Below are 129562 nucleotides of genomic sequence, written 5' to 3'. Positions count from 1 at the left end.
TGTTATTCTGAAACAAATCCTTGATTCCGTCCATGCCACCTCTGCTTTTGTTGTCATGGTCCACTCTAGAGGAAGGGGGAGAGAGGATTTGGGCAAAAGACTGCTGCACCTGAACTAGTGCAGGGTGATCAGAGTATTGGTACAACTTCTCGTCAGTGTCTTCCTCCATGAGCATGACCGATACATAGGACAGCACCGTGTCATCAGGTGAGAATGGGCCCTGACAACCTTCGGGCATTAGGGGAAAGTCTAGGGAGACAGCTGGGGATGGAGGTGATGGGTCCATGAGACCCTTAGCAAAGAATTCCTCTGGGGTAGTGGCCATGGTGATCAAGTATGCTTGTGGTGTGGTAGCTTTTATCATAACATCATCAAAAGAAAAATCCTTGATAGGTTGCAAGTGTTTGGTGATCCCTATGTTTCTTGTTGGATAATGAAGATGATGGCTAGCTATATTCTCATGTTGCTTTGATATTGCAGACGATAGCTACCTACAGCACACAAAAAAAGACTATTTTCTTTTACCTATTATAATAAGGCAAAGCAAGATGATAGTATTTTGTGGTACAAAACATATTTAAATAAGATTTTCAGAAGATTAATATTAAGCATTAATGATCAGAATTTTTTCCTCCAAATAGACAGGAGAGCTGTGTATCTTTGTATTAAGAAGGAGAATGATCCAATTACAAAACCAACTCCCCACCTTGGATCAGAGTGAGGAGTGGGACGTTTTAGCAAAATAAAATATTACAAAAAAGGAAAAACTAGGACCTGACCAGGAAACAAAGATTCAAGGCAAGAAGCATCTTACATAGGTATAGGTTTCACCGTTTCAGCCCATTAACAGCTATGCCAAGTCAACATAGTATTAGCTTGGATGCTGTCCAATCCATGCAAGGACAAGACAAACTCTCCTTGCCCTGTCAAAATCAACCAAGGTTAGTAGGTTACTATGTCGGGAGATTTTGCCCGCATACATGGACAAAGAAAGGGTCTTGACGAAGATGGACAAAGAGATACCATCCCATTCATCTTGGTGTCGCAGCCATCTTCTGACCTTGTCCCGTCATAAGCAACAAGGCCATGCAGGAAAACAATACTAGGACAGATTAGCAGATCATGTTGGTTCTATTCACAAAAAGAGATTTCCTTTCAAAAAAATTTTACAAAATCACTTACAACCTGGAAAATTTTAATACTCAAGGCCAACAATTAGAAGTGTTCCTCTATACAGTGGTATTATAGTAAAGGTAAACATGTCAGTCCTCTTCCATTCCTGTTCTGCAGAGCTTCTATATGTTTTTTCAGAAAATTTTCATTCTGAACATGAGAAAAACAATGGGAGCACATAAAACATGCATAGTGCCACAGTTCAAGTAATAAATTTTTTCTGACACCAATTGACCTCATTCCTCACTGAACTTATGCACAAAGTAAATTTAATTGGCTTCAGCAATAAGTTGCTTTTGAATTCTTTACAACTTCTTCTCAAACAACTACGGAAGAGCAGCAGTTGCAAGAACCTAGAGCTGCCATGTAATTTACAGCACAAGAGATACTGCCACAATGAACAATGGACCTTTCTCCTGAGCTATGTTCATGATTATTTGATGAAAACCATGACCAAAGATATCACGCGGCCACCAGGGAATTGCAAGGGGGGATCACATATAGATGGGAGAGGGGCACTGGCAGTTGTCTAGTGTCAGTCCTGGATACATGACATATATATGATATAACAACATAAAAGACTTTTCAGTAGCCACTGCAGCTGCCCTGAATTAGTAAACTGTAGAACAAGCAGCATACAGGACTAGTAGTGCACATGGAGTTGATGGAAACCATGGTAATCTTTCAACAGTAAAAAACTAAGCTCCATCCAGGAATGTTGTCATCTGCTACCCGTGAAGAGTGGGCGTAGAGGACGCCCCATCCATCCTTGCAGCAACCATTGGCAATCCTCACTGAGAAAAAGTCCTTGTTGTTGGAAATTGGAATATAAGTGAATTGCCCACCTCTCCCCATCAGCTTAAGCTTTTGGGTTGAATCGGTTGGTGCATGCAACTCAATACTTGTGATAATACTTGTGATAGTCCTTTTTTATCTTGAACTCCAGTGAATTAATAATGATCGGGCGAAGGGGCTCATGGCACAGTGGCAAAGGCCACTGGCCGGAGTGCTCCCACCCAGGGTTCAAACCCTGGGTGCCGCACTTTATGCTTCAGGGGTTTCCCTTGGAGTATTCCAATAAAAAATAATAATAATGATCGGTTGCAGTGGCAGCTGCCTCAGACCTGCCAGCTAGTTTCTTACCTGCCACTGTTTATATCTTTCTGGATGGTTCAACAAGTCCACACCCTTGCAGGCAATGACATTGAACACAGACTGCCCCAACATCCCGTGCTCCAGGAAAGGGTTTGTGAGATCCTCCACAAATATTTCTTCCAGGACGGTGTCCATGGAGATCAATGGTATGGTGGCAATGTTGTGTGGTAGCTTTTGATCAAATCATCATCAGGAGAATGCAAGTGTTGGATGATTCAAATGCTTCTTTGGATAATGAGACAATAGATATGGAGACAATATATAGCTACTGTATAAAGCAAACATAGATAATATTTTCTTTTATCCATAGGAAATGGCAAAGGAAAAGGATAGTATTGTGCAATGAAAAACATACTCCCTCAACATTTAAATATGTGATGTTTAGGACAAGCGAATCTGGAAGAGCTGGGCTCCTCTGCGCTGCAAGTTCTTCCTCTGGTTAGCCATCAAGCAACGCATTTGGACTGCTGATCGCCTCGCCAAGCGGGGCCTGCCTCACCAAGCTGCTTGCCCTCTTTGCGACCAAGAACATGAAACAGCCAGGCATCTCCTTCTCACCTGTGTGTTCACCCGGCAATGCTGGTCGCTAATATCTCAGCACCTGAATTTGGTCATTGCCGAGCCTGCTACTTCGACGACCAGTTTTTCAGCTTGGTGGAGCTTAACTATAAAATCTGTGCCAAAAGATCGTCGCAGGGGTCTGAACTCCCTCATCATCCTGGTCACATGGGAAATCTGGAAGCACCGCAATGCTTGTGTGTTCGAGGGTGCTCGTCCAAGTGTTCAGTTGCTCCTCCAGACTGTGTCCAGCGAGTGTGCTCTTTGGTGCATGGCAGGAGCATCCAAACTCAAGGAGCTCCTAGATAGGTCGATGCCCCTGGCACCTTAGGTCCTAGGGGCATGGTCATGGATTGTTTTTCTTTTGTAAGAGTCGACCTTTACAAAACTGTACGGAGTACAGGGGTTGTCTAACCTCTGTACTCTCTCCTTTTTTCTATCTTAAATGAAATGACGCGCAGTCCTCATGCGCCGTTCGAGAAAAAAAAAGGACAAGCGAATAAGATCATAATGAACTAAATTGGTTTGTCCTAAATGCCATATGTTTAAATATGAAGGAGTATTTAAATAAGCCTTATAGATAAATATAGAGAAACACACAGAAAAAACTGAGTTTCAAGGCAGGCATCGAGCATCTTACCTACAGATAGAGCTAGCTTTAGCTGATTAGCTGCAACATATCTTTGTTATCTGGATAGGTGCTGTCCCAAATGAAATTATCTTGGAGTTGCCCTCAACCCCATCCAATCCATGTGAAGATTAGACAAACCCATTACTGGGTGTTGGAATCACCAAAGCTGGCCATGTCGGGAGGTTGCCAGCACACAAGGACAAGGAATAGTTCTTGAGAAGGAGATAAGGAGACAACATTCCATTCATCTTGGCATAAACAGAGATTCAATGCAAAATATAAGCAGCTCCTATATAAATACAAGTTCAATTGGAACATTTTGTTTTGATATCTTGCAAGATCATATAGAATCAGAGTAGTTTCAGGACTGACAGACAAAATAAAGACCATAAAGCACAATACAAGAATGAAGGACAAATAAAGCACATTAGCTACTTTATATGGCATTTATTTAGTTACCCTTGATGAAGAGAAGTGCAAGACAGACATCCTACACAAATATGTACCTAGAACCGGATTGACCAATGAAAGCTGATTTAATAAAGCATGTCATTCGAACAGATACTTATCAGGCAACTGTACTCAGTAGCAACAAACATAGTGGTTACTTTACTAATTTCCTTAGCATGCCAATAGATCCAATACATTATCATCATGTATTCAATTTAAAAATACTAAAGGATGAGATCACCACATTCTTCTGTTCATTTAGTTTTCACTACATTATTTGAACTCAGTGTACGAATGAATCAGACAGCGAAAAAAAATGTCAGATTAAGAGTCAAGGCAGTGGCTGCCTACCTTAAGTCATCTGGAAAGATGCAACTAACCAATCCAAGTCCACTGGATCGTATTTATAGATCTCCAGGAAAACACTAGCATAACTGTATCTGGTATTAGTATCCCATTTATGTTTCAGTGTGAAAAACTACCATCTGGAGCTAGCACCTTCTGCCACCCACATTGAGTGGGCTAAGAGGATGCATCCTTTCCACCCCTGCAGTAGTCATTGCTGATCCTCCTCGATAACAAAGTCCTTGTGGTACTGATTCTTGACCATGTTCCTCACCATATTGACGGAGTCTCTATTTAACGGAAGTTGCCTTAGACCAGCCCGTCGGTTTCTGATCTGCCACTGCTTATATGTCTCACCACGCTCCACCCGGTCCTCACCCTCACACGCAATGGCATTCAAGGCAACCCAACCAAAGATACCCCGTTCAAGCACCAACCGCAGCCGGCTCTCACGTGGCATAGTTGCATCAAGCATGTCAAACATTGCGGAGTGGTAAAAGAGGGCCTCTCGGAACCGAGACAAGAAGAAGGTTCCATATGAACCATTGATGATGCCTTGGACGAAGACGTCAGGCTTCATCTTGGCAATGTTGCTGAGGACAACATCTTGAGGGACCGAAAAGGCGACCAGAGGGGGGTGAATGGAAGCCGATCAAAATTTCTTTCGAAATCGATCCGTCGGTCTATATCCCGAAAATCACCACAAACCTAGGATATGAGAGAATAGCTATGGACTATCTATCTCTTTGCAAAACGCCCTAGGAAACTAAGCGGGAGATATCGCGGAAGCAAACACGAAAAACTAGCAAAAAACAGCCAGCCAGCAGCCCACCGGTCAGACTGGTCCTGGGCACCGGTCAGACCGGTCCTTCCCAGACAGCCAGAAATTCAACCTCCAAAAGATGAATCTTGAGCAAACGATGTCCAAATCCAACGAAACTTGGAGGATACCTTCACAACTGTCCCGTGAACACATCCCCAAGAGATCTCTCCCAAAAGATCAAAGGAACTTGAGAATTCGAGGGATGATCAAAGAGGACTGGGGTTTTCTCAAGAACGTGAAAAACTCCGATTCGTGAGAACTCGCGATTCCAGGGGGTTTGGCACTAGGCTAGATGGATAAGAATCATCACAACGAGTCCAGCAAAACACGAATCCAAGGCCTTGACTCCTCCAAACACAAAACACACCAAAAGAGGAGAATTCAGCCCAAAACGCAAACCTTGAGAAGGGAGAAAGTGGAGGACGAAATTCCAGCACACAAGTGATGAACTTAACACGATTTCATTCAAGAATTTCAGAGGTCATCACCTATACAAAGCTAGAGCCTACCACCCTATCATCCACCCTCTTGATTGGAGAGATTGGCTATAACCTAATCCTCCTTTGCGTTGGAGACCTTGGCCCTAATCTAGAGCAGGGAGAGAGGAAAGGAGAAAACCAAAGCACTCAAAAGGCTCAAGAGACTCAACCAGCCACGGGCTGGTGGGGTATTTATACCCGCCGAGACCGGTCAGACCGGTTCCATGGACCGGTCAGACCGGTCGGACTGCAGCATCCCCATGTACACGATCTCATCTGACAGTTGAGGTTCTTTCTTCGAAACGAAGTCTTCTCCGCGATACCGCCATGTTGATGAAGATCCGGTTCGCAGTTTTGGAGGGTCCGCAAAACCCGGGTAGGTAGCCGGTTTTGAGAAAACCGCCAAAACTCCACGCGCAGGAAGACTCCCGCGCTCCACGCCGTGGCCCTAGACGCTGTTCCCGCCTCGGCCTTCTGACGGCCCTAGACGCCGCCTGACGCCCGTCACCTCCTCGCCCGCAGCGAGGCCCTAGACGCCGTCGACGCCCGTCACCTCCGCCAGTCCCGAGACCGACGCCCGTGCCTCCACGACTTGGCGTCTTCAACCGCCGTCCGCCAACTTGGTTTTGTGGCGCAAACCAAGAAACCCGCCATCCACCGGTGCTTGCGCCCTCGATCCAGGAGTGGACGCCACAGCTGCCGCACGGTCCGAGCTCCAGTCCCGGCTGCCCTTCACCGCCGTCCACCGCACAGTCCATCGGCCACAGCCCCTCCACGGCAGCTCGCCGTCGACACTCGACGCCCGTGTACCTGCAACCAAAGACCAAGCACACGATCACACCGCACGGTTGACAATTCACTCATCACCGTCAGGAGTGAGTACTGCTCATTCCTCAATCTCCCCCTTGATGAGTGCATTGTCAACACACCACCTGTAACCAGAGAAGTGAAAAATAAAAAGTGAAAAAAAGAAGGTGAAGAGCGCAATCAAGTGACAAAAAGCACAGAAATGTAAGAACAGTCACTTACTCAAGCAAAGATCGATTCCCTAAGACAAGGGCAACGGCTCGACGCAATCGATCAAAAGCCAAAACATGACTCCTTAAAGACAGAGATAATGCTCGACGCAGTCATGCAAGAAGCAGAGGGAAGGCGAGGAAAGATGAGGAGCCAAAACAAAACAGACACTCCCCATGCAAAGCATTTCCCTCTCACAAGTGCAACTCTCCCAAAATGATGCACTCTCAAAGCCTTGTGCGCAAAAAGTTTTTCAAAAATCAAACAAGTCTCCCCCTTGTTCGATCACTTCTCTCCCAAAAATTATCTCCCTTGTTGGCACATGCACACATCAAGCCTAAAAAATACCTAAACCTCCCCCTGAAATCATGCTATGCAATGAATGTCATGCAGAGGGTGTAATTGAAACATTCAGGCATACAAAAATATGATCATCTAGAGACAGGCATATGTGCTTCATAAATAGGAATTGAATCTAGCTCAACAGGGTATATCAATCAAGTCTAGAGTTAGCAAGTTCAGTTCAGCAAAAATAAAAGCATCACCCATGATCTAGCAACAGCAAGTAGGAGAAAGAAAGCAGTGCTAGCCAAACTCATACATGGTGATCCAAAGCTGCCAACATATTTGATCATGAATCAATTCTGCAACTCAACACTTGCATTTGAATGAAAATTTTACAGTATATATCAAGCAAGTGTTTCTGCAAGGGGTTGAAAGCTTGTCATGCTTTATTTAGCAACGAGACCAAGCCTATGCTAAGGGCAGTCAGAAGCTTAAGGCACTCGCTTCAGTCATGCATAGTCTTGCTCGGGTTCTCACTAGTGCTATGTGAGCTGTTCCGAAAGCTCGATCAGTGCGACAAGCAATCCCACCTGAATCTTTTCAATCCATTTCAGACATATATGAAACACTTTTAACAATTTTAGCTCATGTCCAAGATTAGAGGCCACACTAGCATGAATAAGATAGCAAAGTATATCAATACAACCTAACATGCCAGTAGCCAAGACAGGGTGATCATGTTTTCAGATTTTCAAATCAAAATAGCTTAACTCAGATGATATGACATATACTGAAGAGCAAGCTATACATGATCAAGTCTAAGAAACTACACTAGCAAGCACTAGAGGATTATAACAATGTATACAAGAATGCCAGTGTAGTGAAGCAATGCAAAATGCAAACATGTACAATACAAATACATCTACCAGAAGCTAGAAAGCGAAGAGAAACAAAAACAAAGACCTACAAAAAGCTAACCAAAGAGAAGTCAGCGATCAAAAGGGGTAACAAACCCCAAGCTCCCCTCGCAAGCGAGCAAAGGTGTCCTGCTCAAGTGGTTTGGTGAGGATATCTGCAGTTTGCCTCTCTGAAGGGACATGGTTCAAGTCTATGTGGTCTCTCTCATGGTTATCTCGCAGAAAGTGGAACCGGATATCCATGTGTTTGGTTCTGGAGTGTAGGACAGGGTTCTTTGCAATGCTAATGGCGGACATGTTGTCTACAAAGATGGGAACACTGCCAAAATTCAGTCCATAATCCTGCAAGGTCTGTTTCATCCAAAGGATCTGGGAGCAACAGCTAGCAGCGGCAACATACTCAGCTTCTGAGACCGACGCCCGTGCCTCCACGACTTGGCGTCTTCAACCGCCGTCCGCCAACTTAGTTTTGTGGCGCAAACCAAGAAACCCGCCATCCACCGGTGCTTGCGCCCTCGATCCAGGAGTGGACGCCACACCTGCCGCCCGGTCCGAGCTCCAGTCCCGGCTGCCCTTCACCGCCATCCACCGCACGGTCCATCGGCCACAGCACCTCTACGGCAGCTCACCGTCGACACTCGACGCCCGTGTACCTGCAACCAAAGACCAAGCACACGATCACACCGCACGGTTGACAATTCACTCATCACCGCTAGGAGTGAGTACTGCTCATTCCTCACATCTTTGGGGCTCGATCTATCTATGACGACGCTCACATCCATCAAGGTTCTGAAATTGAGCAGGTCGCTGACGACAAGGACCTCATCAGGTTCCACATTCAGATCGTCGATGCAAATGGTGTGCCACTGTGCCACCACAGCACAGAACTTTAGTGGCACACAGAACTGACGGGCACAGTTGCTCGGGCGATGGCCCATCTCTGCAATGTGGTTTGCTGGGCGGAACCCAGGCTGAGGGAGGTCAATGCTGGTGATCCTCACCTCTGGCGGCCCACCATCCCTAGCCCCCAAAAGACGCAACAGCTCCGGCCATTGGAACCCAGAGTGGAGGCCATAATCCACGATGTGCAGTTTGCTCCTCCCTATTGCAGCATCGAAGATGGCTTTGTTTGCGAAGTCAAACGCCACTTTCCTGAAGCAGCAGGTTGACATGAAGAGCTGGTAGGCCTTAAGGAACTCCAGCAGCGGTGCGCGGTCCGCGGTGAGCGACCTGTAGACCTGGCTCCCAGTGCCAGCCAGGCGTGCCTCGAGCCCCTGTGCAAAGCAGTAGGCAAGCCGCTGTGCGGCATCGCCCGTCGGCGAGGCGTGGTCCTTGATCTGCTTGAGCAACTCGCCCGCACTCCGACGGTCGTCGATGACTGCCTTGGCACAATGAAGGAGCAAGGTGTGCAGGTCAACCACCTTGGCGGCATGGCGCTTGCCTCGTGTCCTGGTCCTCTTCCCCGCCTTCTTGTTGTCCGTTGTGGGCATCTCCATGGAAATGGTCAGGCCCCCCATCCCCTTGGCGCAGGCATCGAATCCCCCTAAGCATCATTTCGTCGAACAACTCGCGGGCGCTGGCTTCCTCCGACTCGGCAGTCGCCAGCTTGCTGGCCCTGCCGGCCTCAGCCTCCTGCTCGCCGCCGACGTACCTGTCCCTGCGGCCCCTACCGCCGGCTGACTCCTTGCTCCTCAGCGGCTTGTCAGCAGTGTCGGCGGGTAGGAACTTGGTGGCCTCATCCACGCCCCTGAAGAATGCAGCGGTGAACATGTCGGTGCTGTACTCCTCCTTTTCGTGGCCACCTCCATGATTGGGTGAACCCCGGTCGCCGGGAAAGACGGGGCCTTGGTCCGGCGAGAAGGGGGCGCCGGAGAGAATCTGGGAGAAGGGCTGCTGGGCGTGGAGGAGCGCGGGGTGGTCCGGGCTCAACTCTGCGAGTGCGACGTCGTCCTCCTCTTCCTCCTAAATGACAAGAGCAATGCGGGAGAGGTTAAGGTAGGAGGCGGCCGCCTCGTCGGCGTCGCCGGGGAACACCGGGGGAGCCATGGCTGCCTGTAACTATAGATCTGCAATGCACCCCGATCGATACTTAAAGGGGAAGATTGCTGGAATGGGAACCTCCTCGTGGAGCTCCAATCGATGGTTCCAATTCCAACCCATCCCAATGCCAACAAGGGAGCATCACCAAGAAGAAATGGCAACAAGGGAATCCAATCGCGGTGTCTTGTTGCGTTTAGAACCCACAACTAGTGAGGAGGAAAAAATGTATTCTTTTCGTAGCCAATGAAATGCAGTTAGATGGTGTGCTCCTCTTGTTGCATTTCAGTTGGTTTCTGAACGAAACTGTCTTGTTCGTTTCATCGGGTGTGTTTAGTTCCCTTGAAATTGACTGTAGCGCCAGGGAAAAAACACTGCAGCGCACTATAATACTTTTCATTTGTTTGTGGTAGATATTATTCTACCATGAACTAACTAGGCTCAAAAGATTCGTCTCGCAACGTACATCAAAACTATGCAATTAGTTTTTTTATTTACCTATATTTATATTTAGTACTCCATACATGTGTCAATTGCTACATTTAATGTTTCGATGTGATGGAGATGTGATGGAGATGTGATGGAAAGTGATGTTTTTGTGGGGGGTTTTGGTGTATCTAAACAGCCATCGTCTCCAATGCACCAGCAGCAGCAGCTTTACAAGTTTCTGAACGAAACTTTGGGCTTGTTTAGTTTCTTTAAAATTCCAAAATTTTACAAAATTTCCTGTCGAATCTTTTAGCGTATGCATAAAGTATTAAATGCAGCTAAAAAATAACTAATTACACAGTTTGTCTATAATTTGCGAGACGAATCTTTTGAACCTAGTTAACCTATGACAGAACAATAATTACCAAATACAAACGAAAGTGTTACAATATTTTACACTTAAAACTTTATGCATCTAAACAAGTCCTTTCTTGTTATTAGGCAGGCCATCATCTTCATATTCCCTTTTGTCTGTCCCTTAACCTTTACCTCAACAAGAGGTTCTATTCTGGAATTGTATATGATGGATGATGCAGACAAAGGGAACAATCCTCACAATTGTTCATGCTCAAATTCTGCAGATAGTTTCACCAGCCACGCTTATGCTCACAGCAAGGTTTTGTTTTGGAATTGTATATGCGATGGATGATTTATATTAAATTTAATTTCGAACTTAATACCCTCTCTGAATCCCAGAAATGTCATTACTAGTCCCAGCACACGTTTTTTTTAGATAAAACAGTCGGGGACACCCCTACTGTGGTTTTTAAATTATGCAGAAAATTAGCCTGTCAACCCATTCACCCGTATGGCTAATTAAAATTAATATAAATAAAAAATATAGCTAATAATTATAATTATTTATCTCGCGCCCTCTTTCATCTATTAAATAATATGACACATACTCTAAAATATATATTTATCATTATCTAGTTGTAATAAATATATTTTGCATCACACCTCCATATATATTTGATATATATTTAATTGAACCATTAGTTTGTGAACCGGTATTCTTATCTCTTCTATCATACATGAATACATATGACAAATATCGTGGGTAGTATTTATATAAATAATATATTAATAATGATAGAAATAGTAATTTAGAATTTTATATTGGTGCACTCTATTATTTTATTATAATTATATAATCTAGATTTAGATTTAGAGGTTACTTAAACTTTAATAATGATATAATTGGAGAACTTATATGCAAATTTAGAGGGTTGTTAGCATTGTTTTTTTTATAATGGCATAGGTATGTAATTTATACGAAGATTAGGGGGGTTATTTTAGAATTTTTTATAATGATAGAGGTGGATAATTTAGATATGTTACTTTAATCTATTTTTATAATGGCAGATGTGGATAATTAGAGTTGTCAGATTTATGGTCGGATGTTTTTGGTTTTTATGAGAATTTTTAGAATTTCTCTATTTTTGCATAGAGTGCCCACCAGGATTTTAAGTGGCTTCACGTGGAGACTCATTCGAGCCTTCAATTAGTAATAGTAAGATAGAAGGAAAATAAGACTGCACACCAATATATTTACACTACTGAGAGCATCTCCAAAAGTTCACAATCCCACTTCCCCATTCTTGTTTTTTTGGAAAAAAAGAAAAAAAACACATCTCCAATAGTTCCCTATCCTAACTTCTCATCTCCTAACAATTGACAAAATCTCCTCTCCTGTGGTAAAAATAGGCACGCCATCACTCCTCCCGATCGGCCCTTCCGCGCCGTTTTTTTATTTTTTTTTGTGGCGAGTTTCTTCCCCGCGCTCTTGAGCCGATTCGCCATGGCCGCTTCTTCCCTCTCGCTCTCGCAAACTCTCCCGGCGGCGATGCCGGGCGCAATCTGGCGCGAGCCACGCCACAACCCAGCGCTACCAACGAGGAGGAAGTCGGCGGCGCGCTGTGCGGCGTTCCGGCGGAGCACGAGCGGCGGCCGGGGCCAGTACGGCGGTGCGCCGGTGGACGAGGACATGTCCGTGCTGCGGCGGCGGATCCAGAAGGTGCAGATGGCGGAGACCAACTACAAGCCCCCGCCGGAGTGGGCAGCCTGGGACAAGCAGTGCTACCCTGCCTACGTTGCCAACACGGCCTCGTCGGCGACGCTGCAGGCCTGCAGCTGGCCCTCAGGGGCACCAGGCCTAGGGTTTCAAAAACCGGTGACACTGTTCAAAACCGGAACACACAAAAAATTTACTTTTGTATTTTTGGATTTAGAAGCATAAAATATAAAAAACCAGATCCGGTTTACCGTCCCGGACCGGGAACGAAAAAAAACCCGGACCGGGTTTTCCGCCGGATGTTGCCGAGGACCTCGTCCCGGGGGCTCGGGCGCCCGACCACGACGCTCTCGTCCATCAGGTGCCGGAAGTGGCAGAGGCCGATGACGACGAGCACCTCGCCCGGATCAAGCTCCAGGTCCTCGGGGGAGACGGTCTCCCTCCTCGCCGTGATCCCGCGGAACCTGAACGGCACGCCGAGCTCGCGGGCGCAGGTGGCCAGGCGGCGCCCCGTCTCCTCGATCTGGTACGCGGGGCGGAAGCCCGGCTGAGGCAGGTCGATGCCGGTGATCCTCACCTCCGGCGGGCCGCCGTGCCGGGCGGCGAGCCCGCGCAGCAGGCCCGGCCACTGGAACCCGTAGCCGATGCCGTAATCGACAATGTGCAGGCGGCGGCGCCCCGCCGCGGCGTCGGAGAAGGTCTTGTTGGAGAAGGTGAAGGCCACCTTCTTGCAGCAGCAGGCGGCCAGGAAGAGCTGGTAGGCCTTGAGGAAGTCGACGGCGGAGGTCGGCCGGACCATGAGCGAGCGGTAGAGGCGGCTGCCCGTGCCGGCGAGGCGCGCCTCCAGGCCCTCAGCGAAGCAGTGCGCCAGCCTCTGCGCGGCGTCGCCGGTGGGGGAGGAGTGGCGCCGGACCTGAGCCAGCAGGTCGTGCGCGCCGCGGCGGTCGTCCGCGGCCACGGCCTGCGCGCAGCGGAGCAGCAGCGCGTGCAGGTCGACCGCGTCGCCGTCGGCGATGGTGTCACCGTCGCCGTCGCCGCGGCGCCTCCGCCGCCGCCGCTGCGCCTGCACGCCCTTCATGCATATGTCGCGCTCGCGGAGCATCATGTCGTCGAACATCTGGCGGGCAGCGGCTTCTTCTGGCTCCGGGGCGGCGAGCTTGGTGGCCCTGCGCGCCTCCGGCTCCGGGTCGGCGTCGGCGTCGTCGTCTTCGTACCCGGCGGCATGCCTGTTGTTCTTGCGGCCCCTGGCATGGCCGCCGTTGAGCACCTCGCCCAGGCTGCTGGTGCGGTCGAGGAGGAGGGCGTCAGTGGTGGGGAGGAACTTGGTGGCCTCCTCCACGCCCTTGAGGAACGCGGAGGTGACCATGTCCGTGGCATGGTCGGCGGCCGGAGAGGCGACCGTCTCCGCCTCGGTGTCGGCGGAGACGGATGGCGAGGCGGCGCTGTCGGAGAGGATCTGGGCGAAGGGCAGCTGCGCCTGGAGCAGCGCGGGGTGGTCGGGGTACTGGTAGAAGAAGCTGTCCGCGCCGGCGGCCTCCTCGTCCATGAGTAGGCGGGCGATGTAGGGGAGCGCCATGTCATCGTCGTGGGGAGGCGTGGGCGGCAGGTCGAGGAAGACGGAGGGGGATGGCGGGTCCGGGTGGACGAAGAGGAACTCCTCCGGCGCGGCGGCCATGGCCGGGGACAGAGCAGAGCCGTTGCTACTAGCTGGTGTATGTCAGCAACTAGCAAGCAAAGGCAAAGGGAGTGTGCAGGTGGCAGTGCGGAATGCAGTGCAGTGCAGCATCCATGGATGATGGATCAGTCAGTCGCCGGCCGCCGATCAGCCGATGAGCAGTTTCCAGGGAACTGCCGGCGGCCCCACTTCCCTCCCAAGAAAAAGCAGCAATACACCAGTCTGCCATGCCTTGTCATTATTATTATTTTTAGTCTCTCTCAGTCAGCAGAGAGCAGAGCAGAGAACGATGATAAGCTACAGATTAAGAAAAGGAAAAGTGCCACGGATGGATGGCCGCCCAACATGAACCATCCATCATATGCGTCCTGCATTCAGCTATTTTTTTTTTGAAAAGCTGCTTTCAGCTAATTAAACTGAACTTATATATATGGATTAGTCATTGACCAAACTAGCCTGGGTGGCTTACCATCTCTCTAGAGTCTAGACAGAAGAAACAAAAGCAGAGCAGAGCAGAGCAGAGCAGGGGCGCGCCTCACCTGACCTAACCTCACCTACCTCGACCGAGAACATTTGGGCACCCACGGCAATGCTACATACAGTAGTATATGCTGGCATTGACCAGAGACACTGCCTACCTGAAGCTTGTGCCTTGTTCGGCTGGCTGGCTGGATGGCTGGCTGATTTTGCGTGAGAGGAAAATACTGTTGGCTGGTTGGTTGGCTGGTGGCTGGGCTGATTTTGCGTGAGAGAAAATTACTGTTGTGGCTGGCTGAATCCGGCTGAATCCGCCAGCCGAACAAGGCATTGCTTTGCTTGACCATCCTTTACTAAGGGCACCCGCAGTGGGAGGTAGTAAAGGGGTAGCAAGAGCTTCAAACGGGTAAGATAGATTGTGGAGATGGTAGGAGGAGCAGATATTAGTTTTGACCGGTAGGAGCACTACTACCGGGTACTAGCGAATAAAAAAAATTCTACTCTCTTGATCCACAAGGAATCATTCTACTCTCTGCTTTCTTTGATTGGGAGCACAATCCAACAAATATTGATGCTCACACCTACTTTTGTACAACAGATGCTCAACAGATCAGACACCTCAGTACATGGATAGTCAAACAAGTAATCCATTAAATTGTTTTTTTGTCAGCCATAATAATTAATGGAAAGTTGGGTTTACACTCTCAAAATATTCCAAAAGTCCGATTTTTAACTTTCAACTACAAAACCGAATAACGAGAGTCGTCCAATTATCGAAGCCGGACAAGTTTCGCCCTTTGCGTAGTTTTGTATGTTTAAAAAATAAAAATAAAAATTCTAATTAGATCTACAAAATAAACACTAATTTATTTTAAATCAGAAAAATAGAGACTAGTATCAAAAATTTTCTTAAAAAAGTAACATATCTATTGTTGCCATACTTGAATCTTATTTATTCAAAAATTATAGGTATAACTATAAACAACCAAATACTATGAACATGAAAAAATTGGATCCAAATAACTTACAAGTAGAGTGGCAATAGATATGTTATATATTTAGAAAAATTTTGATATCCATTTCGCATTTTTTATTAAAATAAGTTACTTATGGAACTTTTTTAGTTGAAATTTGAATATTTTAAATTTATGGAATGCCACATTGTTGAGTAAATTTGCTGATTCGGCACCCGATCGTGTCGATGCGAGCAACCAGACGTTTCGGATGGACATGGATGAACTTTGATGGAGCTTTCAAAAAGCAGAGGGAGCTGGACTGGACGACGCTGGCACCGGAAAAGAGTCAGAGCGACATCCTGTCCATCTTGGTTTTTACTAGCAGGCTACAGTCCACTCTGTTCGGCTGGCTAGTCAGCTAACCAGCCAGTAGTGTTTTTTTTCTCACACCACACCAGCCAATTTTTGCTTTGGATTTCTTTGTTCAGAAACCATCAAAATAAACTGTAAATTTTTATTATGTACCATTATACATATCTTAGCAACCAACCCCTAGCAAATTAAAGAAAGAAGCACATTACTTAATCCTGAATCTGACCACCTCATCTTTTAGCTGTCCTCCCCTAAACAAAACCATGAAGAGGGAAAGTATTCAGCAGAAACCACCTGGGAAACAATGAAGATGGATCAAGAAATGCAGCTACAGTTCGGATTGAAGATTGACTGCATCATCTGCAGCCCATGTGGACATGGCATAGAGTATGCGTCCCTTCCACCCTTGTAGAAGCCACTGGTGATCAACGTCAATGACAAAGTCCTTGTGGTACTGATCTCTAACCTTGTCGCTCAAGACCTTAACGATATCCGGATACAACGGCAGCTGCCTAAGCCCTGCCTGGCGGTTTCGCAGCTGCCACTGCCGATACGTCTCAGGGCGCTCCACCCTGTCGGAGCCTTCGCAGCTGATAACATTGAGGGCACACCGCCCGACGAGGTCACGCTCAACCACCAAACGCTGCTCACTGTCCCTTGGGGCTGTAGCATCCAGCATGTCGAACATTGCCGAGTAATAGAAGAGTGCCTCTCGGAACCGTGTTATGAAGAAGGGCGCATTGTATGAGCCATTCACAACAGCGAGGATGAACACATCCGGCTGCATTTCTTGGATGTTTTTGAGCACCACGTCCCTAGGGCTCGGGCTACAAATGTCAGCACCCTCATCCATCAAGTTCTGAAAATGTGTGATACAATTCACGACCAGTACCTCATCTGGTTCGACTCTGAGGTCACGAGCACAGATCGTCTCCCACTTGGCTGCAATACTCTGGAACTTGAATGGCAACCCACACTGGGTGGCGAAGTTGCTCAACCGGCGCCCTGTCTCCTCAATCCGTGCCGCTGGACGGAACCCAGGCTCAGGGAGGCCGATGCAGGTCATCCTCACCTCCGGCAGCCCATCCTTGGTCTTGGCCAAAAAATCTAGCAAACTCGGCCATTGGCACCCGTACTGCACGCCGTAATCAACAATGTGCAGCTTCTTCTTTCTGGCGATGGCCTTGCTGATGGTCATGTTGGAGAACCTGTACGCTGTCATTTTGAAGCAGGAGACCGCCAGGTACAATTGGTAGGCTCTGAGGAATTCCACGGCAGAGGTGCGCTTTGCCACAAGGGACCTGTGCAACTGGCTCCCTGTTCCTGCTAACCGTGCCTCCAGACCCTCGGCGAAACAGTACGCCAGCCTTTGGTTAGCGTCTCCCCTCGGCGATGAGTGCTGCTTGATCCGCCTCAGCAGTTGGGCCGCGCTGCCGTGGTCATCCATGGACACAGCCTGCGCGCAATGGAGAAGTAATGTGCTCAAGTCCACTGCTCCATCTGCGCTCCCGTTCGCCTTAGTGCCGCCGGCCATGGTGATGCGCATGCTCTTCATGTTATCTAGACACATCATGTACCCATCGAAAACCATTTTGTCGACCATCTCTCCGGTTTCCTCCGGCTCCGGAACCATCAGCTTGCTGCTCCTGCCCTCCAAGTCATCCCCTTCACGACGGCTGTTCTTGCGGCCCCTGCCATTACCACTCCCCTGAAACAATAGCATTCCATCCACTGCCCCATTCTTATTCTTCTTCTTCACTTGGCCTGTGGCAGTGACATGGTTCTCCATGGAGATGAAGAGGCTGTTGCTGGTGGGCAACAACTTGTTGGCCTCTTCCATGCCCTTGAGGAACGCCTGGTTGAGCATGTCCATGTCCACTCTGCTCTGGCTGGCCTCTCCGCTGCGGGGCAAGCAGACGGCGTTGGCAGTGGCACCACCGGCGGCGAGCAGCTGGGTGAGCTCGAGCGGGTCGTAGGGCCAGGTGGCGTTGGCGAGCACGGGGAGATGAGAGGAGGATGGCGAGAGGGTGAAGGTACCACTGCTTCCGTTGGTGTTGGTCGCGGCGGCATCAGAGAGGATCTGAGCGTATGACTCCTGGGCCTGGAGCAGCGCGGGGTGATCCGGGTACTGGTACAAGAACTCGTCGTCGTCCATGTCCTCCTCCATCAGCATGCGCGAGATGTAGGGGAGAACCAGGTCGTCCGGCAAGGCCGCCGGGTCCTCGCCGTCGACGTCGGGGCGGGGAGGAGTAGGGGGCAGGTCGAGGAAGACGGAGGGGGAGAAGGGCTCCGGCGCGGCGGCCATGGTAATGGTCTGGCTCTGGCCTGGCGGAGGCGGCGGTAAAAATGGAAGGAGCTTTCACTTTCTTTGAGACCCAGGTATCGTTGCTTTGGCAAAGCAAGGAAGCTTCCATCAAGTGGAAACAAAGATGGGTCTTGGTCAGACAAGCAATGTACCCGTCCCTTCCATGCCACAAGGGTCTGCACCAAACACTGGGAACATTCTTTCAAAAAAAAATGAAACATTATCCAGTCAGTGAGACATAATATAGAGAAAGAAATTCCCTGAATCTGGTTACATCTTTAGCTGTACTTGTCTGAATGGGATAATTAATTGTGGGAAAATATTCAGTACAGACTAGCTGGGAACCGAGACGTCATTTCTTTAAAAAAAAAAAGAAACAGAGACCTGAATGGGAAAATGGTGGGAAATATTCAGCAATTGTACAGACCACAGACAGCCAATTTATATATGTGCAGCTGTGGGCCTTTCTCTGCAATCACCATAACTCAGTATCACTATGATGCAGTTATATGATAAAGGATCATTGCAAACTTATGCCATAACGCATCCATCTTTGTTCAGGAACCATCACAACTGATCATCCATCACGTAGATGCCGGCCATCAGCTCTTCCTAAATTGCAGAAACACTTTCTTTGCAAGCCTGTTGCGCTTGGGCACACTGCTATATCCATTGTACTCCCTACGCTTTGAGTAAACAAATTAGTCAGATCAGTGTAAGTCTACAGTAATTGCATGAACAAAAAAAACTGAAACAACTGGAATTTTGAATGTCCGCCTCTATTAGCTGTACATGTCTGAATGAAAAGAATTAAGGAAAGTCTTCAGAAGATGCCTCTGGAAAATTTGAAACTAAGGAGAAAAATAGGTGGAAGTACCCTGTCAATAATTTTGCATTTCAAACAATCACACAAAAATGAAAATGCACAAATCAATGCCCTGAATAAATCGAGCAACTTGAATGCTTCATCATGCTTCTATTTAATCTTCTCAGATGCAAGGGAAGCGCCAAAAAACTGAGGACACAGCAGAAACTGAACTTGACGAAATAGAGCATATAAATTTGCAAAGCTACAGAATAGTACAATCATATACTAGCAATATGTAAAGTAATAAACGGGGTTCTTCAGTTCTGTTGTACATTTATACAGGTTCTGCACTAGCACGCAGGGAACTATCTGTAAGACCCTGTGCAGTTGCAGCAACGAGAACAACTAATAAATATCTTATTGTACATTACAAGACATTGTTATGTCACTAGTCACTACTGCTTATGAATTTCACCTCTAGACCAAGCCATCTTGCAAGAAAGCGTGTTCAACCACACTGCTGCTGAGCAGTTCATGAAGCTCATTGGTAACACAGAAAGCCATAAACATATGTACAGTTGCGATTACCGATATCTCTGCATCCTTTGAAGAAAAGCAGCTAAAGTTCTGAGATAGCATCGTCTGCAACCCATGTCGACATGGCATAGAGTATGCGTCCCTTCCATCCTTCCAGGAGCCACTGATGATCCACATCAATGACAAAATCCTTGTGGTAATGTTCCCGAACTTTCTCCCTCACATCCTTCACAACATCTGGATCCAGTGGCAGCTGCCTTAACCCTGCCCGGTGGTTCCTCACCTGCCATTGCTTATATGTCTCGGCACGCTCCACCCTGTCCAAGCCCTCGCAGGCAACAACATTCAGGGCACACTTCCTAAAGAGGCCCCGCTCATCGCAGGCAACAACATTCAGGGCACACTTCCTAAAGAGGCCCCGCTCAACCAAAAAGCGTTGGTGATTATCCCGTGGAGCGGTGGCATCCAGCATGTCGAACATCGCAGAGTGAAAGAACAGTGCCTCACGGAAACGTGTTACAAAGAACGGAGCGTTGTATGAGGCATTCATGACGAAAAGGATGAACGCGTCAGGCTTCATCTTGCGAATGTTGCTGAGGACAACATCCCTGGGACTTGGGCTATCTATGTCGACACCCTCATCCATCAGATTACCGAAATTGCGGATGCTATTGACAATGAGTACCTCATCAGGGTCAATGTTCAAGTCATCAACACCAATTGTCTCCCACCTCGCCTTAACCATGCTGTGGAACTTGAATGGCACGCCGAGCTGAGAAGCACAATTGCTGAGCCGGCGCCCTGTCTCCTCGATCCGAGAAGCTGGTCGGAAGCCAGGATGGGGGAGGTCAATGCCGGTGATCCTCACTTGAGGTGGTCCACCCTTCAGCGTTGCCATGTATCCTAGCAAACTTGGCCACTGGAACCCATACTGTATGCCATAATCCACAATGTGTACCTTCTTCCTCCCTGCGATGACCTTGGAAATGGTCATGTTAGAGAACTTGAATGCCATCATTTTGAAGCAGGAAGCTGCCAGGTACACCTGGTAGGCCTTGAGGTAATCCATGACCGAGATGCGCTCGGCCATGAGCGACCTGTAAACCTGGCTCCCTGACCCTGCCAACCGTGCCTCTAATCCGTCAGCAAAGCAATGCGCCAGCCTTTGTGTGGCGTCACCCCTCGGCGAGGAGCGCTGCTTGATCTGCCTAAGCAGCTCGGTCGCGCTCCGGCGGTTGTCGGTGGCCACGGCCTGTGCACAGTGGATGAGCACGGTGCTCAAGTCCACTGCCTCATCAGCGCTCCACCTTCCCTTTGCTGACTTCCCTTTGCCCTTCCTGGTGTTCTTCCTAGCATCACTGCCCATGGTGATGCGCAAGGCCTCCATTTCTTTGAGGCACAATTCACGGCCATTGACAATCATTTCATCCACCTTGTCGCCAGTTTCCTCGGGCTCGGGCACCATCAGCTTGCTCTTCCTGCACGTCTCAGCCTCCAGATCATCATCCCAATTGAGCCTGTTTTTGCGCCCCCTGCTGCCATCGCCTCTTCCCCCCTCCTGGTCAATGAGGAGGTTGTTGTTGATGGTGGGCAAGAACTTGTTGGCCTCCTCCATGCCCTTGAGGAATGCTGTGTGGAGCACATCCATGTCTCCCCCATTCTGGCTACTGAAGAAGGCCGAGGCCAGCACACCATCCCCAGCAGGCGAAGGCAAGGTTGTGCTCCCTAATTGCGCCGGACTCTGCTCATCGGCAATATCCAACAAGGCCGAACTCTGGACGCCGGTGCCGCCGCCGAATCGGCCGGCGACGAACGCGTTGGCGTCGCCGGCGGTCCCTGATTGCACCCGATTCTGCTCCAACTCCGGGCTGGCGCCATCTTGCGCCGGCAAGAAGAAGGCGCCGACATCGTCGCCGGTGAAATCGTGCAGTCCCATGTCGGGGCGCAGCGGGGACATGAGCAGCTGGACCGGGTCGTGATCGGAGGACGGCGAGAGGGTGGCGGCAGAGCCGGAGGCGGAGCTGTTGGAGTCGGAGAGGATCCGCGCGTACGGTTCCTGGGCTTGGAGGAGCGCGGGGTGGTCGGGGAACTGGTACAGGAAGTTGTCGTCCATGTTCACCTCCATGAGCAGCCGCGAGATGAAGGGGAGGACGAGGTCGTCCGACGAGGCCGGGCCCTCGCCGTTGCCATCGGGGCGGGGCGTCGGGGGCAGGTCGAGGAAGACGGAGGGGGAGAAGGGCTCGGGGTCAGCGAAGAGACCCTCGGGCGTGGCGGCCATGGCTGCTGCTGCTGCTGGGTGTGGGTGGGTCAAAAATCGAAGCTTTTCCAGTTCCTTTTTTGCACGCCAAGAAGGCAACAAGGAGAATGGTCTTGTTTGGATGCGCGATAGAATCACAGGGCTAGAAGAGAATTTTCTCGCATGAAGGATTGAATAAAGTCTATTTGCAAAATTTTTTTATTGATGAGTGTAACTTTTCGCGACGAATCTAATGACGGTAATTAATCAATGATTTGCTACAGTGATGCTACAATAATCATCATCTAATCGCGCAGTTAAAAGCCTCATTAGATTTGTCACTAGCGCGGGGTTCTGGAGTTGGTTTTGTAAAATGACTTTGTTTGACACCGTAATAATCAATCAAAAATGTCACTATTTAAATGTCACTATTCACTAACGGGGCGACGGAGGGGAACAAGGGGAAGTTCAGAGAAGGCGATCTGATGCGAGGACTCCGGCGGCGGCGGCTTCTTCTTTGTCAAGCTTGTTGTAGTCAACTGCGAACAGTACAGCAACTAACCTGTCCTGGCAGTGCTTGACAAAAATCTGCAGTATCCAAACACCTGCTACTTTTCCCTCCGTCCCAAAATAAGTAACCTTTTGGGTTTTCGTGCAGCAAGTTTGACTCAATTTATAAAAAATACGTATAATATTTATATCTTCAAATAAATTTGATAAAAAACTAGACTTAAAGATCTTTCCGATGATACTAATTATGTAGTATAAACATTAATATATTTTAATATATATTTGATCAAAGTTATTTCTCGGAAAGCGATAACGACACTTATTTTGGGATGGAGGGGGTAGGAAACAATTTCTGTCCTGCCGAAAAGACCAAAAAAAACAGGGGTTTTCCCCCTTTGGAGGAACACAGTAGCCATATCAACACACAGAACCTGATTCATGGTCAACTGGACATAATATCCCCTGTTCCATACATGTGTAATAAAGTAATATGGATGAAGAATTGAAGAGAGCAGCAAAATACAGCCTAAACACTGTACCTGCTTGAGTTCTCCTGATGTCAGCCTGTCATAATAAGTCCCTCCTGTTCAACGGATGGACAGATGAACCAAATTGTTAGTACTCCAATCCTGAAACAAGAATAAACGTGGCATAGAAATAAATATTGTGCGTCTGAGAGATGGAACAAACAGGGAAAATAAGTGATTAAGAATTCATGCAGGAAATGACTAATCAAACAAGAAACCTCCGAATATAAACAGTAAATTTATCCACGGCAATCGTGGTGTTATGGAAGATCAATATATAAGAATCCTAACAGATTCGCAGCTTTTATACAGATCCACAGCAGCAAACCATATTGCTGATATATGATTAAAAGATCATTGCAAACATAGAGTGGCAATAAGATGTCCATCTTTGTGCCAAAACCATCTTTGATGCGACTCCTCAAGCAGATGCCAGCCTGGCTCTCTTCTAATTGCAGAAGCATCACATGATCCTGGATCTGGTGATCTCTTTTAGCTGACCTATCTGAATGAGAAAAATGATGCAAAATATTCAGCCAAATGGAATACTCTGATTAATCAGTGCGACTTCAATAATCACATCAGACGCAAGGGAAATGCCAACAATCTGTTGTTACAAAAGAAACAGAACTTCACAAAACAGCAAAAGGTCAAATATGCGATCCATAAAATTGCTTCAGTTACAGGGCTTTTAATTTTGGTGTACATATGACAACTCTGCAACACATCCAGAACTATATCTACAGCCTACATGTAGCTCTAAGCATCTACTTATTTCTACCTTAAGTTTCAGCACCCAAACCCTCTACAAAAGGAAATCCACTGAACCACGGGTGCTGGAGCATAGTTTCTGAGATAAAACATAGACCATCTATCAAACATCAATAGCATTTATAATCCAAAACCCGACAAAGTTAAGCAGCTAAAAGGTGTTATTATCCTCAGCAACCCATGTCGACATGGCATAGAGTACCCGCCCTTTCCATCCCTGCAGCAGCCAACGGTTATCCTCATCAATAAGGAAGTCTTTGTGGTAATAGTTCTTGACCTTATCCCTTACAAGCTTTACGACCTCTGGATTCAATGGTAGCTGCTTGAGCCCAGCCCGGTGGTTCCGTACCTGCCATTGCTTATAAGTCTCAGGGCGCTCCACCCTGTCTGCACCCTCACAAGCAATAACATTCAGGGCAGATCGCCCAAAGATATCCCGTTCGATCAGCAGACGCTCATCATTATCCCGGGGAATGGTTGCATCCAGCATGTCAAAAAGTGCTGAGTAGAAGAACAGTGCCTCCCGGAACCGTGTCAGGAAGAAGGGAGCACCATATGTGCCATTCAAGACAAAAAGGATGAAAACGTTGGGTCGCATCTTTCGAATGGTGTTGAGCACCATATCTCTGGGGCTTGGGGTGTCCACGTCAACACTCTCATCCATCAATTTGCTGAAATCGCATTCGCTGTGGACAACAAGCACCTCATCTGGATCAATGTTGAGGTCCTCGGCACGGACCGTCTCCCATTTTGCCGCTATAGCCTGGAACTTGAAAGGCACACCAAACTCGAGGGCACAGTTGCTGAGCCGGCGGCCTGTTTCCTCAATCTGGTAGGCTGGGCGGAACCCAGGCTGTGGGAGGTCAATGGCGGTGAACCTCACCTCCGGCGGTCCACCTTCTCTACGGGCCAGGAAATGTAGCAACCCTGGCCACTGCAAACCATACTGTACACCATATACCACAATGTGCAACTTGCTCCTCCCGGCCACCGCATCCAAGATGGTCTGGTTGGCGAACATGATATGCACCTTCTTGAGGCTGCTGGCTGCCATGAACAGCTTGTATGCCTTAAGGAACTCCACAACCGAGGTGCGTTTTGCCATGAGTGACTGGTACACCTGGCTCCCTGTTCCTGCAAGTCGTGCCTCCAGTCCTTCCGCAAAACAATGGGCCATCCGCTGTGTGGCATCCCCTCTCGGCGAGGAGTGCTGCTTGATCTGCCTCAGCAGCTCCACCGCACTTCGGCGATCACCGGTGGCCACCGACTGCGCGCAATGGATGAGCATGGTGCGCAGGTCAACAACCTCGTCGGCGCGCTGCCTCCCCCGCGCCCCCTTGCCGCCCACCCTCCTGGCACTTTTTTCAGACTCGCTATCCATGGCAATGCGCAGGTCGTTCATGCGCTTCATGAATCCTTCAAAGTTGCAGGACATCAATTCGTCGAATAGCTCACCGGCACCAGTTTCCTCCTGTTCCGGCATCATGAGCTTGCTATTTCTGCCTGTTTCTGCCTCCAATAAGTCCTCATCGGTGTGGCGGTTCTTGCGCCCCCTGCCAGTAGCGCTCCCTCCAAACAGTAGCATCCCATCCGCCGCCACTGCCTCCTCCTTCACCTGGGCGGCAGCAAAGCCGGTGGCCGGCTTGCTGTCTCTAGGCAAGGATTGGCCCGGTGTGTGTGTGTCCTCAAGGTTGATGAGGAGGCTGTAGTTGGTGGGCAGGAACTTCCTGGCCTCCTCCATGCCTTTGAGGAATGCCATGTTGAGCATGTCCATGCTTTCCCCGCTCTGGCCGCTGAAGAAGGCCGAGGCCAGCGCGGCGGGGTCACCGTCGGCAGCGGGCAAGGTGCTGCTGGCGATTGTTGCTGTCTTGGCGTCCTGCTCATCCGCAGGCGAGCTCAGGATGCCGGCGTTCTGGGCGGCGAGTGAAGGGGATCCGGCACCGGCGGCGGCGTTCTGGGCGGCGATGGAAGGCGCGCCCTGCGGTTGGCCCCCGCCGGCGCCGCCGGCTCCAGCAGTATCGAAGAAGGGCGGAGTATGGTGAAACCCAGCGGCGGTGGCCTGACCTTGGTCCTGCAGCAAGAGGGCGTCGACATCGTCGGCGAAGTCGTGGAGGCCGAGCACGGCGTCGGCGTAGGGCGGGGAGCGGAGCAGCTGGGAGAGCTCGATTGGGTCGTAGGGCCAGGCGGGGGCGTCGGAGGAGGGCGAGAGGGTGGAGCTGGCGGCGGCCCCGCCGGAGCCGGAGGTGGAGGTGGAGTTGGTAGCGGATTCGTCGGAGCGGAGGAGGATCTGGGCGTAGGGCTGCTGGGCGTTGAGGAGGAGCGCGGGGTGGTCGGGGAACTGGTAGAAGAACTTGTCGTCGATGTCCTCCTCCATGAGCATCCGGGAGATGAAGGGGAGGACGAGGTCGTCGGAGGAGGCCGGGTCGTCGTCGGCGGCGGGGCGCGGCGTCGGGGGCAGGTCGAGGAAGACGGAGGGGGAGAAGGGCTCCGGGGCGGCGAGGTAGGCCCCTTGGCCGAGGAACTCCTCCGGCGTCGCGGACATGGCTGCCTCGCCTCCTTGGGCGGCGGCGGTGGAAACAAAAAACCGGAGCTTTGATTTGGCTGCTCTGCTTGGCGGTGCCTTGGTGGCGGAGGAAGACACCGCGCCACGCCAGCGAGAGTCTGGGGGAGGATGGGGCGGTTGGGAAAAAGGCAAAGGGCACGCCGTTCCGGGGAGGGAGAGGGTGCCCGGACGGAGGAAAGGAAGGTTCCACGAAGCCGACGGGGTGCGACCGCGGCGCCGGCCGGATGGATCTGATCTCATCTGATCAATCACAGCCGTCGGATTGTGGTGGTGATTTCCATCGGCGTCGTCCGTGGAAGAATCCAAGGTTGACCCACCGACCATGATCCTGAATTCCTGATCCATTCCCTGCTGCTTCTGCTGCATCCATTCATTCGGGTCCTCTGTTTTCTTCCAACAAACAAAAATACTTTGTATATATATAGTATCACGGAATCGCAGACTAACTAGTATCTCCGCCGATTTGATCCTTTCATTCAGCAAAGAAATACAAAACAAAACTCCCTCAGCTTGCCAGACTGGTAAGTAGTGATCTCCTTTTAGGACAAAGGCAACTCCAGCACCTAGGAAGGATCGGATTAGTATGCCCACGGGGTTTGGGTTGATTCCTGCCGCTGCCTAGCCAGCACTCTACGTACTGACGTCTGCCACGACTTTTGGGCCGCACGAGCGTTGACTCGGCCATTCTACGCCAGCCACCAGCCCAGGCATGTTGCTTGCATTCAGTGTACTAGGCCGTGTTTAGTTGCCTCCTATAAAATTTTTAAAAGGTCATCTTTCTACATTTGAAATACTAAATATAAACTAATCACAAAATTAATTACAGAACTCGTCTGTAAATCGCGAGACGAATCTAATGAGCCTAATTAATCTGTCATTAGAGGTTGTTTACTGTAGCAATTTAGCGTCTAATTACGGCCTAATTGGTTCATTAGATTCGTCTCGCGATTTACAGGCAAACTGTGCAATGCGTTTTTTATTTCGTCTATATATAAGTCTCCATGCAGGTGCCGGAAAAAAAAAATGGAATTTTGAATTTGGGAACTAAACACGACCCTAATATTGTTGGGTGTTCATCAATCAACAAGCTAGCTAGTCTTGACTGATGCAATGCATCTTGATTGGTTGCTACCTACTCCCTTCATTCCATAAAACTAGTCATCTTAGGAATTCTAAGATAAATTAACAAGAATGTAAAATGACCATGTTTGCCCCTATATATTATCCATATTTAGCACTAATTGATTTTTGCATGCACATGCACTTTCTAAATAGGATATGATGACTTGTTTTTTGGGACAAATTTTAAATCCCAGGATGACTAGTATTTTGGGACGGATGGAGTAACTAATAAGCTAGTACTACTGTTTTAGGAGTACTACCAGTGCTTACCTCGCTCGTTGCTGTCCGAGAAGATGATGATGGATGATACATTGGCCAGGCGAGGTGAGACGGGAGGAGGAAGCAGCAGCAGCCAGCAGGGGTCAAAAAAGTCGAGCAGCCAATCTTGACCACAAAAATGAAGAAGAAAAGGAGCAAAAAAAAAAAAAGGCTACAAGTAGTAGTAGATGGAGAAGATGCATGCATCCATGATTCCATGCGTAATCAGTTAGCCGCTTATTATTAGCTTAATCAACCAATATATATACATACTATATAGAGTAAGTATATTGTTAGTAGTAGATGGAATAGATTCTTTTCTATCAGCAGGTTGGCGACTAACATAAATTGACCGGAATGGAATATACATATACTAGGTTTATATTATATTCCCACTCAATCGATGCAGCGTCCTATGTTTTTTGATTGACGACGTTCCTTTTGTGGTCAATGTGTCACGTGGTACTAGAAATCATCACCATATAAAAAGGAGCGTAACTAACTCTTTAATTTATATACATGTGCACCTGATAATAATAATAATAATAATAATAATAATAATAATAATAATAATAATAATATAACAATTCAATTAAAGTTGGGGACGGCCTAATTTACGGGTCGCCCATAAATTTTGTTTCGTACGGCTGATTTTTTTTCATCTTAAAGCACGTACTCGGTTCCCACGTTTCGAGAGTCCCACACCCTCACATCACCTTGGTCTTGCTCCCCACCTCATTAAGGGTGTGATTGGTAGGCTGCGCTAAGACCTAACCATTGGCTCGCATAGTGCAGACTCTGTTGGTTGGTAGGCTGAATTGGTCCTTTAGCCAGGCTCCAGCAATGCAAATTGGCTGGTATAGCCTGCATAGCTGGAAACACAATTCAGCTGCATCTCCAGCAATGCAGGCTGCACTAAGCCCACGCTGGCCAACTTTTGTGGGCCCAATTTGGCCATCCGAGGCCACCCAAGGCCACGACCAGAACTCGGGGGCGTTAGGGTCACCGCCGGTAGGGGCGAAGTGGCAGCGGCAGGTCTGCCGTGCTTGCCCTTGTCGTGGCGCTTGGAGGAGGCCAGGAGGGAGGGGTGAGCGGAGGAGGAGGCAACGCGGACTCGGCAGCATTGAGATGCTCCTCGAAGGCCTCCAGGGCAGCGTGGATGCGGTCATTGAGTGCCCATGCCGACACCGCCAGCCGTGGCACGCCTGCTTCAAAAGGTGGGCGCGACGGAGATAAAGGAGGAGAGGAGGTGGCGGTGAGCGAAAGGATATGACCGCTAGGGTCAGCGGAGAGCGGCCCGAGGCAGTTGTTATGGTCGAAACGGTAACCTCACCCTGCACAAGCCAATGGTGTGCCGATCGGGCCAGAACAGACAACCAAACACACCGTGTTTAGCTCCACCAATATAATTCACCTAGCAATGCAACCAACCAAACACACTCTTATGCGAATGTGGTTAGTGACGATTAAGAAAACTATCGCCTCAAGCAAAGCGCACTTTGCGTTCGGGAGTTTGAGCTGCTTCGGCCCATTAATGAGATTGGTCTGGCCCATTGTGCGGATTTTTTTCACACGTCAGTTCAGTGCGTATGTTGACAGCTAACTGAGAGAATCTGCCATGCATGCATGTATGGACAAAATGTTGACATCACTGTGTGCATGCAAATTCAAACTAAAAAAAATTATAACTATAATACCGAGCATCCAAATTAAATTTAGATTGCACCATTATCTTTCTTATACAAGATCTTCAAAACAAGACCACACTTGTCTATATTTGTTCGATATTTTAAAAAAACATTTTATTAACACTAAATAATCAATTTTAAAATAATGCGAACAAATATTTTAACACCACGATCAAATAAATATTCTTACGAACAAAAAGTTAAACGTCATGAACAAATAATAATGTGCAATGAACAAAAGTAATAAACATTGCGAACAATTAATTGTATATGATAACTACTGGAAAATGAATATTTCGAACAAATGAATAAACATCGCCGAACAATTTAATTTATAAAAAACAAATAATTTAGCATTACGAAACAAATTAGTTATACGCAGACATGAAAAAAATGTGTCTATATTAAGAAAATATCACATAAAACAAGTTAATATATAAAAATTAAATTATAAAAGAACTCTATAGGACACATCCACGCTCTACAACTTACATCAATTCATAGCTAACAAGTTAGTTAAACAAAAGTATGAAAGAAAAATAATAAAGAATGAAAAAAATAACTTACGGGAATGTTCGGTAGAGAGCGGTGCAGCGCTGCACCTTCTGTGCGTTGTGCCACACGCGTGCACGTGCGTGCCTGGCCCAGCTGCGCTGGGGCTGCGCGCTTCCACGTGGGCCGCTGCTGCGTGCCGGCCCATCTAACCACCGGCGCCTGTGAATCTTTCACGCGATGGATTCTAAATATGTAGCCCGCGCGATATATATAGTCCTGGCGTTCTTATGCTGGCTAAATAGACTTATGCAGCCAACCAAACAAAACCATATATCACTAACTAAGTCTGACTTTCGGCTGGCCATGCATAACTCTAAGCGAGGCTAAGTGTAAGTCAGGTAACCAATCACACCCTAAAACAATCTACCGTAACATATTTATATATTACAAAATACTTAGAGCCAATTGGTACTTTCATGTACTATCGCTTTGAATTTTTTTGGCCATGGATGGAAGTTATTTATAAAAAATAAATTAAATTACGTGATCGCCGAGGGGTCGTACACGAAGGTCGCGATCAGAGTAGCCAGCTCTACTCGCGATAGTACATGAAAGTACCAATTGGCTACTCTATTGCCCGCAGGCGTGCACACATGATTGCCCGGGGATGTACGAAGTAGACAACGGCGGCCACTAGCTGGACGCTTCTCGGCCTTCTCGCCGGCGCACACGTGTGGATAGCTGCGAGCAGCCTGATCGCCACAAGCATCCTAGTCACCACGGGACAAGCATTATCAAATTTATTTGCACTAGTATGGATTATAGATTATCGATCTATGTATCGTTACTCTCCTCCAGCTCATGAATCAATCTATGTAAGATCAAAGATAAGGGGGTACCAAAAAAATTTTGGTAGGGGGGCAATGCCCCCCTCCCCAATTTCCGCAAATGGATACAAGAACCGGTAGGGTTTCAACGGAACAAATGAGAGCTCCTCTGAGCAGCCTAACCCAAAGCAGCCCAATGTGGATGCATCTCACAATTTTATCTGCCACTAATTAAGAATCCACTAGGTCCAAGATGGTTCCGTTGGTCCAATGCTCCCAGACCTGCATGATTGATTCAATTTGGTAGCCGAATTGAATTAATTAATTAATTCGATGTCATTCTTGCCACCTAAACTTAAGTGAACTAAAAAGCAAGACTCACCAAAGGAAGGAAAACGTCGTCATTGCTTGGCTTCCCATGATAATTTCCATAATAAGAACACCAAAGCCATACACATCTTTTTTGTGGAGTAACCCATTAAGCGCGTACTCAGGAGCCATGTAATCCCTGTGATTATATCACAATAAACATTACCAAGGAGTCAATAATATGAATTATTTGATATGAGACTGTAAGGGACTTACATGGTTCCGGCTTGAGTTTGCATCATATCTTGCGATTGGTTGCTAAGAGTGGCAGATCTAGAATTCGCGCTTGGGCTCATCTCCCTTCTACTTCCTTGAGCCCCCCTCTCCTCTCACTTTTTTCCTCTTCTTCTCACTCCTCTATTCTTTTCATGGAGTTCCTGGGTAGGGGTGCTTGAGCCCCCTTGCCCCCACACTAGATTCGCCTCTGGTTGCTAACAAAATCTTTCCAAGCCCAAAGTTAGAGATTTTGGGTTTGAATTCACAATCCAGCGAAACATTTTGTGGTTTCAAATCCTAATGAACAATCATTTCATCCTTGAATCTTCATTTAGGTATTGTAGGCCTCGAGCAATACCATAGATGATCATAAAAATATCCAGTTGACCGCGTTTCTCCGCATCTGTCAGCGAGTACAAAGAGCAGGAAATAAAATGCATGCACTTCACACAATTCATTCATTCATTCATAAAAGCTACTCCATTTGTTTTTTTACATGTCACATTTTCTTAAATCAAAATTTTCCACCTTTGGTCAAATTGATAGAAAATTCTAACAACATCTATAATAGGCCTAATCTACAATATCAAATTTGTTTTATTGAATCTACCATGGAATAGGCCTTTGTATCCTCCCTAGACCACAAAATCGTCCATTTGGACTACTTGAACTCGCAATACCGGGTATATAACCTCTCTGGCTGATTTCCCTCCTTTTCTTTTATATTTATTTTGGTTAAATATTTGAAAAATTATAGCAAATCATATAAAAATTATGTCTACTGTTCGCCGCGCCTGGCCGGGTGCTCGACTCTCACCCCTGGTTGCGCCCGGTCGCCGCGTCGCGGGCTCGCGGCGTCGCCCCTTACCCATCGAGCTCGAGCGCGGATTGCCGTGCACCGCGGCGCCGCCCCTAGCTGCCTGCGCGAGCTGCTGATGGATGGGAGACAGTAAGACTAGATAGGGTTTTCTTTGCCACAGTTGGGCCTTGGGCTTCAGGTCTTGGTGGGCCGCCATACTATATTTCTTTGGCCCAAGCCGTGAGCAGCCTGATTGCAGGTCTTCTTCAACCTACAGCCGACCAGCCTCCCCTACAGCTTGCATCTTCCACCAAAATTTCATGGAGGGGCTCCAGGGGGGCTCCATGGCTCCGGTGGCTATAGGGGAGGCTCAAGCCCCCCTGACCCACCGTTGCCTCCGCCACTGCATACCATACCATACATACATTTGCCATTCTTTGTGTACATGAATGAATGAAGAGATAGAATTACCGAAAAATGTTTTTTATTTTTTGAAAGAGAAAAATTATTTTTAGAAAACTGATTTTGATTTTTTTCTCCAACTAATAATAAAGATTGACTCATAAAAAAGAAGAAGATCCAACAAGGAAGGAAAGCACAAGATTAATAAGGAGAAAAAAAGGAAGAAAAACAAGCCCATAGATGGATAGTACTAGTATGTTGTGTTGGCTTTTTTTCATTTTTATATTTAAAAAGATTAAAATTTCAAAAATATATGGCCGTTCCAAGAAATTTAAAAAATGGGCCCCTGTCGCCCATGGGGAGGGCGACAGGTCTGTCGCCCAGGCAGGGGGTGACAGGCCTTTTTTGTAAAAAAAATTTACAAACCGGTCCTCGGTCAGCGCGGCGCGGGGGCTCGGCGAGGGGGGGGGGGGGGGCAGGGGCGACAGGGGCATTCCCTCCTCATTTGAGCCCAAAAATTCCACCTAAATTATGTTCATGCACGTCCAGATGTGTGTCTTATTAGTGATAGGCATGTAGGTCTGCTACAATCAATAATGAAATTGCAATGCGGAACTGCGACAACGCCTCCATTATGGCCCGATGTCCACAACCTTTCATTTAGGATAATGATGATAAGATGTTTATTCCTGATCCACCCACTAAAAAAGGCAAAGGCCGCCGTCAGACACGTCGTATTCGGAATGGTATGGACGAGTTCGAGGCAAACAAGTCACAAAAGCGTTGCAGCCAATGTGGAGCATTGTGTCACAACCAGGGTTTACCTAACCGGTGGGAACCGGTCCGGTTTGGGCCGGTACCAAACCGGCCCAAATTCAAAATTTAAATTTAAATTCAAAAAAATGAAAAATTCCCAAAAAATTCCTAAAAATACTTCAGGGTGCGACGAATCTAATAGTGTCAAATTTTCATAAAAATTCGTTAATTTAGTATAGTTTGCGGGATTTGAAGTTAAACAAAAAAAACGTGCATACAAAAGTATACAAATACAATGTAAAAGTAATAAAAAAAAGATTGGAGGGTTTATTTAGACTAAAACATGTTATACAAACATTCATTTAGTATACTTTGCGGGCATTTGAATTTAAACCAAAAAAGAAAAAAAATTGAATTTGGCTGGTTACCAGTCAAACCGACCGGTTACCAGTCAAACCAGCCGGTATACCGGTCAAACCGGCCGGTTCCCAAATGCGCCGGATGATTTGAATTTGCACTGGGATTTGACCGGTTTCTACCGGTTTCCGGTGAAACCGGTCCGGTTTACCGGAACCGGAGTGCTCCGGTTTGGGGTGTCCGGTTGGGAAAAAAAACCATGGTCACAACTACAAAAAGTGTCCTGAGAATGCACTTCACGATGCTGCTGACGCCGGTCCTTCCGGAAATCGCAGAGATGGAGCACCTCATACGTTCAGACGACCATCGGCGAGAATTGCTCGTGGAAGGCACTCGGTGTCATGATCCACCAGTGTGCAGTTTGTACCTATATACTAATCGTGCGTGGAGTTTGTATCGAACCTATCTGTAATATGTAGTAATCGTGCGTCCAGTTTGTATGGAACATATATGCACCTATGTATCAATGATGCGTCCAGTTTGTATGGAACATATATGTACCTATGTATCAATCATGCGTCCAGTTTGTATCGAAGCTATCTGTAATGTATAAATATCGTGCGTCCAGTTTGTATGGAACATATATGTACCTATGTGTTCTCATATATTTTTGAATGTAGGTATGGAGATGAACCTCCGGTCATCTGTTCTTGTGGAGGCCAAGTACTATCACCCGAAGATCTTCTCCACCTCCTTCGCCTAGTTTGCGGCATAAGTCCACCGAAGATACATACCAATTTACGGAAATTTAGTATCGATTTGTTAATCAACTCCGTGTCCTCGGGGTAATCCTAGCATATAATTAAACAACAATTTTACTATTTTATAAATATAGATTCCAAATGACGGACGGAATTAGAACTAATTGAGAGTTACCTTAATGTGCATCTCATACACCTCTGGCCGCATCCATATCTTACAAGAATTTTGTAAGAATCCAATGATATTAGGATGATTCGGTAGTTCACATACTCTCATGTATATATTCTGACGTTATAGCAGGTGTCCCTTTACATCTTGCGTTGTAATACCTCGAAACATTGTGAAATCTTTAAATTCTACTATTTTGGACAACACCATCTCTATCGTACCATCCGCTAATGGATCCAACTTCTTACTGATTAAAAGATGTGTCATGATATCAAGTATTATACTAGATTTTTCTTCGGTTCATGAAAATCCTCCAGAATTGGAGGCAGCCATTGCCTTATGCTGTAATATCAATAAGGTACTGTCATTATAAATTTACAATTCTATATTTCACTATCCAAAAATTAATTCTATCCTCGAACTCGTACTTAAATTGTTTTACTATAGCACTAATTATATTAAATTACTATACAATATTAATGGATTCAAATATAATTACCTGCAGATCACAAGTGCGTAATCCGGCAGGGCTTCGCCGTTTCCCTTCTCCTCACCCCTATTTTTTTCAGGTTTTTTGGTGGAAGTTCCTCTCTTTTTTTCTAGATTTTTGGTGGAATTTTTGGGCTCAAATGAGGAGGGAATGGGGGTGGGGGGCTTATATAGAAGAGGGGACCCTATCGCCCGGGGGGGCGACCGCCACCCCTCCCCCCCCGCCGAGCCCCCGCACCGCACTGATCGAGGACCGGTTTGTAAATTTTTTTTTTAAAAAAAAGCTGTCGCCCCCTGCCTGGGCGAAATGGGGGCCTATTTTTGAAATTTCTTGGAACGACCATATATTTTTGAAATTTTATTTTTTTATATATAAAAATGAAAAAAAGGCGTTGTGTTGTTATGGGGGCGGGCCTACTATAACTAAATAAAGCAACTTGTGAAAGCCCATCTAAAGCTGGAAGGCCCACGCTAGTATATCCTCTTCCCACCTCACGAGTCCTCTTCCTCCTCTTGCCCTAATCCCCCTCCCTCCCGCATCCCCCCGGCTCGGCGGCGGCGGCGGCGGCCGGCTCACCAGCGGTAACCCCTCTCCCCCGCTCCATGTCTCCCTTCTCCCGCTCTCTACCGTTCGCTCGCCCTTCGCGGCGGGCGTTGTCCCACGCGCTAGGAACCGCAGTGGAAGCGCTTGCCCTAGGGTTCCTCCCCCCCCCCCCCCCCCTCTGATTCGAATGATGCGATGGATATTATTCGGCGACTCAGCGGTAGCTGCCCGGAATCCGTCTTAGTTTCTCACCGGTCGCGTCGATCTATCCGTTTAGCATGAGGCGCGCGAACGGATTGGCTCGATTATTATCCCTGAAACATGCCCGCACCCCTTAGGCTTCTCAATTCACAGCCTCCACATACGTGCGCACATCTTGATTTTTTCTTGATTCCTTCGTCACATGATGATGACACCGTTCTGGATTTCCTTGCCACACCATGAGGCGCCACAATGGAGAGGACCGAATCAACTTTCCAAATGTCTCTGTGCAGGTATCAGGAGCAATGGGGAGGTACAGCCCTGCATACCATAGCCCGCCAAGGAGAGGACATGGCGGCAGGGGAAGGAGCCCGCCGCCCAGGAGAGGCTACGGTGGTGGCGGTGGTGGCCGTGGAGGGCGAGGCGACCAAGGTTCTGTTAGCCTCCTGGTCCGCAACATCCCGCTGAGATGCAGGTACACGTGCTCTGGCCTGTTCAATTGGCCCCGGACATAATTGATCACTGACAATTGACAAATTACTTTGCAGGCCTGAGGAGCTCCGAGTCCCTTTTGAACGGTTCGGTCCTGTGAGGGACGTTTACCTGCCAAGAGATTATCACACTGGGTAAGTGTTAACACAGCCACCGGGCTAATATGGTTGGTTAGTTACTTGCCATCCTTCTTCTATTAGTTACACCTACATGCGATGATTGGATATATCTAACATGTCGGAACGCTTGGGGGCAAAAACACGTGCAAGTTTACAGAGCTAAGCCGTTACTTGCCATTGTTTTTCCTCCTGTAGCTACTATACAGCTAGGATAAGGCCTTCTTCTTGCTGCTGCTGCTGCTGCTGCTGCTGCTTTTGATTAGACCTAAGCCTTTTAGGTTGTTTATAAAGAAATTTGATTGTTAATGTCTGCATGAATTTGTACTGGACATGTGCGCAGTCATAGGCTCATAACCAATGTTTCATGAATTCCCAGTGCACGATACTGGGAGTGAGTAAATTGTCCTACTAAGTTTGCATACAAGAACTCTTAGCTACCTTTTTGCTGCCTGTATGTGGTTGTTGCTGCATCTTAAAATATTATGTGATAACCCAAGGCAAAACATGTGAATTAAGCCTAGCAACTCCTTCAAGTTCACAGATTAATTACCTGTATAGGATATAGTCACTTTATATGATGCTACCTGTTAGTTTTCTTCTGGTATGAATTACTCTCTTAAATTATTCCCAGGATTGTATTTGGTTGAAGTAAATACAAGCCCTGAACAGTCCTAATCATTCATTTGCTTGGTGAGATAGAGTATTGTGCGAATGAAGTTCTCTTATGAAGACAATATTCGATTTGTCGACAAAATTAATTTCCTCCTGAAGAGAAGAGGGTTTTAACCTTGTCTTCCATCGGAAGATATAATGAAGAGAAGTTGATTTCAAGCACTTTCATGACTTTTCAAACACTTGAAGAACTTGAAGCGAATCATTTTATGAAGATGTACACAAGAAAATTTGGGTCTAAGATGAGCCTGGGCTCCTAATCGCTTTTTGAGAGGCTTGCTACCATTTGATGAAACATGTTTGTAAGTTGTTAGCTGTGCTTCATGGATAATTGTAGAGGATGCACCGAAATATCAAATTGTGGTGGTAGCTCGTGGGGCACATGCTATCAAGATCAATATGTGCTATCTTCTTTGTTTTTCGTACTATACCATGTGAAGTGTACTTACCGATGTTTTTTTAATCACTTATAGGGAGCCAAGGGGGTTTGGATTTGTGGAGTTTGTTGATGCTTATGATGCTTCTGAGGCGCAATACCACATGAACCGCCAGATGTTTTCTGGTCGTGAGATCACTGTTGTTCTTGCTGCGGATACACGGAAAAGGCCTGATGAAATGCGTGGACGAATGGGGCCAAGGTATGCAAATACACGTTGCTGTTTTGCAAGCTTCATTAGTGTTTCATTTGGGATGACTTGAGTGGTATTTTTGCAGAGGCTATTCTGATCATGAAGGGCGTCGATCTTCTCGCCGTGGTAATCTAAGTTACTATGTCCGAGTGCTGTGTTTATTGTTTGTCCTGTTTTTTGAGCCGCACATCTGACAGCTAGTGTTTGCATCGTCATTATCCTATTTATTTATAGGAATCGATAAGTGATGTACCCTGTCCATTTATAGCTGTTGCTGTCTGATTGATTCTGAATATCTGGAAGAAAGAACTAGAGTTTTGGTCCATTTTATATCTTGCTTGATGAATCATGAAATGATGTTCTATCATGTCCAAGATCTTATTGCCATGTTTTTAAGGCTACACCTACTTGTAGCAGAATGTGTCGTTTAGAATTGATTTGATACTGATGTCGATTTGAACGCTTTGATTTCCTTTGCTGACCAATTTCTATCTCATGCAGGGCGTTCTCGTTCATACTCACGTTCACGCTCTCCGCGTCCCCGAGGCCGTGCTAGATCCCGGTACGTTAGTGGTTTTTTATTGTATGAGGTTTTTGACTTGAATAGATCTCCAATAACCTTGGATGAAAGCGCTGCAGGTCATACTCTCCTGCCCCCAGAAGGCGTGATGACTACTCTGCCTCCCCACCACGGGCAAAGGAAGAGCACAGGAGGTCATCGAAGCAGCCTAAAGAACACGATGGCGACAAGAAGCGTAGATCCTATACACCTGAGGATAGGAATGATCGCCGTGCTGCAGACAATGGTCATGATGAGTAAGTTCTGTTCTTTATGTGCTGCTGGTTAGTTATTTAGCTGAAGAACTAAGGTTATATGGGTTAATCTAGTAGTGTGCACAACCATTGAACTGTATCATTTTTCGGTATGAGAAAATTGAGTGAAATTTATAGAGTATATCGGAGAACAGAACTCTGGGCCTACGTAGAATCCTATGTATTGGCTGAATCGTGAACTAATTGGTTGCTTTTAGTTTATGCTTTGACTCTTTGGTGGGAACAGTTCCTTGCGAATGTCTTTTTGAGTAATATGATACTGGAAAATCCCCCCAGTTTATGTAGCGCTTACCACCTTATATGTAGAGTTGAAACGGCTCAGTTTACACCTTATATATGGTTGGCCCATATATAGAAGTGTGATTAAATGCTTTGCACTCATTATGTGTAAAAATACATATGTCTGACAGGAGGAAGAGGTCCCCAGGCGCAGCAGCAGAGGACGATGAGGAGCCTCGTCGTGGGCGCCGCAGGTCACCCCGGCCGGCGTCTGTGTCGCCCCCAGGGTCACGGTTGAGGTCGGCGACACCAGCCAGTAGCGGCTGATGTCAAACGGCTGGCTGCTACTAGATAGGCAGGCGTTGTTTGTAGCTTCCCTTACATATTATTCGCCAAAGTGTATCACGTCGTCTCATCTGTGTGAAGGGATGGTTGAAGGTACTAGTAGTCGCAGTCGGAAGTTGTGAGTTTTGTTGCCGAGAATGATGGACTTAGGAGGTTCGACGAGAGCCGAGAATGATGGGTGGATTGAAGGTACTAGGATGGGAAGAGTCGAGAAGGGTGGAATGTGGTGTTTTGTTGTTGAGTGAGGGAGCGAGTTGATAAGATAGCTGTTTGGTGTTGTTTTTTAAGTTGATTGATTGATGACATGGTGAGTGATTTTGTGGTGTTTTTGCTGCCTCGCTGGCTGGCTGGCTGGCTGGCTTGTGTTTTTCTATCCATTGATTTCAGGGGATGATGATGTTGGGGGTGAGCCAAAGGCATGTAAGCATTCCTGGCTGGATGGGTGTGTATGCGGGACGCGGATCTCGCGCTGTTTCCGTTTGTACCAGCAGCCGCAGGCAGAGGTGTGCCGGCTGAAGTGGAGAGAGGGAGGAGTGTTGTGGCCTGTGTGTGGGTGCTCGTGGCTCATTGCACGCGGCTGCCCTCTGGCTGTGGGCGCTGCTGGGTCTGGTCTCCATCCTTGGACTCGACTCCGTGGAGTCACGTGCCATCGTGCACCTGCGCGTGCGCCTACGGTCTCGTGTTGTCGTGTCGGCCCCAACAAGCAGCGGAGCAGGCGTGCGTGCACCGTCAAAATCTGTGGACTCTCGCGTCACAGCGAAAGCAGTTTAGCGGAGCGGAGGAAACCCCAGCACCAGCAGATCAGACTTCACAGCAGCCTGCTTTGCGAGGGGCAGCACATTCCCTCCCTACTGTAGTAGCGCGTGGTTGGTACGAGTGGTTACGCTAGACACCTCCGATTATTTGTCTCCTCCCTCACTTTTTTCTCCTTTTCTTTCGTCCTTTTTCTCCTATTATTCTCTCAGTCTCTCTCTCTCACACACGAAAATTGCTTGCCAAAGGGTTCTGATCTTTAGAGCGGACGAAGAACTCGCTTGCGTTATCTTGCCAAATCTTTTCTGCCTCTCTTTCGCCAAAGCAAGTAGCTCAAAGCTTCCGTGGAAGCAGCGTGGTGTCGGAATTCAAAAATAGGCAGCAATTTCGTGCGGTTATGCAAAACAAAGGCCCTGTTTGGTTTCCCATACTAGCGTGTACTAGGAAACTTTGACCGCTAATTACAGTGTTAAATAAAGCCAGTTTATAAAACTAACTCCAAAATCCCGTGCTAGGAACCCTGAAGAATCTAATGAGGCCTTTGACCGCGTGATTAGAGGATAGTTACTTTAGCATCACTATAGCCAATCATCGATTAATTACTGTTATTAGATTCACCGCGAAAAATTATACCAATCGCTAAAATTTTTTTGCAAATAGACTTCATTTAGCACTCCATATATGCAAGATTCTTTTTTTAGATTGTGTGCACTAGGAACCATAGTGTGAACCAAAGCCAAAATGCAACGGCTTTCGCTGGGTACCTTTTCATGCACGTTGGGGGGCAGGGCACACGGGACAACAAAATTCGCTGCATTTCCTCTTTGCTGCAAAAGTTTTGCCCCTCTTTTCTGAAAGTGCTTGCAATAACAACAGTAATTAAGAAACGGAATCGAAATCTTCAAATGTTTACCATTTCCACCTGTCCTATTAATTCCACCAGAGCTGCTGACTGCTGTGCTGAGCAGAGGAAAAAAAAGGCAAAAGAAATAAATAGAAAACAATCGGAAGAGGAAAAAGAGAAGCGTTGAAGCTCCCTGGAAACCGCCGGGCCGAGCACCTTTCACGTTGCGGGAACCCAGGGAAGGAGAGGAATGGCGTGGCGTGGCGCCATTAAACATAGGAGCAAGCAAAGCTCCAGCAGCGATCGATCCCCCCTCTCCTCGAGCCCACCCACCACCCCCTTTGCACAAGGCGAGGAGGAGGGAGAGGTTTCAAAACCAGCGACGCAACGGCTCCACTGGTTGCTTCTTTCCCCAATCCCAAATCGAATCCTGCCTTTCCTGTAGCGGGCGGGTGGGTAGGCTAGGCACGCGTCCCGATGCTCCCGCTCCTCCTCTTCCTGCTCGCCGCCGCCGCCGCCTCTGGCCCGGCGGCGGCGCAGGGCCTCCCGCCGCTCCCCATCGGCGTGAACTACGGCGCCAACGCCGACAACCTCCCGTCCCCGGCCGCCGTGGCCACCTTCCTCGCCACCAAGACCACCGTCAACCGCGTCAAGCTCTTCGACGCCAACCCGGCCTTCCTCGACGCCTTCGCCGCCAACGCCCCCGCCATCTCCATCGCCGTTTCCATCCCCAACTCGGCGCTCCCGGCCTTCGCCGACCGGGCCGCGGGCCTCGACGCCGCGCGCGGCTGGGTCCGCGACAACCTCGCCGCCCACGTCGCCGCAGGCGCCAACGTCACGCTCCTCCTCGCCGGGAACGAGATCCTCGGCCCCACCGTCGTGCCCGACCTCGTCGTCGCGCTGCTCCCCGCCATGCGCCGCCTCCACCAGGCCCTGCAGCTCGAGGGCCTCCCCCAGGTGCGCGTCACCACGCCGCACTACCTCGGCATCCTCGCGCCCTCCGACGGCATCCCCTCCAACGCCCGCTTCCGCCCGGGGCTCGACGCCAAGGTGCTCGCCCCCATGCTCCGGTTCCACAACGACACCGGCTCCCCGCTCATGGTGAACGCCTACCCCTACTTCAGCTACAACGCCCAGAACCTCAACTACGCCGTCTTCCGCCCCAACGCCGGCGTCTACGACCCGGCCACCAAGCTCAACTACACCAGCATGTTCGACGCCCAGATGGACGCCATCTACACGGCGATGAAGAAGCTCGGGTTCGGCGACGTCCAGATCGCCGTCGGCGAGGCCGGGTGGCCCACGCAGGCCGAGCCCGGCCAGGTCGGCGTCGGCCCGGAGGAGGCGAGGGACTTCAACGCCGGCATGATCCGGGTCTGCAGCGGCGGCAAGGGCACGCCGCTCATGCCCGGGAAGACCTTCGAGACCTACATCTTCTCCCTCTTCGACGAGAACCAGAAGCCCGGCCCCATTGCCGAGAGGAACTTCGGCATCTTCAACCCGGATTTCACCCCCAAGTACGACCTCGGACTCCTCCGCGATGGATCATCAGCGGTCAGTTAACCTGTTTCTCTCCTCTCCTTTTTTTTACTCTAAATTAATTAATTTCCCTCATTTCTTTCTGATGAATGAATTCTGATGCTACCTGTCTTGCCCCCAAATCAATCAATCAACCTGCATTGAATGAGTTGGCGGAAATTACTGAAATTCGCAATTAATTTGCTTGCAAACGTCAAAATTGACTGCCTGCCTCTCGAAAGAGTAAAGGAAAAATGGGACGCGGTTTCAGTAGCCGCGTCAAAAGGCCGCGTTTCCCAATTCAAGGATGTCTTCCCAGGTCAGAGGTTCACATTAGTATGTGTCAAAGATAGCATTTTTTTGTTAAAAAGAAACCAGTGGCAGTGGGTAATGAATCTCCTCTTCCACTCCTGTTCCTTTGGTTTATTTAGTTAATCACACATATGCAGGCGACCGTTTCAGACCGTCCATAGCCAACTTTTCCCTGACACAGAAATGTCACAAATTGCCTTGGATCTGGTCCATCTGCACATATTATTGGGTCATGCTTTCTTTTGCTTCTCTGCTTGTTACATACTAAGTGTCCAATGTTTGTGTCACCTCTTATAAAAAAAAAAGTTTGTGGCACTCAAACAAGTAAGTCATTGGTATATATCCTTTGCTTGTGTCACTCAAACAAGCCATGCGGGTAGACTTTTTTTTTAGAAAAGGGAAACTTTATTAGTTTATGCGGATAGACTTGTTCACGGACTGCTGATGGAAGCTGGTCCTCCATTTCAGCTGGAAGCCAGAGCACATTGTTTGGTTCACACTGAATTATCAGGGGCCTAGTCACGCACACTGGACCGGACCGGTCTCTCTGGAAAAGGGGGGGTTGCTTTCGTATCCAACTTTTCTTCTTCCATCTCCATGACGGCATCTTGTTGTCAAAGGATTAGATTACAACATTATTCTCCCATCAGGGGATGCTTTTCTTTTCTCGATGGATGTAGTGATGGCATCCCATGTGCTCACGCCTTGGACACGTCTGAATTTTCTAGGCTCTGCTGCCACTCTGGTTTAGATCTGTATGCAAACGTTGCTTGCAGTATGTGATGAGATGCTACTGCTGCAAATGTACTTGCTAGCTGGCACAGGACAATTCTCCAATTTTAACAGGGTATTTGTTACCACAGTAAAACTGTAAAAAGGAAAACTACTGTAGCAATTTAGAAGACTAACTATTTGATTTCCATTTCCAGTTGATCGTTGCATTGGTTTTCTGCAAGATTCTAGTGCCAAACTAAAATTTGTAGATGCTTGTTGCTTTCTGGACTGGAAGACATGCAACTTAATCCCATACTGCAGATACATGGCTACGGCTATGGAGTGAAGCATCATTCTAGCTTAATAGGTCCTGACTTGAGTAGCATATATAACATAGCCATGCATGATCTTCATCCATTGGTGTTACTTCTATTTCTTCAACGGACCGGTTATGGTTTCGTGCATGCATCAAGTAGCTATCTTCAAGCAAAGGGGATGGGCATGAGATCCTTGATGTAGGCCTGAAAACTTGTTATTTGGTTTACTGCGATGCCTACCGGATACTTCCAATGTGGATTCGTGATTAGGTGATTGTCACCAACAAGTCAGGCACCTTTACGGATGGGGCTTTCCCCTTTAGTTCTCAACCATTCTAAGTTCACATGCTTTTCGAACCTTGTAGTCCTATATTCCGCTTGAGCCATATACTTTGTTGTGCATATGGTGTAGCTTATCAAGTTGCCCAATCAAAGAACGAACCAGCCATTTCAAACTTGTTGCTTTTGCTGATGCTTTGGGAAGTGCACCATGTGGAGAAGATGGGGTTGTCTGTATTGTTTAGCATTCTGGTGGGACCTTTATTAGTGACTGACTCAAGAATCTTAGGCGGGCGATCAGGATGGGCAGGCCATGTTTTGGCCTTTTGGGCGGTGCCAGTCCTGATCCCGGAGACCATGTATTGTCAAGTGTTAAAGTCATGTGTATAATTATACAGTCTTGTCAGGCTCAAGTTTAGTATAAAGTTCTGATGCACAATGGATTAATAAACTAAATGTGCATATCTCAGATGAGACTCTCATTAGTACCAGGAAAGCATTCCTTTGGAGAAATGCTGCTTAATTTCATGCCTACACTTATGTGCATTAATATACTCTACTCTGATGGTGAAAGTAGTTTTGCCTGATGACCTGTACTATGTGGCACTATGTGTTGTTTGCATTGCAGTCTGCATCTCCAAACCCTTCACCGAATCCATCTCCCAAGCCAAGCCCGAACCCGTCACCCTCTGGCGGAGGGAAGTGGTGTGTGGCCAAGGCTGGTGCAGATGCGACTACCCTGCAGAACAACATCAACTACGCCTGTGGCTTTGTGGACTGTAAGCCGATCCAGAGCGGTGGCGGGTGCTTTGACCCCAACAACGTGCAGTCCCATGCTTCGTTCGTGATGAACACATATTACCAGGCCAATGGGCGCCATGACTCCGACTGCGACTTCAAGGGCACCGGCATGGTCATCTCCAAAGACCCCAGTAAGTTCATGGAGATTGACTGTGTTTCTGAATTTGACTGATCTGCAACTGATATATGATGCATTTCTGAATTTGAATCGCAGGCTACGGGGGCTGCAAATACGTCTCCTGACGGGGCGCAGCAAGTCCAGGCAGCGCGGTGGCAGGGGCACCAGCCTCGAGTCCACATCATCCTCCAGGCTTGAGCCACGGCAACGCTGGGAGGTTGATACTGCCGGGCTTGCGCCACATACTTCTGTACTCTTGTCTGACACCCATGCTTCTTGCTATGCATACTCACTAGTTCTTAGACGAGCCACCATTGTTATCCCTTAGCACGAGGGATGTGTACCCGAGTTATTGTAGCTTATTGTGTTCATCTGGTTTGGCCGTGCGTTATTTTCTTCTTCTTATTGTGTAGTGGTGCAGAATAACGGTGCTTTAACTCGAACATTCCATTCCATTCTATGTAGAAACACAGATTACAGGAACAGAGTGATATGAGGCCTCCTTGTTTCATGGTGCTCATTCTTGTGCGTATGAAGTTATTCGTTCAGTAATTTGGAGCCATTCCGTACTGCTGGTAGACCTGATCCCAGACCTTGACCATCATTCTACCACTGGGAGTGCCGTGTGATTATATTAAAAAGGTAGAAATGGTCCACGACTGGGGATAGTTTTTTCACCGGACAGTAACGAAAAGGAAGGAGCATGATACAGACCTCAAACTAGTAACAGATGAAAAGCACAAATACAATCTCGAATGAAATGATAGATTAACACTATAATCTCACACCAGTAACAGTAACATCATTTAACGGGACTGTCCTCCTTATACAGGGAAAGCCGTACATAATCAACGAGCAAGGCTTCCTGCCTTTCTCCTTCCAACAGGGATTCCCCATGCCAGTACAATTGCAATCGTAAACCAATCCGGGAGTTTCGTCCAGCACCCGAGGAGTACTACTGAAGCCACTAACCAATCCGGCTAGGCACCCTTTCGCTATTACAAGTTGTATGACATGTTGCAAGTTAAACAATAGTATTACAAGTTCACAACTTGAATGCTCACACTCTGGATAGACGCCCAGCTTTATTAAGAAAGCCAAAGTTCATACAAGAAAAAAGGAAATAAGGAAAGCAGGGGACACCTGCGTTACAATGAGGTAACATGTTCAGCAAAACATGTTGAACTAAGTCCATTTGATTTTCTCTATATGGATATTTAATATCTTGCATTAACATTATATAAATACGAAAAATGAGTTGCATTCTCTTTTCTAGATACATTGACATCTGGTGCTTGGGGCGCAAAAGGAATATTGCTTAGTGGGCAAAAAGATTTGGGGGTGAAAAATAGATTTTATTTTCTGTATCTGCAACATTTAAACATTAATAAATAAAACTCTCTTCCTATAAAGATTCGATCTTTTATGCTGGCAGCCTGAAAAGATTCGCTTAGGGTTGGAAAAATAAATAAAAGATTTTGGCGGGCAATATATCCTTTAACGAATTTCTGAGAATCAGCAGGGAGAGGACGGAAACATGATGCAAACTTTTGCGAAAACAACCGGCCAAGTTTTCCCAAGTCTAGAAAATATCAAAGATACCCCTCTCATCCCGCAGCCCTAACAAATCGATCCCCTTCTTCCTCCTCCTACCCCCCTTCCCCCTTCTGCTGACGTCCGCTGCGCCGCCGCCGGGCACGTCCGCCTCCTCTCTCTCCGTCCGGTCCAGTCGGGCGAGGATTGGTGGCTCTTTCTCCTTGTGCTGGTATGTGCCCTAAACTCTTTGCTCGCTTGGATTGGATGCGCTCCTTAATCTGTGCGAAGACAGGGTTCGGTTTCGTTCTGAATCGAACACAGATCCTTCTCTTCTTCCGCTCAGATCCATAGTTCGCTTGGGTGGTTCTTCATCGTTAGATTTCACACCGCACAGGAGTAGTTTATTTTTCGAAAAATTTGGGGGGTTATGTGAATTCAGCGCCTACTCTGAGATCCCATCTTTTAGCGCCTTTTTTTTTTGCCTGCCCTCCCTATTTATTTAGCGGCTCCTGCTGATCTTTTGGTTACTCTCGATGCGATTTGTGCACATTGTAGGGGATTCTTGAACAAATTCGCCCCCTTTTAAGTTTTATCCCCTTTCTTTTTCAGTTCCGACCTCGCTTTTGGTGTCTGTTGTCATAGCTGCCCCGCAATTTGGAGTGGACCGCCCTCTTGACTGTATCACCCTATTATGGTTTATGGGCTCTGAAAAGAACAGATAGACAAACACATCCGAGAATTGGCTCCATCGCAGGGTTCTGATTTGTAGCATAGGTGTTGAACCGGTCAATTTTTTTTTGTCAATTTTGAAGTCATTCATGAAAACTATTATGAAGAGGAGACAGTTTCTCTGTCTGCTGGAAGTGCAGACTTGCAGTGCTACGATAATATAGGCTCCAAAAGTTCCTAGCTTTGTGATGATGTGGCTCAACCAGAGACCCTTTTGAGTTTTTGTTATCAATAGTATGGGAGGGCGTTTTAGAATTCACTTGTCCCTCTGTTTCTCTGTGGAGTGCTTTATCTGCGAGCTTTTAACTCATAAATTTGTCTGAAATATCATTTGCAATTCAACCTACATGTTTGCCTTTCCTTTTCTGTTTTTAATTGTTTTACTGTTGTCACGTCCGAGAAGCTGAATACAAAAGAATTTTCCTTTGCTTTCTAAACTGTAGTACCATATTATGCTTACTATATAATCGGCAACTCAGGGAGCATGGCTGATGGGGGTGTTGTGGTAGCCATTTGCCAGTACGGTGGAGAATTCACTTCTGGGCCCAATGGTAATCTGATATACAAAGGAGGAGAAGCGCATGCTGTTGATGTCACTCGTGATTTCTCCCTGGAGAGCTTCAAGGATGAGGTGTCCAAGGTGTTCCATGTTGATGTCACTGACATGTCGCTCAAGTATTTTCTTCCGAATAATAACAAGACACTTATCACAATATCATGTGATCGGGATATGCAAAGGATGGTTGATTTTACTATCAGAGCCGCACAAGTGGATGTTTTTCTGATAAGTAGAGAAGAGAACAGGTATGTCTTGTTCTACCTTTTTGTGTAACCTTTCTTTAGTTCACGTGGAAGAGCAAACATCAAGCATATGATGAGGTGATTGATTTTTTAATCATTCTGGATAACCAGGAGTATTGTAACGCATTCTGGAGCTACACCTGGCTCTATTGCAAGTGGCGACAAAAGGAAAAGGGCCATCTCCAAAAATAAGTATGTCGTATTACTCTTGTTTGCTTTTTTAATATTATTCACAATCCCATACTCTAACTCTTAGGCATAACAACCCATGTCGTCCCTGTCTAGGGTAACCAAAAGTAACAAGAAGACTACCAAAGCTCCTGGCAATGCTGTTCTAGCTAGCACCAATAATGTGGGACAACCAATTTCAGTTGTTACTGAAAATGAAGACAACAGGTGCAGAATCGACCTACACATACTTGCTAAATCTTCACATGTCTACTTTCCTCTGAGATGATGTGTACCATGAACCGCTATCAATGTAAAACTTGACAAATATGCTGTATACGCTATGAATACTTGGACAACTGCATGGTAGTTCCTTCATTTATCTGTTAGCTGCATACATCTATGCATGCATTGTCTGTTAGTTGGCTTGTGCATCTTGTTAGAAACTTCTCTACATACAAAGAACAAAATCTCCTGCAGGGATCAAATCAAACAAAAAAAGTATAAAACAAATAAGTGATGACCTCATGATGACAGGTCTCAAACTCAATGTTGCTGGCAACAATCTAACCTTTATCAGTCCTCTGACCCTTAGCCCCCACCAGTCAATACAAATGTGAATGATTTCATGCACTGGTTGCATGACCTATGTGATCCTTTATTTCAGCTGTATAATTTCTCTAGTTGCTATTGATTAAAGTAGTTTCTTCCCCAGTTCAAGGACAGCTTCACTTATATTTATTATGGTCCTTACATGTCGTTTAATCAAATAAAGTTGGCACCATACTTGTGGTCTAGTTCATCTTGAATGTTTCTTCTGCAGTTATGTAGTTGTCGCACTCTCATTGATCCTTACTTGCTTTGTTCATTAGTCAATAGTTTTATTTTTTTTACTACATTGTCCATTCCCAGTTACCATTTCCATCTTTCTCAAAATTAGGGTTTTTCAGTTGGAATTTGGGAATGACATGGCAATTACCACAACCACAAGAGCTGGAGATGCTTTCTTCACAACAGACTTTCTGGATCAGCAAAATATTGCTCTTGTTGATGATATCCCTAGGTAACTTTTCATGCATTTCATATCTTTCTCTCCAGTTTTTCTTAACAGGAAAAAATTCTTACAGATTTTTGTCATGATCTTTTCAGGGAAACAGTTAGTATGTTTGATGATGCAATCAATCCGTATGTTGGTTCTGAGATCATGGAAGAGCCTCCCGAGGGACTTAACAATCCTATTGTGTTGTGGGATGACATTATCAAAGAAGTTGGTCAAGAATTTGATAATGTGAAGGACTTCCGTGCTCAGTTGTGCAAATATGCCATTGTGAAAGGATTCGTATACCGATTCATAAAAAATGAAACCACTCGCGTCACCGTAAAATGTGCAGCAGAGGGGGGTTGCACCTGGAGGTTGCATGCATCCGAATCATCTCGTAACAAGAAATTTGTTATCAAGAAAATGACAGATGAACATACTTGTGGAGGAGGAAGTGGAGGCGGTCAGCGTCGAGCAACAAGGCAGTGGCTGACTACTATCATTAAGGAGAAGTTGCATCAGAACCCAATGTTTAAGCCAAAGGACCTTGTAAAGGAATTATATGAAGAATACGGAGTTACACTAACATATTCACAGGTTTGGCGAGGTAAAGAAGTAGCGCAGAAAGAGCTGTATCATGCTATCAGGGAAACTCACAGTCATTTACCCTTGTATTGTCAGAGACTTGAAGAGACCAACCCAGGGAGTATAAGTGTTTTGTCTCCAGTGGTGGATACCAAATTCCGTCGCTTTTTCATTGCACTCCATGCTTGTTTGCATGGCTTTGTAAATGGCTGCAGACCTTTGTTATTTCTGGACAAGGTTCCACTGAAAGCGACAAACGAGTTCAAGTTGCTTGTGGCTGCTGCAGTTGATGCAGATGATGGTGTATTTCCAGTGGCATTTAATGTGGTTGAAGATGAAAATTATGATAGCTGGGGTTGGTTCTTAATGCAGCTGAAAATGGCTCTCGAAATTCACAACTACCCTTGCCATGACATAACATTCTTGTCCAGTGGACAAAAGGGTCTGGATGCTGCTGTCTCTCAAGTGTTTGAGGATAGCCAACATGCCTTCTGTTTGCATCATATCATGGAGGAATTCAAAGGAGAGCTGAGGAAAGGACCATGGTCACAACAAATTAGGGAGGGGATGGTGGAGGATTTTACTCGTGCAGCCCAAGCATGCGACATCAAGGATTTTAATGTGTCCATTGAAAGCATAAGGAATATATCCAGTGAAGCTGCTGACTGGATCATTGCAAGGAAGCCAGAGCATTGGTCGGATGCCTTCTTCAAAGGCTGTCGTTATGATCATTTCTCCCTGAATGTTGTTGATACCTTCAATAACTGGATACCAAGCAACAAGGAGAGTTCCATAGTGCTGATGATAGATTCATTAAGAATGAAAATTAAGGAAGTGATAGAATCAAGGCGTGAAGCTTGCAATGCGTGGGAAGGGCCTTTAACACCCACGATGGAATACAAAGTCCAGGATGAGATGTTGAAGGCTTTTAAGATGAATGTGCTGTGCTCCTCCAAGACTGTTTTTGAAGTGAGGGGCAATGGAATTTTTGTGGTTAATCTTGCAGTTCGTGAGTGCACGTGCAAGAGGTGGCAACTCTCTGGCCTCCCCTGCATGCATGCCGTAGCTGTGTTCAACAGGCTTGGGCGCTCTTTCTATGACTTCTGCTCAAATTTCTTTAGAATAGACTACTACCGGCTGACGTACTCGGGTACAATCTTCCCAATACCTGACATGGATGGCTTCGATTTTAGTGCCAGGGCGAATGAAATCCCGCCTCCCAAGCAACGTACATCAGACAAACCAAGAAGGAAACGGTCTAACCCCAACAAGACAAGCACTCTTATACGACTCTGCAGCAGGTGCAAGCAAACAGGCCACAACAAGGCAACCTGTGAAGTTGAGTTTGTAGACAGAAGCAACCTCTTGATGTCCACTCTCTAGCGTGTACAGCTCGTCAGCAGGTACTTAGATGTCTTATTGTCTTGGTCCTTAATCGGTTTACTTGACCATTTCCTGTTGATCTCGGTAAAAAGCCATATTGAGCTGATCTTGTAACCCTGACATAAATATGTTTTGCCACTACAGTGTCAAAGGTCAAAAGCTTCACAGCTGCGGAGAACATGGTGGTTTGTTTCTCTCATGGATGAATTGTGTGTGACCAAGCAAAGCCTCCTCAGTGCTCTGATTGTTGCTGGGAGTTGTAGTTTCTTCGTTGGAAGGAGAGAAAAATTTTCATTCATAGGATGATGTTGCTGAAATAGCATAGAGATGGTTCTTAGCAGTTGAGAATTGTAGGCAGTCCGTAGTTTCATTATAATTTTGCCTGCCCGTGCGAGGGTTAGTTTTAGTTGTAACATGTAGTAATCGTCTGAATCTTTTTTAGTAGATAGAAAAGTAAAGGTGATCCCTATTATATTGCTCTGTTGACAGTGCTAATTTTCGGCAACATGATATTCTAAAGTTGAGGTGATCCCTATTTGTTGTGGTATCCAAGTCCAGACTTGAAGCACTGAAGACCAGAAGAAAGAAATCAACAATTTGGTACGGTATTTCCATCCAAAACCCGGTACAGAGGCTGGAACCTCTTTTTTTGTTCTTCCATTTTCCAAAGACAATCCATCCAAAGACGGTAAATACACATTAGGCAGGTAAAGCAAACCAGTTTTATATATTCATCACTCTGGACCGATCATTACAGAGACACATGCAGAGATGCATCATGCCTGCATGGTTTATTTGCAATGATCAACACATACAGACACATACAGATACATGACGGACGCCAAGCACAAGGTAATAAGGAGGTAGCAAAGCACACATAAGGGCAGACGACGCATGCATGCTGGATGAGGCCGGAGCCAAACCGATACATCGGGCACGTTGGCTCAGGCTCATCCTTATTCTTGTTCAATCAAGTCACACACAAGCAGAGTAGGCAGTAGCTAGCATGCACGCAGGTGTGTACGTTCCCCATCCAAATCAGCAGTTGCAGGGGTCGCAGGTGCAGCTGTTGCCGCACTTGCAGGCGTGGGCGGTCTCACCGGACTCCGCCGCCGCCTCGAAGTGGCCGGCCTTCTTCTCCGGGGCCAGGCCGAGGACGACGGTGGCCTGAGCACCGCCGCTGCTCTTCTCCTCAAGGTCAGGGTACATCTTGCTGCAACAAAGTCAAGGCAGGATTATATTTGTTATAACAGCTAGCAGCAAATTAAAGAGACGACTAGATGCACAAGTACAGATTCTCCAGACTACTGATTAATTGTAGTTACTAGTAGTATCTTGCTAATCACAACGATCGAAGAGATCATCATATCATGCGTACGTACCCGCAGTTGCAGCTGGAGCCGCAGTTGCAGCTTGATCCGCAGCTGCAAGACATCTTGGAAGAAGATGATCTGATAAGGATGATTGGGAGAGCGAGCGAGGTTGCTTTGCTTGGTGATGGAGCACACTCAACTGAAGAGGCTCAGCCCCAGCACCTCGTCTTTTATATAGTAGCAGTAGCACACTCAACAGACGTGGTTGCGTGTCCTCAATTGCTTGGGTATGTAGGAGTCGTCGCCCCATCCAATGGCCATTTGTCTTGTGAATTGTGGGCCCGGCCCTTTGACAGTGAAAGAATTCGGTGTATTCAAGCAAGATTATTCCCAATAAGACACTTTCGTTTTCACAAAAGAAAATTCGTTTCATAAAAGGATTATATTCCCGCAAGTTGATTTTGGCATCTCTCCAAACATAACTAATTTCTAATTCAGTCAAAAACTTCCTTGCATCTACCATTATATTTCTAACGACAATTGAAGCCTAATTAATAGCAAGAATAATTAAGAGATGCGAACAATACATGGAAAACTTAATTTACCCCATCTACAGTATTTTCCTCGATAAATTTACAAGTAATTTCGCTTGACCAATACCATGAAGTATTATTGCCTTGTGTATACGACGACGTCTCTGTCCTCCAAATCTCGAAAGCAACCGTATTGGGAAAAAAAAAATGCTCCTGGTTGCTCTCATTTCTGCAGAGTCACACAATAAGCTAATGAAGAACGAGGCGTGCTTGACTTTTCTGCTTCCCTTGCTCCATCTCATGGACATCATTCAGACACGAACCAGCACCACGTTTCTAGCTAGATTCACAATGACGCAAGACCGAATTAAGAGGCCACTATTTCACGACGCTATTCCTTGCCGGCCGGCAAGAAATGTGCCTTCTTCTCTTTCTTCCCTGTCGAATGGAATATAATTTTTATTCTGTCACAGGTTGCTTTCAGATATATACATACCTATGCATTCAATTCAATAATTATTCCTTCTTCTCAAACACTTGCTAAAACAAGTTTCTGCAATATGGACGTACCTGCTAATGGCTACAAATATCTGTAACTTATTGATACAATGCCAACCTGTCTGCATCATCTGTTTTGACTGAGACAACAATTATTATAAAACATCATCACATCCAGTAGTACATAGTAACAATCTAGATGGATATGTATTTATGCTTTGATGGGGGGCATAAACAATGTTATCGCTTCGAGTTAACAAAGGCTCCATCTGTCACACCATCCTTGTTACTTCGTTGTTCAAGGAACCTAAAACAATTGGTTCCACAGAAATTACGAAAATACTCCCGGCCGGTTTGGAGGATTGGTTTGTCCACGCAACGACAGCAACCCGGCGTGCTTCCTCAGTAACTCCCTCTGGGGAAAGAACAAAAGGTAGGGCCGAAATTTGATGCTTTTCAAAGGCGATACGTTTGTTGATCGTCGTAAAATTTGGAAAGAAAAATCAGCAAGCGTAGGAAAAGCTTATTGTTAGTGAGCATTAGACTTGCTTTTGACAGTGGTGGGGGAAAAAAAGGTCCATTGCATCATCAAGTGCATGCTACCGGGAAAAAGTAGAGGTAGTACATGATTGATAGCCAGGCCGAGTAGGCACTCAAGATTATTCCTATCCTATTCCAGGAACCAAGCTAGGCACACACACTCAAGATTTATTATATAGAAAGAAAAGATGTTTTTAAAAACATCTTATTAGTAGTAGCATGGGGAATTGCGCAATGACGATTTACCAATTGAAATTGATGGAAAAAGAGCAAATGTAATGCATCAGCAAATAGTAATAACTGAGGAAAATCTAGAGGGGTCAAATATGATTTACCAGTGTAATAAGTTGTGCAAATGAATCAGATGTGAAACAGTGGGAGCAAAAACAGATACAGAGATGAGAAGAGCAAAAGCAACACAGATACCTAGAAAGAGCAAAAGCAACGGAGCAAAAATAGATACCAGAAATGAGAAGAGCAAAAGCAAAAAAAAAGAAAAAAGAAAAAGAAAAACGCCCACCGTGGGGCTCGAACCCACGACCACAAGGTTAAGAGCCTTGCGCTCTACCGACTGAGCTAGACGGGCCTATATGACAGCGACCTCTGATACTTTCTCATCACAGTGATCTCGAGCTTCTTACAAGATTTGCCTTCACTGATGAGCATGAATAAAATCTACGAGGCATCTATTAAATTTATTGGGCAACGACTTACTCAAATCAATGCCCTATGGATCTGAATCATCCATCAGGTTTGTAAGGCCAACAACAACTCTCACATCCAATACCTCCGATCCTGCAAGGATTTTGCACAATTAATGGAAATGTTTGGACACCCTGTGCAGTACTCTCTGTTTTTAGTTGAGTAACGGTCGCATCGCATCTCGTTCACGACGAAAAAATTGACTGAATAATCGCTAGGAAAGGGCTGGCGGCGCCGGCGAAGAAGCAAGGCGCCGGCGCTTGGTGGCGAAAGCAGAGCAGCGCCTAGCGCATGAGCTGGAAGAGAAACAGGAGAGGGAGGATGACAGGTGGGCCCGGATCGTCAGCGGGTGTGAAAGGAAGAAGGCGTTGGGTGCGGGTCGCGGCTGGCTGGGCCGGCTTGCTGGGCTGCTCCGGCCTGGCTGGGGAGGTGGGCCGGGTGGTTAGGTGTTAGCAGGCCAGGGTTAGGCCGGGCTGGGCTGGTTAGGTGTTAGAGCCCAAACAGGTTAGTAAGGTTACGTAACTTAGCATTTGATTAATACTAGTTAGGTGCCCGTGCTAACGCCACGGGTAAATTTTAGACATACATCAAACAACACATGATGCATAGCCCAAACAAACAAATATATGTTTCACACAAAGAAGAGAGTTATTATGTTGATTACACAAACACATCCATAGAGTAAAATTCATAGAGCGGTGATGAGTAAAATAGACAGAAACCTAGAAGTTATGGTGGAAAGAGTAACGTAAATTCAGTTGACATACACCAGAATTATGTTTGAGATATATGCCAGAATAATGGTGGAGCAAGGTCATTTCTTGTTTCTACATATTTGTCCCATCACAATTACAAAACTGGTTTGTTCTTCATACATATCGACAGAGTAGCCATCAGAGTAAATATATTACACATTTTTGGATATTTAGCAAAACCAAGACCTAATGTTCACACAGGCAGTGAAAGCACCTCCTTCTCATGAGGCCTTGATACAGCACTGGAAGTAGGTCTGAAACTTCTTCCCTCCCTGCGTCAACAAATTTTGGATTAGTAACAATAATGCAGATCAGTGTTATGCGGAAAAATGACCGAGTAATATTTGAGGAATATAGCCAAAGCTTCCTAGCTGCTTCACTTCTAAAAACATGTGAAATCTTAAAAAAAAACATGTCAAAGATCCCAGACATGTTCGGCTGTTGCAAGAAATTCATGACCTGCAAAAGAACATTGGAGTTACATGAGCATCAATGATTAGGCTATGCCTTAGTTATTACATAATATCAGAGGCATATATTTAAATTTAAATATTTTTTTATAATCACCTCCCTTCTAACAGGCCCCGAAGGCAAAAACAAGGGATGAATTTTCTGAATTATATATAATGAATTGCTTGTAAGACCAAAAACCATGAGCATTTGCTTTTATTTTAGCACAATGCTCCTAGCATGGACAGCACAGAAAAATCAAAATACTAAAGAGTGTTTGCCCAAAAAAAAGTCAAGCTTAAAAATAAACAATCAGCAAGTATATAACTCCAAACTGTACAATAAAACAGCAGGTATAGCTTGATTAATCTGGTTATCTACCAAGGTTGAATGAGTTTACCTAGCAGCCGATTTATGGTAGAATGAGACTATCCAAACTATCCAATTTCGAGAAAGCTCTCCATAGTGTCCAACAGGCAGAAGTCAACAAGAGTAGTATGATGCTAATATAATAGTACATGTATCATTTATAGTGCTTGCTAATTCAAAACAGAAAAGCTCCAAAGGGACATCTTTCATACCAAAAATTTTAAGCACTGCAGCAAAGAAAAAATACACTGAATTGAGGCAACATTGCATACAGATTCCATCTTCTGGTAATGCAGCACATGCCCGTTCCATACATAGACCTTAGATAATCAAGCACCTGACAAGTCATGTATGTAACAATTGTAACAATTATGCACCAGTGTAAGCAAAATGGTAGCTTGAACTACATCAGTCAGTATCAGGTTTAGGTCCGATTTCAGCAAAACCATTTGATGCACTTGCACAAATTGAATGCAAAAAAATAGGAGGTGATATTACCAGCACAAAGGAGTAAAAAAAAACTTATTTTGCTACAGCTAAAGGAATACAAAATATTAAAATAATCTACAGAATCAGCGGCTCATATATACAGATGGAAATGCAAGTTGTTATCTGCACTGAACTATACATACAAAAAGAAATTAGCCTACTGTTACCTCTTTTATCATATAATGATTAGCTTGCACATAAAGAAAGATCTCAGAATCTTTAAGTTCCCCTTCCATTTTATACAGTTACTCATCCTCTGCATACAAGCCCTAAAGAGGGTTAATTTTACAGCCTCACTCCCTTACCCCCTCTGGAAGTCAGACCAAACAAACCATGTATTCACATGCATGTAGAACACCAATGGTGATATATTTCAGAATTAAAAAATGAGCTAGCCAAGCAACCGTGGTGCCTAGTGTCCAATTACTGATTATGTGAGCCACATAGGCAATTAAATGCTAAGCATGAGAGTCAAGATAAAGAGCCAATCATATGATGGGCTGGGTGGCCCCAACTTCAGAAATAGTGATTAGTGCACAAAGTTGGAAGTATTACTTACCTTCACCGGATCAGGTATACCAATGGAAAACCACGGACCTTCACTGATCATAAGCCAACTTCACGACCCATAGTGATGACACTGGCACACTAACAGACCACCAGTAGCCAACAATGTTTATGAAGAATGCAATCTGATAGGATCACCAGTTCAGTCAAATTCTTTAAAATTAGCATAATACTTAAATCCTTAAGGTAGCTTAATCAATCCCCTAAAGCACGTCATCAAACCTGTACAAACTCCGATCACTTCATATGCTATGTTATCACCCTCTCTGTGACAATCAAGCCATAGCACCAGCCACTGGCACCTCCTAGCTTCTTCTTCCAAAATCCAAAGTATGTTTTATAGCCTGCTTGTCCTGCATTTTGGAGGAACAAATTTATGAATAAGACTCAAGTGTAAATAAACCAAAATGTTACAGTAACATCATGATATGCCACGGTTCATATCTATGAAGAAAATAATGTCAATACATGCACAATATGTAAGCCACGAATCCTGTTCCAAGAAACTGAATAGTAGATTCCTGCTACATTAATCAGTGCAATCTCATAAGAGAGCCTAATTATAATGCAATTGCGAGATCACCATCTCAGTTCAGCTAGAAATGCCCTAAACGTTGAAACTGTTTATTGCAGTAGAACCAGCAATATTGGGGAGGACGACCAAACCAATCCAGAAAAAAAAACACCAACACAAGTGGTCTGTGACTACTGCAAGCCACCAGAACCTTGGCCTTTGATCCCTAAATCGAATCAAAGTGCCATGGCTCCGTAACTAAAAATTTGTTCCTGATTCAACTCCAAACAATCAGGAATTTCCATGAGCAACTCAATCTTAACGCCACTCATGAGGAAAAGGCTAATCAATCAAGAACCAAGGTGTTGAAAACAAAGAATCTGGGGACATAGTGGCGACTCAACCAAGGCTAATCAATCAAAATCTTGGCGCCATTCACGGGAAGAGGCGAATCAATTAATCAATCAAGAAGCTGCGCCTACTACTGGGGAAAACCAACGACAGTTCATCCATGCACAGGCCGGGAATTCCAAGAAAGCCTCGACAAGGCTTGGAGGTCGCCCCCGCCATGCCACGCTCGCCCTCACCGTGGCCTCCCGCATGCGGATCTGCGAAGAGGAACGGGATGATGGAGGATTTGGGGAGGGAGGAGAGTGAGAATTGTATGGAGAAGAAACCATTCACCTCCAATGCCGCCGGTGCTTGAGGAGATGGAGGTGGCGGCGGGCGTTGGGGGGCAGACGACGGCATCCCGGTGCAGCGTCCGCGCCGTCCCCTGCAGGCGTCCGCCGGAGTGGAGGCGTCCGCTTTTTTCTTCTTCGACACGAGGAGCCGACGCGTCGGGAGGAGGCGCACGTGCAGGAGGGGAGGAGGGACGAGTGAGGAGGTTTGATCCAGGCAATATGGTCCGTTGGATCTGAGTGAGTAAGAGAAAGTTGATCTATGAAATAATCTCGGCTGTTGATTTGAATAGTTAGTAGAGATTTGGGTGTACATTTCTGGGTGTACTTAGAAGGGTTGAGGAGGGATAATGACTGTGGTAAGTATTTGGGTGGGTATACTTAGTAAAGTTTTTCTTGGTGAATTATATGTAGTAGAGATTTTGAATCCAAACAATTTTTCCAAATGGTTTCCCAAATTCACACTAGCATATAATTGTCCTTAGCAAAAGATCTCATCGGAAACATATGCACTTGGTGTGCCCGGCCTCGAGGTAGAAGGTGATGTGGCTGCTGGCCAGCCGTCCATGGCAGACCGCATCACCGGCACCGTAGCAGGTCAGAGCCACGGTAGAAGAAGCTGAGATGGCTTTCGAGTGATTGCCAACAACATATATTGCTCTACTATATAACTAAATATCTAGCTCCTCGAAGTTTTCAACTTATTGTTCTAATCATTTATTGCTAAGTTTCTAATCTTTTTGGGTCTATTGCAATACTACCCTTATTTTAAGCTGTAATTGCACGTTTGCTCCTATTTTTTTTTAACTTTGCATGCTTACCCCTATTTTTTGAATCTGAAGGTTCCACTTGCCCCTATTCCGTGAAGGAGAGTTAACGGTGTTAAGTACAAGATCAAAAAACAAAAATACCCTCGACATGTCAATTGCTCCTGTTCCGTGAAGGAGAGAAGGGGGACTTTTAAATAAAAGAAGAAAAAGGCAGGGGCCTTTGGGCAATTTTGCCCTTCTTCCTCCTCTCTCCCGTGAAACAGAGGAGGGGGGGGGGGGGCAGCGGCGGGCCTCGCCGGAGGCCCAGGGTGCGGCGGCGGCCAGGGCTAGGGGGAAACGGAGATGGGGCCGCGGGGGATCGATCCCCTCCCTTAATTTGGGCCGAGGCGGCCTGTAGGGGTGGTGCGATGGCGGCGGGCGGAGGTGAGCAGCGGCGGCCATGGTGGCGGCGCTGCAAGGTTGGAGAGGGGGCTAGCGGCGGCGGACGAGTTTGAGGAGGTGGAGGGGGTCCTACCCTTGCCCTCACCTCGGGCGGAGAGGCAGCGAGGTGGCCTGGCCAGTGCGGCGATGCGGCACCGATCGGGTGGTCTCTGGCACCGGCGCCCCACCCGCGGCCCCCCATGCGAGCGCGCAGATCGAGCGGGTGGCGGGGCCCTGCGCAGTCCTTGGGAGGGCGGCGGCCTGAGGAGCGGCGACCTGAGGGGCGGCAGGTCGGCACAGTGAGGGGAGGGGGTGGCGGCGGCCTGGGAAGGGGGCGGCGGTCTGGGAAGGGGGCGGCGGCAGCCTGGGGATGGGGCGGCACAGTGGATGTGGTGCTGCCAGCCGCCCGGCTCCTGCACGCCGGCCGCCTAGCTCCCGCCCGCCGGCCGCTTAACGTCGGGTCGTCGGCAACCCAGCACCCGCCGGCCGCCGCCATGAACCCTAGCGCTGGTGAGTGGAAGCGTCGAGGCGCAGTTGAATGTCGCGGACAGAAACAAAGAGCGAGGAGAGGCGACGTGTTATTTGGATAAGGGGTACTTTAGTCTTTCTCCCTTTTTCTCTTTTTTCGAAACATTTTTTTTGGTCCTTTATTAAACTTCAGCTCACGATGATAAGAAAGAGGGGCAGACGGTGCCTTCGATTTGGAAAAACAGGGGTAAATGTGCAAAGTTTAAAAAATGAGGGCAAACATGGAATTGAAGCTCAAAATAAGGACAGTCTTGCAATTGTCCCAATCTTCTTTAATAGACGAAACTTGACCCTGCCATCGGGCCAAATCGATCGATCGTTCAGCCATGCCGCTCTTATTTCTTACACGTCCGATTGTGATCTAGTGGTTGGAACTGGTTATCACGAAGGGTCTCAAGCTGTCGTTCCGGTGCCTGTTTATGGTTTCGCGATCCTTCCTTTCAGATTGTCGTTCCGCCGCTGTTGATGCAAAAATCAACACACTGGAATCCGAAAACAAGTGTTCGCCGAGTCACGGAAAGTCAACCAAGCGTGCCAGTCAATTTGACCTGAAATTGATAAGAGAGAAAACAAAGTCAAATTCGAGAGCATATCGGCTGGGATTTCGAATATCTCTCAGATGGGTGTATCGGCAAGCTTTGCCGATACTATAGACGACAAAAAGATATTAAGTGCAAGCGCGTAGTAAACGAGCGTATCGGCAGGATCAGCCGATACACTAAACGACAAAACCGGCTTTGAACAGCCGATCGTGTGTGTATGACAAGATCTAAGCTACGAATGTGTAACTCAGATGATGTGAAGCTAAAAACAGATCTAAACCGGCTCTTGAGGTAACAAAAGTGTTACTCCAAAATCTAAAGCCGATCTAGTATGTTTTTTAATGTGATAATGGCCAAAAAGCATAGAAAAACCTACAAATCTAGCCGATATCGATAATTGGTGAATAAATCTTGACGAGACGCCAGCGATGCGCTCGGAAGTCAAAGCCTAGATAAACTTGATAACTTTTGAATAGATTTGAACGAAGCCACAGCGATGCGCCCGGTAGCTAAAGCTCAAATATACTCAGTAAAACAAAAACTCACCAGCAAATCAAGTCACTCGAATGTGAGGCGTCTTTGATCAACTTGAAAGAACTCGTCGAAAAAGAAAAGAAAAGGCGAAGTCGCCGAAAAAGTGCAAAGAAATTGAAAAGTTTGTTGTATTGGATGTGTATCAAGTTTTTTCCGGTCCCTTACAACTGATATATATATAGCCTAGCGTTATCAAGTCCTAACCGATCACGGCAAATATTACTTGACTAAAAAGAAAAGACTTTCTAAAAGGCAAACTACTTAAAATATTACAATTGAATCATCAAGATTTTCGTAGAGTCCTGGTCCTTTTCTCCTTCCTTGACTTCATAGGCAACTATCGATCGGCCGAACACCAGAACAGATAAATCACCATCTTCATGGCATATTCCTCTGGTCTATCGGACGGATCCCATCGGCCGATTCCAACACTGTGCATCTTTTGGTTTCTTCCAAATCAGTCACCTTCTCTTCACAAAAATCACCTTTCTTTCTTGACACGTGTTTTAAAAAAATGGTGTCAACAGCCGCTTGGCCTCCTCCGACTCCATGTCCTCCCGCCGCCTGCTCCGGCCTCCAGCACGCTCCGTCCATCGCGCCGCCCGGCGGTCGCACGAATCGATTAGGACGGCGACAAGGCGAAGAGGACGGGTGCTGTGTTCGCGAGCCCTGACGCTGCTTAACTGCTTCCCCAGCATCCATTCCACATAGCCTCAGTAGGCGGGAACTCGGCGTGCGGCGAGGGAGTCAATTCCTCCTTGCCGCTGTCCACGCTACTCCGGCAGCCCTCGTCGCCCTCCATGATGGGCTTCTGTGGACTCTAGTGGTGAAGCTCACGCTGCCGCCACCGCTATCTCACTGGTCGGCGTCAACTCCATTTTCCTACGACCGAGCACATAGCCTCGGCGCCTGCCCAACCACATGTCGTAGCGGCACCGTCTCCGCCGCAGGGTCCAGGAAGCGCGAGCCTGCGAGCGTTGTTGCTGGCACTACCTCCACGCATCCAACTCCAGCTCCAGGTTCTGTGCACCTTTTTGTGAGACCGTAAGCTCCGCACTACATCATTCATCTATACCGCAAGCAAGCTAGTTCGGCAAGGATATGTTGCTAGCACAAAGGTAAATTTTCTTTCCCCCGATATAATCAGCCCTGCCAAAGTGTGGTTACTGGTGACCCCCTTCATTTACTTCCATACCCATTTACTGTTTGATGAAATGTCAATGTAGCATATAAATTTGATTGAGCAGGAGCAAAGCATGTTTTAACGAAGTACTTATTGATCTTGTTCCTGATGCTAAACAAGTGAAAATTGACAAATGAAGCAATTATTATTGTGTGTCAAGTATTAGTTTTCATCCATTTCTTCAATTTCCGGCAAGTAATCTTGTTGAGCGCATTATATCTGCCTCTCTAGCCCCAACGTTGGCATGCTCTGGGCTCTTTAGTATCCACCGACATGCTCAGAACAATTAAGTATAAAGGCATTAATTTGCTAGGTTCATTTCTATTGCTTGCTCAGTCACATACTCAGATAAGAAATACCGATTTGAAATCTTATGCTGACGAGAACAAGATAATTGTTCTAGAGTTGACATGTAATGTAGGGCAATGCATATGCCAAGGTCAAATTTCAACTAAATAAAATCAACATGGTATTAGCGCTGATAAAATTAGTACAATTGAAATAGCAACCACACAATTTTAATACCCTTAAAATTTTTGTACATTATCAATATACCATTATACATGAGACATGATTGAGTTGATTGAGTGCTATGAAGGATTGGATTTGGCCGCACAAGTTGGGCCGGCCTTGATGTATCTGTATATACAAGATATACCTTCACTCATAGGAGATACACGCCAGGTGCTTAATTGCTTGTCTATGAGACCTCGTTTTTTATGATTCTTCTGCTTTGTTGCAGTTTCTTGTACCATGTTAATCAAATGACTATGTTGCACTGCAGGTTGCTGGCGATGGCAAATATAGCAATGAGTCCGAGTTAACTCTTATGTGCTATATCAAATAATTTACTACCATTCAATTGTTCAAGACAGATTTTTGCATTTCGTCCATTGTTGTTTCCTGGCATATAACAGAGGACCAGTAAAAGGAAAACGATTAACAAAAAAGGTGAAATGTCTCTGCTAACAAAGTCCCTTCTTATTAGGATCTATTTATGTCAGCCAACAAGAAAGTGATGACGACTGAAGTTAGCCGAGGAGATGAAGCCACGAAAGAGCCTAAGTCCAGGGAGAGGCTCGGCTCCATGCATCATGACTTTTGAGACTGACAGCTTGCAACTTTGCAAAGACCAGTTGCTCTCTTTTTAATCATCTCTTCACATTGTCAGAAATGGTCATAATTCCATGGGGAAATAATACCAAAACTACATTATGATTCTGCTCCTATCTCATTTATTTTCACTAAAATTGTTTGTCCCTGTTATTGTAGTTTTTACTGGTTTCTTCTGTAATTGTTCTTTGTCATCAAGTACTAATCCACAGTTCTACACAATGAATTACACGGATGCTCAGATAGGCCTGCTGCAGCATTTCTTCAGAGTATTGATGTGAATGAATACAGCTGAAAGCCTGAAAAGATATTTCCTAAAACATTTGGCTTCTATGTTAGTTTTGATCATAAGAAACATGGACTCTAGAAACCACTCACCTTGTCAATATTTTAATTTAGATTGTAATATACACATCCAAAAAAGCCTAATCCGTTCCAGGGAGGGCGCGGCAAAGCCACGCCATGTTTCTAGTTCTATCTCTAATTGTAATTAAAATCGCTACACGGAGGATGATCCTTCTTCACTTCTGAATACATGTATTTGTAATTAAAATCACTACACGGAGGATGATCCTTCTCCAGTTCTGAATACATGTATTGCTAGCCACATCTACATTACTCCACTCTAGTTATTATGTGACAGAGTAGTGTAGATGAGGCTAGGAAGACATGTATTTAGAAGTTAAGAAGGGTCATCCTCCACGCTCCCCGGGACCGGAAGGTTTGCCACGCTCCTGCGCGTGTTTACCTGGCGTCCTCCCACCGCCATGCTCGGAGTGGTGCCAGACACGCTCTCATTCACGGCCGTGATGACGTTAGCGCGTCGTCTACAACAAGGACGTCACCGTACGTCTTCTACGACCGCTGTGACCTCCGCTGCTCCAACCAGAACTTCCTCTGACACCTATGGCTTTGAGGACATGCCGGCAGAAAAGAGGATCGGAGCCAACAGAACGCGTCGTCCATGCCGGCCGCTGTGTTCAACACCGCTGTCCAGTCACCAGTGTCCTCAAGGCCACGACTGACTACGCGGCAACCAAGTCGTCCAGGAACCAGGGTGCAGCATAACCCCACCATCTTCAGCATATATAGCCATTGGGCGCAGTTGCAGCCTTTTGAGGATCAAAAGGCGAGTATGATTGAGGCATGTCGTTTGTTGGAAATGTTGGCTCATTATTTCTTCGCAATTCTATGGATGGCCAATCCGTAAACGAAAAGGCCAATCCTATGGTCGCCGGGGTCTGCACCAAGGCGAGAGGCTACACAACCAGTTGCTTCATATGCGGCTTCGTCTACGACCAGTCCAGATTCTTCTCCGGCACCTCACTGGTCCACCAGCCGCCGGCCGCGGCTCCCTCCGGTGGTCATCAACGTAAAGAAAGTGATCCATCCCTCAATCGATCGGTTCCAATTCCATGGGTTAATGTAGCCTTTGGCCTTGCTAGCTGGCAAAAAGGATAAGGACGTGCTCATCCATCATTTCATCCTCCATCGTTCCCTATCATTGAGAAATTTGTCTACTTGACACTAAAAAGAATGAGGTTTGCTCATTTGACACCGAAACTTCTCATCCACGGCTTCGACCACGTCCACCTCGATCTCGGCTACTTCGGCGCAATGGGGCTACTATCTATTTGACAAGCCTCATTCGGCTCCCATTCTAGGCACAACACCTGCGGCACATTGACGGTTGCGATTGCTGGGGATGTCATCCGTTTGGCTTATTCTCCAGACTCATCGTCTGCGCGCTTCCGTTGTGACTGCGAGGGATGTTAGAGTATATTAGGCAACTCCAGATATGGTTAGTTTAGGATTGATAGTAATTTCAGAATAACCTTCCTTATCCCTAGAAGAGGCTACTTGGCCTTCAAACCATGTACTCCTATATAACCAGCCCAAGGGGCTCAAGCAATACACTCCACGCAATTATACACAATCTTATATCTGACTTGGCCGACGCCGTCTTCATCACGTCCATGTACTCTTGCTCTTCCGTGCACCATGTGGAAAGCCCATGACTCCACCCGGACTCCTCGGGTCCCTCAGTTCAAGCCTACTCGCGTTCACCCTTCACCGTTCTGGTTCATCAGCATTAACATTTCGCTTGACCTTCACCGCATGCCATCGATCGTCATGTCGCATCCTACGCCTACAGATCACGAGCTAAGAGATACATTAAATCCACTCAATATTGTCAATCACTCATTATCTAAAGGCGACAGTCAGAACCGCTGATCGAGCAGCAGTGTGGTGATTTATTCGTTCGTTTAAACTCCTCCAGTTATTAATTAATACATACATGCGTGCGTGCGTGCGTACTACTCAAAAAAAAAACTCGATCGGGGTTGAAACGGTCCCCACCTGTGTTTCATTAAGAGGAAGCGACTGCCTCGGCTCTTAACCCGACCGAGAAACCCCCCGAACCCTGGCCCACCAGCGAAGGGGATTTTTTACCCCGCGGCATCGGAAATTCGCGTCCACCAGGACTCGAACCCGCGCCGCGGGGTGCCGCCAGCCCCAGCCGGCCAACTGGTCGTAGGGGCGTTAGGCGCGTGCGTACTACTCATGTATGGTGAATTGATGATGTGTAATAGCTACGACACTAATGAGCAGGCATGTGATTCCGCAATTCTCGCTGACACGCGTTCAGTGGGCAGACATGTGATTGTTCCAATTAATTGTTTAGATTCTAAAATTTTTTGGCAAAAAACGTCACATCGAATATTTAGATATATACATAGAGTATTAAATGTGGATAAAAGAAAAAACTAATTGCACAGTTCGCGTGCAAATTGCAAGACGAATCTTTTGAGTCTAATTGCTTCATGATTTGACAATGTGGTGATACAGTAAACATTTTCTAATAACATATTAATTACGCTTAATAAATTCGTCTCGCAGTTTACAGATGGAATCTGTAATTTGTTTTATTATTAGTCTACATTTAATACTTTAGCTGTGTGTTCATATGTTTCAAAAACTTTACACCTAAAGATCTAAACAAGGCCTTATTTTTTTTATAAATTAATGCTATTAATTAGTTCTCTTGAGCATTGGTTGATGGATTAGTACGACCAATTGGAGCTGCCGACAAGCTAAGCCGGCTGCATGCTTGTCATTTCGTAAAACTTGACGATGAGTCTGATGCATGGCAGTAGAAATGGTCAAATGGATGCATACGTAGGGAGAAGGTGATCCACCACCAACTCTTTAGTTTATCCATCAGCTTTTCAAGTACAAGAAAAAATTAAAAGCTCTCCACCTCATGCCGGGACGAACAGCGCGGCAGGAGTTTCACCAGATACAGCAAGAGCTTTTGGTAGTCCACGTTTGCGGGCTTGACGAGCTGACGAAACAAGAACACACACTTTTAAAAGTCACATATAAATTATATATGCAGAACTATGAATAGCCGGAGGGACGGCGGCATCACACTCATCCACCAAATGCTGAGTCAGAATGATGTGACCTGCTTGGAATTTACTCCAATATATTGAAAAGTCTTGCCCACCGGATCGGATGTTATCAGGGATTAAGAAATGATTATTGAGTTTTTTTAAGCAAATGAAGTGCGTATATATAACTTCTGGTTTTATTTCCTATACAATAGCCTCTGGCGACCTTTATTTCCTCACAAACTAGTTACTCGATCGATCTTGAGACATTCAACGTGGGGGGTAATTAAGGGCACTGCCTTGCAAATATAATTGAGGTGAGCACTTCCATTCAACCTCGATGTTTGTGTGCTATCTAGCTAATAGGGCAATCAAATTACTCAGCACACGGCATTATTTTCGTGCTTGAGTTCCCACTGGTATAACAGTCATGTTTGTTCAATAATCATTGCACCAGCCATGGCGGCCGTCCTGGATGCCCTGGCACCTTACGTCAAGAAGCTGCTCACGGGCATGGCTGAAGAGGAGGTGTCCATGCTGTTGGGAGTCTCCGGCGAGATCACCAAGCTGGAGGACAACATGGAAAGCATCAAAGCCTTCCTCGCGGATGCTGAGAGGAGGCGCCTCACTGACCTGACCGTGAAGAAATGGGTGAGGAAGCTCAAGGACGCCATGTACGACGCCACCGACATCATAGACCTGTGCCACCTCGAGGCTGACAAGCGGAGGGGCACCACTGCAGACGGCAGCAGTAGTGTGAAGGAGAAGGTGCCTGCAGGTTGCTTCCAGCCGTTGCTCTTCTGCATGCGTAATCCAGTGTTCGCCCACAAGATAGGCAGCCAGATCAAGGAGCTCAACCAGCGGCTTGACGACCTCCACAAGGAGGCAGACAGGTTCAAGTTCAACATCGGCCTTGGTTCCAATCCGGAGCCGAGGATCCTCACTGATGCTGAAAGGTCTATGCAGAAGACGACGTCCGAGTTCAATGAGTCAGCCATTGTTGGGGACAAGATCAAGCAGGATACAAGGGAGCTTGCCCAACTGCTAATCACCAGTGGTAGCCACAACATCAAGGTGGTGTCCATCGTGGGCACTGGAGGAATGGGGAAAACCACCCTTGCCCAAAAGATCTTCAATGAAACATCAGTCCAAGAGCACTTCAAGGTGAAGGTATGGCTGAGCATCACCCAGCACTTGGACGATGTCGAGCTGCTCAGGACAGCAATCGAGCATGCGGGGGGTGTCCATGGAGGGACACACGACAAGACGCTCCTCACGCGGACCCTCACTGGCAGGCTGTCCACGGGCAGGTTCCTCCTGGTCTTGGATGATATGTGGAGTGAACAAGCATGGAGTCGAGTGCTTAGTGTCCCAATCAGAAATGCCAGCCAGAAACAGCCGGGGAACTGGGTCCTCGTCACATCAAGATTGGAGGACCTGGCTCTACGGATGGGAGCCTCCTTCTACCAACACCATGTCAGCCCACTGAATGAAGAAGACGCTTGGTCCTTGCTCAACAAACAGCTGCCGCTGCAGCCTAATCAGGTTAATTAGTCTATACATATACCAATTTTTTTATTCTTTGCAATTAAGCGCACAGTCAGTTAAATCTGCTTCTTTATTAATTCGGTACTACCCCACGAACTTAAATCCTTCTTACTGATAAACTGGTGCATGCACACCGCACTAGGATTTTGCCTATGCGCTCGTAATCTATGGGTGCTAGAATTTGAACTTTAACAAATAAAATCGTACACATCACGTGGCTTCTCAAACTAGAACTTGATTCAAGTGAGGCTAGAATCTTTTATTTGGAACAAGAGGTCGGAGCCGTGACTGGTTCAAATAAAATGAAAATACCAAATCTTTACATTGTGCGCACGCTTAATTAGATATTTCTTTTTTCATAGGCAGAGAAAAACCAGGCAGTATAATAATCAGGAAAAATTGCAAGGTCATGAAGCATCCATATCTATAGATCTATTAATAGTATTAGAGAATTCAGTATTAAGATTTTTAGAAAACATGTCGATCCATTTGTGCTCCTGCACGTGATTTTAAGATGCATTTAAACAATTATAACTATTATAAGTTTGTGGATAATCTAGGACCCTCAGCTAATCAACAAAATTGATTATCTTTGTGCTCTCCCTCTTTTTTGAACACAAAACTGATGTAAATACTATGTAATAATCTTTATCGATTGATAAACTCCATATGGTTTTCTTTTATTGTTAATAAATAGAAATCGATGGCTCGTTATTTATTGCATACATGTTTACATGGTTTGTATAATAATGGCAGGCATCATGCACATATACTTTGAGTTATGTTTTAAGTATTAAAATTAGTGGTAGATATGAGTAATTTAGAAGCATATACATGGAGTACTTTTGGCTATTTTCTTCGTAGTGGCATATGGAAGTGGTTTCAATGTAGACTTAGGGAGTTACTTCAGGTTATTTTTATAATCAAAGAGGTCAATAACTTAGATTAAATTAATGTGTTTACTCTGCATTTTTAATGTAATCACATAGATAGGTAATTTAGGTACACATTTATTGGGTTACTTTATGTTTTTTATAATGATAGTGGTGGGTAATAAAAGCAAGTATTGGGGTTACTTGAGGTAATTTTCTATAATAATAAAGGTGGGCTATTGTTTTAGAAAACAAAATAGATCATTGTTGTTGTCAATGATATCAGAGTCTATAGAATTATTGGCTGGATGTTTCTTTATTTTTATAAGAATTTATAGGATTTATATTTTTTATAGAACACATACATAGAGGCTCCGAAAGGAGTCTAATTTGTAATAAACTTATACCTTATATGCAGAAATGTTCTTTGGCCACCGTACTTAGCAATTTGCATGGCTCAACTTTTTTTTTGAGATTACACAATACAACTCAGACACTCACAATGCACGCACACTCACCCCTATGAATACACGTACGCAAATCCTACCCCTATGAGTATCTTCGAAGACTGAGTAAAAAACTTGAGTACACTTCAGATGTTAAAAAAAATATCAGTCAATGTTCCTTAAATTGCGTGTAATATGCACGCCGTATAATGACATCATAATTTACCAAGTTTCTATTTCTAAAATTGGCTCATGAAAATAAAAGCTAGTTCTGACAAATTCAAACAAGTAGACCATCACTCCCTGCCCCCTCTTGAGGTGGACCCACAAAGTAGAACAAAGGTATGTCCTTGTCATGAAGTGCTTTTTATCAAAAAAAAACTGTCCAAGGTGAAACAAAACCTTAGCATATTGTCCAGTAGATGATTCTTCCTGAGTGAAGAGTGAAAATAATTTATAGTAGCCGGTTCATAGTTCCATCTGATCATTTTGAATCTAGAATCTTAAAACTTCATGTTGAAGTAGAAATTCATGCATATAGGAGTAGTTTGTTTATTTAATTTTCTTCATAATGGCATATGGATGTGGTTTCAATGTGGACTTAGGGAGTTACTTCAGGTTATTTTTTATGATAAAAGAGGTCAATAAATTTGATTAAATTAATGGGTTTACTACTCTACATTTTTAATGTAATCACATAAATAGGAAATTTAGTTACACATTTAGTGTGTTACTTTAGGTTATTTTTATAATGATAGAGGTGGGTAATTCAAAAGCAAGTATTGGGGTTACTTTAGGTAATTTTTCATAATAACAAAGGTGGGTTATTTTTTTCAGAAAACAAAATAGATAGTTGTTATTGTCAGTGATGAGGAGAGTCTATACAATTACTGGCCGGATGTTTTAGAATTTATGTTTTCTTTATAGGACACATACATAGAGGCTCCGAAAGAAGTGTAATTTGTAATAAACTTATACCTTATATGCAGAAATGTTCTTTGGCGCACAGTACTTAGCAATTTGCATGACTCAACTTGAGTACACTTCAGATGTAAAAAGCATACCAGTCTATCTTCCTTAAATTGGATGTAATAGGCACGTATAATGACATCATGATTTACCCAGTCTCTATTTATTATTAGCTCATGAAAATAAAAGCTAGTTCTGACAAATTCAAACAAGTAGACCTTCACTCCCTGCCCCCTCATGAGGTGGACCCACAAAGTAGAACAAAGGTATAATTGTCATGAAGTGCCTTTTTTTTAAAAAAAGAAAAAGACATCCAAGGCGAAATATAACCTTAGCATATTGGCCAGGAGACGATTGTTCGTGAGTGAAGAGTGAAAAGAATTCATATTAGACGGTTCATAGTTGCGTCAGATCTTTTTGTATCTAGAATCTTAAATCTTCATGTTGGAGTAGAAATGCATGCATATAAGAGTAAATGTTTATTTGTTAGTAAGTAGCCTTATAACTGTTGGCAGGTAGTAGGAACTGACCACCTAAGGGACGTCGGGATGAAAATCATCAAAAAGTGTGGTGGTTTACCACTTGCTGTCGAAGTGGTGGGAGGATTGCTAAGCACCAAGCCTCAAAGCGAGGGTGATTGGGAAGCTGTTTTGCACCATCGTGCATGGTCAGTAGATGGATTGCCTGAGGAGCTGGACAAACGAATCTACTTGAGCTACGAGGACTTGTCTCCCCAGCTCAAGCAATGCTTCCTTTACTGCTCCCTTTTCCCTAAAGCCACAAGAATTTTGGAGAGAAATGTTGTTCCCATGTGGATTAGTGAGGGATTTATCCAACCTCAGGGCGGAAGCAGTTCACATGATGACCAGCTAGAGGAAATAGCAACCGAGTACTACAAGGAGTTAATCACGAGGAATCTCATAGAACCTACAGAAGAGCATCCTATCACTGGATACGAGTGCACAATGCATGACGTGGTGCGCTCTTTTGCTGAATATATGTCTAGAGAAGATTCTCTTGTGGTACGGTCCAGGATAGCATGCAAGTTGCTGGCGGGAGTAGCCTTCTTGTGCGTCGCATGTCCGTGGGGCCGGCAAGTGAACTCATTCCAGAAGAATGGGCCGCTCTAAGAAAGCGAGTGTCACTTAGAACATTAATTATAAATTGCAAAATCAACTACAAGCCGGGTGATTCTTTAACTTGTTTCTCTAGGCTAAGGGTATTATCTATAGATGGTGGAGAATGTGATATGTTGGTTCGATCCCTGTGTCAGTTGAGGCACCTAAGATACTTCAGCTTGGAGGGAACAAATGTATCTAGGCTGCCAGAGGACATCCATAGGATGAAGTTCCTACAGCACATTTTGCTTCTAGGGTCTATGAATTTGGAGAGTCTTCCTAGCAGCATTATAAAACTGGTGCATCTCAGATCTCTTAACATGCATGGTATGAATGCCAGTGTCATGATACCCAAGGGGTTTGGTGGGTTAACAAACCTGCGGACACTTTTGGGGTTCCCGATACGCATGGACATGGATGGGAGCAGCTGGTGCAGCTTGGGAGAGATAGGGCCCCTTTCCCAGCTTAGGAAGCTTACTTTGCATGGTCTACAGAATGTGCCTGCTAGCTCATTGGCTGAAATGGCCAGGATTAGCAGCAAGGAGCGCCTTGATTACTTGGAATTACATTGGAGTAGCAGCGGATGGATGGAATTGAGGGATGAGATTGAGAAGCAACAACAGCAGCATGCAGCGGAAGAGGTATTGGAGAAGCTCTGCCCTCCACCCCGCATACAACATCTACGTATTCAAGGATACTTTGGTCGCATGCTACCAAATTGGATGATGGTACCAAATGCAGCAATAGAGGCATTCAAGAGCTTAATGATTTTGGCGCTGTGGGACCTGTGTTGCTGCACCAAACTCCCTGACGGCTTGCGTCAGCTACCCAGTTTGAAAACCCTGAGCATTAGGGATGCACAAGCCATTCAGAGCATTGGGTTTGAATTCCAGGCGTCCTCCTCCTTGACGGCGGTGGGTGGCACTACAGTTACCTCAGTAGCTTTTCCTAATCTCACACATCTTGCTCTGGAAGAGTTGTGCGAATGGGAGGAGTGGGACTGGGAGGAGCAGGCCACCGTGGATGTGACCGCAGGCACCATGGCCATGCCTTGTCTAGAGAGACTCCACATGACGAACTGCAAGCTAAACTCCCTTCCACCAGGGCTCGCCAACATCAAGAGGCATGCTCTGATGGGACTGTACCTGTACAAAATCACCAACCTGGCATTCGTGGAGAACTTTCTCTCTGTTGTGGAACTCGACGTGTTCGACTGCCCCGAGCTCAAGAGGATCAGCGGCCTCTCCAGGTTGCACAAGAGCAGGATCATCCGCTGCTCGAACTTGGAGGTGCTAGAAGGTGTCCCAGCACTCGATAGCCTTGTGCTGGAGGACGCGACAATGGAGGCTCTTCCAGGATACTTGCAAGGTGTGAATCCAAGGTATCTTGAGTTGAATTGCAACAAGAAGCTGTACGAATCCTTATCAGCACCAAGTACCTCTGCCGAGTGGAACAAGATCAGTCATATCGGAAACCGCGATATCAGCTGGATCCAGTGGCGGAGCCAAAATTGAGTCAGGAGGGGCTCTCCTCCTCTTCTTCCTCCTCCAACTTCTCCTTCCCTCATTCTTCTTTCTCAAATCTGTAGGAGAGGCTTAGAGGGGGCTTCATGGATTTTCTAGCGATAGGAGGGGCTGGAGCCCCTCCAAACCCACCGCTGGATCCGCACCTGGCTGGATCGAAGATTAAGATGAAAACTCGCAGGAACGGCTGCATCAACAACAATTCATCCATTCATTCAGGTAATGTGCATAATTCCTTCTCTGCCGAAATTTGTTTCTAGTATACTTAATCATTGCTTCTTGTACGTACATACTCCTGTTCTTCACATCACATATAGCTGAAGTAATCCGAATGCCTCAGTTGATTGATATGTCAAATATACTGAGGGACCGAAACTGGCGACCAGAGGGGGGTGAATGGGAGCCGATTAAAATTTTTTCCGAAATCTGAAACGTCGGCCTATGTCCCAAAATCACCGCAAGCCCTCGAACTTAGGTCCGTGAGAATAGCTATGGACAAGCTATCTCGAAGCAGAAGACCCAGGTCACAGCGCGGAAGCAAAGCGAGTCGAAACGCAGACCTGGACTGCAGAGACCGGTCAGACCGGTTGCACAGACCGGTCAGACCGGTCGGGCTGGGAATTCAAATTCCAGACCGGCCAGACCGGTTACTCAGACCGGTCGCTCCCAGACAGCCCGCCAACAAAGCTCCAAATGTCAAATCTTGAGTAAATGAAGTCCAAATCCAACCAAACTTGGAGGAAAGCTTCGTAACTACCCCGTGAACATATCCCCAAAAGATCTCACCCAAAAGATTCACGGATCGAGAGAAATCGTGGAAAGATCAAAGAGGATTGGGGTTTTCTCAAGAACACAAAATCGCCAATTCGTGAGAACTCATGATTCCAGGGGGTTTGGCACTAGGCTATATGCATAGGAATCATTCCAAAGAGTTCATCAAACCACGAAATCAAGGGTTGTTCTCCTTCAAACAAAGAACACACTAAAAGAGGAGAATTGAACCCAAAACGCAAGAGAGAAGGGGAGGACGAGATGCTCAGCACACACAAGTGAATTGCAAACAAATTCCATCCATTAATTCTCAGAGGAATTCACCTATACAACAGCTAGAGCCATCCGCCCATCATCCACCCACTAGATTGAAGAGAATAGCTATAATCTAAACTCTCTTTGCATTGGAGTACTTGGCCCTAACCTAGAGCAGGGGCAGGGAGAAGGAAAAACACAGAGAAAACAAAAGACTCAAGAGACTCGCCCAGCCACAGGCTGGTGGGGGGTATTTATACCCGGCTGCTGCGGCCAGACCGGTCAGGGGACCGGTCAGACCAGTCGGGTCAGCAGCACCCCGCTGTACAGCCTCGATCGACGGCGGAGCTTCTTTCTTCGACTCGAAGTCCGAGCTCCGGTCCCGGCTGCCCTTCACCGCCATCCACCGCACGGTCCATCGGCCACAGCACCTCCACGGCAGCTCCCCGCCGACACTCGACGCCCGTGTACCTACAATCCAAAGACCAAGCGCACGATCACACCGCACGGTTGACAATTCACTCATCACAGGCAGGGTAGAGTACTCACATTCCTCAATCTCCCCCTTGATGAGTGCATTGTCAACACACCACAAACGAACAAAGAGAAGTGAAACCAGAGAAGAACAAAGAAGCACGAAAGAGAAGAACTAAAGCAAGTAACGAAAAGCTCAGAAAGGCAAGAACAATCACTTACTCACGCAAAGATCGATCCCCTAAGACAAGGGCAAAGGCTCGACGCAATCGATCAAAAGCCAAAACATGACTCCTCAAAGACAGAGGTAACGCTCGACACAGTCATGAAAGAAGCAGAGGGAAAACGAGGAAAACCAGGAGCCAAGAACAAAGCAGAAACTCCCCAAGCAAAGTTTTTCCCTCTCACAAGTGCAACTTTCCCAAAATGATGCACTCTCAAAGCCATATGCACAACAAAATTTTCAAAAATCAAACAAGTCTCCCCCTTGTTCGATCACTTCTCTCAAAATTCTCCCCCTTGTTGGCACATGCACACATCAAGTCAAAAAAGACCTAAAGCTCCCCCTGAAGCTGAAACTCCCCCTGAACAGATGCTATGCAATGAATGCAATGCAGGAGGTGTAAGTGAAAACATTCAGGGATACAATGATATGAGCAACATCTAGTCACAAGCACGTGTGCATCCATAAACAAGGCCTGCATCTAGCTCAACAGGGTATATCAAATCAGTCTAGAGCTAGGCAAGTTTAGTTTAGGAGAAATAAAAGCATCACCCATAATCTAGCACTAACAAGTAGGAAATGGAAAGCAGTGCTACTCAAACTCATACAGGTGAGCCAAAACAGCCAAAACAAGTTGCCAACATTAATTTTTCAATCAAATTTATAGCAATCAATTCTTAATGCCAGGGGTTGAAAGCTTGTCATGCTTTACTTAGCAACAAGACCAAGCCTATGCCAAAAGACAATCAGAAGCTTAAAGCACTCGTTTCAGTCATGCACAGCCTTGCCCGGGTTCTCACAAGTGCAAAGTGAGCCGCCCCGAAAGCTCGACCAGTGCGACAAGCAATCCCACCTGGATCTTTTCAATCCATTTCAAGAACAGTTCAAGCAATTTTATCAGATTTAGATCATTTCAAATATGAATTGCTGAACGAAAAGCTACACTAGCATGAATAAGATAGCAAAACATATCAACACGCCCTAACATGCTAGTAGCCAAGACAGGGTGATCATGTTTTTAGATTTTCAAATCAAAATAGCTTAACTCAGATGATGTCATATACACAATGGAGCAAGCTATACATGATCAAGTTTATCAACTCACACTAGCAAGCACTAGAAGATCATATCAATGTATACAAGAATGCTAGTGCAAGTGAGACAATGCAAAATGCAAACATGTACAATGCATATGCACAATGCAACTACCAAACCTAGAAAACCAAGAGAAGCAAAACAAAGACCTACCAAGCTAACCAAAATAAAAGTCAGCGATCAAAAGGGGTAACAAACCCCAAGCTCACCTTGCAAGCGAGCAAAGGTGTCCTGCTCAAGCAGTTTGGTGAGAATATCTGCGGTTTGCCTCTCTGAAGGGACATGGATCAGGTCTATGTGTCCTCTCTCATGGTTGTCTCGCAGGAAATGGAATCGGATGTCTATGTGCTTGGTTCTGAAGTGTAGGACAGGGTTCTTTACAATGCTAATGGCTGACATGTTGTCTACAAAGATGGGAACCCTACCGAAACTCAAGCCATAATCCTGCAAGGTTTGTTTCATCCAAATTATCTGGGAGCAGCAGCTAGCAGCGGCAACATACTCAGCTTCTGTGGAAGAAAGCGCTACGCTAGCCTGCTTGCGAGAGGACCAAGACACCAAAGATGTACCGAGAAATTGACAAGTGCCGGATGTCGACTTGCGATCCAACCGACACCCACCGAAATCGGCATCAGAAAAGCCCACCAAAACCAGAGAAGAATCCGCAGAATACCAAAGACCAAATTCAGGGGTGAATTTCAGATACCTGAAGATGCGTTTCACCACCTGCCTGTGGGAGGTGCGCGGAGAAGCCTGGTACTGCACGCAGAGGCAGACGCCAAACTGGATGTCCGGTCGCGTCGCCATCAGGTACAGGAGAGAGCCGATCATGCTCCTGTACTCCTTCTGGTCCACCGCCTCGCCGTCCAAGTCCTCATCAAGCGCCGTCGATGTGCTGATAGGAGTCGGCTGAGGAGACATGTCACTCATGTCAAACTTTCGCATCAAGTCTCTAGTGTACTTGGCTTGATGGACAAAAGTGCCATGAGGAGTTTGTTTGATCTGCAGCCCGAGGAAGAACTACAGCTCACCCATCATGCTCATCTCGAACTCCCTGGACATCTAATCAGAAAACTTGGAGACAAGAACGTGAGAAGAGCCACCAAAGATAATATCATCCATGTATATCTGAACTAAAAGAAAATCAGTGCCAGATCGCATGAGGAACAAAGTTTTATCAACACATCCCATTTTAAAGCCCTGAGCCAGCAAAAAGGTTTTCAATCTATCATACCAAGCTCTAGGTGCCTATTTCAAATCGTAAAGAGCTTTCTGAAGTTTATAAACACGGTTTAGAAACTTGGGATTTTCGAAACCAGGGGGTTGCTTCACATAAACCTCTTCTTCGATAAAACCATTCAAGAAGGCAGATTTAACATCCATTTGGAAAACCTTAAAACCCTTGGAAGCAGCAAATGCAAGAAAGATTCGAATAGCTTCCAAACGAGCAACAGGGGCAAAAGTTTTCTCAAAATCAATACCCTCTTTTTGGCAAACCCCCTGGGCAACAAGACGAGCCTTGTTTCGAACAACCAACCCATCCTCACCCTGTTTGTTTTTGAAAACCCACTTCATTCCGATGGGATTACAAGCAGGTGGAGGCTCGACCAGAACCCAAACTTGGTTTCTTTCAAAATTTTCAAGTTCCTCATGCATGGCATTGACCCAATTAGAATCAGAGAGAGCGTGTCCAATATCTTTGGGCTCAAAAGAGGCAACAAACGCTGAATGAGCAAAGCCAGCGATACTTGTTACCTTGGACCTTGTGACTCGCTCGTTGAGATCACCTAGCATCTGTTGAGGTGGATGGCGACGCTGAATGCGTCGTGGTGCTCCCGTGTCGAAGTCGCCTCCTCCTCAACCAAAGCTGGTGCCTCCTCAAGTGCAGCTGGTGCAGCCTGAGTCACCTCCTCGATCAGCCCCCGTGAAGTAGACGTAGTCGGATCGGGGCCGTCATCATCATCCGAGCTCGTGGCAGAAGTAACTGGGTCCACAGCACGCGTGCTAGCCTCAGTGTCGCCCTCTGCAGCTTCTTCCTCCTCATCTTCAAAGATGGAGGTGCCGAGCTCATCATCTCCTGCAACTTCAAAGACAGAAGAATTGCACGGTGCAGTCTCGTCGAACGTGACTTCACAAGTCTCTCTGACGATGTTAGTATCAATAATCAGCACACGGTACGCTCTAGAGTGAGAAGCATAACCGAGAAAAATGCCGTCAGACGAACGAGACTCAAACTTATCAAGATTTCCATCTTTCAGCACAAAATACCGGCAACCGAAAACTCTGAGATGGTCAAAACGGGGCTGGCGTCCAAACCGCAACTCATAAGAAGTCCTGTGCATGAAATCACGCAAGAAAATGCGGTTGGACACGTAACAAGCGGTGTTAACCGCCTCAGCCCAGTATTTGTGAGGAGTCCTATGCTCATCGAGCATCGTCCTCGCCATCTCAACCAGCGTCCGATTCTTCCACTCTACAACTCCATTCTGCTGTGGAGTGTAGGGAGAATAATATTGATGTTCAAGCCCTTGATCACTGCAAAAGGCGTCAAAACGAGCGTTTTTGAATTCTGTGCCATTGTCACTGCGGATCGCTCTCATGGCCTGGGGTAAATCGTTTTTCAACCTCAAGATCAAGTCTCGAACAAACTCGAAATCCTCATCCTTGGTTCTCATGAAAAAGACCCAAGAATAGTGAGAAAAGTCATCCACAATCACAAGAACGTACCACTTCCCACCAACAGACATCACCCGAGAAGGACCGACAGTGTCCATGTGTAGCAACTCTCCAGGGTGAGAGGTCATCACCCAATTAACAGACGGATGTGAAGTGGCAATCATCTTCCCGTGGTGACACGGATGGCAAACAAGGTCCTTTTCAAACTTCAGTTTGGGCAATCCTCGGATCAGGCCAAGTGAGCTTAGTCTCGACAACAAATCGAAGCTCAAATGTCAAAATCTCCTATGCCACTTCCACAAATCAGAAGAAGGACCAGCCATCAAGCAATGAGAAGGGCCAAAAGGAGTTCCAGAGAAATCAACCAAGAAAACCCGATCGCGAGGTGTAATCCGGCAAACCAAATCTCCCCTGGAATCCAAAACACGCGAGCAACCCTCCTTGAAGCGAACTTCAAACCCCTAATCAAGAAGTTGCGAAACAGAGAGCAAATTATAACCAAGATTCGAAACCAAAGCAACTTCTCTCAGGGTAAAGTGATTAGAAACTCAAACAGCGCCAAGTCCACGTACCTTTCCTCCTCCATTATCCCCGAACACAATGTACTCGTTTGAGCGCATCGGGGTGAGGCTGGAGAACCATTTGTCATTTCCGGTCATGTGGCGCGAACAACCGGAGTCCATGATCCACCTGTTCTCCAAGCCTCCGACCTGCACATCAGTAGTGAGACAAAGGGTGAGCAAATGTCTCAACACTGGGGTTAGCAAAGTGAGAAGCAAACCAGTGTCGAACCATTTGCTCTACAGAAGGGTTAGCAAAACCAGACAAAGCGTATCCCCCGTCCCGTCTACCACGTGACTGACGAACACCACCGCGAGAAAAGCGTGGAGCCTCAAAACCTCCTCCAAAGCCTCGGTCCCGTGGTCCATAGCCGTACTGAAAATGACCAGGAGCACGACCGGCAAAGCGACCACCCGCTGGAGCACGGTAACCATCACTGTCTCCCTGACCTCCACCTACACGGCGCGCCCTAGCATCTCTCCTATCACCACGCCGAGAAGGACCATGTACCCGAGCAGAGTACATGTCCGCGTTCTGTCTCTCCTGCTCTCTTCTCACAGCTCGCTTCCTCCTGAAGCAAAACTCCTCCAGGTGACCTTCCCTGTCACAGAACTCGCAGTGGTACCTCACCTCACGCTTGGGAGGTGGAGGCCTAGCCTGCGGACGGGGAGGAGTAGCCCTCTTCTTCTGGGCAACCTGGGCTGTGGCAGTAAGGAGCATGTCGAGGGGGTTACTCAGCGCATTGGGCTTAGGAACCCAAACCTGCTTCTGCGGAGGTGCTTTCGGTGGTTCTTTAAGCACACCATCCGCGGGGTCAACAAGCGAAGGATGTGTGCTCGTGCTAGCAGTGTTTCCAGCAGCCTTGCCAATCTTACCATACAACCTGTCAAAGTCTGACTTCGTGTATGTGTAACCGACCCCAAACCCATCACCACGCTTGAACTGTTTAATCATCATGCCCAACTGCAGCTCACTGCTAGAAACCCAACTTAGAATCGCCCTAAGATAAGTATTCTCATTCTCTAAGTTGGCTTTTTCTACCGCAAGACTATCTAAGTCAGCAATCAAACCAGGGCAAACAGAGCAGTCAATAGGTGGGCTAGACTCTACGACCTTAGTCTTTCCAAAAGACTTGATCAAAACGTTCTTCTCCTCTAGCTCCGACCTAAGCGTGGGACAAAGCTTAAAAGCACCAAGCAAAACTGGCCTAGACTTCATCTCCTCTAGCTCGCACACAACAGTAGCAAACTTGGACTGCAATGAAGCTAGATCGGACTTAAAGATAGGACACTCATCACATTCAAGCACATCGCTAACAATAGGAGCGTCCTTAACTAGTTCTAGTTCATGCTTGGCCTTAGCGAGCTCATGAGACACGTCAGAAAGCGAAGTTCGTGACGTTCTCATCATACTTGGCACGGAGAGCAACAAGATCGTTCATGTGAGATATGCAACCAACGCACTCATCCTCACTAGATTTCTCCCTAGCACAAGCCAGCTCAGCCCTAAGCTTTCTACGCTCTCTAGCTGCTTCCTTAAGCAGCCTCTTCTGATTGTCGAGAGCGGCGTACAACTCCCTAACCTCTGTATCAAGCAGGTCGATCGTGGAGTTTACCTCTGAATCGCTCTCGGATCCAGGAGAAGAGCCGGAGTGCGTCGGTGTAGCATGTCCACCCGAAGACGCACGAGCACCATCAGCTTCGCCCGCCATGGTGCAGAAGCTCTTCCGCCGACCTGCCGCCAAGCAAAGACCGATGAAGCCGGTGGCTTCCTTGTCTCGCTTCTTCTTCTTCTTGTCGTCATCGTCGGAGGTCGGTGAAGAAGAGCGGTCGGTGTCGGAGCTCTTGTCGAGGTCGCTGAGCTGTGCCAGGAAGGCATTCTCCCGCTTCTTGGCCTTGAACTGGAAGCGCTTCTTGAGCGACTCCTTGTCGAAGCGTCCTCCCCGGTCACGACTGCGGTGCTTGTGGTGCCGACGCTCCTTGTTGGAGCCTCCCTCGTCGCGGTCGCGGTGGCGGTAGTAGTCGAAGGAGTTGTTCTGGCCACCGCCAGACTTCTTGGGGCAATCGGCGATGAAGTGGTTCAGATCACCGCAGTTGTAGCAACCGGGGTTCTTCTTCCTCTGCCTGTTGTGGTAGATGCGCTGGAACTTGCTGACGAGGAGGCACAAGTCGTCGTCGTCCAGCGTCTCCAGCTGCTCATCTGAAACAGAAGGCAAAGAGGCAAGAGAAAAGCCAAGAGCAGAGTTAGCGTTAGAGCTCGATCCACCACCTGGGCCAGTCACAAGAGCGACGCTCTTGGAAGGTGGGGCACCATTGAGCTTGGCTCGTGTCTGGTTATCCACCTCCGTGGCCTTGAGCTTGCTGAAAAGCTCGTAAACGGTCAGAGTCTCATAGCCTGTAGACTCAATGATCGTGTTCACCTTGAGATCCCACACAGAGCGGTCAAGTGCGTAGAGCAACTTGAGAGCCTTCTCGTGCTCTGTGTACTCAAGGGCACCAGCAGATCTGTTCGCATTGACTTTGTTCACAATCGACTGAAAACGACTGAACATCAAGTCAATGCTCTCACCCGGCTCCTGTGTGAAGTTCTCGTACTCACGCCGGTGAGTCTCGAACAGTTTGGCCTTCACCTGAGGTGTACTCTTGTGGTAGTTCTCAAGGCACGTCCAAATTTTGTGGGCTTCCTGAAAACCCTGGACGCGTGAGAACTCCGCACGAGAAACGCCAGCGAACAAGGCATTGACGGCCTTGGCGTTAGCCTCGTGCTGAGTCACATGGAGAGGTGTGGTCCGAACAGCAAGCACCTCGTAAAGCTGGTTCGTGGTAATCTCCCAGACATCGGTTCCCATGCACTGCAGGAAGGCTCTCATGCGAACCTTCCAGTAGGCATAGTCCTCGCTGGAAAACACCGGGATCTTACCAAGACTCGCCATGGTCGCCAAGTGGTTTTCGAACCGGTTAAGGTACTGAAAACCTCAACCAAGCTCTGATACCAATTGAGGGACCGAAACTGGCGACCAGAGGGGGGGGTGAATGGGAGCCGATCAAAATTTCTTCCGAAATCTGAAACGTCGGCCTATGTCCCAAAATCACCGCAAGCCCTCGAACCTAGGTCAGCGAGAATAGCTATGGACAAGCTATCTCGAAGCAGAAGACCCAGGTCGCAGCGCGGAAGCAAAGCGAGTCGAAACGCAGACCTGGACTGCAGAGACCGGTCAGACTGGTTGCACAGACCGGTCAGATCGGTCGGGCTGGGAATTCAAATTCCAGACCGGTCAGACCGGTTACTCAGACCGGTCAGACCGGTCGCTCCCAGACAGTCCGCCAACAAAGCTCCAAATGTCAAATCTTGAGTAAATGAAGTCCAAATCCAACCAAACATGGAGGAAAGCTTCGTAACTACCCCATGAACATATCCCCAAAAGATCTCACCCAAAAGATTCACGGATCGAGAGAAATCGTGGAAAGATCAAAGAGGATTGGGGTTTTCTCAAGAACACAAAATCGCCAATTCGTGAGAACTCATGATTCCAGGGGGTTTGGCACTAGGCTATATGCATAGGAATCGTTCCAAAGAGTTCATCAAACCACGAAATCAAGGTTTGTTCTCCTCCAAACAAAGAACACACTAAAAGAGGAGAATTGAACCCAAAACGCAAGAGAGAAGGGGAGGACGAGATGCTCAGCACACACAAGTGAATTGCAAACAAATTACATCCATTAATTCTCAGAGGAATTCACCTATACAACAGCTAGAGCCATCCGCCCATCATCCACCCACTAGATTGAAGAGAATAGCTATAATCTAAACTCTCTTTGCGTTGGAGTCCTTGGCCCTAACCTAGAGCAGGGGCAGGGAGAAGGAAAAACACAGAAAAAACAAAAGACTCAAGAGACTCTCCCAGCCACGGGCTGGTGGGGGTATTTATACCCAGCTGCTGCGGCCAGACCGGTCAGACCGGTCCAGGGGACTGGTCAGACCGGTCGGGTCAGCAGCACCCCGCTGTACAGTCTCGATCGACGGCGGAGCTTCTTTCTTCGACTCAAAGTCTTTGCTGTGATGCCGCCACGTCGACGAAGATCCGGTCCGCGGTTTTGGAGGGTCCGCGAAACCCGGGTAGGTGACTGGTTTTGAGAAAACCGCCAAAACCTCACGCGCGGGAAGATTCCCGCCTCCACGTCGTGGCCCTAGACGCCGTTCCCGCCTCGGCCTCCTGACGGCCCTAGACGCCGCCCGACGCCCGTCACCTCCGTCAGTCCCGAGACCGACGCCCGTGCCTCCACGACTTGGCGTCTTCAACCGCCGTTTGCCTCCTTGGTTTTATGGCGCAAACCGAGAATCCCGCCTCCCGTCGCCGCTTGCGCCCTCGATCCAGGAGTGGACGCCACAGCTGCCGCCCGGTCCGAGCTCCGGTCCCGGCTGCCCTTCACCGCCGTCCACCGCACGGTCCATCGGCCACAGCACCTCCACGGCAGCTCCCCGCCGACACTCGACGCATGTGTACCTGCAATCCAAAGACCAAGCGCACGATCACACCGCACGATTGACAATTCACTCATCACAGGTAGGGTACAGTACTCACATTCCTCATATACGTTTGATCAGCATGGAAGAAAGCTTCCGTTGGAGCACACGCCGACACACAGCCTACTCGTCGGACGACGAGACAGTGAGACACTGCAAACCATGGATCGATTCTCTTGAAAATGTAAAGATTTTAGTTCTCTCATCTTTGGCCCCCGGCCTCCGAGTCTCACGCATGCTTCTCCTTTCATAATTGGGTAGAGTGATCATTTAAAGCAATCTAGCTTCAGGATAGATGGCGATAGTCATCTTTTTTCAGGCGACTAAGGCTCAGTCTGCATGGTAAGATAAGAAAAATGCTATGCTGAGATAGGTCAAAATGCTATGTAAGTCTAGTCTGGTGCGGAACATCTTGGCAAAACTCATGAACTCACTCTGCACCAAATTGCTAATCGCTGAAAAGTATAACAACAATAACCAGTTCGATCGATCCTTTATGTTTTAAGTGTTTAATTAACAAAGTAGGCTCCGTTATCAGCAGAGCACGTATAGGAACAGCACGTCTTTCTGTATTGAAATACTGAATGGTTACACATAAGCAAATTCAGGTGTTGACATCAAGTCATTTTAATTCAATGCAAAACAAATGGATTGCATACCCTTATCACAAAAAAGAAAGAAATTGTGGCAGCCGTAAATACAAATTAAATAGTAAAAGCATCATAAATAGCACATAAATATCTGCAGGTGAGATTAGAAGTATGAAAAAAAAATTCACCAGCCCATCAGATATCAGACCCCAACTCCAACATCGAGCACAGCTCAACTTTACCCTGCACCAAAATCAGCAATGAACTAATTAATGCAGAAGAAATACATGCAAACAATAGAACAACGAGCCATTCCATCTTAAGAACCCAGGCATGTTAACTTCCAACTTCCCATCTCAGTTCAACAGAAGTAACCAGGTAAGGTAACGTAGTTTGTGCTACACAAAACCGTGGATTCAACAATGAAGCACTAGCAAAACAATTACTGCAAGATAATTAGAAGCCCTGATTTAGTCTTGTTCCACAGTTGTTCACGCTTAGTCGACCTCCTCAATCTTGGGGCCTGCAATGCTGCCTCCAGAGGGTACATCTTGGCGATGATGGGGTTGCAAATGCCCTCAAGCTCCTCCATCTTGTGTTCAAACTCATCAGCCTTCGAAAGCTGGTTGTGCGATCAAACCACTAGATGGTGCCATCAATAGCATCCTCAATCTTCTTGTCCCCGGCATCAAGCTTGGAGGCGACCTTATCATCCTTGATGGTGTTGCGCATGTTGTAGGCATAGTTCTCAAAAGCGTTAGTTCTTGGACTCAGGTCCACTCTTCTTCTGTCCAGTAGTCTTGTTCTTCCGAGTATGTAGGGAAGACCTTCTCCTTTTTTTTTTTGGATGGTGGTCTTTTTTTTTTGAGGGATAGGATGGTGGTGTTCCTTGGCAGCCTTCTGCAGATTCAGACCATAAAAAGGAAAGAAAACAAAAACGGAAGCGCGACGGGCCTAACGGCCCATGGGCCCAAACATGTTGCCTAGATGGAGGACGGGCACTCACTATGCATGTTTATCATTTTTTTTTAGCAGCAGGCAGGTCTATCTTTGTGTTGCCCTTGCTCTGCTGGGCTGCTGCATCTGCATGTTGCGTCGGCCTAGTAACTTAATTTCTTCCTTGAAAAAAGTAACTTAATTTCTGGTTCCGTGGGTTTCCAAATCTCCATCTCTGCTGCTAAGGCTCTGTTTAGTTCCAAAAAAAATTCCTACAGTATTCGTCACATCGAATTTTTAAACACATGCATGGAGCATTAAATATAGTTGAAAAAATAACTAATTACACATTATAATTATTTCATACGAGATGAATCTTTTAAACCTAATTAGTTTATAATTAAATATTAATTGTCAAATAACGATAAAATGTGCTATAGTACCAAAATCCAAATTTTTTTGTGAACTAAACACAGCCTAACTGTGTCTAGCTTTAATCTAAAAAAAACTATGTCTGGCTTTATGTTAGTGCTTCCTTCCATCGCCTAGGAGTTCAGAGATGACTAGATTCTAATGCAAAGAATTAGAGGAGGAGGCGCCAACGCCATGGCAAACATGTTCCAGCCTTCAAATAGTAAACCTCTACAACTAACAGTGCTGGACTACCATATTAGGTCCGGATGATGTGATGCCTACAGTCTATATCAGTACCACCTACTCCCTCCGTCCCTAAATAACTGTCGATTCACTTCTCGAAAATAATTACTTAATGTTATATAAAAATATTAATATTTCTGATACCATAATTGATATTAGAATATAATTTAATCTAGCTTTTTAATAAAATTTATTTGAGATAAAATGTTGCTCGTATTTTCTACAAATCGAATCGAACTAGTGTCACGCAACGAGGACGACATTAAAAGGACGGGGAGCGCACACTAGGCGTGTTTAGTTGCGCGTTGAAAGTTTGAAAAGGTACTTTCAATTGAAGACTAACATAGATAATCACAAAAATATTCAGAACTTGTGTAAATCGCGAGACGAATCTAAGAGTCAATATCGTAGAGTAATGTAATTATGTAGCAATTAGCATCTAATACATCTAATAGGTCATTGATTCGTCTCGCATTACAGCGGAGTCGCAATGCTTTTTTTTTCGGATTTAATCACAGGTGCCGGAAGATTTTTTTAGACTTTGATTTAACTACACGCCCAGAGCGGATAGAAAAGAGATACTTATTGGTGGACATGACGTGTAGTAGTACTGTATCTGCAAGGCAATGATTTCGCCCGCTAGCCGGCGAAATAAAACTCCAGCGTGGCCGGATAGCAGCATGGGAGTCGCAGCGCCAGGGAGCTCTGCAGTGCATGCAGCGAATGGGATCGTTGTTCGTCCATCAAGCCGGCGTCTCGCGAGACGCCTACTCGGAATTCTCTCTTTTTCTCTCTCTGCCGGCAGCGATTCAACTGGCTTGCAGCTAACCATAATACTTGCTCTAAGACATGATTCACCTGTCAGGCTGTCACACACGCACATATTTTTTTTATTTGTCGAAACGCATGGTCCTTCTTGAAACGAAATGAAATGCACACACTTCGGCCCCGTTTGGCAGGGCTTCGGCTCTTCCAAAAACATCTCCGGCTCTGGCTCCTCAGATGGAGCGGCTTCTCTGGTGGAGTTAGAGCCATTTTAGAAAATGTTTGGCAAAACAGCTTCACTTGTTAGATTGATGTGTAAGCCGCGTGAAGCCACGATTTCATAACTTCACCTTGCCTGTGTAAGCCGCCGACGGCTTCAGAACCGGCTTCACGTGTGAAGCCGGTCCTGAAACAAACATTTGGGAGGGCTTCACGTGAAGCCGCTCGTGAAGCCATCCCAAGAGCCGTGCCAAACGGGGCCTTCCTTCTTCAGGGATGAACCACCACTCGCACCTAATAATAAGCAAAGAGGCAGGCAACAGTAATTAATATCACCCAGCCTTACCTACAATGACTGTTATTAGGATTACAAGCGTATAACAGCATGCAGAGGCTCGAGTGAGAACCAAGCTTGGCTTGGATGTCGACACGTCGTCAGCGTCATCCGCTCTGGATTGGTGCCAAAATGCCAACTCCAGGAGTAGCTGGGCAGCCAGATTGAGCAGCATCAAGTTAATTGCATGTTGCCGAGATTAATTAAGAATAGGCCTGCTAATGGGGACATATCCGCCCCTACCCCGCCCCTACCCGCAGCGGTACAATGATTTTTTGCCAACCCGCCCCAACTCAAATATTTAACTAATCAACCCGCCCCAACCCGCCCCACCAATGGTGGGTTATGCATGTGTTGTTGCTGCGCACAATAGGAAGCACTCGAGCAGCATTCTACTAAAATATGAAGCCACGAGTTGCTAATTAAACATTCTCACTCCTTCAGCACGGTTTACAGAAAGAAATACATGCATCAGTGGCTCATTCGGCACATACAAAAAGCAACTAGTAGTGGGATTTTCTTGCAAGCAGCAACTAGTTGTCAGCCATACAAGCAGAAGCAGGTATATATAACGTACAGGAGTTCGCATTGTTCCATCTACAGAGATCAAGTAGACACCACTTCAATACCTACTCAAAAACCAAGGGTTCACCACAAGACAGAAGACACCACCACCTAGTCCTTTGCAGTTCCAAAAGCATCAAATAGCTAGTCATCGTCCTCGGGAGGATCGAAGTCCCTAACCCCACGTCAGCATCTTCCCCGTAATGGATGAAGGAGTCGATGTACGATAGCACATATTGTATGCTGCAAAAACAAGGGTAGTTAGGAGGTGTGAAAATACAAGAAAATAGTTTTAAAAAAGAACGGTGTTTTGCATGTTCACCCATGCCTTGAAATGCACAATAACTCTCAGAGTCGGCAACAAGAAAATGAAATGGTAATAAGTTTCATTCCAAACTGACCAGATCTATAGTATCTTATTCCCATGGTATGATTTTGATTTGTTCAACATGGCTTTCACAGAAGTGGTGTCATGTGTGTGTGCTTTCAGCACCAGAAATTTTGAGAATGCAAAGATGAAAATATCATCTTCCAGATAAATTAGTTGTGCTGTAATCATCAACCTAAGGGAAAGAAACAGTGTTACCTTCTCTCCTTTCTCAAGTCAAGTGGTACAAAATTAACCATGTTGTAATCATCAACCTACATGATGGAACTGAGATTAATAGTGCAGGCTGAGAACACTGAAAGAGGGCACTAGGAAAGTCAAACAATAAAACATTAAATATGAAACTGATATGAGACAAGTGGCATCTCAGATTAAAGGTGCTTGCTTAGATGAACAAATCTGTTTGCCTGTACAACTTTATGTCAATGTTGGGGTAGGTTAGAGATGAAAAAACCAACACTAGATTAATAAAAAAAACTGAAAGAGACCCATATTTGGAAATCCCCCAGAATCTGAATTTTCTGACACATCCCAAGCAGACCTCCAGTCACCACTCATGCACCCTCCAAATTAGAGTCTAGCTTCACCCCTGATGAAAACAAAGGTGTTCCCATAGACAATTGCACAAGAAGCAAATGCATCATAGAAAGTGTTCAAACATTTGGGCAAATCTTAACCTAGGAAACCAGTCTGTATCCCTAAGCAAATGCAGAAAAAGAACTACTACAATGAAACTGGAAAGAACTACTGAAAAGTGAAAACATCTCAGAATTCCCTAACTCACTTCATTTGGGTTAACTGAAAAGAACTAAGAGAAGGGATAAGAAGTCTGACCGTGCAAAGGATAAGCTTCTCAGAATTCCCTAACTCACTTCATTGGTGGGATATGTGTACAACCAATCTTTGCAATAGACCAAAGCTTGAAGAGTTTCTGGTTTCATTGAGCTTCGATTGTCACTAAGAATCCGACCACTCAAGCTGAATGCAGATTCAGATGAAACATTGCTGAGTGGAATTGCTAAAAAAATCACGTGCCATTGCTGACAGCACAGGATACTTGTTGGAGTTTGTTTTCCACCAAGTCAGAATTTCAAATCTTTCATCTGGTCTCACTGGTGGCTCTTCTAGATATGCATCAAGTTCTGATTTTTCAATCCTAGTCCCTCTCCTCCAATTCCTATATTCAGCAAATTCTTGTTTCAGTCTTCTTTTTCCAAGCACTAGCACTGGAGAATGGTTCACCATGCTTGTGGACTATGCAGTTTGTGACACCACATTTATTTCATTTCTTCTTATAACCTCTTCATACTTCCTAAAATACTTGTGAAGCTACTCTTTAACCATATTTGTGCTAATTTCAATGTCAATAAAGTTGCTGCACACCTTCTCATAGAAGAAGTCAAGGAGGTCAAGTTTCTTTCTTGGATCAAGTATGCTGCAAATAGGAAGGAGCATATTGTAATTTCCATTCCAATACTTATCAAATTTCTTATCCATTGCATTTGCCAAATCAGTGAAAAACTGATCCTTGTGCCATTCTGGACTTCTCAGAGTTTGATGGATGCAAAGCACATTATCCAGGAACATGTGGGATGTTGGATATCTATCAGCTGAGAACGCCCTGGTAGTTTCTTCATAAACTCCAAGGAATTCACCAATGGACTCAACTTTACTAAACTCAGATTCGGTTGGAAATGGTTGCTGGTTTGCTGTGGCATATCGCTTCAAGACGGTCTTGTACTTTGCTGCCTCCATAATCATGGCATATGTTGAGTTCCAACGATTTGGAACATCAAGGACTAAACCAGCCTTTGCAGCAAGACCTTCTCTTTGAGCTATCTCATTGAAATTCTGGATACGCGCAGGTGATGAGTTAATGTTCCTAATCAGGTCTCTTATCAATTCTATCACAACACTAGCAACATTCATACCGTCTTGCACAAGAATGTTGAGTATATGAACACAACATCTAACAAGAAGATGCTCACCACCAAATAACATGTCTTGCTTTCCGCTTTCTTGCAGAAGATCGCAAGCTGTCTTGTTGTTTGCTGCATTGTCCAGTGTTATTGTGAACATCTTCTCTTTGATTCCATAGTCTGTCAGAACAGTTGTAATGGCTTCCTCAATAGCAACACCTGTATGTGGATACTTCACATCCTTAAATGCAATTATCTTTTTCTTCAAAACAAAATCAGGGCCAATATAGTGGGCTGTAACACAAAGATATCCCAACTTTTGGTTTGATGTCCAAAGATCCGAAGTGAAGCATATGCAAGAGCTAAGACTCTGAAGTTCACTTCGTAATTCTATCTTTGCTCCCTCAAACTTAGCAACACAGTCATTACTGAATCGTTTGTCTCCCTATGCCGCTAAAAGTGGGTTGCAGTGACTCCATCCAAGGCTCAAAACCTTCATCATCAAACTTGTTGAATGCTACATCAGCTCTAACAATTCATGCAATCATCAGGTCGTGACTTCTCTGCTTATTAAAGGTGAATGGACCATCTGGCTTTTTCTTCATTGTAGCGACAAATCTGTTCCTATCATCACTAGGGACTTTGGGGCAGTACTCTGCAATGTGAGTTCTAAGGCTGTTTGTACCTGATTTCCTGTTTGCAATCAACTTTGTTCCACAGTACTTGCAAATTGCTTTTAGTGCACCATCTATCCTGACCAATTCCGGCTCATAATACTCCCAGATTGGTGCCCTTCTATTTGGTGTTGTGACGAACTATTATCAGTGATCTCACTTGTGCCAGAGGCCTCTAACTGAAGAGTAGACATTTGCTGAATGCTTATGGTATGCTGACTTGGAACAAAAGAAGAAGCCCCAGCAGTCCTACAGTTGCAGCAGCCAATTGAGTGTCTGCATATGCAAATGCACCGGCAATCCCTGCATTTGGAGTATAGCTTATGTTAAATAAATTAATAACCAATGCACTGTTCTCTTTAATGTCCACAGTATCAGGAAAATCAAATGTTGGGTACAATATTTACCAGAAAATTGTCGGGTGATGAGTTCAATCCGAGTCGCAGCAGAGTTTTGAGCAGACTGCACTAGATTAGCAGCCTGAGAAATGAAAAAAAGAAATGGTTCAAAACATAAAGTAATGGCAACAAGCCCATTAATAGAATAGAGCTGACCAGTGATGATTAGAAATCAAAGTGATGACTAATTCATGAATGAACTTGGCTGTGCAACAAAAAACTTGGTTGCAGGCAAAGGGATTTGCCGTGTACAGTTCCCAAAATGCAACAGGAGCTAAACACAAATTAACAGTACACTTTCAAGATGCATGCAACAGCTTAGATCAAGTTATTAACCTTCAGAACAGAAAACACTTAAGAGATGGTTCAATTAGATGCCTTCCAATTGAAATGGCATAAGTTTGTGAGCACTGAAACCATATACATAACAGATAACACCCTCCAATTGACAGTATGGACATGTAATGCAACACCATTGTGCCCTGAAATTGCTAAAAGACTAGTATCAACACAGCATGATGTATACTCGGGCTAAATATTTTTTGCATAGGCAATCAGATTCCTCGTCATCGTCAGAGTATTTCAGAGCTAATTCTTGTTTCAGAAATATTCAGAGCTATAGTTAGTTGATATAATTCCTGTGAGCAGCAATGTTGATTTGACCAGAATTTTAGCTGCAGGAAAAGCTGAATCAGCAACCGAAAGAAAAGGAACCATCCCCTTTTATTTTGGCAAAAAAGAAAGAAAGTGATGCATGACAAAGTATGCATCTCATTCTCTCCTCTGGGACTCTATCAGATTCAGATGTGTCTGAACTGAACTGTCAAAGAAAAGAAGCGATCCAAATCGCTGGCACTACTCAAGGCAAGAAGGGAAGCTGCAAGCGAGGAAGCGATTTTGAGCATGATTGCACGCACCGGGCCGTAGGATCGATCGAGCGAACTCCACTGCCGTGCCTTTAAAATTCCTCCTCCAGGCAATGCCCGCCACCCCGCCCTACCTCCTCTCCTCTTCTCTGCAGCAAAAGCAAAGCAAAATAATACATGCACATAAGGAGCAAAGTCTAGTTTCACTTTGTGGTATGTAATGGACAACAAACACATAAATGGATATTCATAGTTGCGGCGAACAATTGCAGACAAGACGATCCAGCTTAAAGGCTTAAGCACAGGAAGAGCATCAAGTCAAGGTTTTTAGAGATCATAAATGGACTGTACAGAATCAACAAATTTTTATTGTCAGATTTTATCTGTTGACATAACAGTACCACAGATTTATTCGATGCCAATATGACATTGAAAATAATACATGCACAATTATTAAATCTGCAAGTTAAATCCCAATAGTCTCACAAGCAATTCCTGATATAATCCTCCATAAATAAACAGAAGCTAAGAAATCCACAAAAGACGAAAGCCAAATTATTAAACTTCTTTTTGGAAAGTCCATTTATAGGCATGTCGCCAACGTTGCTAGACCAACTCCATAAACACTTAGCCGTAACGGGTATCCAAAGTCCATCCCTCCCCCCCCCTCCCCACCTGCTTAGAGCAGCAGAACAGAAACAAAAGCAGGACAGAGGAGGAAAAAAATGCAAAAGAGATGTCATTTTCTAATCCGTTGGAATTAATAGCATCATTTAGCTGGGGTGTCCAAATTCCTAGCGGATCTGGTATAGTAGCAACACTTTGAGAGCAACTGGCCATCATAAATCGTGCAAAGTGCCTGCCTGGAATTACTAGGTGCCGCATGGTTGCACGCCACAACATGGCAATAATATATTGTAACCGGATCAGATCCAAATACAAACAGTTTTGTTAGGGTTTGGGGTGCTCCGTCTCGCACAGCAGAAGGAGAGAGAAGGGGCGAGCATACCTGGTGGATGCTGTCGCCGGCAAAGGACTGGGCGAAGACGTGACTAATAGCGCCGCCGCTCTCCCACTCGTCGCCGCCAGGGAAGGAAGACAGTCAGAGAGAGGGTAAACTCGGGAAAGAAACAGTCAGAGGGTTGGATAGCATCTCGAGCCGAGCCCAGGTCGATCTGAGCCTCTGAGCCCAGGTGCGGCGGCAACGGTAGCCGGCAGCGGCGACGGCTACGGCGGCGGTGTCGCCTTCTTGCGGGAGCCGGACGCGGCCGATCTGTTTTCTTCCCACCCACCCCGCCCCAACCCGCAAATGCAGCCCACCCCGCCCCAATCCGTTAGCCTCTAAACCCGTTACTACCCACACAAACGGATCCCAATTCAAAAACCCGCCCCAAAATCCGCATCTGAGCCCGCCCCGCTAGCAAGGCTAATTAAGAACGCTAGCTAATTGACTCGTCGATTGGGGAGAGGAGCGCAGCTGAGCTGAGGACAAAATTGCCTCGCGAGTTCTTGCGTGCAGGGCCATCACATTATTCATTGTCTTCCTGTTGTGCGGGCTGCGGCTGGTGCTGGTTTGTTATAAGAGAAAATTACTGTTGGCTGGCTAGTGGCTGGTTTGGTGTGAAAGAAAAATATTATTGGTTGGCTGGAGAAGCAGCCAGCAGACAGAGTATCTAAAAAGCCAGCACAACAGAGTATCTAAAAAGTTTGCATCTACTGTATGGATCATTGTGTCGTCGATACAGTGTTGATCTTGGCGTCTTCCCTAGCCTTCCGTCATCGGACGACAATTCACTCCACATCCCCCCCCCCCCCCCCAAAAAAAAAAACCACATTAACCAATTACTGGCTGACTGATACAAAGAGTCAGGTAATTGTAAATTGGAAAAGGTTCCTATATTTGCTAGGATTCATCCATTTCAGATAAGTCTTCTGAACCCATAAAAAAAAGATAAGTCTTCTGAACTGATGGCGAAAAAAGTGGTTAACTGCCAAAATGACAGCTGCTTCTGTCCATTTATGCACTTGTGGAAATTACAAGTGAGACTTGACAGTTCCTGACTTGTGTGGATTATTCTGAATCCATATTTCTAGCGGATCTCTGCTTCGGCCCCAACCACTACCATCAGGAGACACACTGACGTAACCACGCAATGTGCTTTGCTAGTTGATCAGTCCACAATGCAATCATATTTCCATGTGAATAGCTTATAGCAGCCTATTTGGTGAGATTAAAGTATACTGCATGTCTGATATTTGTCCAGGAATCTTTTCTGCATCTTTCAAATAAACTTTGACTGCACAAAGCAATATAATCAGAGAAAAAATGCATGGGAACAAACAAAGATGGCAGGCTTGTGGTGTGCACACTGGCCACAAAACTCAAAGACCTAACAATTTATTTATCTACTTATTCTGAAAACTGAAACTCAAAGAGTTGGAAGGAAATATTAAGTAAGAAATGCTAAAGTGCATTGCAGGCAGCAGGCATGGAGGTACCCTACAACTGCACATGAAGGCATGATCAACGGCGATGGGAATATGGCACCTTTTCCCTAATGCTTTCACTGCAGAAATAAATAAAATAGATTCCATGCTTTGGACTTCATTGGAAAGGCCTGGAAAAAGTTTGCTACCATCAGATAAAGTGATGATGGCATTGCTTATTGTTTCTTCACACATGTTCTCCCAGCTCCTCTCTCGTTCTAAAGGCGGTGTGAATAAAGGTGTCACCGAAAGACCGCTAAAAGGGAGTCCAGAAGAAGACTTGGAAAAATTTGCAAGGAACTTGGATTCTGAACTAACTAAAGGAGGTGGCTTGAATTATCCCAAACTACCAAAATGGTACTAGTAAGAAAGGAATCAGTAAACTTGACAAAAATTGCAAAGGAATTGCATTTTGGATATGTACTTTTCGCCAGGTTGATTGATTATCAGAAAGTGCATTGCACTTTCAGACAAGCCGGTATGGCCTTTCAGATATCATAATCCATGTCCATAGCTGTTTCCATCCTTCCATTATTCCACAATGATTATGAGTACAATCAAACACCAAGAAAAAAACATACCAAAAAGGCTACACTGAAGCACCGCACCAAGCTAAACATTTCTACAAAAACTAACACCTCACAAAGTCACAAATTAACAGAGAATAAGAGGAAAAAGCATATTTATCAGAAATTATCAATTCCTCATCACTTTGATGTTATATACATCAAATTTGGCATGATCACAAGACCATAGACCAAACAAAAAAGAAGAAGAAGAAAGTTTACATCACAAGAGCTACACTAGGAAAGCACAGCAGGTAGCAGTACCGAGCAAGTTATTAATCCATCAAAACCTCTGATTTATGTGGACAACTCGCTCGCTGATGGCCACTGCCGGCTCCGGCTGTGGGCGGCGAAGGCAGGGGGATGACCCGGTTGTTCTTCCCCACAACGATGGTAATGTACCCGCCTTCTTCCTCGCCGGCCACCGGCGACGTCGTCTGCGGCGGCGGCGGCGGCGGCGACCTCCGCGCCCTCATCGCCTCCTCTGCCAGCGCCCGGCGGTACAGCTTCTCCTCGGCGTCCTTGAGGAACTGGAACTTGGGCGGTGGTGACACTGTGGGGGCCGGGCCCGGGCTCGCCGCCGGGGACTCGAAGAGCGGATTGTAGGAGTTGTCCATCGCTGGCGAGGCCCCCGGCGTGAGGAACGGCGGCGTCTCAGAGGAGCAATGCAGCAGCTCGCCGAGGCTCCGGCTACGGCTCCTGCTGCGGCCGTCCTCGGACTCGAGGTCCTCCCGGGTCTCCTCCTTGATGGTGAACAGCAGCCGCGTGGGGCCGACGACGCTGCCCAGCCGCATCAGCTGCGCCTCCACCGTCTCGTCGTCGTCCTCCTCGCCATCGCCGCCGCCGACGGCCACGGCCACGGCGGCCGGCTCCTGGACCGCGTAGGTGGACGCGAGGGCCGGGGGCTTCTTGAAGCAGAAGAGCTGGAGCAGCTCGCGGGAGGACGAGGACGGGGAAGAGGCCGCGTCAGAGATGGCGGCGGCGCGCCGCTGCAGCCGGCGCTTGTGCACGAAGATGTAGTAGAGCTCGGCGGTGAGCGCTAGAAGGAGCAGCGCGGACACCACCGCGAGCCCGACGCCTATTCTACTCAAAGGTCGCATCTTTTCCCTTCTTCTTCTTCTTCTTCTTCGAAGCAAGCTACCAGTTGGGATCCACCATTGTAGGGAGAAAGGAAAGAATCAAAGAACAGAGGAGCAAGAGAAAGAAAGAAGAGCTGGATGCAGCCTCAAAAAGCTTGCTTATTTTGGTAAGAGAAACCAGGTCAGTCAGATTCTTCTTCTCCTGCTGCTCAAAATCTCAGAGTGAGTTTACTCTGAGATTGACACAGAGCAGGTGAGCTGCTGAATCTACAAAGTTCACTAGTTCTGTCAGGATTTCTCCACCTTGGTTCTGACAGACAGAAACCAAGAACGGTTAGAAACTGGAACAGCGGCAACAACTACCGGTGGGAACAGAGAAACCTGCCAAGAACAGCTGCAACAGTGGGGGCAATAAAAGAGCTGAGCAGGGGAAGAGGCAGTTGACCCAAACCAAGCCAGGGTGAGGGGAGCTCCAGGGAGGAAGAAGAAGATGACCGAGCAAACCAGAGCGGCAGAGCAAAAAGGAGCAGCAAGCACAGAGAGGAGACAAAGTGCACCGAAACAAATGCAGCAGTGACTACTGACTTGTATGGTGAATTGGTGATAAGGTGAGGAGGGCTCTGCGTCGAAGAGAGAGGAGGAGGGAGGAGAGAGAAGCTGGAGGTAGGAGACAGGGAGGGGACGGCTTCGCATCACATGGGGGAGGTGGTGGTGCTGAGTGAGACCTCAGAGGGGTGAGCGTGTTTGTGCTGTTTGCTTGTGCAAAAGCCAAGCAAAGATTGTCTTTAAGGACAGAGAGAGAGAGAGGGAGAGCATCATATAAGAATTAAAAATGAAGTAGAGGTCTGGATTGGGAGCGAGTCATGGATTGGATTGCGGATGCTGATGCGGATGATTAGCTTAGGTGAGCTAATCAGGGTTCAGGAATCCATCATGCTCCCTGTTATATTTCCTCTAGAAAACCCCCCAACTCGATTCTCTGAATTGTTTTCTAATGATGTTGGTGACCCTGTCTGAAATTCGGATCGTTGGGAGGTCCACTGGTCAATGGCATCCCAAGATTCTCACCAGCAAAAGATTACTGACGCCGAGATTGACCCGTAAAAACTCTACTGAGGTCTTGTTTAGATGCATAAAGTTTTGGATGTAAAGTACTGTAGCACTTTCGTTTGTATTTAGTAATTATTGTCCCGCTATGGATTAACTAGGCTCCAAAAAATTTTCTCGCAAATTATAGTTAAACTGTATAATTAGTTATTTTATTTAACTATATTTAATACTTCATACATGTATAGAAAAATTCGATGTGACAGAAAATCTTGTAAAGTTTTAAAATTTTGAAGGCAACTAAACAATGCCTGATTTTCATACGCAGGTTGCAAAAACAACTGATTCTACTTGCCGTTGCAGTGACTCTGAAGATGTAATCTACTAATTCGCAACTAACTAGTCTCAGTTCAGTGCACTAATGCTCGATCTAGCTTTATTTTGCAGGAGTTTAGGACTTTAATCATCTCGAGACAAGGGCTATGTTTTGTATACTTACCGACACACATGCTAGACATAATAATCCATTGCACTAGACCCTTGTGATCTTCCATTCCATCCGGCCACTGTTCCACAGGATACATGCATGATTGAAAGTGATCGGGTGCTCTAGTCTAAAAGAAGAAGGAGATGAATTAGACACTTTAAAACCTTAACATATGGCTCCAACTAGTTTGCACACAAACTTAATCTAAAACATGCTATCTAGATGTGCAACTATGGTTCTTCTAGTGTGAAACTCTCTTCCTAAATGAGTTTAGCACCATATAGACAATATACTACTCTATGAAAGTAAAGGCACAAAGATTGCAATATGAAATGCGGAGGCTTAAAAAGAGGGATGAGAGGAAGCAAACTCTTGACGCGAGGATTTATCCAGTGGTTCGGATTGCCACAAAGGCGCCCCTACATCCACGTTTTTGAAGCACTCACGAAAAGTATCGCTTCCCGGCAATCAAGTCTCTTCCGTGAACACAATCACGGTCACCTTGATCATGTTTTCCACTAAGGGAGATTGCCCACGAAGGAGGGGTCTCCGTCACCCGCACATTGTTGTCGACGCTGCTCCACACCAAGCCGGAGGGTCGTTGACGTGCCGGCGAGCCACCAATGCTCCAAGAGGCCGGCGCAGCGTAATACAAGTGTAGTTCACTTTAGAACCAATGCACAAGGCTGCAACACCTTGCTCTCTCATCACTTAGGAGTTAACCTAGCACTAACACTTATAAAGCTTGTGCTAAGGACTAAGAATTTGATCTCTATACTCTTGGATGGCTTGGAGGTGTTCTTGGATGTGTGTATGATGTATTGGGACTTCAGCAACATCAAAATGGCCGGGGTGAGGCGTATATGTAGACCACCAAGTCTTGTAGCCGTTGCTCCAACGGATAGCTGAAATCAGCAAACCATCGGTTGAACTGATTCCTCTGCATGGGGTGGCGTCGGTTCAACTGGTCACTCTCAGACCTGAAGTAGCCGTTGAGCTCCTGACACGTTGTCTGCGGAACCACCGGTTTAACCGATGACTGGGTGTCTGTTAAACCGATCACTCACAGCACTAGGACTAGCCGTTGGACCTCCCTCTTCAGCTGACGTCATTGCACCGATGGAATGCTCCGATGCACCACAGGTTCAACCGGTGTTGAAGGCGTGGCTCCTGCGCACTTGACATCGTCTCTGGAACATAGTACGTTGAATGCACCGATGCTTGACTTGACGCCGTCGATTCAACCGGTGGTTCAATTGATCTTCCCTTGATCTTCATTTGGCGCTCAGACTTGCACAGATGCCAGGGCGTCGGATCTTTCGACAACCATCGGATGCACCGATGTTTAGGCATCGGTTAAATTAGTGCTACTGATTTCAGTAGAATTCGTCCAATTCGGTATTTCTTTTCTTTGTTCGTGTTTTGCTTTGTATGGCCTTTTTACTTCATCCCTAGGATCTAGAAATGTTTACTCAACAAAACCATTAGTCCCATTGATTGCGTTGTCATATGATCACCAAAATCACTCGAAATGGCATAAATGGTGCCATGTTCGTTACAATCCCTCCTTTTTTGGTGATTGATGGCAACACAATCAAAGCAAGCATAAGATTTGCAAGAATTGACAAATTGAACCATTTACACTTGCTTGGATGCTTACCATCATCCAATGTCAACTTGGCCTCCCCCTAGAACCATGATTCCCCCTTTGTTCCTCCCCCTATTTGCCACTCCTCTCTCATATATTGACTTGATCCACTCGGCATTTCTCCCCTTTGGAATATACTTTTTCTTCTTGGGAACATCCCTCCCTCTTTGTTGGGTACATGCCTTGTTTTGATCACATTTCTCTCTCTTTGGAATCAAATCACCTAAAAAGTCAATTGCAAAACAATATAACTCAAGAGAAAATTAGTAGCCTAGGGAGTTAGTTCCATGACTCATGATCTAATTGTATGATATCAATGAAGATACCAATTTGAAAAATTACTACGATGGATCACAAAATCACAAAACTAGCATGACATGAGTTAAACTTCCTACAAGTGTGTGCACAAAAACGATAATGTGGAAATAAAATGCACAACTAGATGTTTGAACAAGAAAACATAGATCATATCATTCTCGGAGGTCACTCTAAAACAATAACTAATTGACAATGATACCAATTAAATGAGTTTAGAATCTTGCATACTTCCGGAAAAAAATTAAATTGCCTTGTATGTACCAATTTGAGAGTAACTTGCAACCAATTGAAAGTCTTAAAAAGAATAACACTTGGTACATCAAGGTTGAGCAAATGTATGAGTCCATAGCCTATAAACTTAGATATGAGCATTTAAGTTCAATAGAGCATGGCTCAATATGCATGAAAGCATATTAATTTATTTAATCACTCTTATAGAGTTGTTTGTTCACATTGAACGTGAATAACATTCTCTTAGAGCGTTAACTCCGATGTGAGACTACAAAAGATAATCTTGCAAATATGTTAGTCTCAAAATCACAAATTATAGGATGAACTCCCCCAAAATATGTGCATTTAGTGTTTGAATCACCAAGTAAATGTATGCACATTGATTTTGACACAATTTAAAAAGTTTACCCTATAGCTTGTGTTCATGGTACACAAATGAAATACATACCTTATGAAGTTTATGTACCATGAAGGGTAATCTTGTGTAGCTTTTTACACACTTATCAAACCATGTAGGTTGCTCATGGGTTAGAATCATGACACAAGCAACCCACTATATATAAAACTAGGAGATGCAATGTATGCAAATATCCTAGCAATAGCAATGGAGCTATACGATACTTGAATTGAAATCTAGCTACCATTACCTTATGGGGGACTTGGGCAACAAATGTTCAAGTTGTGAGCTTAGCTTGTTTTGGCTTGAACATTCACTTCAACGTGTAAGCTAAGCCTCCAAATCCCCCGAAGCCATTGTTGGGCTTCAAGTCTCCTTTGGAACCCACACCATTTGAGGCCCCTTCATATTGGTGATGGTGTCCTTGGGCACCTAAATGGAGTGGTTCTAACTCCTTTCTTTCTTCCCAAACTTGTGAGCAACCACCTTGCTATTGGTCTTCTTTTTGATCACATAGGAGGTGCTATTGCTTTTGTTCCTCTGGTCAGTCTTGGTGTAGATGAGAGAACTCTTAATTGTGAGCTTCTTCTTGTTTTTCTCATCCGGAAGCTTCTTCCTTGGTTGAGGACACTTGTTGGACTTGTGGCCTTCTTTGTGGCATTTTGAGCAAGTCACGGTGGACCCCTTCTCAAGCTTCTTCACCATGTCTTCACGATTATCTTGAGAAGGTTGGACATTGCTCTCTATGTTTTTGCCCTTCAATTTTTACAAGTCCTTCATGAGCCTTTACACTTTTTACTTGAGCTCATCATTCTCCTTGGCAATGAGATTATCACATGATTCTACAATAACATTCTCATAGCATTTCTCATTGCAAGAATTAGAGCAGGATTCATCAATCAAATCAATGCAAGAAGTTGAAGCATCTACCCTAGAGATTGAAATTGCACAAGGGATAGTATGCTTCATTTTCAAAGAGTCATTAGTATCATTAATGCTCTCAAATTTTAATTTGAGCCCTTCATACTCCTTGGAAAGCAATTTGAATTTGCACATCAAATTTTCAAAATTTGTAGCAAGAAAAGCATTTAGATCATTGAGAGCATTAAGGTTTTTGATTTCCTTTTATTGTCTTTTAATGACTTTTTGGTGCTCATGAACTAAGTCTAGAAATTCATCAATTGAAGGAGAGTCGGAGTCATCATCACTTACATTGCTATCCATATCTTTGGCCATAAAGCAAGTGTTGGATGATGATCTCATGTGGGTGGTGAATTTTTTGTTTGATTCATCACTTGAACTTGTGCTTGATTCTTCACCACCACTTACCCATTCACCAAATGTGGCAAATGATTCATGCTTGGGCTTCTTCTCCTTCTTTAGCTTGTTCTTCTTGAACTTCTTCTCAACCTTCATGAGTTGATGGTGAGGCCCATCTTTGAGAAAGATCATATACCCCATTGAGTTGATTTTCTTCAAACATTTGCTCATCTTCTTCACTTTCTTGTAGAGGTTGAGATTCATTGGCTCTTTATCATCATTTGGGGAGCTTCTTGCATCCTCTTCTTTCTCATCACTTGAGCTATCTTGGATTGCCATCTTCTTCAACTTTTTGAGTTGTTTGCATGCAAGTGCGTTATGCGTTGGTGAAAAAGATGGCGCCTTTGTCTTGATGTCATTGCGTAGCTCATGGGAGATCACCTTATTGAGGACTTGATTTGGTATCACCGTGGCGAGATTTTTCTCATATAGAATTGTGTTCACCAAATCATAGTCCGGCCTTCAGAGTGAGTGAAGGATCTTGCGAATGAGTTCCACATCATCAATTTGCTTCACACCTAGGGAATTAATCTCATTCACAAGAGTATTTAATCATGAGTACATGAATTCGGCATTCTCATCATCAAGTTGCTTAAAACTATTAAGCTTATCAATGAGAATATGATATCTTTCATTTGCAACATCCTCCGTGCCCTCATGGTTCTTAATAATATTCTTCCATAGCTCTTTAGCATTTTCACAAGAATAAATATGATTGAACACATTATCAATAAGAGAAGACAATATTATGCATTTTGCGGGGACATCATGTTGCGTCTCTTGGTGACCATTATTTTTTATGCATTCACTCGCAACTCTCCAAACGTTTAGTCCCGTCGCTTGGAGATAGACTTGCATTAAAATCTTCCATCGTTGGAAGCCCGTGCCGTCGAACCGTAGAGCGGGTCTAAAAGGATCCATCCTTTCCAACTAAGAGCTAACTCACTAGGCGGGAAAGCCTACCGATCTAATGAGCCGGTAAACACAAATTTGACAATGAAATTGGCTTTCTTTGTGAGAGGAGTGAGTCCCGGCTCTGATACCAATTGAAAGTGATCGGGTGATCTAGCCTAAGAGGGGAAGGGGGTGAATTAGGAACTTTAAAACCTTAATATATGCCTCCAACTAGTTTGCACACAAACTTAATCTAAAACATGCTATCTAGATGTGCAACTATGGTTCTTCTAGTGTGAAACTCTCTTCCTAAATGAGTTTAGCAATCTATAGACAATCCTATCAAGATACTACTCTATGAAAGTAAAGGCACAAAGATTGCAATATGAAATGCGGAGGCTTAAAAAGAGGGATGAAAGGAAGCAAACTCTTGACGCGAGGATTTATCCAGCGGTTCGGATTGCCACAAAGGCGCCCCTACATCCACGTTTTTGAAGCACTCACGAAGAGTATCGCTTCCCAGCAATCAAGTCTCTTCCGTGAACACAATCACGGTCACCTTGATCCCGTTTTCCACTAAGGGAGATTGGCCACGAAGGAGGGGTCTTCGTCCCCCGCACAATTTTGTCGACGCCGCTCCACACCAAGCCGGAGGGTCCTTGACGTGCCGGCGAGCCACCAATGCTCTAAGGGGCCGGCGCACCATAATACAAGAGTGGTTCACTCTAGAACCAATGCACAAGGCTGCAACAGCTTGCTCTCTCACTCACTTAGGAGCTAACTTAGCACTAACACTTACAAAACTTGTGCTAAGGACTAAGGATTGTTGGAAATATGCCCTAGATGCAATCATATTTCTTTATATTCATGGTTAATAAAGTGTACATTGAATATTCATGGATGACAACTTGTATTGATTAATGCTTATGTGAAGTATTTGTGAAACTCTATACTTGTATGAATATTCTAAAATATTCTTAGTCGGAGTTCATATGAGGACACACATGAATATTAGACTAGCACATGTATTAGTTGATTGACTATGTTTCACAAGTCATGGACATGGGGATGTCAAACTAATAATGTGGGCTCATGTTAGACATGAGACTGAACTGACCCAACACAAGATGATGACTTCTCATTACACAATATGTACGTTGTGTCCTAAGACCTGAGATCGTCGTATGTACTCAAGATGTGAACCGACTTACTTAGGAGCCATCAAACACGGCACCGTAATAAGGTCTTAGGACGTCGGAATCGCATAACTCTGTTTTGCAGGTTTTGTGATCGGTATCTGTGGCAGAACCGGCCAAATTAATCTGGCTCAAGTGCGCTAACCATCACCCTAAAGGTAATCCCGGCTAACACGCACTTCAAACGGAGTAATCCGGCAGTGCTGTCGGGTAAAGTCCCGAAGAATCCACCTGAGCGTCGATCGAACCCAAAGCTTACATGCAACTCACACGAAGGTGAGTCCAGAGAGTACAACATTTCACAAATATTTTACATTACAGAGTCTTAACTTAATTATTACAAACAAATTTTGAAATCTTAGAAAAGTACATGAAATTCAAATTGAAAGTAGTTCAGAGTTCAACTGCAGCGGAAATAAAGCGAGTTCTAAACGACGATACAAGATGTCATGATGAAGCCCGTACATGACATCACTCAGCATTGTCATCATTGGCCAGAGTCGTATCCCACTCCACCGACCAACCAGGAGGTAAAGTACACGGCCAAGTCAAGCTAGCTATCTGATCTTCAAACGTATCACCTGAAAACAAAGTTGAGCCACAAGTAAGGCTGAGTATACTAATACTCAGCAAGGCTTACCCGACTATGGATATACTTAGCCCACTACCTAGACATGTAAGACTTTTAGCTGGAGAGGTTTGTTTCGCCGAAAAGCAACTAGGAGTAAATCCTTAATTTCAAATTTTAGCTTCAAAATTCTAGTTCAATTGACCATTATAAGTGAGCATCTATCCAATAGCATACATGGTGAAAAACAATTATTTTTCATCATTCAACCATATTCATCATCCTCATTGTTCCACTTCTTACTCTATGTGGCAAAAGGGTTAAGCAGTCCCAATATCCGTGAGAGGCGGACGATTCGAATCGAATTTGTTAACCTTGCAAGGCAGACCTAAACACACGTCACGTGGTTACGCACAGAGTCACCCGTGCAACATTTCCCCTTTCTTTCCGGGTCATCGATCAGGGTCACCGTCCTCGACTACAGAGTATGACGACTCTGCACCCGCATGTGCGCGCATGAGAAACGACGTTCAAAGAAGGTGAAAGTAAAGTCCACTTGCTGGGCCAATCAGGTACTTATGCTTACGGATTACCATATTTTTCGGCATGTGGTTAGTACGTTCAAATGCTTAACCGCCACTACCACACACTGTAGCCTTATCAAATTTCACTAAACAGATGGGGCATCACAAGTACCACAGCCCCGCCCGTAGACCTTATAGTTGCAGCATGTAGTAAACATCCAACTCCTATAATTCTCGCGAGTGACAGGAAATCACTCGACTTCTACCGAACCATTAGCATAGCCAACTAGCGACCTACACATACTAGTGTTCAAGCATAGGTATCTAGGATCATGCAACTAAGGTTCCAATCAACCCCTGTAAACTTAAATGCATAAGTCAATAGGAATAACAATAAGTTGGATACATTTAAAATAGACGGGACATGCTCCGGGGCTTGCCTTCCTGAGCAGAGCTAGCCTTGGGCTCTTCCGAAATTTGGTTCGGGTCTTCAATGGCTTCAGTTAGATTCACTTGAGCTTCACGCTGCTCACTCTCGGACTCCGGCACCAGCTCGTACGTACCGTCAGCGAGAGTAGTCGAATCTACATGAATGCCTATGCATGAGTTGTTGTGATGGTAACAAAACTTATATTAATCCACTGTAGGATTATAACCTAAGTAACCCAAGTTAAGTTGTAAAGCAACTCATCTACTAAATATTGGGAAATCATTTATAGAGTATTAATTATCGTGATTTAGTTCATAAAAGAACTAGGGTAATTTTCCAAAACGCCACTAATTCATTCCTAGTCATATAACATGTGCGAGCTAGGTATAAAGTGAAAGTGTAGTTAATTACATCCTCTGGTCATGAAATTTCCACACATGGTAAGAAACTTAATTAACATCCTACTGTAAGAATTTCAGCAAGTTTCATGTAGCAGAAAAAAAAACATGATAATTATTTTACACAGCCACTGCTAGAAACAAGATTAATTTGTATAGATCAAACCAGGTAAGTAATAGTAGTGAAAATTTAACTAAGTGTTTATGACCCTATTATGAGCCTACTGTAAATTTTTCAGATTTAAAGGATTAGTACATTAGGCATGAAAAATGTCATAAAATAGAGATACATGGAACAAAATTAATTTTCATAGCTAGTTCTACTGAGTTCTAGAGGTTCAAAATTTTCCAGCATGATACAGTACTCAAATAACAGCTCTGGTAAAAATATTAGATTTTTACATGCACAGGAACTATTTTCCTTGATTTAGTGTAAATATCCATGCTATTAATTAGTTGGAGTGGTTCCACTTATCTACAAATTCTCAAAATATTTGAACAGTAACTAAACATCAATTTAAAGGTTTTGTAAAAGTGTCAGCACATGAAACAAAGTTAACCAGCAAGCACAAACAAAACTAATTAATCAAGACATAAAGCAAAATTTAAATAAACCTATAGTTTGGAGTGTTAAATGGACCTAAAATTTTTACAAAGTTCTACACATGCCGTCTAAAACCATATTTCCAAAAATCACCTAAAGATCATGGCTAGAACTGGAGATCTAAATAAAGGACTAATAAATTTGTATTTAATCTTGAATAAAAACCAGTGAGCAAATGAAAAAGTGCATGTAATGAAAGTTGTAGATCTAGTAACAACAAACTCAGATAAATTGAGTTTGTATTTTTCCGATTTTTCTACGAATTTATATCGATTTTATAAGTTTGCTGTTTTTGAAAACAAAAGAAAAAGGAAACAAAATCTTGCATCTAGGCCCCTGGAATGATTTGGGGGCTTGCAAATATGCCCCTAGCCGGAGCCAGGAACAGAGGAGGAGGCGCCCGGCCGAATCCCGGCGAGTCTGGCCGCCGGCGGCGAGGGAGGAGAAGGGGAACAGCACGAGGAGGCCACGCTCTACCTCTAGGTGGGCTCGATTGGGGCTGGGGGCATTTGGAAGGGGCTCACCGGCGTGCAGTAGCGGAGGCGGCGGTGGCGAACAGCGGCGGCGCTGCTCCGGCGAGGGAGAGAGGGCGAGGCCGGGTTGGGAGGCTTCGTGGGTGGTGGGGGACTGATTCCTGTTGTTGGTTGGGGTCGGGGAGGGGCTGGAGGGCGAGCTCCATGGCGAGCTTAAGCGTGGCGTCAATGGCACGGAACCGGCGGTGGCGCTGGCATTCTAGCTTGCTGGGGGCAAGGAGCGGGTGGTTTGGCGGCCCTGGGAGGTGGAGTGGGCGGTGGTGAAGCCGCTCCGGGGGTGGGCAGGGGTGGAGGCCGAGCGGAGGGGGCAGCTCGACGACGAGGCCGAGCGGAGGGGGCAGCTCGACGGCGAGGTCGAGCGGCGGCACGGCAATGGCGACGGATGTGGCTCGCGGGCGCACGAGCAGAGGCTTGCCTCGGCTTTTATAGGCGGCATGGTGAAGGAGGAGTGGATGGCGCGGGCAGGGATGCCGGGCAGCTCGGGCAGCGGCCGCGGCGCTCGGCCGGACGCGGCTGTCGCCGAGCGGCCGTCGTGACACGGCGTGCTTGACGGAGCAGAGCGCAGCAGCGGTGCAAGCGCGGTGGCAGCAGGCGGGGGCACAGCGACGGCGCAGGACGTGGCCAGGAAGCGAGGCAGCAGCGGTGCAGCAGCGGCAGGCGGCAGCGTAGCTGCCCTGCCCTGCTCTCGAGTGCTTGGGAGTGAAGGAAGAGAGAGAGAGAGACGAGAGAGAAGGGAGAGAGAAAGGGTTTGGGCCGGGTTTGACTCAAATTTTTCTTAAAATTTCCAATGGAAACATGAAAAACTTTCAACACGAAAGTTGTTGAAAATTCAAAATCCTACAACTTTTATTTCAGGCACAAACTCATTTGATGTCTAGTTTAGGACTTAAATTTAAATGTTCGATGTATATGGCTTATTGCCCTATTCAAGTTTAATTTTAAAATTTTCTTAAATTTTTGTATAGTAACTTGAAAAAAACATGAACATGAAAGTTGTTCCACATTTAAAACTCTACAACTCTTGTTTTGGGCAAAAGTTTATTTGATCAAGAATTTAAAAGTTATTTTCAAAGCTTGTTTTCTTTAATTTGAGTTTATTCCTTATTTCATGTGTCCACCTTTTATTTGAATTTGATTCTTCGTGCAAAATTATAAACATCACTTAGAGTGTATAGTGATGCAATTTGTTCATCATTTCATGGTGAGTGTGAAAGGTACATGAACACTCTATTTTACACATTTTGCACACATACATACATACACATGCATTTGTATACATACAAGAAATGCACTATTTAATTTAATCTTGATGATTATACATGATGCTATGTCTAATATCTTATGTTTAGTATTTTAAACACCCAGGGTGTTACAATATGGCCCCTATGTGTATGTGATGCATGCGTGTAATTGTTCCATGACCTGCGTGTCGTGATTATGACAATTCGGCTGGAGCCATATGAATTGTTGCATTTGATGTAATGTCCTGCGTGCCAACCTGTGATGATCCAAGTCGTGAATGTAATTTTATTTACTAGCTATTAGGTGTAATAGCAAGTTCTAGTTCTTGGAGTTTTCATCACATGAAAGATGGTGCACATGTGCATGGAGATGGAGATCAACATGGTGAACAAGTTCCATGAAGATGGAGATCTACATGGAGAACAAGTTCTATAGAGATGGAGATCACTAGAAGAACAAGGGCCATACTGATTCACAATTATGTGCTTGCCGTTCTTGACGTTTTACTACTACGTGCATCAGAGTAGAAGTAGAACGATCCCTCACAAATTCGAGCTATCATGCCCTACCAACTAAATCTTGCACTGTCACATGTCTTGTACGATTGGTGGTGGGTCTATGAAATTAGGGCGCCACTAGTTTTCCTTGACTAGACAGGCTGTATCGGATACATGCACGCATAAAGGGTTGGTTAGCTTGACAAGGTCATCTTAACGGTTAAGGACCTAGGAGCATAAAGGTTGGGAGTGAGACATGGAGATGTCACCCAACAACAAGAGTCATATGTGATATGATTAGCAAAGAGTTGCTTACCGATCTATCTAGTCTTCTAGCGGTGATGCTAAAGCTCACTAGTCGACTTGATAGTTGTGGGTCTTGAATCGCTAAGAATCAATAGAGGGATATTGATTTTAGTGGGAGTAAATTCTGTTAATTGCTTAATATCGTTTACTCCATCATGAATACGTTTGTCTTAGTATTTTGCATTATTATTTTGTTGTAGATCATGGTCCACAATAACACCCAATCCTTTTCATTGCGTTCGGTCCTTGAGAAGGACAAACTGAATGAGACTAACTATGCGGATTGGATCCGCAACCTGAGAATTGTTCTCAGGGCAGAGAAAAAGGAAGATGTTCTAGATACCCCATTACCAGAAGAGCCTGCTGATGATGCACCTGCTGAGAAAAAGACTGCTTACAGAAAGGCTTGTGACAACAACCTTGAAATAAGCTGCCTTATGCTCGCTTGCATGGAATCTGACATACAGATGCAGTTCGAGACAAACCATGAGGCACACGATATGATCGTGGCGCTTCAGGACATGTTTCAAACTCAGGCCAGGACTGAAAGGTTCAATGTGCCCAAGGCTTTTGTCGAGAGCAAGCTGGCAAAAGGCGCTGCAGTGGGTCCGCATGTAATCAAGATGGTTGGTTACACACAGAGGTTGGAGAAGCTGGGCTTCCCACTTGGCCAAAAGTTGGCCACTGATTTCATTCTCGTCTCTTTACCGCCAAGCTACGGGAACTTCATCTCGAACTACCATATGCATGGGGCCGAAAAGGGCCAGACTGAACTGTGTGGAATGCTCAAGACAGCAGAGAGTGACATCAAGAAGAACACAAGCGGCGGCCATGTGATGGCTGTCCAGAACAAGTCTGCTTTCAAGAAGAAAGGTTCTTCTTGGAAGAAGAAGGGCAAGGCTAAGGTTGCGAACCCTAAGCCAAACCCTGCACCCAAGGCTAAACCTGGACCAGCTGCAGATAATGAGTGCTTTCATTGTCACGAGAAGGGACACTGGAAGAGGAATTGCAAGCTGTACCTCTCCTCATTGAAGAACCGTTCTTCCACCTCGGGTAAGCTTGTTGTTCATATTATAGAAATATTTCACGCTGATTCTTATATTAATTCTTGGGTATTTGATACCGGATCGGTTGCTCATATATGCAATTCGATGCAGGGAATGACAAAGAGTAGAAGCGTTGAAAGAGGAGAAGTTGACATCCGCGTCGGTAATAATGCAAGTGTTGCTGCTGTGGCCGTCGGGACGATGCAACTTCACCTACCGTCAGGATTTGTCTTGGAGCTTAGTAATTGTTATTTTGTTCCTAGTTTGAGTCGAAACATTCTGTCTCCTTCATGTTTGATGAAGGATGGTTATTCTTTTGCGAGTGAAAACAATGGTTGTGCTATCTCTAAGAATAATATGTTTGTGGCTTTTGCGTCCATTGTGAATGGGCTATTTGGTTTAAATCTTGATGATTCACCTATCTGTAATATTAATGCTAAAAGGCCTCGGCTTGCTGATTTGAATCCTACCTACATTCGGATAGACTTCTAACTTCATTTGATTTTGAGTCATATGAGACATGCGAAGCTTGTTTGCTAGGCAAGATGACCAAGATGCCATTCACAGGTTTTCCAGAGAGAGCATCGGACTTACTGGAACTCATACATACTGATGTATGTGGACCAATGAGCTCTATTGCTAGAGGTGGATTCCAATACTTCATAACTTTCACTGATGACTTGAGTAGATACGGCTATGTCTACTTGATGAAGCATAAGTCTGAAACTTTTAAAAAATTCAAAGAATTTCAGAGTGAAGTTGAAAATCAGCGCGGCAAGAAAATTAAAGCTTTACGATCTGATCGTGGAGGTGAATATCTGAGCCACGAGTTTAGCAATCATCTAAAGAGTTGCGGAATTGTTCCACAACTTATGCCGCCTGGAACACCTCAGAGAAACGGTGTGTCTGAGCGACGTAATCGAACTTTGTTGGACATGGTTCGATCAATGATGAGCCAGTCGGACCTACCGTTATCATTTTGGGGTTATGCTCTAGAAACAGCATCTTTCACACTGAATAGGGTGCCGTTAAAATCCGTAGACAAGACACCATATGAAATATGGACTGTAAAGTCTCCTAGTTTGTCTTTTCTAAAAATTTGGGGTTGTGAATCATTTGTCAAACGACTCCAGTCTGACAAGCTTGCACCCAAATCGGATAAGTGCATATTCGTGGGATACCCAAAGGAGACCATAAGGTATTACTTCTACAATCGATCCGAGGGCAAAGTGTTTGTCGCTCGGAACGGAGTTTTCCTAGAGAAAGAGTTTCTCAAATGAGAGAAAAGTGGAAGAACGGTGCAACTCGAAGAAGTTCGAGATGAGCCAATAGGACAAGACTCTACAAGTGACGCTAATGTAGCTGAACAAATTGAGATGCCTATGGCAACAGAAGCACCTCCGCAACCACGAAGGCCAGCAAGGCTCCGCACAGCGCGGGAATTATTATTGTTGAACAATGATGAACCTGCGACATATGCAGAGGCGATGGCAGACCCTGACTCTGAGAGATGGCAAGATGCCATGAAATCCGAAATAGAATCCATGAAGGAAAATCAAGTTTGGAACTTGATAAACCCACCTGATGGTGTGAGAACCATAGAGTGCAAATGGATCTATAAGAAGAAGAAAGATATGGATGGAAATGTTCACATCTATAAAGCTCGACTTGTCGCAAAAGGTTTTCGACAAGTTCAAGGAGTTGACTACGATGAGACTTTCTCGCCCGTAGCGATGCTTAAATCTTTTCGGATTATTCTAGCTATTGCTGCATATTTCGATTATGAAATATGGCAGATGGATGTCAAAACAGCTTTCCTTAATGGAAATTTGACCGAGGACATGTATATGATGCAGCCCGAGGGTTTTGTCGATCCGACCAATGCTGGAAAGATATGCAAGCTTCAAAAATCCATTTATGGATTAAAGCAAGCATCTCGGAGTTGGAATATTCATTTTGATGAAGTAGTCAAAGGGTTTAGCTTCATTAAAAACGAAGAAGAAGCTTGTGTTTACAAGAAGGAAAGTGGGAGCTATGTTGCATTTCTAATCTTGTATGTAGATGACATACTGCTGATTGGAAATAATATTCCTATGCTTGAGTCTGTAAAGACTTCACTAAAAAATAGTTTTTCGATGAAGGATTTAGGTGAAGCAGCATACATACTGAGATCTATAGAGATAGATCAAAGAGACTTATAGGATTAAGCCAAGATACTTACATTGACAAAGTGTTGAAGCGGTTCAACATGGAAGAGGCAAAGAAAGGGTTCTTGCCTATGTCACATGGCATACATCTTAGCAAGACTCGGTGTCCTACGATGACTGATGAGCGAGAGCGCATGAACAAAGTTCCATATGCCTCAGCAATTGGATATATCATGTATGCAATGATAAGTACATGCCCAGATGTTTCTTATGCTCTAAGTGTTACGAGCAAATACCAGTCTGATCCGGGTGAGAGTCACTGGACAGCTGTGAAGAATATTCTTAAGTACTTAAGAAGAACTAAGAATGCGTTTTTGGTCTATGGAGGTGAGGAAGAGCTCGTTGTAACGGGTTACACCGACGCTAGCTTCCAAACTGACAAAGATGATTCAAAGTCCCAATCAGGTTACGTGTTCACAATAAATGGTGGTGCTGTTAGCTGGAAGAGTTCCAAGCAGGAGACGGTGGTCGATTCTACGACAGAGGCCGAGTACATCGCAGCTTCGGAAGCTGCGAAGGAAGGTGTTTGGATAAGGAAGTTCCTTTTTGAGCTTGGTGTGTTTCCTAATGTCTCTAACCCGCTGGGTCTCTACTGTGACAACAGTGGAGCCATTGCGCAAGCCAAGGAGCCAAGGAATCACCAGAAGAGCAAACACGTTATGCGGCGATTTCATCTCATTCGAGAGTTCATCGATCGGGGGTGAGATCAAGATATGCAAAATACACACGGACCTGAATATTTCAGATCCGTTGACAAAACCCCTTCCACAGCCCAAGCATGAGAGGCACACAAGAGCAATGGGTATTAGATACATTCTGGATTGACTCTAGTGCAAGTGGGAGACTGTTGGAAATATGTCCTAGAGGCAATCATATTTCCTTGTATTCATGGTTAATAAAGTGTACCTTGAATATTCATGGATGGCAACTTGTATTGATTAATGCTTATGTGAAGTATTTGTGAAACTCTATACTTGTATGAATATTCTAAAATGTTCCTAGTCGGAGTTCATATGAGGACACACATGAATATTAGACTAGCACATGTATTAGTTGATTGACTATGTTTCACAAGTCATGGACATGGGGATGTCAAACTAACAATGTGGGCTCATGTGAGACATGAGACTGAACTGACCCAACACGAGATGATGACTTCTCATTACATAATATGTACGCTGTGTCCTAAGACCTGATATCGTCGTATGTACTCAAGATGTGAACCGACTTACTTAGGAGCCATCAAACGCTGCACCGTAATAAGGTAGTCATAAAGGCGGCTTTCGGGTCTGTCAAGAAGCATGTTGTGAGACATAGTCGGTTAAGATGGGATTTGCCCCTCTCTACAAGAGAGAGATATCTCTAGGCCCCTCGAGTGATTCGGATCAGGAAATGCATGGCCATGCTGGGGTTAAGAGTTAACCAAGTATTCTGAGTCACAGGATCGAGAAAGAGTGGTCGGCTTCAAGCAAGACCAAATATCGTGAGGCAAAGAGAACAACATGTATAAGATTGTGACGGCTCGACAGATATGATTCGCGCGTGCTTAGGAGTTGAAACGTCTTGCTAGAGACCGCTATCAACTATTGGCTAGTAGGAGTACTGAGCCATGTCTATTCACGCGTGAGCCCATAGGGTCACACACTTAAGGGCCAGAAGGCTAATGAGGATGAGATCCAAATTAGACTAGGCTTAGATGTACTAATAGGCTTCAGTTGGCCCATTAGGGGATGCCTAAGGTGGGGCCCATGGAAGCCCACCTAAGGGGCGCCCAAGGAGCTATAAATACAGGGGGCGGTACTGTTCATGTGAACCCTAGCCGCGCCCCTCCTCCCTGCTTCGCTTCCTTGTGCATTTAGCCCTAGTTGTTCTTGCAGATCTAGCAATCCGGAGTGCGAAGCTTCTTCCCATACGTGTGGACTTCGTGGAGGTGCTGCGCTTGCTGCACAAGGACGAGCTGTTCGTGATGTGGTTCACGCAACTGCACTACCGGCTTCCATCTACACTACACCGACGCATTACAGAAGTTCCGCAACCACGCGTCTAGTGGTAATCCCGTGATCTATAACTGCAGTAATCCTGGTTTATGTGGTAGAAAATTTTTATTTTTGCTACCCAATATTCCTACAAGGATTTGATCTCTATGCTCTTGGATGGCTTGGAGGTGTTCTTGGATGTGTGTATGATGTCTTGGGACTCCAGCAACATCAAAATGGCCGGGGTGAGGCGTATATATAGGCCTCCAAGTCTTATAGCCGTTGCTCCAACGGATAACTGAAATCAGCAAACCATCGGTTGAACCGATGCCTCTGAATGAGGTGGCGTCGGTTCAACCGGTCACTCTCAGACCTGAAGTAGCCATTGAGCTCCTGACGCATTGTCTGCGGAACCACCGGTTTAACCGATGACTGGGTGTCGGTTAAACCGATCACTCATAGCACCAGGACTAGCCGTTGGACCTCCCTCTTCAGCTGACATCATTGCACCGATGGGATGCTCCGATGCATCACCGGTTCAACCGGTGTTGAAGGCGTGGCTCCTGCGCGCTTGACATCGTCTCTGGAACATAGTACGTTGAATGCACCGATGCTTGACTTGACGCCGTCGATTCAACCGGTGCTTCACTTGATCTTCCCTTGATCTTCATTTGACGCTCAGACTTGCACAGATGCCAGGGCGTCGGATCTTCTGACAACCATCGGATGCACCGATGCTTAGGCAACCGATGCTTAGGCATCGGTTAAACCGGTGCTACTGATTTCAGTAGAACTCGTCCAATTCGGCGTTTCTTTGAGTTCTTTGTTCGTGTTTTGTTTTGTATGGCCTTTTTACTTCATCCCTGGGATCCAGAAATATTTACTCAATAAAACCATTAGTCCCATTAATTGTGTTGTCATATGATCACCAAAATCTCTCGAAATGGCATAAACGATGCCATGTTCGTTACAATGATATCTCAAAATAGTCGGGAAATTAATAAATGATTTTGTAGGTGGTGAGGGACGACATGTCCTTGTCTGGTCCCAGCTTGGGCGTAGCTGCTAATACATACCATACCACCACGCTTCACAGGCTGCCTGAATGAAGTGCACAAGGAAACAATGTTTCAGCTCATTATTCAGCAGCTTCTCACCAACCGTATAACTTGAGATGTATACAGGTACGCATACAGACAAAGGGTATTTATAGAATCGTACAACCGTGTGGTCCTCATATATGTGTCGATCTCTCCTCAATCTAGCAGTATATTTTCAATCATCTTCACTGTACAAACATGTAGCTATGTGCAGGATTAACTTTTACATCTGAAACAAGCTTTTCAGTAAGAATGCATGCTGTGTCTGAGATATCTATACTTGCAGAAAGATCATCATATATAATAAAATGTGTCTAGCACTCACTGTGTAGTGCTCAATGTAGCCGTTGATCGAGCCACCACAAGTCTCTGGCGCCTTTCTTATGTTCTTATTAAAGAAAAAAGGGAGTCCATGAGGAGTCATCAGGTGGGTGGGCGGTGGACCAATTTGAAAATTCGTATGATCAGCATGGCTACCTTAACCTCTTATTTTTTATCTTTTTTTTTCAGAAACTATTACCACTAGTGTATCTATGTTTTAGTTTTTCTTTTCCACAGAGTTTACCCCTGTTTACACTGTACATGTCATCGGAGGGGGTAAAAATTGCTTACACATACAGTGACGCAGTCGCAATGCAAAGACCTTGAGGCCAGAGCAGAGAGCAAGCACATGCAACGCTTGTCCTTGAGAGGCATGCGTAAATTTGAAAAGCTGGATTTTACAGGCCCATCAGGCAATGATTGAAAGTAACTGAACATGTATAGTACATGAGTGCATTAGTGGGTATGCACATCAGTGTTTTTATTTCATTTCCGACCGAGCAGAGCACTGAGTGATCGAGCAGCTCGGCCTTTTCATCCAACACTACTGCAGCTGCAATGCAAAGCACAATTAGTAGCAGCAGTAGCAAAGCATGATGACACATACATGAGTGCAGGACCAGAGCAGCACATGCGTGAGCCGTCAAAACAGGGAGGGAGAAAGCTGAATCAAATGAAGTTGACGGGATCATAGATATATTTATAAATAAACAAAATGTGATAAGATGATTTTAATATATATTCATCCATCCATCCATCTCTTTAATTTCCACGCATGCCTTTGTAATATCTAATTATCTAAGCATCTCATGTAAATGATTAGGATGAAGGAGGCCGATTCCAGATTTCCAGCAGGGCATGAAACAGTCAAGGAGATGCAGACAGTAGTACATGTAGTAGCTAGTTATTATATATATATATATATATATATATATATATATATATATATATATATATATATATATATATATATATATATGGTGAGCCATCAATCATGCGTGCATCGATCTCGCTATCAAGACATCAAGGGTCTGTTGCTAATTGCACATGATCGACCTGCCGACAGGTGGGCCCTACGTCTAGTGTGAGTGTGAGTGCGAGTGTCAGCGTGGGTGGGCCAGGCATGCATGCAGCGGCTTGAATCATACATGCAGCAGACCTGCCCTGCTCGAGGCAAAACGGCCACATGGTATGCTTGCTGCTGGGTAGTAGGACCGTATGTATCGAGCATGCAAGAGGTTCCTCACACAGCTAGAGAACTGACATTCAGTATGGGTCAGCAATCCCTCTTGTACTGGACGGCTCACACCGATACAGATTGGTCGGTACTAAATACAACCATAAATACAACCATAAAGTGGCGGATGCAGGATTGGAGGCAAGGGGAAGCTGAAATAATAGAGATGTTGATTTGTGTGAAAATTTAATGGTGATTTGGAGGTCTTGCTACAATATTTTACGTGTAATTAGGGGAGCTTAGGGGGGCTTGAGCCCCCCTAGCCCCCCTCCTATATCCGCCCCTGCAACCATGCTATTTAAATATCACGCCATTTAGTACATTTAGTATCGGCAAAATACCCTATCCTAAAAGAGTTTACTGGTCGATATTACTAACCAGTACCAAACGGCTTTGCATCCAAAAAATAAAAAAGCCGAAAAGTCCCCGCACACGCGCATTGTCTCAAGTCCCAAATCACACAAAACTTTGCGTGTGCGCTGTCCGTGGGATTTGAACTCACAATCTTAAGCTCACACGAATATTTCCTACAATCTTACCTACACAGCATGTGATGGAGTTAGATATGCTTTCCTTTTGAAGTAACTCGTAGATAACCATTTACTACCAGACCAAGACACAAATCGACAATAAAAGACACACCCTTTATTATCGGGCGAAAACACCAACCGATACTAAATGTCGCGCTATTTTAGTACCAGGTCAAAACACCGACCGGTACTAAAAACACTAACCGATACTAAAAAACGATATTTAGTACCGGCTGGTATTTTGACCCGGTATTGAAATGGTTCTGGAGGCTTTCAAATATGGACCCGATACTAAATGGTTTCGTGCCAACTTTAGCACCGAACCAAAAAGTTAACCGATACTAACATGCACGACAAAATCTTATTTTTCTAGTAGTGTCGGCTCGAATGATCGAGGTGACCAGCCATCAGGTCTTACCGTACCCATCTTGATGGTTATCATCCTCCAATGCATGCAAAACTATGCATCATGAAGTAAGCACACTACTAGAAAAATGATTCGTAGGAATGCCTCGGTTTTTTCAGAGACGGGTCCAAAGGTAACCACTTTTACAAAGGGAGCTCCGGTTTTTTCTAGGGACGGGTCCAAAGGTATCCGCTCCTACAAAGGGAGCGGGGTTACTGTAACAATAGAACTGCCCCTAGCAAAGACGGATGACACCATCACCTGCCCCTAAAAATACCCCAGATCGCCAATCCGCGCCGCTTGCCCCCTGCCAATCGCGTGCCCCGTGGCCTCTACATAACCTCTTCCTCTCTGATCCCCTCCCCTTCTCTCTCTATCTCCTCCCTTCTCTATCTCGCCGCTCTACCTTGTGTAACAAGTGTAATCACCTGATGTGGGCAGCCGCGGGCACGTCCGGCTCCGATGGCCCTTGGTGAGGAGGAGGGGTGGGTGGGGGAGGGGCAATAGAGATGCCTTGGGCGGCAATAGAGATTCGATTTAGCAGGTCATCTCGTCGTTCGTCACTGGAAAATATATTTTTAGAGGCAAGTTAAAGGGTGATCCCTAATCCATCCCTACAAAATGGTTGCAGAGGCAGACCGGTAAGGTGGTGATCCACCTTTGCAAACAACATTTGTAACTGCGAGAACTAGAGGCGGATATCGCAGCGCCTCTACAAATGTGTTGTTACCCGTCTCCACGGAGAAGAAGGGTCAAGGGTCCATGCTTATATGCTGGATCGGTAGATCTTAGAACACGATGAGATACTACTTTCTCCGTCTAAAAAAAATATAAATTTCGTTTTTCGAGGAATCAAATAATTTCAAATTTGATGAGATGGGCTGTAATATGCAACGTACGTGTTGGCGCAATAAATAAAGATGTCATGGTGGGGTGCAGTGGGAATGGGCCACAGCGGAACCAAGAGTGGATGAAAAGGATGCTGTACGCGTCAGTTGAGCGAGCATGCCAAGCCACTGCACACTGCTCTACCGCACCCAGGGAATACCTTACCAACGGTAAGGTATTTATCAGTGGAGCCCGGTAGCGATAATCAATACAGATTATCGTTGATATTGGCTTCGATTATCATGATAATTGCGATTATCGCTAAAATCGGCAACGATTATCGTTCGATAATCGTTGATTATCGAACGATAATGCAATCCCTGACCGCACCATCGTCAGTCCAGCACCCCACTTCCCTCCAAGTGTCATGGTAACGGACTTGCGGTATACGGTGGCACCGTACGTCCGCATGACATCTGCATGACCAAAGCTACTCTCTCTCTCTCTCTCTCTGTGACAACATGCTGCGGCTTCAGGCATCATGTGGATCCACAAGAAATTTGAACACCCATCTGGTGATTAATATGAGACAATAGGGTTGTTCATTCTATGACAATCAGCTTATCTGTTAGGTACCAAATTTTGATAGCAGGAAGCAACGATTTAGCTAATTCTGTGTAGTTTGAACATTAAAGTGCTCCTTTACCCCATAGGAGCACACTTGCGATCAAATTTGGGATTGGACAATTCCCATTTGCACAAATCGGCACTAGATTTGACTAATCAGATTTTGCACCTAATTATATATGAATGCATATAGTTCGTCGATGAATGTGAAGTAAGATCCACAAAGCGAGTTTGTATCTGTAATTGTCATGTGAACTTGTATTATTGAATGTTTTTTTTAGAAAGTGGGAATGCCCTACTATAAAATTCTGGCTCTGCCGAACGATGTGGTTGATGTACGGTGATATCCTTACATTTTGGAGCTCTAATGACACAGAAAATGTGTAAACAAATCTAGAAGTGCCAACTTACTGTTTCTTAATCCTTATAACATACTTCCTCAGTTCCAAATTATAGTTCGTTTCACTTTTCTAACCCTAAATTTGACCATTTATCTTATTTGAAAAATTTGTGCACACATAATCAAATTTAAAATTTGTATTGATAAAACAAACGACAACAAAAAGAGTGGTATTTTACAAAATTTTTGAATAAGGTGAGTGGTCAAATATAGGATAAAAAATCAAACGACTTATAATTCGAAACGTAGGTAATATGAATTAGCCATCTCATGTTTTTTATTACTCTACGTTAGAGTAGGGATAAGAAAGATAGAGAGATTTTTGTGCGTTGACCAAGGAGGAGAGGAGACAGAAGTACAGAACACACCAACAGGAGGCATCCATCCGGTCGCAATCCCAAATCCTGAACGCGTCGTTGGGGAAACCGCGTTCCGCTGTTGCAACCAAAACCAACCCAACCCAGCAGCAGCAGCGACCGGAAGCTTCGAAGCCTTGGCCCCGAATCAACCCCCGCAATCCCCACAAAAGGCAGAGCCCCAACCCCAATCGGAGAAGACTTCCCAATCCCACCCGCAGAGGACCAGGAGGAGCCATCCCTCATCGCAGTCGCCGGATCGGAGGACGCCAACCACTCGTCGCCGGACTTCCTCCCCGCCCGCCGGTCACCATGAGCTTCATCTTCGGCAAGAAGAAGACCCCAGCCGGTAACCCCTCGTCCTTTTCCGCGATTCTTTCAATTTCAGCTCGCGTCCCCTCTGACAAATTGGACATCTTTTGGTGCCCGATCTAGAAATTTGTCGCCTTTATTTCTCGGTTCCCCCGCCGGGCTGACGATGGAGCCGAAGTCAAGGGGACATCTTTTAGTTTTTTCTTTTCCCCTGCTTGTCAATCTCAATGGGGGTTTCTTCCTCCCCGATGGACCTACCCTGGGTAACCCCAGAAGGTTGCAATCAGATTGCAGCCGCTTTGCGCGTTCTATTTTGTACCCTAGGAAAAACCCAAGCTTTTCGATTTCTTGCGGTATGAATGTCGTCCAATTTGCTGCATAAAAATGAAAGATACTGCTTTGTGCCACCTTGGCCCGGTTGGTTGCTCTGATGTTCTAAAATGTTGAAATCAGTGAAGGAATGCAATTTTTGGCCAGTTGTTTGGCTTAAGAAACCACATGATCAATAAATAACCCTGTGATGCTACTGTTTCCACCCTCAAATTAGGCATGTTCTTCTGTTCATTTATTCGATCCTCATAGTTTGCACGGTTTTCTCATCGTCTTGGGTAATGGCAGAGCTGCTGCGGGAGAATAAGCGGATGCTGGAGAAGTCCATCAGGGATATTGAGAGGGAGAGGCAGGGCCTGCAGAACCAGGAGAGGAAGCTCATCAACGAGATCAAGAAGGTGGCCAAGCAGGGACAGATGGTGCGTCCAAAATAAATGCCCTTTCTCTGTTCTTTGGCCTGACTCAGCCTTGTTTTCCTCTGTGAAATGTCGATTTAGCAACGTGCATTTGTGAACTGTGATATGATTCCAACTTGGCAGCAAAGTGATCTAAAAAGGAATACGCAACAATGTAGTAAGCAATATCATACGAATATTAGTCCTCCCCGAGTTTCCAATTGCCATGGTTTTTACTTTTTAGTTCTGTTTTCAGTATTGGTGTGATCAAGTTCTGAACAACATGGTATTGTATCTGATTGTTTTTTTTTCTGTGAATGTTAATTTAGCAACCTGCATTTTTGAACCATGATATGATTCCAACTTGGCAGAAAAGTGATCTAAAAAGGAATACACAACAGCACAGTCAGCACTAACATATGATATTATCGCTTCCTGAGTTGCCCTTTGCCATGGTTTTCACTTATGGTTCTGTTTTCAGTATTAATTTGATCAGGTTCTGAAAAATATGGGACTGTATTTGCATCTGATTATTCCATGTGTTGGGAGTAGTCTTAATATGCACTTTTTTTTGTCATGAATGAGATCATGGTGAAACTGTAGTTCAGTGTAGAATCTGTTACTTATGTCTCTTAATAGGATAAGCTGACTGATTTGATTTGTTGATAACTATGGATTGTGCCTTTTGGGTCATTGGATGTGCGCTTGTTGCTTGCATGCCCTCTCTTTTGTCTGCAATGCAATTGCTCTTAGTTAAGATTTTGAACATATGCTTTACATGCTCATGTAATATATATATTTTGATATGCTGGACATTGTTCATAGGGAGCTGTAAAAATCATGGCGAAGGACCTTATCCGCACAAGGCACCAGATAACAAAATTTTATGCCCTGAAATCCCAGCTACAAGGTGTATCTCTTCGCATTCAGGTAACTATAAGAATGCTGGGTTTTGAGACAATTAATCAGGTTAATTATGTGTACATTATGATGAGACCAATCACTAGAAACTCAGATGTCTTGGCCTTTCTTAGTGAGCTTGAAGTTCTTATTGCTGAACTTGATGAAAACTCCTGTGTCTGTGTGATAAAATCTCATAATGACTAACCAATTTTCAGACACTGAAATCAACACAAGCAATGGGTGAAGCTATGAAGGGTGTCACAAAAGCTATGGGACAAATGAACAGGCAGATGAATCTGCCTGCTCTGCAGAAGATAATGCGGGAGTTCGAGATGCAAAATGAGAAGATGGAGATGGTTAGTGAAGTGATGAACGATGCCATCGATGATGCATTGGAGGGCGACGAGGAGGAGGAAGAGACAGAAGAGCTAGTCAACCAAGTCCTCGATGAAATTGGCATTGATGTCAACTCCGAGGTAAAATGGGTTTGCATTCTTCTGTTGATCCTGATATATAGAGTACTCTGGCCTGTAGATTGATGGATGATACTGATATGTAATTCTGTTTTTTCTTCTGTACACCAGCTTGTCAAGGCTCCTGCCACTGCAGTTGCTCAACCTGTCGCAGCAGGAAAAGTTCCGGCTCAAGCTGAAGCCGCAGGTGGGGTGGATGGTGGAATAGATGATGACTTGCAGGCACGGCTTGATAACCTGAGGAAGATGTGATGATTGGAGTCTGACAGAATTATTCACACGCTTTGTTTGTAGTTTTGTAATTTGAATATAGCCATTGCGGCAATCCTTTTGGCATTGGCCATTTGTACATAGAATAGAATATATCTGGTACCATGAACTAGGCTTTGCAATATATATATTCCTAATCCCATTGGGTGCACTTCGGTTATGATTCTGAAACAGCTTCCAAGGTATGATACTGCTGAAGTTTGACTATCTGGCCGCTGATAATTTCAGAACAAGTTTCATGTGTTCCTTGCTAACACTTCACTCCCTGTTTTCTTGGTAGCATGAATGCAGAGATAATGTCAGCGTGACAAATTTTGATAGTCGTCACATATTGATGCCTTGTTTGGATCATGAAATTAATCTCAGTTGAAACTAGAACAAATCGGCGGTTAAGAGTGCCTGCATGTATTGAAAAACTTCAGTCATGCATGGTCTAGCAATATGGGGTTGACTTGGCGAGGGCCCATGATGGAGGCTAGCAATATCATCAAGCAAGCAACAGCAGCATCGGAGAACATAAATCAAAACCAATCCCCCATTGCTTCCCTGTCCATCTTCCTCCTCAAGCCTCCTCTCCCCACGTATCTGTAACGCTCTCTCTTTCTAGACCCTTATACATTCTTCTAGATGTTCCTCTGTTCCCTCCTCACAGAGATTGCCTGGCTCCTCTTCCTCTGTTCTAATCTCTCAGTTGGTGCTGCTATTGTAACCTGTGCTCGGTTGGGTGGTTGTGTCGAGAGTCGAGACTCGAGTAATGGAATCAATCATGGAGACACATGATAAACACGGTACCCGTCGTGCTGGTGCAGTATAATTTAGTTGAGGGCTAACGACGGTTACGATCGTTAATTACCTGTTACTTTACCGTCGATCGAGAAAATGTGGTATTGTTACTTACTAGTTACCACAGTATTCCTAATCTCTCTGTTTTCTTCTTCTCTTCGAAATATCGTGGTTTGGTTACTGTAAAATTCGGACAAACTTTGGCCTCTGCTTATTTCTTTAGCTGCCATAATACGTGTCCAAAAGCAGAAGCTCGTCGATACACTGCAAGAGGAATTTGAGCTGAACAAAAGCACAGTTACATGTGTTTGCCAGAAAGCATGTTAAGATCAAACTTGTTAAGTACTACCCTAATAAAACAGTGCTGAAAGACTCAATTTAATTGGCGGTAGGTCAATTTAATTTGTTAACATGCATGTAATGTAATCATCGTGACTCAAGACTCCAATATAAGTACTCCCTCTATTTTAAATTCTAGTTCGTTTGACTTTTTTAACTCCAAGTTTGATCACTCATCTTATTCAAAAAATTTGCGCAAACATCGTCAAATTTAAGTCATTTTAGAAAAACGTCCATTAATAAAGTAAGCCATAACAAATAAAGTGATATTTTGCATAAATTTTTGAATAAAATAAATGATAAAACTTGAGGCCAAAAAAATTAAACGAACTATAATTTAGAATGGAGGGAGTATATCTCAGTCGGCGGCGGCGAGCGGAGCACGGCAGAGAGGGCAGGTGGCGTGCGCCGCGAGCCACTCCTGGACGCAGCCGGCGTGGAAGTAGTGCATGCACGCCGGCAGAACCCTGATGAGCTCGCCGTCGGCCAGCTCCGACAGGCACACACCGCACGAGCTCCCGCCACCCGTCGGCCCTCCGGTACGTGCACACCAGCGGCGGCCCGGCGGCGCCCTGCTCCGGCGCCGCCGGAAGCTGCAGCTCTCCTCCGGCAGCTTCTTCCTCGTCGCCCCTCCGCGGACTGCCGCCGCCGCCGTCGGCCTGCTCCTCCTCCTTGCGCATGGCGCGGAACAGCCGGAGGAACGGTAGCAGCACGAGGACGAGGATCGCGAAGGCGCCGATGCCGGCGGCCGACCCCTGGCTCACCATGATCAAGCAGGCCGGCCCTAGGGAGGCAGGGGCTTACGGCGCCTGGTGATCGACGAAGGTTAACTGGTGGTTTGTTTGTTCTACTGATAAATTATATTGGTGTGCAATCGATCGATCGATCCACTCGATGCTGCGACTGCGATGTGCATGTACACGATACGATCTTTGATGATGACTACTATATGCAGCATATATAGTACTAATTTTTTTTAGCAAATAATCGCCTTTCTTTTCTTTACTTGTGTTCTTGGTTGGGCCGTATGTAGCAGGGCTGGTATGTGCTAGCTGTTGACCACTGACAAACCTCCCTTGGAGTTTTCAGTGGATCAGAAGCTTCCCGGTGAATTAACAAGAGTATGGAGGACACCAATGCAACTGGGTTGGATCGACTCGAAACTTGCTTCAGCAATCAGCAACATCCCACCGGATAGAGCTAATGATCAAGTACTTTTTGTTGAGTAAAGAAGCCAACAAGGGCACATGTGCATATTTTTGTTAGTCTAAACGGTAAATACTAAACAGTCGGTTGCCTATCATTTAATTATTTATTCAACTAAACGATCATTTAATTATTTATTCAACTAAATGATCATTTAAATAGATTCAGACTTTTTTTTAGGCTGTGTGCCGTTTTGGCATAGGTTGGGAAAGTTTTAAGCTGTTGTATCATCTTGATGTAACCTCTTAAAATCAATAAATAAAGTTTCTCTTTTCCAAAAAGAAAAGGTCATTTAAATAGGTTAAACGACTATTAAAAAAATTTAATTAGGAACAGACTAGAATTGATTAAATCCTTTGATCTGGTTCATAATTTATTGAGCAGCAGCAGTGCTAATTATAGTTTAAACAAAATACTACGATTTAATATTGCATATATAGATCTCTTCTCATAGTTCTAAATGGCGGGCTAAGGGGTTTAGCGGCTGGACTCTAGAAGCAGCTAATAGCGGGCTAAATGAGGCTAAATTACACATAAAGTCAAATAGCAGTGCATGACTCAAATAGTTATAGCGAGAGATTTAAAACCTTGTCTCTTCTACTTACACCTAGAGCAAGCTAGCTAGTACTAGTACTAGGTCCGGCGGCGCTGGCCGCCTTTGGCTGCTGCTGCGGCGGCGACCGCCGGCGCGCGGCAGAGCGGGCAGGTGGCCTTGTTGCGCAGCCACTCCTCGACGCAGGCGGGGTGGAAGTAGTGCATGCACGGCTGCAGCACCCTGACGGCCTCGCCGTCGGCGAGATCCGCCAGGCACACCGAGCACGACGTCTCCTCCCACCCCTCCGCCGCCCGGTACGTGCACTCCAGCGGCGCCTCCGCCGCCGCCGCCGTCGCATTCTTCCCCGACTCCACGTCCACGGTGGGCGCCTGCTGCTGCCGCTGCCGCTGCCGTCGCGGTCGAGGACGACGACCCTCGGCGCCGCCGCCGCTGCTCGGCGCACGCTGCGCGCCACGGCCGCCGTCGCCTTCGCGGCCGGTGACCTGCTCCTCCTTGTTGTCGCACAAGCACATCACGAAGGAAACGACGAGCCCGACGAGGATGAAGAAGAGCACGACGCCCCACGTTTGGGACGACGAGAGGCGGCCCGAGTCCGGCCCCAGCGGCAGCGGCTGCCCGTCGGGCGCCAACGGCGGGTCAGGGAGGTCGACGAGGCGCCGGCGTCCTCCTGCGGCGGCGGGGGCCAGCAGGATCATCCTGGGCTTGGTCGCCGTCATCGATCGGTCACCACTCACCAGATGAGACGACGGCGATTATCTATCTATCAACTATACAAGCAAAGCCTACAAAAGGTCGATCGGGTAAAGAACGCCAACACGAAATAACTATATATGGTCACCGCATTATATATATATATAAACGCATCATGTTATACACAGATTGAATTCCTAGCTAGTAATTTAGTAAACCTGACCTGCCTAATGAATTAGTTAGGCAAGTGTTCAAAATAAGTAAAGAAAGATCCAAGTAGTGGATTTTGCTGATAGCTTGACACAAACTGTTGCCAAGTGTTGCAGATTTTCTAGAGGCTGCGTGCCCGCACCACCAAACCGGCCTCCGCGGCCACCGTCGACGTCTCGACGGACGACGGCGCTCCACGCCGCGGCTGACGCACCCTGTCCCCGCCTCCCCGGCGCCGTTGCTGGGTGGACGCCGTTCACGATGACAGGCGTCGGCCTCTGATGCTCCGATCCTCGATGCCCGTGTGGAGGTCGTTACGTTGCTAGAGGAACCAGATCGAAGCAAAGATATAACGATGGTGATCGAAGCCGGTGAAGGTGATGGCCAACACCTTGTCGTCATTCTTGGCCATGGGGCCGGAACCCTAGCCTGTATTTGTTGCATCAATGGATGCATCAGATAAAAGTTCTCTTTGATCTCTTTGATCATTTTTTTTAACCCAGCACTCTCGTTGCATGATACTCCCTCTATATAGGATTTAGATGACGTTTTAGACAAGATTTGAGTCAAATATTGGGAATATAAATCATGAATAACTTTTAAGTTATTGAGTTTGAAAAAGTGAAAATTATATGAATAGATTTGTCTTAAGAAACACTTTCATAAAAATATACATATATCACTTTTCAATAAATATTTTTATAAAAATAAGCAGTCAAAATTATACTTTGAAGACTGTGTCGCTGTCCTAAACGTCATCTATTTCCTATATGGAGGGAGTATATGCATTTAATTAGTGATCACTTTTGTGTAAAAAAAGGAACCTGTTTCATAGAAAGTATGCATTTAAAGTTATCGATCACAACGTTTCTTCAATTACAATGGAAAACGCACATCTAAATGCAAAACCCATATACTCGCCACAATCACAAATAACTCTCCAAAACAACTTTCATTAGTAAGTTTTGTTATAAAAAGAAATATAGAAAAACTTCATAAACTGTTTTCAGACAAATCCTTCAGTACCATTCTCAAACATCCAAACTTTAGCATACATACAAAGAATTTAGGATGGCTCATTTAAGGCAATCCAAAATAGCATCTTGTGTTTGTTGAATTGTCATGAGAACTTGAAATTAATTAAGACCTCACATGAGTATATTCGAATGATAATTTCTTAAAAAAAGGTTGTTCAGAACGTGCACTATAACTTAATTACCACTTTTCAAATGCTTGCTTATTACTGGTCTAACAGAATTGCTAACGCAGATCATTTATGTTATTGTTGTGGTATGAACAGGGGGGCAGGGTGCAGGGGCGGGTCCAGGGGCGTCCTGGCCAAACCCGGGGCCAGTGCTAATGCTAAATAATAGTAACAACTAATTAATAAGTCCATGGCCTCGTGGGCGTCTCATTAGACACGAGTCATGTATGGCGACCGGCGGCGACGGCGGTGAGTCGGTCTTGCCTTTGGTGTTGGTGATCGAGTCGAGCGCCGCCATGGCTGCCGACCGGAAGGCTAGGATTCGGGCGATCGACAATCGGAAATACGATATGTAACTTCTGGGTGCAATTATTTGGGTCTCGTTTTGCTGCGCATTGGGCTGCAAATTAATGGAGTTGAAGCCCCCTATATTACTATACATAAGGTATCCTTCATATTTTGGGGCCCTTTAAATTTGGAGGTCCTATGCAATCGCACAGCTTGCACGGGCCCAAGGAAGGTCTAGGATTAGGCATGTGGGTATTTAAAAATTTAAGTAGTGCAAAAAATTTTTTTGATAGCCTAAAGTACTTATTAGCAGCACATAATTGAGTACCTATAGTTCATAATTTGAAATTGTTCAATAAATAAATAATAGACGTACTAAATAATTAATATATCAAAGTGGAAGTATCAAAGTAGGGGAGAGATCTAGGTGGGTTAGTGGGCCGATTTTTGAGCTGTTTGGCCCATTGTGAGAAACGAGGTGGGCTGGATGTCACTTTTTATTTTTTAATACACATACATATAATTATATATATCTGATTTACTTTTTAAAATAATGGACATTCAGTGAATACCCTTAAATACTAAATGGCCGCGCCCCTGTGGGTACACTTTGTCTGAAATAATCTCATTACTTTTGTCGTATAGGACAACCAAGTCCTAGCAAAGTTCAAATTTTTTTATTATATCAAGAAATAAGAGTGTGTTTAGTTGGTGAAAAATTTCGGATTTTGGTATTGTACCACATTTTGTTATTATTTGACAAATAATGTCCAATCATGGACTAATTAGACTTAAAAGGTTCATCTCGTGCTAATCAGTTAGACTGTGTAATTAGTTATTTTTTTATCTGTATTTAATGCTTCATGCATATGTCTAAAAATTCGATGTGACGGTTACTGTAAAAAAAATTTGAAAACTAAACGGGGCCAGTGTACCGCACAGACCTCACAGCACAAGTGGAGGGCAGGATCCAGGTTTGACGGTCAAGGCAATGAAAAACAAAACAGATGTATGCGATCGAGGCTGAGCTGGGCCAAGTTTCTGCCCGTTACTGTGTTGAACTACTTTCTCCCCTAAGAGCATCTCTAAGAGACTCTTTATATCTTTCCTAGTTTACAGGAACAGAAATTTTGGTGAAAAAAAACTCTCCAACAGCCTCTTCAATTGGATATCTAAATATAAACATCCTCTATTCCGGATTTCTCTCAAGCCAAAGATGGAAAACGAGAATTGCTCTCTAGACTAAATATAAGATATAGAAAAGCTGTTGGAAAGTATAAGGATATAGAAAACGATTTTTACTCAAATGACTCTCTAAATGATAATTTAGAGAGTAGATTTTACAAAGGCTCTTTGATACTTTGATACTTCCACTTTGATATATTGATACTATTTCTAAACTACTATTTCTAAAACAATCAATGTTTCTTTGGTCTGTCAATCGAAATCCGAGAAAATCAATTGGAATTCTCTAATCAGAATCCGGACAAATCAATCGGAACACGAACAATTAATGTCTCGTATAATCACAAAATGGTATGTATATGAAACTGAACGAATATAAAGTTGATGGTATTACATAAGTCTATTATATTACCCGTAGCAACACACGTGCATTGTACTAGTAAGTATTATTTTAGAAAAAAGTTCCATTTACCTCTGTGAACTACAGGACGACCCTGAACTCGAAAATAGGGTATTTCGGCTCCTGAAACTCTTGATACCGGACATATGACCTCCCTAGGTGATTTTTCTTAGTAATTTTTC

General features: G+C 45.5%; 15 protein-coding genes, 2 long non-coding RNA genes, 1 other non-coding gene and 1 pseudogene across 24 annotated transcripts in view; 7 read left to right on the top strand and 12 right to left on the bottom strand.

Moving 5' to 3' along the window:
• Positions 1 to 2463, bottom strand: part of LOC120646003 (scarecrow-like protein 14) — a 14016-nt gene extending 11553 nt beyond the window's left edge. The window contains exon 1 of the mRNA XM_039922701.1: positions 2317 to 2463. Coding sequence (XP_039778635.1) covers positions 2317 to 2463 — 147 coding nt within the window. The remainder of the gene's footprint in view (positions 1 to 2316) is intronic.
• Positions 1 to 5914, bottom strand: part of LOC120645314 (scarecrow-like protein 33) — a 20958-nt gene extending 15044 nt beyond the window's left edge. The window contains exons 1-3 of one of the 2 annotated variants that reach the window (XM_039922117.1): positions 4319 to 5914; positions 1024 to 3683; positions 815 to 923 (exon numbers count right to left, since the gene is read on the bottom strand). The gene's annotated coding sequence lies outside the window, so the exon portion shown is untranslated. Of the gene's footprint in view, positions 1 to 814; positions 924 to 1023 lie in introns of both variants that reach the window. The other variant, XM_039922116.1, reaches the window with a different exon arrangement.
• LOC120646002 (scarecrow-like protein 34) lies at positions 4524 to 4892 on the bottom strand. The gene has a single exon (XM_039922700.1). The coding sequence runs from the start codon at positions 4890 to 4892 to the stop codon at positions 4524 to 4526; it is 369 nt and encodes a 122-aa protein (XP_039778634.1).
• A 2533-nt stretch (positions 5915 to 8447) lies between the features above and the next one.
• On the bottom strand, positions 8448 to 14498 carry LOC120646001 (annotated as a pseudogene).
• Positions 14499 to 15943: 1445 nt separating this feature from the next.
• LOC120645313 (scarecrow-like protein 14) lies at positions 15944 to 18215 on the bottom strand. The gene has a single exon (XM_039922115.1). The coding sequence runs from the start codon at positions 18156 to 18158 to the stop codon at positions 16182 to 16184; it is 1977 nt and encodes a 658-aa protein (XP_039778049.1). The 5' UTR covers positions 18159 to 18215; the 3' UTR covers positions 15944 to 16181.
• Positions 18216 to 19197: 982 nt separating this feature from the next.
• LOC120645312 (scarecrow-like protein 34) lies at positions 19198 to 21866 on the bottom strand. The gene is made up of 2 exons (XM_039922114.1): positions 19911 to 21866; positions 19198 to 19862 (listed from the first exon to the last, which is right to left on the bottom strand). Exons 1-2 carry the CDS (start codon positions 21779 to 21781, stop codon positions 19586 to 19588), a joined length of 2148 nt encoding a protein of 715 aa, XP_039778048.1. The 5' UTR covers positions 21782 to 21866; the 3' UTR covers positions 19198 to 19585.
• A 1520-nt stretch (positions 21867 to 23386) lies between these two features.
• Positions 23387 to 26304, bottom strand: LOC120645311 (scarecrow-like protein 34). Its single transcript, XM_039922113.1, has one exon. The coding sequence runs from the start codon at positions 26087 to 26089 to the stop codon at positions 23699 to 23701; it is 2391 nt and encodes a 796-aa protein (XP_039778047.1). The 5' UTR covers positions 26090 to 26304; the 3' UTR covers positions 23387 to 23698.
• Positions 26305 to 35257: 8953 nt separating this feature from the next.
• On the top strand, positions 35258 to 39205 carry LOC120645309 (serine/arginine-rich SC35-like splicing factor SCL30). Of its 2 annotated transcripts, none has more exons than XM_039922111.1 (8): positions 35258 to 35400; positions 35857 to 36038; positions 36112 to 36189; positions 37320 to 37484; positions 37561 to 37601; positions 37977 to 38037; positions 38115 to 38291; positions 38720 to 39205. In XM_039922111.1, exons 2-8 carry the CDS (start codon positions 35869 to 35871, stop codon positions 38853 to 38855), a joined length of 828 nt encoding a protein of 275 aa, XP_039778045.1. In that variant the 5' UTR covers positions 35258 to 35400; positions 35857 to 35868; the 3' UTR covers positions 38856 to 39205. The 2 variants fall into 2 exon arrangements, with proteins under 2 accessions (XP_039778045.1, XP_039778046.1); XM_039922112.1 differs by having other exon boundaries at positions 37977 to 38038; positions 38122 to 38291.
• Positions 39206 to 39404: 199 nt separating this feature from the next.
• On the top strand, positions 39405 to 45049 carry LOC120645308 (glucan endo-1,3-beta-glucosidase-like). The gene is made up of 3 exons (XM_039922110.1): positions 39405 to 42024; positions 44239 to 44542; positions 44626 to 45049. The coding sequence occupies exons 1-3, from the start codon at positions 40948 to 40950 to the stop codon at positions 44652 to 44654; spliced, it is 1410 nt and encodes a 469-aa protein (XP_039778044.1). The 5' UTR covers positions 39405 to 40947; the 3' UTR covers positions 44655 to 45049.
• Positions 45050 to 46094: 1045 nt separating this feature from the next.
• On the top strand, positions 46095 to 51572 carry LOC120645306. 3 transcript variants are annotated; one of them, XM_039922107.1, is made up of 7 exons: positions 46095 to 46294; positions 47238 to 47598; positions 47707 to 47787; positions 47881 to 47991; positions 48704 to 48826; positions 48913 to 50790; positions 50915 to 51572. In XM_039922107.1, the coding sequence occupies exons 2-6, from the start codon at positions 47279 to 47281 to the stop codon at positions 50768 to 50770; spliced, it is 2493 nt and encodes an 830-aa protein (XP_039778041.1). In that variant the 5' UTR covers positions 46095 to 46294; positions 47238 to 47278; the 3' UTR covers positions 50771 to 50790; positions 50915 to 51572. The 3 variants fall into 3 exon arrangements, with proteins under 3 accessions (XP_039778041.1, XP_039778040.1, XP_039778042.1); XM_039922106.1 differs by having other exon boundaries at positions 46096 to 46294; positions 47274 to 47598; XM_039922108.1 differs by lacking the exon at positions 46095 to 46294 and adding an exon at positions 46565 to 46839 and having other exon boundaries at positions 47274 to 47598.
• LOC120645307 (metallothionein-like protein 1B) lies at positions 51471 to 52386 on the bottom strand. Its single transcript, XM_039922109.1, has 2 exons — positions 52153 to 52386; positions 51471 to 51983 (listed from the first exon to the last, which is right to left on the bottom strand). The coding sequence occupies exons 1-2, from the start codon at positions 52203 to 52205 to the stop codon at positions 51809 to 51811; spliced, it is 228 nt and encodes a 75-aa protein (XP_039778043.1). The 5' UTR covers positions 52206 to 52386; the 3' UTR covers positions 51471 to 51808.
• Positions 52387 to 54167: 1781 nt separating this feature from the next.
• Positions 54168 to 54240, bottom strand: TRNAK-CUU. The gene has a single exon. It is a non-coding gene; the product is annotated as a tRNA-Lys (tRNA).
• An 880-nt stretch (positions 54241 to 55120) lies between these two features.
• LOC120645305 lies at positions 55121 to 58307 on the bottom strand. Of its 2 annotated transcripts, XR_005664226.1 has the most exons (3): positions 58185 to 58307; positions 58018 to 58108; positions 55121 to 57339 (listed from the first exon to the last, which is right to left on the bottom strand). It is a non-coding gene; the product is annotated as an uncharacterized LOC120645305 (long non-coding RNA). The 2 variants fall into 2 exon arrangements; XR_005664225.1 differs by lacking the exon at positions 58018 to 58108 and having other exon boundaries at positions 58185 to 58299.
• A 3200-nt stretch (positions 58308 to 61507) lies between these two features.
• On the top strand, positions 61508 to 63399 carry LOC120645304. Its single transcript, XR_005664224.1, has 2 exons — positions 61508 to 62841; positions 62942 to 63399. It is a non-coding gene; the product is annotated as an uncharacterized LOC120645304 (long non-coding RNA).
• A 3395-nt stretch (positions 63400 to 66794) lies between these two features.
• LOC120645300 (putative disease resistance protein RGA3) lies at positions 66795 to 71713 on the top strand. Its single transcript, XM_039922101.1, has 3 exons — positions 66795 to 66982; positions 67123 to 68210; positions 71016 to 71713. Exons 2-3 carry the CDS (start codon positions 67125 to 67127, stop codon positions 71628 to 71630), a joined length of 1701 nt encoding a protein of 566 aa, XP_039778035.1. The 5' UTR covers positions 66795 to 66982; positions 67123 to 67124; the 3' UTR covers positions 71631 to 71713.
• Positions 71714 to 71718: 5 nt separating this feature from the next.
• On the top strand, positions 71719 to 95015 carry LOC120645302 (putative disease resistance protein At3g14460). 2 transcript variants are annotated; one of them, XM_039922103.1, is made up of 3 exons: positions 71719 to 72999; positions 73207 to 73360; positions 94511 to 95015. In XM_039922103.1, exons 1-2 carry the CDS (start codon positions 71750 to 71752, stop codon positions 73238 to 73240), a joined length of 1284 nt encoding a protein of 427 aa, XP_039778037.1. In that variant the 5' UTR covers positions 71719 to 71749; the 3' UTR covers positions 73241 to 73360; positions 94511 to 95015. The 2 variants fall into 2 exon arrangements, with proteins under 2 accessions (XP_039778037.1, XP_039778036.1); XM_039922102.1 differs by having other exon boundaries at positions 71719 to 73360.
• LOC120646000 (zinc finger BED domain-containing protein RICESLEEPER 2-like) lies at positions 89503 to 92915 on the bottom strand. Its single transcript, XM_039922699.1, has 4 exons — positions 92904 to 92915; positions 91174 to 91246; positions 90987 to 91069; positions 89503 to 90354 (listed from the first exon to the last, which is right to left on the bottom strand). Exons 1-4 carry the CDS (start codon positions 92913 to 92915, stop codon positions 89503 to 89505), a joined length of 1020 nt encoding a protein of 339 aa, XP_039778633.1.
• Positions 95016 to 95022: 7 nt separating the features above from the next.
• LOC120645303 lies at positions 95023 to 97439 on the bottom strand. The gene has a single exon (XM_039922104.1). It carries the CDS (start codon positions 96181 to 96183, stop codon positions 95359 to 95361), a length of 825 nt encoding a protein of 274 aa, XP_039778038.1. The 5' UTR covers positions 96184 to 97439; the 3' UTR covers positions 95023 to 95358.
• A 22378-nt stretch (positions 97440 to 119817) lies between these two features.
• LOC120645299 (vacuolar protein sorting-associated protein 2 homolog 1-like) lies at positions 119818 to 122685 on the top strand. The gene is made up of 5 exons (XM_039922100.1): positions 119818 to 120185; positions 120767 to 120897; positions 121699 to 121803; positions 121992 to 122252; positions 122361 to 122685. The coding sequence occupies exons 1-5, from the start codon at positions 120149 to 120151 to the stop codon at positions 122499 to 122501; spliced, it is 675 nt and encodes a 224-aa protein (XP_039778034.1). The 5' UTR covers positions 119818 to 120148; the 3' UTR covers positions 122502 to 122685.
• Positions 122686 to 129562: the final 6877 nt, after the last annotated feature.

The sequence above is a fragment of the Panicum virgatum genome, chromosome 8K (genome assembly GCF_016808335.1).
Source record: "Panicum virgatum strain AP13 chromosome 8K, P.virgatum_v5, whole genome shotgun sequence".
In the NCBI taxonomy this organism is placed as follows: Eukaryota; Viridiplantae; Streptophyta; class Magnoliopsida; order Poales; family Poaceae; genus Panicum; species Panicum virgatum.
Note: the sequence above shows the minus strand (reverse complement) of the source record. Positions and strands in the feature narration are given on the sequence as shown.

Coding starts and splice junctions, on each gene's coding strand:
- LOC120645313 (XM_039922115.1), bottom strand. CDS start 18,158: ATGGCCGCCGCGCCGGAGCCCTTCTCCCCCTCCGTCTTCCTCGACCTG.
- LOC120645308 (XM_039922110.1), top strand. CDS start 40,948: ATGCTCCCGCTCCTCCTCTTCCTGCTCGCCGCCGCCGCCGCCTCTGGC. Junction 42,025..44,238: donor TCCGCGATGGATCATCAGCG/GTCAGTTAACCT, acceptor TTTGCATTGCAG/TCTGCATCTCCAAACCCTTC. Junction 44,543..44,625: donor GGTCATCTCCAAAGACCCCA/GTAAGTTCATGG, acceptor TTTGAATCGCAG/GCTACGGGGGCTGCAAATAC.
- LOC120645303 (XM_039922104.1), bottom strand. CDS start 96,183: ATGCGACCTTTGAGTAGAATAGGCGTCGGGCTCGCGGTGGTGTCCGCG.
- LOC120645312 (XM_039922114.1), bottom strand. CDS start 21,781: ATGGCCGCCACGCCCGAGGGTCTCTTCGCTGACCCCGAGCCCTTCTCC. Junction 19,863..19,910: donor GTTGAGCGGGGCCTCTTTAG/GAAGTGTGCCCT, acceptor GGGCCTCTTTAG/GAAGTGTGCCCTGAATGTTG.
- LOC120645300 (XM_039922101.1), top strand. CDS start 67,125: ATGGCGGCCGTCCTGGATGCCCTGGCACCTTACGTCAAGAAGCTGCTC. Junction 68,211..71,015: donor TGCCGCTGCAGCCTAATCAG/GTTAATTAGTCT, acceptor AACTGTTGGCAG/GTAGTAGGAACTGACCACCT.
- LOC120645302 (XM_039922102.1), top strand. CDS start 71,750: ATGTTGGTTCGATCCCTGTGTCAGTTGAGGCACCTAAGATACTTCAGC.
- LOC120646002 (XM_039922700.1), bottom strand. CDS start 4,892: ATGAAGCCTGACGTCTTCGTCCAAGGCATCATCAATGGTTCATATGGA.
- LOC120645311 (XM_039922113.1), bottom strand. CDS start 26,089: ATGTCCGCGACGCCGGAGGAGTTCCTCGGCCAAGGGGCCTACCTCGCC.
- LOC120645309 (XM_039922111.1), top strand. CDS start 35,869: ATGGGGAGGTACAGCCCTGCATACCATAGCCCGCCAAGGAGAGGACAT. Junction 37,485..37,560: donor CGTGGACGAATGGGGCCAAG/GTATGCAAATAC, acceptor GTATTTTTGCAG/AGGCTATTCTGATCATGAAG. Junction 37,602..37,976: donor GCGTCGATCTTCTCGCCGTG/GTAATCTAAGTT, acceptor TATCTCATGCAG/GGCGTTCTCGTTCATACTCA.
- LOC120645306 (XM_039922107.1), top strand. CDS start 47,279: ATGGCTGATGGGGGTGTTGTGGTAGCCATTTGCCAGTACGGTGGAGAA. Junction 47,599..47,706: donor ATAAGTAGAGAAGAGAACAG/GTATGTCTTGTT, acceptor CTGGATAACCAG/GAGTATTGTAACGCATTCTG. Junction 47,992..48,703: donor ACTGAAAATGAAGACAACAG/GTGCAGAATCGA, acceptor TCTCAAAATTAG/GGTTTTTCAGTTGGAATTTG.
- LOC120645307 (XM_039922109.1), bottom strand. CDS start 52,205: ATGTCTTGCAGCTGCGGATCAAGCTGCAACTGCGGCTCCAGCTGCAAC. Junction 51,984..52,152: donor GGCTCCAGCTGCAACTGCGG/GTACGTACGCAT, acceptor ACTTTGTTGCAG/CAAGATGTACCCTGACCTTG.
- LOC120646000 (XM_039922699.1), bottom strand. Junction 91,070..91,173: donor CATCACCCGACAATTTTCTG/GTAAATATTGTA, acceptor CTCCAAATGCAG/GGATTGCCGGTGCATTTGCA. Junction 90,355..90,986: donor GGCTTCTTCTTTTGTTCCAA/GTCAGCATACCA, acceptor TTTGTTTTGAAG/AAAAAGATAATTGCATTTAA.
- LOC120645299 (XM_039922100.1), top strand. CDS start 120,149: ATGAGCTTCATCTTCGGCAAGAAGAAGACCCCAGCCG. Junction 120,186..120,766: donor CAAGAAGAAGACCCCAGCCG/GTAACCCCTCGT, acceptor GGGTAATGGCAG/AGCTGCTGCGGGAGAATAAG. Junction 121,804..121,991: donor GTGTATCTCTTCGCATTCAG/GTAACTATAAGA, acceptor ACCAATTTTCAG/ACACTGAAATCAACACAAGC.